Raw genomic sequence first — 121,896 nt, forward strand, 5'->3', positions numbered from 1 at the left:
TTATAATTCATTAGAAAGATTAATTTCTTTTCATGTCCTCCTTCTCTTGCTCCTTCTTAACTAATAGACTCTGAGGAAGAGGTGCCATTTACAAAGACAGGCAGTGGAGTGTATGATGAAGGGTGCCACCTTTGGAACTAAACTGTTTGGGTTCAGATCTCAGCTCTCCCACCTGGCAACTATGTGATCTTGGCATGCACTTAATTTCTCTGCTCTCCAGTTCTCCTATTTGTAAAATGGGTTAATAATTATACAGGAATGTTCTAGGGTAAAAACATTACAAAGTCCCCTGTTGCCGTCGAGTCAATTCCGACTCATAGTGACCCTAGAGGACAGAGTAGATCAGCCCCATAGAGTTTCCAAGGAACACCTGGTGGATTTGAACTGCCAACTTTTTGGTTAGCTGCTGTAGCACTTAACCACTATGCACCAGGGTTTCTTCACAAATTTTAATAAAACAAAAAGAAAGATTTTATTTGGCATATATTCAAAGAGGCCAAAGTGGGAAACAGACAAGCATGCTGCTAGAGCCATGTCTGCCTGAGTCCAAGGAACATTACAGAATTATCAGTATATATTAACGTTACAAACAGGCAAAACCATTGAAAGCTTCACTTTTTCACAGATTGGCTAGAAGCTGCTAGATCTCTATGATTCTACATTTTGAATTGTCTTTCTTAATAATCACTGGTACAGGTTTCAGTACTAATGGTCAGGAGGGTCTTCACTGGTCCAACAAATCTTGCTATTTACTAAACTGAATGCTTTCAAGGTCAGAGTAGCAGCGGCGGGGGTCTTCGGACCATGGTTTCAGGGGACATCTAAGTCTATTGGCATAATAAAATCTATTAAGAAAACATTCTGCATACCACTTTGGAGAGTGGCATCTGGGGTTTTACATGCTAGCAAGAGGCCATCTAAAACGCATCAATTGGTCTCAACCCCACTTGGAGCAAAGAAGAATGAAGAACACCAAAGACGCAAGGTAATTATGAGCTCAAGAGACAAAAAGGGCTACATAAATCAGAGACTACATCAGCCTGAGACCAGAAGAACTAGATGGTGCCCGGCTACAACCAATGACTGCCCTGACAAGGAACACAACAGAGAACCCCTGAGGGAGCAGGAGAGCAGTGGGATGCAGACCCCAAATTCTCGTAAGACCAGACTTAATGGTCTGACTGAGAGTAGAAGGACCCCAGCGGTCATGGTCCCCAGACCTTCTGCTGGCCCAAGACTGGAACCGTTCCCAAAGCCAACTCTTCAGACAGGGATTGGACTGGACTATAAAATAGTAAAAGATATTGGTGAGGAGTGAGCTTCTTGGCTCAGGTAGACACATGAGACTATGTGGGTAGCTCCTGTCTGGAGGGGAGATGAGAAGGCAGAGGGGGACAGAAGCTGGCTGAACAGACTCAGGGAATATAGGGTGGAGAGAAGGAGTGTGGTGTCTCATTAGGGGGAGAGCAACCAGTACATAACCGAAAAAACCAAACCCACTGCCGTTGAGTCGATTCCGACTCATAGCGACCCTATAGGACAGAGTAGAACTGCCCCATAGAGTTTCCAAGGAGCACCCGACAGATTTGAACTGCCGACCTCTTGGTTAGCAGCCATAGCATTTAACCACTACGCCACCAGGGTTTCCAACCAGTACATAGCAAGGTGCATATAAATTTTCGTTTGAGAGACTGACTCGATTTGTAAATGTTCACTTAAACACAATAAAACTAAAAAAATAAAAATCTTACTATCCACTAAATGCTACTAGGATAAGAGTGGACAGTATTTGGGTCTTTTCTGCTCTGCTTTATGTGAAAATTTCCCTAAAAGATGTTTTCTACGATTGTTCTAGCTATTGTCTTTATATCTCAGAACCCAGTTGATGTGTCCTTGTGAGTCCACCTCCAGCTGGGTCACATTCTAGAACAGGGGGTAATGGCTCCAATATTATCTCCTAAATCAGGAGGGAGCCCTGGTAGCGCAGTGGCTAAGAGCTATAGCTAACCAAAAGGTCACTTTTGTGAAGACTAAATAAATGCTGTGTAAGTAAAAAGCACTATAAGTACTTGCTAAAACTATTTCAAGCTTTTCCCTTAAAATGTGTAGAGTGCTATTATGGATTAGGAGCCCTGGTGGCACAGCGGTTAAGAGCTCAGCTACTAATCAAAATGTCAGCAGTTCAAATCCACCAGTCACTCCTTAGAAACCCTATGGGGCAGTTGTACTCTGTCCTATAGGGTCACTATGAGTTGAATCAACTTAACAATAACTGGCTATTACGGATTGGATTGTGTCCCACCTAAAAAATATGTTGAAGTCCCCTGTACCTGTGAATGTGACCTCGTTGGGGAAATAAGGATTTTCTTTGTTATCAGTGAAATTAATAAGGTCATACTGAATAGAGTGGGCCTTAATCCCTTCCTAGTAGTGTCTTATAAAAGGGGAGAGCAGACACAGAGATAGGTACACACAGAGGGAAGATAGACTCTATGTGAAGATGCATTTATAAGCAGCATGGAGCCCTGGTGGCGTAGTGGTTAAGAGCTCGGTTGCTAACCAAAAGGCTGGCAGTTCAGATTCACCAGGTGCTCCTTGGAAACCCTATAGGGCAGTTCTTCTTTGTTCTATGGCGTTTTACTATGAGTCAGAATGGACAATAACAAAGGAACGTGAAGAAATGCCCAGGGCTACCAGAAGCTGAAAGAGACAGGGAAGAATATTCCCCTAGAGCCAACAGGGAGCAAAGCCCTGCCACACCCTGAATTTGTACTTCTAGTCTCCAGAACTGTGAGATGATAAATTTCTGTTCTTTAAAGCTACCCACTTTGTGGTATTTTGTTATGGCAGTTCTAGGAAACTAAGGCAAGTGCTTATACAGTTTCTTCATAGGGGAAACAAATGGTGTGTCTCTATACTGTAAAAATGCGCAGACCATCTGGATCCTACTGGTGTGGTACGCTGATGATTATTTTTATAATTTCTTTTACATTCACAATTTTCTTTGATACTCAAAACATATAATGACCCTTTTGTTAGGACATGAAATGGATTTTGGGCCATATGTGGCAGATTTCAGTGAAGACTATGCTCTGTCACCCTCCCCATGCCATCCCTACATCTCCTATCCTATCCCAGCCAAAGGTAGGTTTCAATCGTGTGCCTAGTTTTACCTGATCAAACCTGGTCAAAGTTCAGGGCGCTCCAAATTCAGATGCATGACTTCATTTTCACAACAATGCTCTAATTTTCAACCAAGGTCCTTCTGTACTGCTATACACTGGTAGCTAAGTGTTTCTGGAGAAAATCCTGTAACTTTGTGGGCTGATTCTAGTAAAACATCATGGTCTCCAGACCCTCCACATCACTTGTGAATCTTTTTATTTATCCCTGGTTCACACATCTCCCATTCTCCTGGGCAGCTATTGCCAACCTTCACCTCTGCAATCAAATCCTGTACTCAAACCCACTCCTCTCTCTTGGCCAACAACCAAACCAAACCAATTGCCATTCAGTTGATTCTGACTCATGGTGACCCCGTGTGTTTCAGAGTAGCACTGTACTCCATAAGATTTTCATGGCTGTGACCTTTTGGAAGAGGATCACCAGGCCTTTCTTCCAAGGTGCCTCTGAGTGGGTTCAATCTGCCAACCTTTCAGTTAGTAGGCCAGCGCTTAACTGTTTGTGACACCCAGTGACTCCTTGGCCAACAACTGCCTTATTTTTCACAAGAATACAGTGGTTTTAGCAACATCAAACTGCTTAATTCCCCCACCCCCAACACACACCATAGATCTTTGTTCTTGCATAGGGCATTACCTTCTCTGCCCCCACACCCTGCTCCCAGGCTCCTCTGCCTTTGTCTGACTTCCTCTCAGTCTTCTTTTAATACTTGGCTCAAGTCTCACATCCCCTTCTCCAAAAGTCTTCCTCGATCAGCACTCCCACCTTACCTCAGCTAGGTTGTACCCCTTCTTGGTGCCCCCATCAAACCCTGCACACATCTCTAGCACTGTTTTTATGGCACTGTCATACAATTATCTTTCCATGTATCTGTCTCTCCCAAAAGACTGAGTTCCTTGTGGTCAGAAGCCCTGTGTGCTCATTACTGAATCTCACTGTCTAGCATAGTAAAAAATAGGTGCTCCAAAAGTGTCCTTCCTTTCTTCCATCCAGGGGCTGTATTGAGACCATTTGTGTGCTGAACTCCTGAGAGACTGGGGTCAGAATTTTAATCATTTCCCATTCTGTGTCAGTCAGGGTTCTTAGCTTCAAGGAATAAAATCCATCTGTGTTGATTTAAGTACAAGAGGACTTTACTGAAAGGGATTGGGTAGCTCACTGAATTGGTGGGAACATCAGAAAATTGGCTTGAAAGTAGGTATGAAAAGGGAAACTAAAATCAGCCAGGACCACAGTCAAAATCACACCACCCAACCAGGCCACTTGACTTCCAGCATGCACTGCTTCCCGCCGGAATTGCTTCTGGAAACTAGAGGTCCTTGCAGCATCAGTCATAGCCCTCCCCTTGAGTGGATTATCTACCCTTCCTACTTCCTGACACCCCTGGTTCCCAAATCAGACTGGGGTGTGTGCATCTGATTGGCTGAACCTTGGTCAAAATGCCCATAATCTGAATATTAAGGAAAGCTGGAAAGATGAGTAGCTAGTGTTTTCAGCATGGTCAGAGAAAGTGAGGGAAATTCCTGAACAAAGAGGGTGTCTCAGACAACGTTGGCCAGAAAAATGACAAATATCCATTCCAGATCCCACAGGCCTAGTACAGCCTCATAAACACTAAATGCTTAGTAAAGGCAGATAAAAAATTAAAGATGAATGAATCTCCTCTTACTGTGCTTCCAGAAACCTACTTTGCCAAGGGGAATCTTGACCCAGCCCTACAACATTGCATCTTTGAGAAGGAGGATACAGGGTGGGAGAAAGGCACGAACATGTGTTAAGCGTCTGGATGTGCCAAGCACTGTGCAAGCACGTTAGGTATGTTCTTCCTGTGATACAGTCCTCACTAAAAGGTCATGTTTAAGAGGCAGGGACTAACTATGTCTGTCTCATCCTTCATCACATCTCCAGGGTCTAGCATAAAAAAAAAAAAAAAAAAAAAGCATAGTGCCTGGTATATAGTAGGTACTTGATAAACACTTGTTGGTGTTGAACAATGCTACAAAGGAGCTATTGTCTCATTTTGTTGATGTTCCAAAAATTAAGTACTTCTCTCAAGAGCTAGTGAGTAGCAGCTCTGTCTGGCACCCAATTGCCTGTTGCTTCCATCATAACATCACATCTATATGGGTGCTATTATATGTATCACCAATATGCAGTCTATTGCTTGTGTGAGATTCTAGTTTTTGTTTTTTTTATATAATTTTGATTGTGCTTTTTATTTATTTATTTTTTTTAAGTGAAAGTTTACAAATCAAGTCAGTCTCTCACACAAAAACCCATATACACCTTGCTACACACTCCCAATTCCTCTCCCCCTAATGAGAACGGGTTAATGAGAACAGCCCGCTCTCTCCCTCCACTCTCTCTTTTCGTGTCCATTTCGCCAGCTTCTAACCCCCTCCATCCTCTCATTTCCCCTCCAGGCAGGAGATGCCAACATAGTCTCAAGTGTCCACCTGATCCAAGAAGCTCACTCCTCACCAGCATCCCTCCTGTTGTCCAGTCCAAGCCCTGTCTGAAGAGTTGGCTTCAGGAATAGTTCCTGTCCTGGGCCAACAGAAGGTCTGGAAGCCATGACCACTGGGGTCCTTCTAGTCTCAGTCAGACCATTAAGTCTGGTCTTTTTATGAGAATTTGGGGTCTGCATCCCACTGTTTTCCTGCTCCCTCAGGGGTTCTCTGTTGTGTTCCCTGTCAGGGCAGTCATCGGTTGTAGCTGGGCTCCATCTAGTTCTTCTGGTCTCAGGGTGATGAAGTCTCTGGTTCATGTGGCCCTTTCTGTCTCTTGGACTCATAATTGCCTTGTGTCCTTGGTGTTCTTCATTCTACTTTGATCCAGGTGGGTTGAGACCAATTGATGCATCTTAGATGGCTGCTTGCTAGCGTTTAAGACCCCAGACGCAACTCTTCAAAGTGGGATGCAGAATGTTTTCTTAATCGATTTTATTATGCCAATTGACTTAGATGTCCCCTGAAACCATGGTCCCTAGACCCCTGCCCCTGCTACGCTGGCCTTCTAAGCATTCAGTTTATTCAGGAAACTGCTTTTGGTTTAGTCCAATTGTGCTGACCTCCCCTGTATTGTGTGCTGTCTTTCCCTTCACCTAAAAGTAGTTCTTATCTACTATCTAACTAGTGAATGCCCCTCTCCCGCCCTCCTTCCCTCCCCACTCTTGTAACCACATAGGAACGTTTTCTTCTCAGTTTAAACTATACAAGTCCTTATAATAGTGGTCTTATACAATATTTGTCCTTTTGCAACTAATTTCACCTGGCATTTTTTTTTTTTTTTAATCCTTCTGATTAATGAAATCCCTCTGAGGGACTGTGGATTTAGTCTGCCTACCCCTGCCTCCCAAAAGAATCACATTATTAAATGTATATTCTTTCAGATTACAGGCTTCTATAAAATGGACACTAACATCACAGCTCAGAGGGTTTCAAAGCCCTGCTGTAACCTGGCTTTTTGGGTATGCATTTTCAAAGTCTTCAGAAGATAGAGCAGCTTTTCTGTTAACGATCAAACACAGCCCCTGAGGCGCCTTTGCCCCTGTCCCGGCCCCTCCTCAGCTGGCTTGTGTGTCTTCTGGAAAGTGCCCAAATGAGACTGATTTTTGGAGAAATGTTTTCATCGTGAGAGCAGAATGCAGGCAAGACCCAGCTTTTAATGGTCAACTTACATTCTCAGGCTTTTTAATTCCCCTGTCAGAGATGCTTCATGCCCCCTAGTGGTGTGAAGCATCAGAAAGTCTGGGCTGACCTAGATTCATCCTTGGCAGGCTATTCATTCACTTGTTAGAGCAAACATTGTTCAAGGCAAGGAAGTGCAGGAAACAAACAAACAAAAAACCTGTCTAGGATGGTCATCTAGGTCAAGTCACTGAAAACTTTTTAATGAGGAAAGTTTCCTGTGGAAAAAAAATGTTTGAACATATTTGGAATAAAAAGAGAAACTCTTGTAAGGCCACTCTCTGCCAGTCTCCAGAGGGCATTGTTTTCAATGTGTTCTCCGTGAATGGTGCCCTGCCTGGCGCTGTGCAGTGCAGCCGTCCGCAGTGCTACCGCATTTTCTTGGATGCTGCACCGCAAGTGAGGCATTAGGGATTCCTCTGCTGTGGACTCTGTGAGCAGTTGCCCAGGTCTGTATGTAGAGGACAAGATAGCCACCCTCAGCTGGCTTAGGGACTGTCTGGAGTGAGCTGCCCTACATTTTTCTTTCTAAAAGCGCAGGATGAGTGAATGGGAGGTAAGCCATTAACTCTGACAACTTTGGCTACTCGGTCATGCCCTGCCCTGATACAGTCACATTTCTTTTGGCTACTGTCTTGATGGAGTACTGGTTTTGGAGTCAAATAGTCTAGCTCCACCAGGATCCATTTGTTAGCTGTGTGACCTTGGAAAATTAACCCGTCTGATCCTCTTTATATCTGTAAAACAAAGTAAATATCTTTCTTGACCAACTGCTGTGAGAACTGAGTAAATATATATGTTTCACACACACACACACACACACACACACACACACACACACACACACACACGAGCCTTGGTGGTACAGTGGTAAAGGCATTTTGTTGTAACAGAAGTCAGAGGTTTGAAGCCAACAGCTGCTCCATGAAAGAAAGATGTGGCAGTCTGAACAGTTAGGTATGATTCTTGTTTAACATCAGTTAGTCAAATGTCTGTCTTAGTATATACTGTACTTTTCTATAGGAGCCCTGGTGTCACAGTGCTTTAAAGTGCTCGGCTGCTAACCAAAAGGTTGACAGTTTGAATATATCAGCTGCTGCTTGGAAACCCTATAGGGCACTTCGACTCTGTCCTACAGGGTCGCTATAAGTCGAAATCAACTCAATGGCAATGGGTTTGGTTTTTTAAAAATACTTTTTATGAAAGTAGATTGTCTATATTGCTTTTGCTCCAGAGAGCGGCTAGGCAATCAGACTCAGTTTGCCTGCTTCTGAAATGTCTCAGGTCTAAATGTATATGTGATAGGTTGTTATTTTTTGGCTTTGAATGACATTGGAGATCTGATGCTTGGGATGTCTCCTGTGCTCTATCCTTGGCAGGGCAGAATCTCATTTTTCTATAGTGGAGGTCCCTTTAACCCACTGAGATTTTTATCTGGCCCTGAGAGTTTCCTTCACTGAATTAAAAATAAATAAAAAGAGGTTAGAAATGGCTGTAACTGCAAAAAGGGTAGGGTGTGGTGACAATGGCTCAGGAGGAGGGAACTTACTGGAGTTGGTGCCTGGCAGCTCTGGCCACATCCTCTTCCTGCTCAGCCACCACGTGCCAAAATGCTGCCATCTAGCCCACACCCAGGAGGTGTTCCCTTTACCTACCAATGCCAACTTGGAGTTTCCCCTGCAGTATTCTCAATTCTCACTGAGACAGAATGCAGGGGAGGTGAGTAGCCTGCTGGCCTTTATTACACCTTCCACTCTGCATCAAGGCTGTCTGTCCAACTTCTGCTCCTAGAATTCCAAACCCCTTCTGTATGTGGGGGCAGGGCAATTTTTTAGCAGCAATGTAGCGGTTCTGGAAAATGTTCATCATAATTGTACAAGATGACAACTAATAGTTGTGGCTACTTAGTACAATGAAATGCCACATATGGCTCTTAAATCTGATGATTAAATCAATTAAGAAAATATTTTTAAATATACACACTTCAAAATTGCCCTTTTAAATAATATACACCCTATTTTGGTCAGGAGTCCCTGGGTGGAGCAAATGGTTAAGCGCACAACTACTAGCTCTCCGAGAAACAGGCCTGGCGATCTGTCACGGCTTTGAAAACCCTATGAGTCAGTTCTACTGTGCACACATGGGCTTGCCATGAGTCAGAATCAACTCGATGGGAGCTAACAACAACCTCATTTTTGTCAGGTGCTTTACCTAAGTCATGCAGTTTTCTCCCAAGTCTCTTGTCCCTAATGTGCGTACAGTCAACGCTAGCAGAAAAAAGGAAAGAGAAGAGGAAATGGGGAAATGCAGATAAATGGTAACTCTTCCCTCAAATGTCTTAAATGTCTCATTCAACAAATATTTATGGAGTACCTACTAAGACCCAAGTACTTTTCTAGGTATTAGGAGTACATCAGGGAGCAAAACAGAACCCCTGTTCTCCCAAAGTTTATATTCTAGTGAGGGAAGACAAACAGTGCCTGCTGAGCCATGCTGGAGCCTGGGGCAAACTGAGAAATCAGTAACACTGATTCAGTCTTAATTTAAAAATTTGATACTTTGCTCATCATGGGTTTTTTTTTTTTTTTTGCATTTTTAAAAATATTGCATCAAACTATCTTCATTACTAAATTTTTTAGTGTTCACTTAAATTTTTCACCCCAGACAAGTGTCCCCCTCACCTCACCTTAGTCGCAGTCCTGATATAGATGCTGGTAGACACCTGGTAGGTGCTGAGATGCCACATCCACATTTCCCCTTAAATAATGGCATACTCATTTCCCCAGCTGCTGAGAGTGTTGGCCACTGACAGCTCACAGCTGAGTCTCTCTCCAGAGACTGCCCGCAGCTGAAGAGGGCTGCCTAGCCCAATCAAGGTCATACCCCTTCCCTAGGGCAGCACACATTCAACAACTGGTGAAGATGAAGAGATACTAAAAGAGAATAATACAGGCCAGATGACAATGCTTATATGAGTTTCCTAGACTGCCATAGCAAACTGAGTGTCTTAAAACAACAGAAATTTATTCTCTCATAGTTCTGGAGGCTAGAAGTCTGAAATCAGGGTGTCAGCAGTTTTGATTCCTTCTGAAGGCTCTAAGAATTTGTGCCATGCCTCCTTCCTAGCTCCTCATGACGGCTGGCAATCCTTGGCTTTCCTTGTAGATGCATCATTCCAATCTCTGCTTCTGCCTTCCTATGACCTTCTCCCTCTGTGGCTCTTCTCTTATAAAGACAGCAGTCATATTGGATTAGAGCTCAGTCTATTACAGTACAACCTCATGTTAACTAATTACATCTTCAAAGAGCCTATTTCCAACTAAGGTAACTGTCATGGATTGAATTATGTCCCCCCCCGAAAATGTGTGTATTAACTGGTTAGGCCATGATTCCCAGTATTTTGTGGTTGTGCTCCATTTTGTAATTGTAATTTTATGTTAAGGAGGATTAGGGTGGGAGGTGGGATTGCAATACCAGCCTTATTCAGGTCACCTCCCAATCCCAGGTAAAAGGAGTTTCCCTGGGGTGTGGCCCGCATGGCCTTTTATCTCTCAGGAGATAAACGGAAAGGGGAGCAAGCAGAGAATTGGGGACCTTATACCATCAAGAAAGCAACACCAGGAGCAGAGGGTGTCCTTCGGACCCGGGGTCCCTGTGCCTGAGAAGCTCTTCAACCAGGGGAAGTTTGAGGACAAGGAATCTTCCTCTAGAGATGATAGAGAAAGCTGTCCCCTGGAGATGACACCCTGAATTTGGACTTTTAGCCTACTTTACTATGAGGAAATAAATTTCTCTTTGTTAAACCCATCTACTTGTGGTATTTCTGATATAGCAGCACTAGATGACTAACACAGTCACATTCACATGTACTGGGGGTTAGGATTTCAACATATCTTTTGGGGGGGACATAAATCAGCCAATAGTAATGCTTAGTGGTCTGAAGCAAGGTGGTAGCAAATATCCTAATGAGCGGTGAGGTCAGAGTGGCAGGCAGTGAAGACTAACTCACAGAGAGCTAGGGAATTGACTAGAGTCCCTAGAGGAAAGCTAGATGGGCAGCCAACAAGGGTATTGTTCAGTCTATATCAAAAAACTAAAAAACCAAACCCATTGCCTTTGAGTCGATTCAGACTCATAGAGATCCTACAGGAGTGAGTAGAATTGCCCCATAGGGTTTCCAAGAAGTGGATGGTGGATTTGAACTGCTAACCTTTAGGGTTAGCAGCAGTAGCTCTTAACCACTGTACCATCAGGGCTTCTCAGTCTATATCAGTGGTTCTCAAAGTGTGGTTAGAAATGCTAGTTCACAGGCTCCAGCCCAGACCTACTGAATTTGAAACTCTGGGGGAAGGGCTCAGCAATCTGTATCTTAAGGCTTTCAGGTGATTCTGGTGTACACTAAAGTTTGAAAATCACTGGTCTATACCGTCAAAAGAAATCAAGAAGGGATGAGGAGGCTGAAGGCAGCTGCACCAATAAAAAGCCACGATTCTTTAACCAGTTTTTGGACTCAGCACTCAATGATGGAAGGAAAGGCCAGCTCCTCAGGAGAAAGTACTCTGCAACCAGGGCTTTGAATCAGTTCTGGTTTGACCCTCTGCTGAAAATTTGTATTTCCACCCCAGATATACTGAATGAGAATCTACGTTTTAAGATAAGAATCACCTGGGGATCTAGTTAAAACGTAGATTCTGATTCAGTATATCTGGGGTGGAAATTCAAATTCCCTTAGCAGGGGGTTGAACGAGATCAAACCTGTTCAGAGCCTTGCCTACAACACCTTGGAAAGTCTACATGATAACGATTACCCCTGTCCTTCCCCAAAGGGATTGACAGATATTTACTTGGATAAATACCCCAGGGAAAGCAAAATAGCCCAACATTTTGACAACTGTTAGGCATAGTTGACAGTGATACCCAGCATAATATGAAACATGATCATGTTAGTCTACTTGTTAGAATGGATGTTGTATGGGGGCCAGGTAATAAATGGACCCCTGGCCCAGTCCACCTCACAGTGGGTCTAGTTGGTTCAGTAACCCATTCAGTGGTTATGCTGGGCCCCTGACTGTATAATCGAAATGGAAAATACTTAAAGGTTAGCATAACATTCACATGCCCACATTAGATCCTTAACCTGTGGGTAAAATTTATCATAGATGGGAAGGGACAAGGGGAAGCCTTTGAAACTACCCCCACTGCCTCTGGGCAAGATTGCAAATCAACATGCCAGGGCAAATGCAGAGATTAGTGCCACCTTTAAAGAACTAAACGAAGCAGGAGTGATGATTCCTATCGAATCTCCATTTACTTCACCAGTCTTATCCCTACAAAAATCAGATAGATTCTGGAAGATGTCAGTAGATTACCCCAAGCTTCATCAACTAGCAGCCCCAGTTGTAGCTGCTGTGCCAGATGTGGTATAAGCCACGGCCCCTATTATAACAGTTGGTCTAGAGGCAGCAACTGATGCTCATTGTCTCCCTCCTTTACTATCCATTCTAGGTTTCCCTCCTCTTTGGTTAGCACCTGTGACACAGACAATAAAATAAATGACCAGATTTTATAGTACATTAGATGAGAAAATGTTATGAAAAAATTGAATAAGGGAGGAACGTTTTACAACTTTGAATACCAAAAAAACCAAACCCATTGCTGTTGAGTCGATTCTGACTCATAGCGACTCTAGATTTTGAACAAGAAAAAAAAATTTTTTTTTTTTTTTTTAGGGTTATTTTGAGAGGGGACATTTGGGCAGAGCCTTGAAGAAGGCGAGGGAGTGATCATGGGTATATTCAGGGGAAGAGCACTCCAGATAGATGGAACAGCAAGTGAAAAGTCCCTGAAGGTGGATCATGTCTGAAGTATTGTAGGAACAGCAAAGAGGTTAGTGTGTGATAAGGTCAAAGAGGTGATGGCCAGAAGTATAGGGCTTTGTAAGGCCCTACATCATTATAAGGGCTTTGACTTTTACCCTGAGTGAGATGAAGAGGCACTGGAGGATTTGAGGTGAAAAGTAACACAATCTGACTCAACATATTAACAGGGTCACTCTGACTGCTATGTTGAGAGTAGTTTTTAGGTAGACAAAGGGGGTGGCAAGGCAAGAGAGCAGTGGCTTGGGCCAGTGTGATAACAGCAAATATGGTGAGAAACGATCAGCTTCTGGACATATGTTCAAGAAAGATTGCATAGGATTTGCTAATAGATGAGAAAATAAATTGTTAAGGATGACTCTGAGGTTTTTGGCTTAAGCAACTGGAAAGATGGAGTTGCCATTTACTGAGATGGATAAACAAGGGAAAGAAGCAAGTTTAGGGGACAAGTTCAGGAATATAGTTTTGAGTATGTTGAGATGCCCTTTAGATGCCCTAGTAGAGATATTGAACAGGAGCTGGATGTAGACTTCTCGAGTTCAGAAAAGAAATCATCAGTGAATAGATGGGTAGTTAGAGCAACTTTAAGATTCAGTGAGAGTGCGAAGGGAGGGGTGTAGATAGAAAAGAGCCTTGGGGCACTTGAACATCAAAGATATGGCAGACAGGAGGGGAAAAAGTACAGGCCAAAGAGACAGGAAAACCACAGTCTATGATGAGTCCAGGAGCCCTGGTGGCACAGTGGTTAAGAGCTTGGCTGCTAACCAAAAAGGTCAGCAGTTCAAATCCAACAGCTGCTCCTTGGAAACCCTATAGGGCAGTTCTACTCTGTCCTATAAGGTCACTACGAGTTGGACTTGACAGCAATGGATTATTTCCGGGTTATATGAGTCAGAATCATCTAGATGGTAATGGGATGATGTCCTGAAAGCCAAATGACAAAGAATTTAATGGAGGGGAGAGTAATCAACTGTGTCAAATTAAGTAAGGTAAGAACTGAGAACTGACCATTAAAAAATCATTTGTGATCTTGATAAGGGCAGTTTTGACACAGTGGTGAGGGCAAAAACTTAACTGGAGCAGATTTAGGAGAGAGGGGACAAGAAATGGAGAATGGACAATTCTGAACTAAGAGGGGCAACAGAGAAATAGAAGGGAAGTAGGGTAAATAAAAGTTTTTCTTTTTTTTAAGTGAGACAAATACCAGAATGTTTGTATGCTGGTGGAAAAAATATAGAGAGGTAAACTGTTGAAGCGGCAATGAGGGGGGAATTGCTGGAGCCATGTCCTAGACCAGGAAAAAGGGAGGTAGGATCTAGCCCACAGGTGGACAGATTTCTTCACATAGGAGTATGGGCAGTGTGTTTGTTGTAATGGAGGGAAGGCAGGCCATGTGGGGCAGATCCCAAGAGCATGGCAAAGAGAGGCATTTCTAGTAGGTAGTATTTTTCAGTTCACTTTATAAGTTAATATAGGTATTATGTCATTAGTAGCAATGTAACTTTACTCAAGTTATTAAATATCTAAGCTGCAGTTTCCTCAGCTATAAAATGTGCTTAATAATACTAACTGTATTATAGGTGATAATTATGCACTGATAATTACCGGTGATTGGAATGTGAAAGTTGGAAACAAAGAAGAAGGATCGATAGCTGGAAAATATGGCCTTGATGATATAAACGATGCTGGAGATCCCATGACAGAATTTTGGAAGACCAATGACTTCACTCCAAATACATTTTTTCACCAACATAAATGATGGCTATACATATGGACCTCGCCAGTTGGAATACACAGGAATCAAATCAACTACATCTGTGGAAAGAGACGATGGAAAAGCTCAATATCATCAGTCAGAACAAGGCCAGGGGCCGACTGCAGATCAGGCCATCAATTATTCATATGCAAGTTCAAGTTGAAACTGAAGAAAATTAGAACAAGTCCACGAGAGCCAAAGTACGACCTTGAGTATATCCCACCTGAATTTAGAGACCGTCTCAAGAATAGATTTAAACACTAATGACCAAAGACCAGACGAGTTGTGAAATGACACTAAGGACATCACATGTGAAAAAAAGCAAGAGGTCATTAAAAAGACAGGAGAGAAAGAAAGGACCTAAATGGGTATCAGAAGAGACTCCGAAACTTGCTCTTGCACGTTGAGTAGCTAAAGCAAAAGGAAAAAATGATGAAGTCAAAGAGCTGGACACAAGATTTCAAAGGGAGGCTCCAGAAGACAAAGCATTATGATGACATGTGTAAAGAGCTGGAGATAGAAAATCAAAAGGGAAGAATACACTCAACATTTCTCAAGCTGAAAGAAAAAAAAAATTCAAGCCTCAAGTGGCAATACTGAAGGATTCTATGCGGAAAATATTAAACGACGTAGGAAGCATCAAAGGAGATGGAAGGAATACACAGAGTCACTATGCCAAAAAGAACTGGTAGATGTTCAACAATTTCAGGAGGTAACATATGATCAGGAACTGATGGTGCTGAAAGAAGAAGTCCAACTTGCACAGAAGGCGCTGGTGAAAAACAACGCTCCAGGAATTGATGGAATATCAATTGAGGTGTTTCAACAAACGGATGCAGCACTGAAAGCGCTCGCTCGTCTATGGCAAGAAATTTGGAATACAGCCACCTGGCCAACTGACTAGATGAGACCTATATTTATGCCTATTCCCAAGAAAGGTAATCCAACTGAAAGCAGAAATCATTGAAAAATATCATTAATATCACATATAAGCAAAATTTTGCTGAAGATCATTCAAAAGTGGCTTTAGCAGTATATCAACAGGGAACTGCCAGAAATTCAAGCTGGATTTAGAAGAGGACGTAAAACCAGGGGATATTATTGCTGATGTCAGATGGATCCTGCCTGAAAGCAGAGAATATCAGAAAGGTGTCTACCTCTGTTTTATCGACTATGCTAAGGCATTCAACTGTGTGGATCATAACGAATCATGGATTACATTGTGCAGAATGGGAATTCTGCAACACTTAATTGTGCTCATGAGGAATCTATACACGGATCAAGAGGCAGTCATTGGAACAGAACAAGGGGATACTGCATAGTTTAAAGTCAGGAAAGGTGTGTGTCAGGGTTGGATCCTTTCATCATACTTCAATCTGCATGCTGAGAAAATAACCTGAGAAGAATGTGGCATCAGGATTGGAGGAAGACTCATTAACAACCTGTGTTATGCAGATGACACAACCCTACTTGCTGAAAGTGAAGAGGACTTGAAGCATTTACTGATGAAGATCAAAGATGACAGCCTTCAGTATGGGTTACACCTCAACACAGAGAAAGCAAAAATTCTCACAACTGGGGTAATAAGTGACATCATGATAAACGGAGAAAAGATTGAGGTTGTCTAAGGATTTCATTTTACTTGGATTCATATCAACACACATGGACGCAGCAGTCAAGAAATCAAAAGATTTATTGCACTGGGCAAATCGGCTGCAAAAGACCTCTTTAAGTGTTGAAGAGCAAAGATGTCACCTTGAGGACTAAGGTGCACCTGACGCAAGCCATGGTGTTTTCAATTGCCTCATACGCATGCGAAAGCTGGAAAATGAATAAGCAAGGCTGAAGAAGTAATGCCTGTGCATTGTGGTGTTGGCAAAGAATATTGAATATACCACAGACTGCCAGAAGAATGAACAAATTTGTCTCGGAAGAAGTGCAACCAGAACGCTCATTGGAAGCAAGGATGGTGAGACTATATCTCACACTCTTTGGACATGTTATTAGGAGGGACCAGTCCCTGGAGAACACCATGCTTGGTAGAGGGTCAGCAAAAAACAGAAGACCCTCAATGAGATGGACTGACTTGCCATGAGTCGGAGCTGACTCAATGGCATCTAACAACAATTATAGGCAGTGTGAGGATTAAATGAGTTACTATTGGAACATAGAAGAATAATTAGCACAAGAAAGCAATCTAAATAGGCACCTTTTAACCTTTATCAATAGACATTATTTTTAATGAAACAATAAAAAATGAGGGAAGGAATTGGAAAATTTATGTTCCAGAACCTAATCCTTCAAAATAGGTATTGTTAAAGGCATCAAAAAAATAAATCATAAATCACTTAAATGTTTGTGCTTCTTTGTTAAATGAGATATTACCTGAACATAGCTGGCTGTTGTGAAGATCAAATGTCACGCACTAAATACATTTTGAAATCCTTAAGTACTAACACTGTTGTAATTTTAATTAAAATTTCATCAGAGTAAATAAGCACTTAAAATCAATTTAGAAAAATTTCACATTTGCTATGAATTAAAGTTTTGTTCAAAGTTTCTTTGAAGCTCAGTTTATTTTAGCATTTTTAGAGAAAACTATGCTCTTATCATATCCACACATCTAATTAGAGTGAAATTTAAATGTAATTGTTTCTGTAACCTTCACAAACAAGCAATGACATTGGGGAGAAAAAAAAAGTTGGACAAGTCTGACAGGTACCTTCTCCTCAGGGATGGATCATGTTGTACAGATGCCTCATTTTTTTTTCTACCTTTACTAGTTCTTAGGGCAAGGTCCACACGCAAGAGGTCTCCTCAGGGAATCTGCTGTGCCTCTGGCAACAGCACTATTCCACATTCACTTTGAGTTCCTTCAAAGGCAGCAAGTCAAATGTGTTTGGTGTCAGCTCCCTCAAGGCAGTGTTAGTCCCTCTTCTTAAAAAAATTCATTAGCAGTTTAACTTCCCAACAATGATAAAATATAATCATTAAAGATCAATATGCCATTAAAATGATTCTGGACTATCGTTTCTTTGTAATTCTCAAAAGGATTAAATTTGGCCCAAAATACTTAAGTCTTTCCCTCTCCTCACAGTGGATTGCCCTGCTTTGTGGGCAATCGTGAAGTTGAAAATCTGGAAAACGATGTAAACCATCTGCAGAGATTATTCCTAACGTATATTTCAGTGCGACGCCCTCCACGTACTCCAATATACCTCAACTTTCCTCTATTTTTAAGAGCTGTGGTCTAGTCGTGATGAGCAACTCATACACAGGAAAAAGGAAGCTTTATAACCAAAGTCACACAATAAAGAGTTCCCCCTGTGGCCTTGTAGCACAGGCTGCACTTATTGTCAAAGTCGTTTGTAATCCCTGAAAAACACTTAGTTGCTGTCAGGTTAAAAATTTATAGGCTCCCTTGGGAACAATGATCCAAGTTCATCTAAAGGCATGCTCTCTCAACTCAGTAACTGTAATGGGAACAATTGAGGTTGTAGAATTATTGACTATTACCCAAAGCCCTTTGGAGCCCTGGTTCAGCAGCAGTTAAGAGCTCGGCTGCTAACCAAAAGGCTGGTAGTTCGAATCCACCAGCCGCTCCTTGGAAGCCCTATGGGGCTGTTCTACTCCATACTATGTGGTCGTTATGAGTCAGAATCAACTCAGCTGCAATGGTTTTTTTTTTTTTTTAAACCCAAGACCCTTTAGATACAGGGTGTAGTAGATGGACCAATCACTGCCTCCCACACCCCATCTTAGAGAATCTGTCTCCACCCACAGTCCTGGCTGCTGTCTGTACCAGGTGGCCACTTGGCCTAACACACCCACTCTCTCCTGAATTCAGGTGAACATATCAAGAATCTGAAATAAAAAACAGAGAACCTGATTCAGGTAAGATGAAGGTGAATTCCTCATCTGGAAAGGCCAGAGAAAATCAAAGTTGGAGCAGGCTCCAAAGCAGATCAAAAGCTACAAGGTACCAAAAAAAAAAAAAAGGTACCAGGAGCAGAAAAACCTTGTGCAGGCACAGAAAGCAGGGCTGAGGAGAGCGGCATTAAATTGGAGCACATTCACCGAGGAGCAGCCAAGAGGGGCCTTGAAGACCCAGTAGAGGCTGAAGAACTGGATTCAGTTCCTGACTTTCCAGTCCTAGGCCCTGGGTAGCCCTGGTTAGACTGTTTCCTGTCCTTAACAAGATTCCTTACTGTATCCTTACAGTAAACCTTTTATTTCACCTAGCCTCTGAGGTTTTCCTTTCCTGTAACCAAGGCTTCAAACCAGTTTGCTCCGGTTTGAACTCCTGCTGAGAACTTCCATTTCCATTCCAGATCCACTGAATGTTAGCGTAGATTCTGATTCAAACCAGAATGAATCGGTTGGAAGCCCTGCTTATGACTCCACAATATGACTCATACACTAGCCCCATTCTCTATTTTTATAGATGAGATCACTGAAGGCAGAGAGGGCACACCACTAGCTTGTGGTCATTCAGTTTTAGAATCCAATTTGCCTGATTCCAAGTTTTGCTATACTACCCTGTATCCTCTATGTATCACTGGGCACTGAAAAAGTCAGGTCTGAAATGTTAAGCAATATTACAACATTGGCTTGGTTTATTATGAAAGTTAAACCAAGTTTGTTCCCATGTAATAACGTACCTGATGCAAATGCTTGTTTTCTGTGGCTCAACTCTGCCAAGGCATTAAGGTTTCAACCAACTGTAAAAACGAGTGGCCTAAAAACCATTTCTATTCACAACACAAATAACTTCCTACTTGGTGACATCAAAAAGGTCATGTATGGCTATCCTATTTCCCCCCTTGGACTATATCTTGTACCACAGTATTTACACAGATACATCAACAGTTTATTTAAGCCTAGTTTAACGTTTCTGTCAAGTTCACTTTGACAATATTACCTTTAGATGCATTTTGAAGCCTTTAAAGAAGAGGGTTGACAATGGAACTGATACAAGAGCAGATACAAGAACTGAAGAGCATGTCATAAAGGACAGTTGCCACAGCTTCCTGTGTATGTCCTCTGATAGGACAGTATGTGTTGTGGGGGGCGGGGAGGTATGCCACCTGCAAGATGGCACACAGCAAAACTCCAACTGGAACAAGCACTAGTGAGCCAGGGGCTGCCTTTTATCTTTCGTGCACATTTACAATACGGAAGGCAGACTCAGAAAATATTATTCTGAACACTGAAGAATATGTACTGGCCTAGCTTTCCACATTGTGAGTCTATTTGGTTTGGGACTCGGTTGTCTGACAAGCTACACATGGAAAGTTAACGTGGTCATGGGAAGGTCTCTGGTGACCTGAACTTTCAGGGTAGGTTTGGTTCTCAACTCTTAAATGTTGTGGCTTAGCTAAAGGTGAGATCTAGGGATTCTCTTTGTGGTTGGCCTGAGATTTTTCTCTAGAATTGGTCTTCCAGAAATTCTACCAGTTAGGCAGAAGATTTTATACTTGAAGAAGGCATAGAAATCAAGTACAATGTATACATAAAGAAATACATAGGTTTGTGAGAATAGAAATTTTCCATCAAGAATGGATCGCTATTAAAGTTTTGGTATACCTTCTGAAAAAGCTTAATCGAAGTAATAGTTTGGTTCAATACGGTTGAATGAAGCCAAAGAGGTAAAGATATTAGAATAATATGCTTGTTTTGCCTGTATTTCTAAGAGACACTGAAAATTATAATAAGATCTCCTGATTATAAATTTTAGAATGCTATATATATAAAAAAAAACATGTAAAATGAGATCTTTTATAGTGTCAGAAAACTCAATTCTTTTATATATTTATAACAGAATTTAAATTCTGGTTTGGTCCACTCAGAAAGAAAATTAAGAATAGCATTTATTGAGTTTAAATAATTTCACATCATTTAAATGTTTTCAAGGAGAGTGGGCTGAAATAAAAATATTCTGACAAGTTGGTTCAGAATTAAAGGTTTTTTTTGCATTATTCTTTATTAACCAGAAATATGATCTTTTGATCTACACATATTCCTCCCCCACACCCCCGACATCTATGTGCTTCCTTGGTACACACACTAAACTCACATACCATGAGAAAAGTAGGACACAGAAGGATAAAATGTGACCTCATGACATTAAAACATTTTCCAGCTCTGAAACTACTCAAAGTGACCCAACAACGGCAGCCATACTTTTGTCTACTACTAACTCTCATATGCACCCCCCTGAGACCCAGAGTTTGATGTCTTAATACTATTACCCTCCCAATATTCTTGAGGGAAGAGGGAAAAATCAAAACGAGCCTGGTACATTCTGCAGTTTCCAGATAGCATGGATGCTTTTAGAAATATCAAAAGTGCTAAAAGGACATTGGAGTCAACATAAAGGGACTTCTCACTGGCCAAGTTGTGAGACTCTTGAGTATTAAATATAAGCACAGCAAGGTAGTCAAAAGGCAAAAGCAGGGTAAATGTGATAAAAAAAAAGTTTATTTTTTTTTAAGAAGTAGGGAAGTGTTTATATTGGTTATTTTATTTCTTCTAGTAGTTATATGTCTTCTTATAATATTTAGATATGTTCTTATTTCTACCTGGGTAAATGCTAAAGAATAAACACCTGGAAATGTTATTAGGCTAAATGAACCTGGCAGACGAAGGTACTAAATCAAGAATAGAATGGACTGATGAGCACAAATAATAAGATGGATGGTGAGTACAAATAATAACCAGGCAGAAGGTAGCATAGGTGATCATACACAATGACCAGGTAAGACAGACAATTCAACACTGTATTTTAAAGTATGAACTACCTCAATGTCCTAAAGGGGCAAGTTAACTACAAAAACGAAATCCCTCATTATTAGGACATGAAACATCCAGAATCATGATTCCCAATAAGGAATACAAGCATGTTTAATGATGATAATAGGTCGAAATACCCTAATGACAAGCCAGTAGGTTAGGTACTATCAGCCATGGAAATCTTACTATATCATTACTGCAAAAAATACCAAGTTTCAAAGACAAAACATCACAGAGATTTTAAAAAGTTTACCATAAAAAACAAGTCAGCTTATCACTGTGGCTCAGGTTTGAATTACCCTGGTGTACACAATTAAGACCATGTCCAGATCAATATTTAGCTGGACAATTATCGAGATCCTTTCTTTTTCCTTTAGTTCTAAGTGAGAATACTGTAACCATGGAAAGGGATCAATGTCCTAATACTGAAAGATGAGAAAAATATGCAATTAAGAATCATAATACACTGCTGAGTTACTAAGTAAATACGGAAATAATGAAAAAATGATTTAAACCCATAGTCTTGATGTTTTAGAATAGGTTTAAGTGAATACACAATAATAAATGTTATAATCACTGCTTATATGCATATTTTCTTAGTTGTTTAAGGTGTTTGAAGACTTAAAAAGACTCCCTATACTAAATTTGTACTCACTGTTTTAATTCTTTGACTTTGGGGTTAATGCTTAAATGCTCAAGAAAAACTGGGTTTCCTAAATTTGTTTTTTCTGTATGAATTTAAAGCAGTGAACATTAAACAAAGTGTATATTCTTCCTGTCCAAAAGCCCCTCTGACAATTAAAGAATCTATCCATCATTATATTACAAATTCATACTTGAGAAGAGAAAGTCTGTAATTATGGAATCCTAATAACTCCTGCTAGAATACAAATGAAGAAATGATTTTCAAAGCGCATAAGACAAAGCTTCTGTTTTCTATTCCTACCAAACACATTAATATGCTTGATAAATGCTTGGTTTTAAAGACAAAAGAACCATAACATAGCAGGAATCACATTCCCATATTAACCATCTGGGTAGATACAATATGATGTATGATTGAGACTACTGCACACTCTCTCTCCTTCCAACCATAGGATTCAAGTTGTGTTGAAGGCAGGTTCCGAGAGAAAAAAAACCTGAAGCACAAAATGTTGGCTCAAGAAAGAAAGGAAAACTCAAAAGCTCAGTATTCACAAATTTACTTGACCAGATCTTTAGGATTACCATGAATTGTGAGCATGCTTCTCGAAGAAAGGCATTTGGTCACATTTAATCTGTTGCATGAGAATAAATACAATATTAGAAAAATCACATGATTTTGGCAAATTGTCCCAAATTATAATATTCACTGTACTCAGCATATTACAGGTAAAATACAAAAGAAAAAAATTGAAAAAGTTCATCTATCTTGTTAGCTTTACCAAGTGCTACCTTTCTGGCATTTGTTCCTGAGTGAATAAAATAAAGAAACCAAGGAAGACAACCCCTCCCAAAACAAACAAACAAAAAGAAACATCTTTAGGAATCCAAACACCTGCTTGCAAAACTAAGCACAAAGTCAACTAATTTGACTCAAGTGCTGGTATCACAATGACCTAAAGTGATTTTACAAGTTTTAAAGTCATGAAGATACAGCTGAAATACAACAGAAATTGTAAAACCTGATGGAAGAGCTGGTGTTGAGAATGGCATTCAATATGGCCAAGAGTTGGGTACGTTTGTAAATACCACACTGATATCCTGATGGTGCTGTGTTGAGTTGGAGAGGTTGAAATGTGACCAGAAAGTTTTTCGTGATTATGGCTTTTTTCTTATCTCTTCATCCCAGTCAAAATCTAATGGTTCATCATCTAGTTCTGGTAAAGTAAAGAGAGACTTTGTGGAAGTAATCAGTTTCTCAGTGGATCCCTCTAACTGAAAAGTTTTCCTTTTACTGCCCAGCATTGTAGCTGTGGTTGTAGGAGGGCTTGGGCCTCTGGCAATCCAGTTCTTACTTTCAGGACGAGGAGGAGGGGGTTCTGATTTGGATTCAGAGGGGGAAGCGAAGGAGAAGTCTGCCAATCTGGCTAACGTGCAAGCATGAACCTTGCTGTTTTTATTATTGTGTGAGTCCTCTTTCTCACAAGTAAGATGAGAATGCCCAGTCTGGTTCCCAAGCTCAGGCTGAATAACTCTCTTTTCAGGGGCACAAGCCTTCTTCTCTCTTGATCCATCTTTCTGTGGTGGCTGCTGTGACGCCTCCCTTGTCATAATCTGTAGCTGACCTGAGATTCTGTTTCCTGGGGTAGATCTCAACTCTTCTGGATCCTTCACAGGCAGAGCTGCTTCTTTTCTTGTTCCAGCAGCAAGCTGGGACATTTTAGGACTGTGAACTGCCATTTTACCTGTGCCATGAGACACATGGCTGTGGTTGTGAGGGGAGTGGATCAGTTTTGACTTCTGTTTGAAAGTAAATTTTTTCAGTTTGGCCACAGGAGGCCTCTCAACACCTTCAAGTTCGGGCTCTTCCACTTGAGCAAGGGATTTCTGTCTCTTTCTTTTGGGAGTCTCCAGTTTTCTTTCTGGGCTATGAACGGGGATGGACTGAGGATCAGATGGGCTTGAGGGCTGTGAAGGCTCCCTGGTAGGATTTCGGCAGAGCTCCTGGGCCCTCTCCTTGCGCAGCTTGCGCAGTTTACTAGGGACATGATGAGTTGATACCGAGTCTGGCTCATCAGCAGGTACTGCTACTTCAGAAACCATTGCTGCCTTTTTTGCTTTCTTACCCTCAACATGAAAAGTCTTGTGTGGCCTCAATGGAGCATCTGTCTCTCCTGGTGCCCGAAGCTGTCCAGCTTCCGATTTGCTGCTTTGGCCAGGCCTACTTTTTTCCTTACCCTGAGATCTGCTGTTGGAGATTTTCAAAGCCACTTCTTTCTCAGTTGTTTTGGGACTGGGAGACACATGAACAGTGATTTTAGGCTCCATCTGAGGAGTTGCCATGGAGTCAAACCAGTCTAAACTGTTATCTCTGCTATTTTGGGGCTCAGCTGAATGTTCTCTACTTGTTGATCTATTAGGCTCCAGATGGGATGGAAGATTTAGAAGTGGGCTTCCCCCAGGACTGCCTCTAGGAGAGGAGGTATGCATGTTACAATTTATTTCCTGTGGTGTGGAAGTTCTGAACTTTGATTCTTGCCCTGGATCATTTCTCAAGAATCCTGGAGGAGTCTCTGCCTCCACTGGCCGTGGCTGGGATTGGTGCACACTCTGATTCTGTAACCTGTAGCAGAGATAAGAAAAGAAAATGTGTACTGAAGGCAAGGTTTTAACCTCTTCATTTCTTTTTGGTATCTGAGATGCTGTCTCAAGAGTTAAGTCTGACATAATTCCAAGTGAATGCCAAGTATAGTCTCTTTGAGCAGAAGAAAAGTATCCTTTTTTTTATCAGTAGAGAATTTAAGTGTTCTAGTAAGCATTCTAATTTAACCTAAAATAGTCATAAAATAAAGAAAATGAAATAATAGGTTCGTTTGTCTACATCTGTACATGTCTCTGAAAGCCCACTGAATTCGTTTAATATTGTTTACCAGTCAGTGTAAAGGGCACCTGTTAAACTTTCAACTGTAAGACAGATTTGTAGAGCAGCTCATTGCTGACCAAGAAAGTTGTTCCAGCTGTTGAGTGCCCACTTTGCAGATAGGAATCAAAGTGACAAAGACCTGAGATTATGATCCATCACATCTCTTTACCTAAATGAAGCACTGAATTTGAGTGCATCTAAAAGGCCCCTTACTCAGGAGTAAAAAACTTGTGATACCTCCAGATTAGTGCTCCCGCTGTCCCCTCTGGCATTCACAGCAGATGTCCCCAGGCAATTGTGATACATTTTCCTGCTAAGCCTAGCCATTTTTCAACATATGTTCTAGGCAGTGGAATTTGATGGGGTTTTTTTTTAAGACCTATTTACCCTTCCTAAATGAAGTATTCAGTCAGTGATACCGTAAATTTTAGGCATATTTCTCTCCTATCTGCAACAATGGGAAAACAGAAACAGAAATAGTGCCCAAAACACCAATTTCTAACAAAGTTTCTTTAGAAAGCCCTTCCTAACAACCTAGAAGACATCCCTTTTCATTATAAGGTATAACACGACCCTGCTTCCATATACTATATGTGAAAAGGAGTTAACCAAAAAGTAGACTAGTAAATTATTCTAAAAACCATGTATAATCATAGAAAAAGGAATAGAAAAAAAGTACATTTAATTTGGATGTATTTAGATTTAAATATATTTATATACATTAAAATGTTAATGGTAGCTAGCTCTGGGCAATAAGATTACATGTGATTTTTATTTTCTTATTAATTCATTATTGCTACTTTCCAAAATACTCTATACAGAACATGTATTGCCTTTATAAGAAAACACAGAAAAAAATATATAAAGATATTGGGTTATAGTTATTTCAGTAGATTTGGAAATATCAATATAGCAAATCCATGTTTACTGTTATTAATATAAGTAAAAACCAAACAAGAAAACAAATCTTTTAAATTACTGGTACCAGTCACCAAGCTGACACAAAGGGCCCTTGTCTTTTCCTAAGTAAGAATACACTCAAAAGATAAATTTTATCTTCAGCAAGTTTTATTTTGCTTGAGTCAAGCAAAAGGAGTCAGCAGGGGACTAAGCCTATCCAAAAGGCTGACTTGAAAAGGGAAGCAAAGCTAGGGCTTATATGGGTTTGGTGGAGACAACAGAGTAATGATTATTTAGTGGGCTTCTTTCAAGGGGCAGGTACTTCTCAGAGTGGCAGTGCATGTTAATTAGGTTGTGCACACGCACATCTGGAATCTAAGATGGAACCCGCTGATATTCAAGACGGAGTCCTCTAGGCAGCCCTTGGCATCAGTTATTATGGGATATAGTGCAAGCACACTGATCTTTGGCACTACATCACCATCTCTGGAGGGCTAAGGAAGGTTAAACAGAGGTCACACTTTCTACTTCTGAGCATGTGGGAGCCTGTAAAGGGGGAAGGGACTAGAAAAACTCTAAGAAAAAAGGAGATAGTAATTCACAGGTTGTTTCAACCTTATCTCACGTTGGCAGGGTGTGGTTCCTGTTTACCTAACTTCTAGATGGTAATCTTTTAACAGCTCTTTTGTTCCACCAGCACAGTTAACCTTATCTGTCTCATTAGTACTACCTAATGTACTTTTCAGCATCAAATTGCAGTCAGGGATGCTCATAATTGTTAAAACTCTCATAACAATGTCCTAAAAGACTGGAAATTTAAAGGAGTAGAATAATTTACTATTTTAGTCTGATTCTTACTTTAAGAATTAAAGTCTTTCCTATGTAAAATTTCTGCAGTTTTACTATAGCTTCCTAAAAGACAGCATTTTTATGATCCATTTTAATTTTAAGGTGGGTAGAATTGCCACCATTTGAGGCAGATTGTCACTAGTAAAGCATTTCCTGGTAGAAAAGTGTAATAAGAATACAAATGGTTTTATTATAATTATGTGATCCCCTTAAGAGATAAGAATAAGAGATAAGAAGAGGACTCCAAGGACTTACTGAAGATCAAAGATCACAACTTTGAGTATGGATTATACCTCGACATAAAGAAAACAAAAATCCTCATAATTGGACCAATAAGCAACATCATGATAAATGGGAAAAAGACTGAGGTCATCAAGGATTTCATTTTACTTGGATCCATAATCAACAGCCACAGAAGCAGCAGTCAAGAAATCAAAAGACGCATTGCATTGGGAAAATCAGCTGAAAGAGATCTCTTTAAAGTGTTAAAAAGCAAAGATGTCACCTTGAGGACTAAGGTATGCCTGACCCAAACCATGGCGATTGCAACTGGCTCATATACATGGAAAAGCTGGACAATGAATGAAGAAGACCTAAGAAGAATTGAGGACTTTGAATTGTGGTGTTGGCAAAGAATATTGAATATACCATGAATTCCCAAAAGAACGAACAAATCTGTCTTCAAAGAAGTATACAGAATGCTCCTTAGAAGCAAGTATGGCGAGACTTCATCTCATGTACCTTGGACATGTTATCAGGAGGGACCAGTCCCTGGAGAATGACATCATGCTTGGTAAAGTAGAAGGTCAGTGAAAAAGAGGAAACCCTCAATGAGATGGATTGACACAGTGGCTACAACAATGGGTGCAAGCATAACAATTGTGAGGATGGCTGAAGACCCAGCAGTGTCTCATTCTGTTGCACATAGGGTGCCATGAGTTGGAACTGCCTAACAACAAAAACAATAACTTAAGAGATGGAGAACCTTTCCTAAGGGGAAAAAGCCCATATGCCACTGGGCTTTTCTCACTTGATAAGATTAGCTTTAGATTGTATCTTGGAGGTAATTGCTTCCATTTATACCACATCTGGTTTTGTTGCTTGGAGGGTCAGCACATGCTTTTGCATTACAAAGAAAATACCAGTAGGAAAAAAAAAAAAAAAAAAAACATTTTAAGGCAGAATCCTATATGTTAGATCCTCACCTACTCATTTTTTCCATCTTTCCCTCCAGAACAGTCATTTTGAATTTGGGAAGTCCAATTGCCATTTTTCTATTACAACACTGATTCAGCACTTCATACTCCCTCCTTTTCTGAAGCTACCATACATGTCAGTTTCTAGTAACTTAAAAAAAAAAAAAACAACCCAGTGCCGTCGAGTCGATTCCCTGAGGTCAGTCAAAATAGGCAGCCTTTCCAAAGGCAAAGCCAAGCCCAGGGAGCGCCAGGGAGCTCTCAGTTAAACACAGGTGCATGAGTAACCCCAGTTGATACTACATGAACAGAGACAAGCCATCCCCACTGAACCTTGTCTTAATTTCTGACTCTCAGAGCACTTTTTTTTTTCTTTTTTAAGCCACTGAGTTTCGGGGTGGTTGACTATACAGCAATAAATAATTGAAACAATCCCCTACAGACAGTACAGACAGATTTTCCACTTAATTTGCACTTCTTTCATTTCACTAAATGCCAAACAAGAATTTCTCATCATTCAGCTTTCATGGTTTTCCTTTCTTACCTTTCAAGTCTTCTTAGCTCTTCACTCAAGAGGCTCTGTAGCTCTAGCTTTTCCAGAATAAGTTCACACTGCCTCTGGTACTGCTCCAAAGGGTTTTCTGGAAAGGAAGTATGGAGTGCATTCACACCTCCTAGCAGTGCGCCTCCCTGAGGGATGAGAAAATGAAAAATATCGGGGAGAGTCACCAGGACAGCTTGCAGAGAGGCAAGTACACACTAGAGATCACTAAGCCCAGCCCCCTCCACAACCCTATCTTGATTGTCAGGATCACCTGGGAGACTTTTTCAAATTTAATACTCCTCTATCCATTTCTTGGTGGCAATCACTGTTCTACAAAGGCACACTGTCACCAGTGGGAGCATGGGCATCCCTCAGATGTGCTGAGGAGAGAAAGGACTGAAAACTACTGCTTTAGACCAATGGGCAAAAGCAATGTCACTGATGCAGTGAATGTCTCCATGCCATTTTTTCCCTTTCTTTTAAATGGCTTCCTTTAGGTATATTTCCATGAATTATTAGGTCTAGAATATGATCATGTTTATAGCTCTTGATATATTAATAAATTGCCTTATTCACCTGAAGCAACAGAGGAAGGAGAGTCAGGAATAGGAGTAGGATAGCGAATGTATGGCTAACTTGCCTCCATGAAGAGCTGCCTCCTTTGGCATGAGAACAGAAGAACTGGACGGTGCTCAACTACCATTACTGAACATTTTGATCAAAGATTCTATAGAAGATTTCTGATCAAAAGGAGGAAAATCCAGAACAAAATTTCAAATTATCATGGACTCCACACTTTCTGGAACCATAGACGCTGGATGAACCCCTGAAAATATTGCCCTGAGATAATCTTTAAACCTGAAACCGAAAATATCCCCTGAAGTCTTTTAAAACCAAACAATAGTTTAGCTTAACTAGTAAAAAACGTGTGCCTTGAGTATTATACTCTTTTAAGAACTAGTTATATGGGATCAAATCAACAATAGCAATTGGAAAAATCAGATAGAAACCTTAGGGGGCAGTGAGTTTATGTCAATGGGGAAGGAACAATTCAGAAAAGGAGGGTGAGAATGGTTGCATAACCTGAAGACCAATGTCACTGAATTGTACATGTAGAAGTGGTTGAATTGGAATATGTTTTGCTGTGTATATTCTCAACAACAATAAAAGTCTTTTTTTTTCTTCTAGAAAGCTGTAAATAGGGTTCAAATATTAGGTACACAAAAAAGCCCTACCTGCATCGAGGACTCCATTACTGACACCACTGCAACAGCGTCTTCCAGAGTCACAGTGTCACGGAACATCAGACGAGCATGAGCTAAGAAAACAAAGAGCTTCTGAAACTACGAAGACAGGAATCATTTCTTTTTTTAAAATGAATATTTGAGGTGATAAATATAATTTTCTATCTGACTCACCCCCACCAAAAGATATTATTTTTTGAATGAACTACTATAACAAGTACAAAAAGTCTAAGTTCAACTAGCTTTAAGGGTGTTTCCCTAATAATGGTCCTAATTTTTCTTGTTGTTCATGGCAATTTTGTATATTTATATGAAAAAGTACTCTGGATTCTAGAAAAGAAAGAGGCTATGTAAATATATATTTACTATTCAACAACTTTTAATCCTCAGTTTCTAATTTACTATAAAAATACAAAAAAAAAATTAAACCTCATATTTCGTCTCTGACATTTCTCCTTATCTATGATCTATTAAAAAATTTTTTTTTTTAATAGATCAATTAGCTTTTCAAAACTACCAAACTAGCAAGCCTGAATTGTGGATATTGCTTACCCTAATATTAGCTAGAAATACTTGAAAAAACGAAGCCTACTTGTTTTATGGTACTTTTTATTCAGCTTACATTATTTCATCCTGTGATACATATGTTTAAGGTTTTTCACAGTTCACATGAATAATTTTTTTAGTATTTTTTAAACAAGGGCTAAATGTAAAGGCTGATGCTAGAAAAAAAGGTCTGACATACATATTAATTATAGGTATGCATGTAAGCCTTACACCTTAGAGTAAGGTGTAACTCCAAGGGTATGGCATTGTTAATTTGGCTGATATAATGATGGGGGTGGGCTGCAACTGACAACAGGTGAACAAGAACTAGAGATGCTATGCTGGAAACAATCCTAAACAAGGAACTATCCCACCCAAAGTGTTTATAATACAGCTGCCACTGAGAAACAGAGCATCAGTAAACAAGGCTTTCAAAATGATGTCTTTAGTTACAACAGGTCCTGACATGTAGCAAAGATTTCTCTTTGTTAATGACACTATATCCCACTCAACACCCATAATCTATTCCCAGAAGAGCAGAGATTTCATAGCTCAGCACCCTTACTTTTTAAGTGACTATCCACATCTTAGGAATCCCTGGTGGCTCAAATGGTTAAGCACTCAACTATAAGCTGAAAGGTTGGTGGTTTGAATCCACCTGGTGGCACCTTAGAAGGCATGCCTGGTGATCTGCTTCTGAAAGGTCATAGCCTTGAAAATGCTAAGGAACGAAGTTCTACTCTGACACACATGGTATCCCCATGAGTCAGAATCGACTCAACAGCAATTGACAACAACATGAGCACTCTTGCTGTTGTTGTGGCCTGCTGCGTTACCTTACAGCAGAAAAAGCTATTCTTATTCATCTCTGAATCCAGGGTGCCAACCCCCATGCCTTGCACACAGGAAGCACTCAATAAAAATATCTTTTAATAAATGAAACAAACCTTCTGCTAATCGTATCAAGCTTTCCAGTAAGCGGATGGTTGTCCGGGCTGCATTTCGGGAATCACTCTGCCGTTGCATCTGGTAGTACCGGAGAAGAACTTGATTACCCACGTCAGACAGTGTGGGCTGTAGATTCCTAATGAGGCAGAAGTAAGTTTTCATTTTTTCCATACTCCAGAGCTTCTCTGATTTGCTTGGGTAACCTGTATATATCAAGTACTGGATCAATAATTTTCAAAAATAGTCAAAACATCCCATTTTAAAGGTCTGATAAAGTTCTTGCATTCATTTTTAAAAAAATGGCCTTCTGGTTTTATGGCCATTTAAAGCTAGACCTGTTCTCTGCTTAGCATACAGTTCTAGAATAAGCAGTCTTAGGATCTAAGCTTAATAAAGGTAAGCTTCCTACAAGGGTTAAAATTATTTAAAATAATTATGGTCTGTCCTATAGTAATAAACAGTACTTGAGTAAATCTATTTTAAAGCAAAGCCCATATTTAGAAATTTCTCTTTCATAATTCAGTCCTGCTTTCTTTGTGTGCCAGAGACGAGTGGTAATTATATATCATAACATTACCCCTTTCCTTACCAAGGAAATACTGTACAGCTATAATCTCATCAGCAGCAAGTACATAAAGGCCCTTTTCCTTCTGCTCATTATTTTGGGGCCCACTAACTGGCTCCACTGACTTACTGCTTTCCGTCTAGGCATCTCTCTATTGTCCTATTAGGTAGGTACCTTCAGCATTTATTTAATTTTCTTCAAAGATAATTTCATTTAGTTATGGCTAATCTTTGTCCCTTCGAATACTATGTCTTCACATACCTTTATTTTCTAAGATAAAGGAGGAAATTATACGATCCCAGTCTTCATTCTTGGTGTCAAGCAAAACCAGAATCAGGTCAAATCGGCTTAAGAGTGGGCTGCCGAGCGCAATGTTCACAGACACAGACTCATGGGGGTCGTACTGGCCTTTGGGGTTAGTTGCTGCCAGTATGGTGGTCCTTGTGTTCAGTTTGCACACGAGGCTACCGAGAGAGAGGATAGAATTCACTGACTGATGAGAATGGAATAAAAGCAAGATTAAACTTGTTAATAAAAACGGAGGTTATTGTACCTTGAAAATCTAGAGACACTCGTGTGAAAGAAAAATACGGAATGATACAAGGGGATATCACAAAAACCAAGTTCAAATGCAGTATATTTAAACTAGCCTATCTTTTAAGAGAATTAACTGTTCACCAAACACTTCTTATGCCTCTACGATGAGCAGACCCCTACACTAGGTGCTGAGAGGGGCACAAAATTAAACAAAACATAGACACAGCAGGCAATCCGCTAGCTATGATAATTTTGTTGTTAGGTGTCATCGATTTGGTTCTGACTCATAGCGACCCTATGAACAACAGAATGAAACACTACCTGGTCCTGCACCATTCCTCACAATCGTTGCTATGTTTGAGCCCATTGTTGCAGCCACTGTGTCAATACATCTCATTGAGGGTCTTCTTTTTCATTGACCCTCTACTTTACCAAGCATGATATCCTTCTCTAGGGACTGGTCCCTCCTGATAACATCTCCAAAGTACATGAGACGAAGTCTCGTTGTCCTCACTTCTAATGAGCATTTTGGCTGTATTTCTTTCAAGACAGATTTATTCGTTCTTCTGGGTTTATTCGTTCTTCCAGCAGTTCATGGTATATTCAATATTATTCACCAACAACAAAATTTAAAGACTTCAATGCTTCTTTGGTCTTCCTTATTCATTGTCCAGCTTTCGCATGCATATGATGTGATTGAAAATACCATGGCTTGGATCTGGCACACCATAGTCCTTAAGGTTATATCTTTGCTTTTGAAGACTTTAAAAAGGTCTTTTGCAGCAGATCTGCCCAACGCAATACACTGTTTGATTTCTTGCCTGCTGCTTCCATGGGTGTTAAGGATCCAATTCAAGTGAGATCCTTGACAACTTCAATCTTTTCTCCATTTATCATAATGTTGCTTATTGGTCCAGTTGTGAGATTTTTATTTTCTTTATGTTGAGGTATAATTCATACTGAAGGCTACAGTCTTTGATCTTCATCAGTAAGTGCTTCAAGTCCTCTTCATTTTCAGCAAGCAAGGTTGTGTGACTTGCGTAACACAGGTAGTTTATGAGTCTTCCTCCAATTCTGAGGTTGTGTTCTTCTTCATATAGTCCGGATTCTTGGGTTATTTGCTCAGCATACAGTTTGTCAGTTTGTTATACTATGGTGGGTTGCATGTTGCTATGATGCTGGAAGCTATGCCATTGATATTTCAAATGCCAGCAGGGTCACCCATGGTGGACTGGCTTCAGCGGCGCTTCCAGACTAAGACAGACTAGGAAGAAGGACCTGGTGATCTACTTTGGAAAAAATCTGCCAGTGAAAACCTTTTGAATAGCAGCAGAACATTATCTGATATAGTGCCTGAGATGAGCCCTTTAAGTTAGAAGACACTCAAAATATGACTGGGGAAGAGCTGCCTCCTCGAAGTAAAGCAAAATTTAACTTAGTCCTCTAGTGCTGCTATAACAGAAGTACCACAAGTAGATGGCTTTAATAAATAAATTTATTCTCTCACAGTCCAGTAGGCTAGAAGTCCAAATTCAGCACGGCAGCTCCAGGGGGAAGCTTTCTCTCTCTGTTGGCTCTGGAGGAAGGTCCTTGCCATCAGTCTATCCTTGGTCTGGGAGCATCTCAGTGCAGGAACCTCAGTTCCAAAGGACACTCTCTGCTCCTAGCAATGCTTTCTTGGTGGTATGAGGTCCCCTTGTCCCTCTGCTTGCTTCTCTCTTTTATATCTCAAAAGAGATTGGCTTAAAACAGTATCTAATCTTGCAGACCTCATCAATATAATAGCTACTAATCCATCTCATTTACGTCACAATCATAGGATTTACAACACATAGGGATGACAAAATGGTGGACAATCACACAATACTGGGAATCATGTCCTAACCAAGTTGACTCATATTTTGGGGGGACACGATTCAATCCATGACAACATGGATGGAGCCAAGTTTCTGGGACCTTCATTTGCTGATGTGGCACAACTCAAAATGAGAAGAAATACCTGCCTGCAAACATCCATTAGTAAGTAGAATGTGGAATGTACAATGTATGAATTTAGGAAAATTAAAAGTTGTCAAAAATGAAACCAACACTTGAAGATTGATACCCTAGGCATTAGCAAGCTGAAACAAACTGTATTGGCCATACTGAATCAGACAAGCATATGGCCTACTATGCTGGGAATGACAAGTTGAAGAGAAATGGTGTTGAATTCATCATCAAAAAGAATATTTCAAGATCCATTCTCAAGTACAACGCTGTCATTGACAGGTTAATCTCCATATGCCTACATGGAAGACCAGTTAATATTATTCAAAGTTACGCACCGTCCACTAATGCCGAAGAAGAAATTAAAGTTTTTTTTTTTTTACCAACTTCTGCAGTCAGAAATTGATCAAACATGCAATCAAAAGGCATTGATAATTACTGGTGATTGGAATGTGAAAGTTGAAAACAAAGAAGAAGAATCAGGAGTTGGAAAATATCACCTTGGTGACAGAAACACCACCAGAGAATGATAGAATTTTTTAAGACCAATGACCTATTCAATGGAAATATGATAATAATACAAGGAAGAATACGGAAAGTTTTATAAAATAAATACAAGGTTCCCAGGAGAAGTAAAGATTTATGCAGATGGGAAAGAAGATCAGAGAAACATTACAAAGCAGTTTTTGAATGAGGCCCTTCATGACATCTGTCATTTTTTAAGTGGAGAGAGATATATATTTGTAGAAGGGTGAAGGAAGTGGGTGAGGGTGATTTTGGAGAATGGTAAGTGGCTGAAGTAAAAACTTTAAGTGTGTTCACTTCTCTTGTTTTGATTTTTCTAAAAAGAAAGAAAGGAAAAGAAAGAGAGGGAAAGGAAATCTGGGGCGGGGGGGAAAGGATTGATTTAGCCTGAAGACCAGGCTGGGGAGCCTGAAAAGATATCTTGGCTTGGAGGGCGGGTTGGACAGGGAAGGGGTGCTGGCGGAGGCTAGGCAGGAGACTGGTGCAATGGTCTGGGAAGAGGCATGTATGTCCTACACCCAGCAGTGCAGTATAGAAATGGGTGTGACATAACTTATATACTATTTTCAAACTTATTCACGACAGGCAAGTCCTCAAAATAAATACGGCAAATTCACTGACAATAAAACTTGTAAATATTTTTCTGTGTCAATTTGTATGCTTTCCATTCGAGCCTCTTTTTAGTTATAGTGGGGATGTCTGCCTCCAGCAGTCACAACCCTGTGACATCAGCAAGCATGCACTAAATTTGTTAATCCCTGATCTATTTCTAGTTAGCTATAGCAGTTACCTCATACCCTGAGATGGAAAGTTTGAGAATATTTATTTGTAGCAAATGGCACAAGAAAACACTCATTAAAAAAGAGAAAGACAAACAAAAAGGCATTTTCACTGAATTCCCTTTTAAAAAATTACTAAAAGGGAAAATTTTTGAACAGTCCCCATCTTTTTTTTTTCTTTGCCAAAATGGCTTTGTAAAGGCAGTTGTTTAGAACACAGAATCTATTTACCATAAAAATGATGTTATAAATAGTTCCTAAATCAATCCCACAAAAGCACATTTAACCCACTGAAGTGTGACCGTCTGCATTTATAATAGAAAGGAATATTGCTGTGATAATGGTAATGAAACAAAACACAATTGCATATGAAATAATTTTTAAAAAATTATTTTCGATACTAGGTAGAATTGTTCTTCCTCTCTCTGGCCAATGAATATTATAGGTCATTTCCTGTATGCAAAGAGAGTCAATCAAAAAGGTATAGGACTGGTCCCTGCCTTCAATTAATTTACAACAGAACTGCTGAAGGAGAGGGAAGCTCAACACAGCGCCTGCCGGACAGTATGCCATACAACAGATGCCGGTGTCAGCATGCGCAGTATGACAGTCATAAATAATGATGCTGATATATATATTTTTTCTGTATTAAGTAGCTAAAACATTCTAGTTTCTGAAAACATTACTTTTCCAGTTATTGAATTCACATGTTTAAACTTTCCGGTAAACATAGAGGTAATTTTCCAAACATTGTACAGTTAGGTTATATGACTTATTTTTAGCAGTACAGATCCCCAGGAAAGTGCTTTTGCTTTTGTGATGCTCTCCCATTACTCCTATTACACCCTGTACGAGGTGATCCCCTTCTTTATTCATGGCTTTAAGCATCACCTATATTCTGGGACTTCCAAATTTATATCCAGGCTGCGGCAGAAGTCACCAAACCTTGTTTCTTTTTTTCTGCCTGGGAAACACAGCAAAATTACATTTCCCAGCGCACTTTATAGTTAACCCCATCGCCGTCGAGTCGATTTCGACTCATAATAAGCCTGTAGGACAGAGCAGAACTGCCCCACTGGGTTTCCAAGGAGCGGCTGGTGGATCTGAACTGCCAACCTTTTAGTTGGCAGCCAAGTTCTTAACCACTATGCCACCAGAGCTCCTTATAGTTAAGGAGGGCTAGAATACCAAGTCTGGGCAATGAAATGGGGTGGGGGGTAGAACAATCCATACCCTTTCCAGGCCTCAACCCTAAAAAGCCTTCCTGTATAACCCTCCACGTTTTCCCTCTTTATTTTCCAGTGGAATATAGAAGAAGGTAAGGCCCTGGAGTCAGAGAGTCACATGAGGGAAGAAGCCTGGGTGCTGAATGTTTGTGTGGAGCAGAGCACCCTACTTTCAAACCACATCACACTGTCATCAAAATTGCCTGTATCAAAGTATTGTAGAAAAGAACTAACCAATTTTTCAGGAGAAATGAAATGGAATAAAGAGTCTGGAAATTTGAGGCTTTGAAGGGTGGGGGAAAAAGAAACAATTGCTTCTAGGTTCCAGAGTTTGAACAACAAAGGTCCAGTAAATTTTCTCTGTCAAATAAAGTGACTCACTTTAAAGGTGAAGCCTGCTGCTTTAGATGGCCTTAAGGTAACCACCATTAAGGTGAATGAAAGAGGCACAGAGGCAAAGAAAGAAAAAAATCCAACAAATTGGACTTGAGAAATACGTCAAGAAAAGAACCCTGGATACTGGCATATGCAAACAACTGGAAACAAAGAGATGAGAGAACTAAGTTTTTGAGGGATCTACACTGCCAAAGAAACCAAAAACTCAGTCTAAAAAAAAAAGGCTTTGTGGCTGTTCAAGTTGCAAAATACCTTGGTAGGTATGACACAAAAAAGTTAAGAAGAACAAAGTTATCAGTCTTCTCAAATATATACTGACTCAATAAGACCTGTATTTTGGTTACTAACACTATAAACTACATTTTAGTAGATTCTAGGCATCTTGGAAGAAGTAAAACCAGAATGTTGCTTAGAAGCATTCTAACCATTGCATAGAGGCAAGGATAGCGAGATTACGTCTTACATATTTTGGACATGTTATCAGGAGGGATCTGTCCTTGGAGAAGGACATCATGCTTGGTAAAGTACAGGGTCAGTGGAAAAATGGGAGACTGTCAACGAGATGGACTGACACAGTGGCTGCAACGATGGGATCAAGCATAACAACAACTATGGGCATGGTGCAGGACTGGGCAGTGTTTTGTTCTGTGGTACATAGGGTTGCTATGAGTTGGAGCCACCCTGACAGCACCTAACAACAACAAGACATCTAGAGCGTTTTAGCATTTTCTTCTATTCTGACGATGCATAACAAGCACTGCAAAAATCACACAGAAGCCATGGTTCCCTCTTATTCACCTGAAAATCTGAATGATGGGTTCATGGCTTATGATACACCCTTACGGGTATATGCCCATGAAAAGAAAACACTGTATAAAGTTTAATCTCAACTCAAAAAATGATTTGTGAAAAGAGGATTTCATTATTATGGAACAAACTCAACCAAAGTAAGTATGCTGTTAACTCTGCAGTGCATAAAAAGTGGCACGTTTAAAAAAAAAAAAAACTCTGAGAAATTCCCTGCAGCCTTGGAGGCCAGCCAGATATTCTGATTCAGTGGTTCATACTAACATCCTTGAGGGAGACTAATTCAAACCAAACCCCCTGCACAAGTTAATCAGACTTTAGTCACTTGAGACATGAGAGAGGGAGAAAGTAAGCACATGCACACACAAGCAGAAATATTCAAGAGTTCCTGAAAATGATGTTGCAAGGTATCACATGTCTCAAAGGAAAACCCGAAGAGGTCCTAGAGAAAGGACTAAGGGCCCGAGAATATCTGGACAATGATGGCTCGGTGAAAGACACCTACTCTAGGGTATAGAAGCCTTTGCATTGCTGGCCCACAGAAGAAAAGTCTTTGAATTGGGAAGCAAGGAGTAATTAAGGTTTTTCCAGAGGGTAAAATTCAGGGTACCTTTATTTTATTTTGGTAGATTTCAAGATTACAGGTTCCTTTTCCACTCTTAACCCTTCTCATCTTCTACTAGTTAACACATACTATGCTTCATGTCTCCGGAAACATTTTATTGAATTCTGTATTTAGCAAGTAACTGCATAATCTGCATCAGGAAGATTAACAGACTTCTCTACCTAGGGGGAATGAATTTAAGATTCTGAAAACTGTGAGACCGGGAAGTCAGATGGGATATTGTTGGAGGCAGATTCACCCTTTTCTCAAACTGCAGAGTGAATCAGAGTAAGCGCTATTAACAGTGACTGCATGACCTAAAGGGAAAAAGTGTTTTCATTTTTTCCTACTTAACTGACCCAAAAAAAAAAAACATGTAGTATCCTTGCACTTTTCTGTAAGTGATATTATGTCAAAATAAAAGTTAAAGAATTAAATAGGATGACCTGGATGGAGGAGTAAAGATCACATAATTGGTGGTGCCTGTGATCTGGGAAGAAATTGTAAAAATTACTACAAAGCTTGACCAAGAGTCCACATGTCACTAGGTGCACGTGACTACAGGACTGTTTTTAAAACCCTGCCATTCTTTTTATCTGCTCTTTGAAAGCCACTGACCACAAACTGCTCACAAAGGCCTACCTCCTATTTAAACTGATTCACCAGGCTCTTCTGTCTGTCCATTTGTCTAACCTATTGTTTCCCAGTGTCGACAAATCTACCCTTGTTGTATGACTTCTTCTTTGGTATATTCCTAAAGTGATTCTTTTTTTGGTTCATTACAATTCTGTACAGGCAAACCGCTGGCATGTGTGCCTGGCACATATCCCCACAATCCTTTCTAAGTAAACTGCCATAAAGGAAGAGCTGAATGAACCAGACATTGGCATTTGATCCACGGGCAGTGAATTCATAAATTGGTCAGAGACCTATAAGCTGTTCTTGCATAAATCTTCCAATAGGGATGATAGTTAAACTGGCCAGAAACCTATGAGCTATTCTTACATAAAGCTTCCAATAGGGATGACAGTACCTAACTGGGCCTCTCTTAGCGGCATTTGAAACGGAGAAAGGAGCGGCAGCAGAGCTACTGAAGAGAGCTGAACAAGTCTAAAAGACCTACAAAAAATCAGTGGCAGAAAAAGTATCTGAGTCACAAAAATGGGAGTGCAGGGTTAGGGATGAATGAACTGGTAAGGTGGTAATGGGACAACACAACTATTTTACACCTATTTTGAACAAACTCCCAGCTTCCATATCATCACCAAAAGATCCAGCTTTCTGCTGTTCTGGGTCCCGTGGCTTAAAGTCTATTCAGGTAACTTGAACTAGTCTTATTCTAAGTTTAAAAAGCTTTTACAGCTATTACCCACCCTGTGTCGTTTGTTGTTAGTTTCTGTGGAGTCAGTTCCAACTCATGGCAATCCCACGTGTGTCAGAGTAGAACTACACTCCATAGGGTTTAAAAGGCTGCGATCTTTTGGAAGCAGATTGCGAGATCTGTCTTCCAAGGTGCCTCTGGGTGAGTTTGAACCACCAAACTCTTGGTTAGTAGTCCAGGACTTAACCATTTGTACCACCCAGGGACTCCCACCTACTTTTTGGCATTCAATATTTCTTCCTGGAACAGATTCATGCTTTGGTTGACTGCTCAGGACTCCTACACAAGACCAAGAACTTGACGATGCTAATGGCCTATATTCACTTATTACAAATCCAAAAAGCTCTGAAAAAACAAGGTTTTCATAGTTAATTTGGCAGCAAAACTTGACCTAAATTGATATGAATCTTTACCCATTTAGTATGAGTATTTTCACGTTTCATTGTAAAAAAGTTAGTGTTTGATTATAGGGTGTTGTCTCAGACTCTGCTAGGATTTTTCATAATATATGGTATACACACTTTCCTAAAAAACAAATCAAAACAAACGAACAACAACAAAAAACTAAATTTCAAAATGTATTTGGCTGCAAGGGTGTCTAAAAGAAATTACAGACCAAGAACAATTAATAGTTTAACAGCATTTATTATGTGCCAGGTTCTATCCTAAGCATTTTGCATGGATTAGTTCATTTAATCTTCATAACAACACTATGAAACAGGTAGAATGATTCTTACCATCTCACTGATGAGGAAGCCAAGGCAGAGGAAAATTAAGTCATATGCTCCGTCAGTAGTCAGTGTAGCTAGAACTTCGACCCAGTCAAACGAGCTCTGGACTCTCTGCTCTTAATCACTATGCTATTATGTCTACACCCAATGCGTTCTTGAGGTCACTAAAAGAAGGTGAAGCTCTTGGTCCTGTTTCCTAAACTTGTCCAGTCTCTCGCATACGATATAATGTGAAACCAATTCTGCAATAACCCAGCTAGCAGCATATGATACTTGAATTCCTTACATAATTTTTGTTCTTGTTTAAAATTGAAAACCTCTACATCCCTACAGATAGCCTACTGATCTCCAGGCAGTTCTAACTACTAAAAAGTGTTCCTTGTACTGATTTTAAATATGCTTCCCTGAAGCTTCTAGCTGTTGATTTTACAGGATACAGAACAAGTCTAATTTCATTTCTATATTTGCTCTTCAAAATAATTATAGATAACTACCTCTCCAATGACTTTTCTTAAATACGATTCAGAGAAAACATGGGTAAATGTTTTTTAAGATATACAGCAAAAGCCTATTTTATGAGTTAAACAACAACTAAGAATAACTTAAAAAAAAAAAATGTTGATTTCCAGGTTCCCGTAGGGTAATGGGGAAACCCTGGTGGCACAGTGGTTAAGTGCTATGGCTGCTAACCAAAGGGTTGGCAGTTCGAATCCACCAGGCGCTCCTTGGAAACTCTATGGGGCAGTTCTACTGTGTCCTATAGGGTCGCTATGAGTTGGAATCGACTCGACGGCACTGGGTTTGATTTTGGTAGGGTTTAATAGCAGCTGCTTATATCCAAACCTCTCAGCACATCCTTCAAAGGCTTCATGGATACACAAAAAGAGAAAACAAGCTCACAAAACAAAACTTAAAACACTATAAAATAACTGAGAGAGGAAGAATACTACAAACTTCTACTACAAATTTCTATGTAAATAGAGAAATACACATTAGAAACCAGCAAAGCTAGCTCTAGAGTGAATGAAAAGATAGGTGGTGACTGAGCGAAAAAGAGGCAGAACAATGGGGTTCTCCCTGTGGTGAAACACAGGTAAAATTACCCTAGAAGGAAGAGTCCCGCAGGGAGTAGGAAAGTATGGAGAACAGGTTTGAGACCTCATCAATCAAAGTAGAGACTACTGGGAAATAGAAAAAGGCGCCTGGAATTTCCTGGGACCACAGGTGGCAGTCTTGGGAATGGTTCTGGGGTAGAAGGAGATGATTTGCAAGGGGCAGTAGTCCTTTGGATTCTTCGTGATCAGAGGAAGCAGGAGGCAAGCAGTGCCTATTAAAGATCCTACAGAAACAAATGCGAATCACAAAATGAGAAGATACATCAACTATCTCCCTTAGAAAAATACTAGTAAGTAAAATGAACCTCACTGAAATGCCTCTGAAGTAAAACTTAGGATGCCATCTATACCTCTCAGCAATGCCTTATAGAATATTTATTATCAATGATTAAGGAAAAGGTAAGACATTTCAAAATGAATAGAAATAACACGCAACATTCACATAAAGCTACTACAAGAATCAAGATACTTCAGTTGATAAAAATTCCCCTATATCATCTCCCCCCCCTTAAAATCCCACAAGGCAGAGGAAATAAGTAACACAATACTGTGAGCTGAATTTCGTATCCTTAAACAAATATGTTCTTGTATTAAAAACCAGAAATTCAAAACCCCAAATCAGAAAATCAAAAAACTTATAATAGTAAAAAACAAAAGACAGGAAGATATAAACCTGGATATAACCAAAATCAGGAAAGAAATTGGGGAAAAAAATTGAAAGATAATTTCAGAAACGAACGTTCAAATTTAAGGCACTCAAGAGAGAATATACAAGACTGAAATGGATGTTGAGGAGAGGAATAAAAATAGCCAAGAAAATGGAAATGAAATACAGAAGAGCTAAAAAGTCTAAGAAAAAAATTGGTTGCTACAGAATCTAGGTAAAGAAGTGTTAACATACGTATAATTAGAATTACTGAAAAATAAAAACAAAACAACAGACTGAATATTTAAAGTTATCATTTAAGAAAATTTTTCAGAAATATGAGAAGACGTCTACATTTCAAAGGGTTCTCTTAACTTCTAGAAAAACTGACCAGGGATAATCAACTGAGAAAGAGCTTAGTAAAACTGTTATGCTTTAAAGATAAAGGAAAAATTCTCTGGGCCTTCAGGTGAAGAAACCAAATCACTTACAGAGAAAAGGATATCAGGATGGAATTCAACTTCTAAATAGCAGCATACAAAGCAAGACTACATGAAACAAAGTATAAGCCAAGGTCTTTATATTTAGCCAAACTGTTCTGCAAGTTATCAAAGCTATAAAATGGTTTGAAACATTGCAAAAACTCAGTACGATACTCAGGAGACCTTCTTAAGGAATCTCTTACAGAATGAGCTTCATTCAACCAAAAGACAGGGGAGATGCTTTGGCAAAAGGACTAATGGTGAAGCACTGGATACATTTAACTTTAGATCTAAGACTAAAACAAAGGAAGGGATAAAAGTGGGAGAAGAGCATGTAAATTTTATTTGTCTTGACAAAGCATATAGGACTATTTTTTAAAAAGTGAGGGGAAGGGAGAAAGGGGAGTAATAGGATAAGCTCATTGATTGTCACATGAATAATAGATTGGCATCATATTATTTAAAGCTCCCAAACAGGGTTTCAAACTGGTTCATTTTGGTTTGAACCCTGCTGAAAATTTGCATTTCTCTCCCAGATACACTGAAAAAGAATCTACATTTTTAACAAGATCCCCAGGTGATTCTTATGTATAGTAAATGTTGAGAACCACTGCTCTACTAGTGGTTCTCAGAATTGGTCCCTAACCAGCAGCATTAACATTGCCTGGGAACTTGTTAGAAATGCAAATTCTCAGCAGGGGTTTAAACCTGAATGAACTTCTTAGAAGCCCTGCTCCCAGGTGAGGAGCCCTGCTCTCAAGTGAGGTGAAAGAGGGCTACAAGTATTATAAACAGTTTTTAAAGATAAATCCTAGAATAGGGGCTGTCAAACTACAGCCCTTAGGCCAAATCTGGCCCACCTCTTGCTTTGGTAAATAAAGTGTTAACACAGCCATACCCTTTATTTACATATTATCTAGTTTCTTCCCTGCCTCAAGGGCAGAGCTGAATAGTTGCAACAGAGACTGTATGGTCCACAAAGCCTATAACATTTAATATCTAGACCTTTACAGAAGAATTTTGCCAACCCTTGTCCCATAATGCAAACTTTCATAAATACCAACCACACAGAGAAAGAAATCATAAATTATAAAAAATGAAACAGTTGACATGAAACATATTGGTCATATCAATAAATACAAGGGTGCTTAACTCACACATTTAAAGAAAAAGATTTTCAAGTTATTCACAAAGCAAAACCAAGAAAAAGATTTTCAAGTTATTCACAAAGCAAAACCAAACTCTGCTGTGTACAAGAGACACACATAAAACAAAATGAATCAAGAGGCTAAACATAAAGGGATGAATAAAGATATGTAAGGCAAATGCAAATAATGTGAATAAAGGAGTTGGGATCCTGGTACCAGGAAAGGTAAAATTCAAGCCACAAAACATCAAGACAAAGAAGCACAAATGCTAAAGGCCACAGCAACGGCCTTCATAAAGCAGAAACTACAAGAGGTGCAAAGAGAAATAGACAAAAACACAATGATAATAAAAGGCTTTAACATACTACTCTAGCCTAAGATAAACCAAATGTGAAAAGGCAAGTAAAGAGTTAGAAGAATGTAAACAATATAATTGAAAGGTACAATTTATGTATTAAACTCTGATAATACAGAATATACGGTTTTTTATGAGAAATCGACTCCACAGCAATGGGCTTGGTTTTGGAAATCCTGGTGGCGTAGTGGGTAAGAGCTACGGCTGCTAACCAAAAAGGTCAGCAGAGTTCGAATCTACCAGGCGCTCCTTGGAAACTCTATGGGGCAGTTCCACTCTGTCCTACAGGGTCACTATGAGTCGGAATAGAGGGCAGTGGTTTTTTTTTTTTTTTTTTTTTTAATAGAGAATAACCTCACTGAGTTCCTTCAAGTAGAAATAATATAAACATCATTCTCTGATAACGATGCAATAAAACTGGAAATTAATAACAATATCAAGAAACAAACAAAAAGGTCCTTCTATCTGGAGATTAAAAATCTCTTTAAATGGCTCTTGGAAAAAAAGGGAAAGTATAAACTGAAAGTACAGGATATCTAAAAAATAATGATAATATTACCTATAGTAATCTGTGGGGTACCGTTGAGGCAGTGCCAAAGAGTACATATAGAATACTATCTTTTGGGTAAGAAAGAGAGGAGAGTCATACGCACACACTCCTCTCTGTGTTTTTGCTAATTTTTGCAAAACAGAAACACAGGAAGGATAAATAAGGACCCAATGAAGATAGTATCTGTGAGAAGAGGTAAGGATGACAGTGTGATTTTTTTTGGTGTATCTTTTTACACAGTTTTGACTTTTGAACCATGTTTTACAAATTTAGAATATTAAATTAAATCAACTGAATCAACCAACTGTTGGTGTCTGAAAAAAGCAAACTCTAAAAGTGAATACAAATTTAAAAACCTAGTTCCTAACTGTATATCACATCTATATCATAACTACACAAAGAAAATAATTAATTCAAATAACTTTTGAACATGCACTGACCTCGGTGGAATATATTCTAAGAGCTACAAAGAAAGTTTGAATAATACTAAGTTTTTTGTGGTTGTTGTTACTGCGAATGCTTTGGTATAATAACCCTCAAACTATTTTGGAAACTCAAAAGAGTTCAGAAACACAGGGAGTCTTTGAAACACCTTCATATACATATTAAATAAAATTATTTTTGGAAAGTCACAAATATCTTCTCATCCTGGCCTAAGAAGATATTAGGCTAGAAAACAGTCTTTAAAAAAGAAAAAAAAGCACTTAAGCTACAGCTTCCATGTATTGACTACATGGTAGGCACTGGGACAGGAAGTTTACATATTATCAACTTTAAGTTGAGAACATCCCTGCAAAAAAACTAAAACAAAAAAACCAAACCCATTGCCACCGAGTTGATTTCAACTCATCGTGACCCTATTCACTGCTATTTTTGGAGTTAAATGTTTGTTGTACTAAGCGGTGATAGTGGCAACTTTAAGTAATTTTGTCTAAACTTCAGGAAGAAGAAAATGAAGTCCTGACGGAAAATGTTTAATCTCTGGGATACCAACATCTGTCTTTGTTTCTGGCTACATTCACTGTATGGAAAACATGGAGCCTGCAACCCAAGGTGGAAGAGATTAGAATCCAGGTTGTGTAACTGCTCTGTTTTTAAATAAAACTGAAAATTTTGAACAGTATGAGAAATGGTAAATTTCTGATTGAAATACTTTTTCAGGTCAGCATGCTTTAGAAACATTTTGTTCAGAACCAAAAGCAGTTACTACTAAATGCTTGTCAGCACATGGTGGCCCTGGCATCCCTGGGAATAGGCTGAAAGTTGGCTGTTAAGTATGCTCAGAGAAGACCACAGGAACCCAGGCTCTATTATTACGAGGTAATTAGAAAATATCTTTGCTGAATGGATCAAGGAAAAAGAAACTCAAGAAGGAAAGGTTATTTGGAGACAGCAAAGGGAACAAACCACTAAATATCATTACATAATTATGCTGTTATGCAATCTTTAGGGAAATGGGAGTGCCTTTTCAAATGCATGATAATAATAAAATAGTATAATGCCTTTATGAGTCCAGAAACAGTTATGTGGGGGATGGTCGTGGTACAAGGAGAAGGTGAGGAAACAACACAGAATGCCACCAACATCCACACCTGACAGTCAATGAATAAATGCTGAACTGAATGCATACAAGACCTAGTTAACTATAATATCTGGAAGAGAACAAAGATCCTACAATTTTTTAAATTCAAAAAATTCTAGTAATCCTTAAATAAAAAAAACATGCTAAAATGCTTTGAAAAGCATTCTTACATAAATGTAAAGAAGCTAGGAAGCCTAAAATATTGATTGTGGTCCATGACATTGTTCAGAGATATGAAACTCTTAACTGTAATGGTTAAGGTTATGTGTCAACTTGGCTAAGCAATGATTCTCAGTGGTTTGGCTGATATTATGCAATCATCCTCCATTTTGTGATCTGATGTGAGCAGCCAATCAGATTAATCAAGCCAATCAGCCAAGGAAAGGGGAGTTCCTTTGGGGGTGTGACCTGCACTCAATATATATGGATGTTCTAGCAAAGCTCGCCCTCTCTCTGGATCCTGTAACTGACTTGTCATCCTTTGGCCTCTGGTTCTTGGGACGTGAGCCAGCAGCCTGTCTGATCTGCAGATTTTGAGATTCATCAGCTCCTGCAGCCCCGTAAGTCAGCAGCCTGCCGTTTGACCTGTTGATTTTGTGTTCCTCAGCCCCCGCAACCATGTGAGTCAGGAGAAGCCTTCAGCCTGACATCTGACCCATGGATTTGGGACTTGCCAGCCTCCACAATTCCATGAGCCATTTCCTTGAAAGAAATCTCTCTTTATATACTTATATATGTGTGTGTGTGTGTATATATCTAAGTATACCTATGTGTATATACACGCACACATGCTTCACTGCATTTTCTCCTCTAGAGAACTGCCAGCCTAAGACAAAATAGAAACATTTGAAGAATTTTATCTTGAAACCATAATACAAATGATTAGCATAATAATGACCATAATAACAATGTCTACCTTGTGGTCTAAAAAGGAAGCTCTTGAGCAAGTTCATTAACTCAAAGTACTTCTCAGGCAAACTCCTTTCAATACACATTACACATTTGACAGATGGTTCAAAGGAGAAACAATGAAAAATTAACTGTAAACAGGAGTAGCAAAATCATTAATGTTCAACTCTCTTGCCTCCTAGCTATAAATTCTCTTCTTTCCCAACTGACAAAAGAAATCTAATCTGAAAATGATTCCTTAAATTTATGTCCTTCAGAAGATGTTACACCAACTAAAAAAAGGCGGGTTTTACTGATGATAAACGTATCACCTCCACTCGTATTGTTCCTCCTTTCCTTCACCTTTCCAATCTATTCTCATGCGGTGCCTTCCTATGCAGGTCTACCATCAGGGCTCTGAGTGCTCGGCTACTGAAAGCTTGGGCTATGAACTTGTACCATTCATATGTTGTTACATCACGGAAGAGATTGGCTTAGGATCCAAGACCCACGAAGGTTTCTTGCCCTTCCTTTGGGGGCAGGTGGCTTTTGCTTCTACCCTTCCAGAGGCAATACCTCTTCACTTGGCTCTTGGTAGAGGTAAGGAGGATTTTCTATCCCTCTCTAGACTCAGAATGGTTTTGCTTCTACCCTTCCCCCCAGGAGTCCTGGGGATGAGAGAGTTTGCTGCCCTAACCCCAGCAATTTAAAATTTTTCCTACATATGAAAAAAGGGTGTGGGGAAGCAGGCAGTGTCTTTTGTTTATCCCCCAGAAGCAAACACCTCCTCATGCCTGCATGACTGACGAGAGTGGGGGAGTGCCTCTTCAGTCTTCTGCCCAATTTTTCTTATGAGCATCTGGTAGAGGCCCCTGAAGAAGAGCTTGGAAGTGATTGAGAGCTCCCCTGATGTTTGAGGCTCCCGGTTATTCTAAACTGATATAACGCTAGTCTGCATTTGGATTTTAGGAAATTAAAAAAATTTCTTCCTATCTGCTTTTATAGCAGCTGCCTCTTCCTCCTGTGCTGTATCAAAGGTGAAACAGTCTGTGTGCTGGGTCTCTCCTTGGAGGGGCTTGTCACACTTTGGAATTAAGTTTCCTTGTTTGCCTTATGACCTCAGCTCTCTGATCAGCTCAGGGAAAGTTATGATTTTTATGTGTTATTCGGATTTTTCTTGTCAGGATGGGAGTGGCATGCTTTTACAATTTTCTACATCCTAAGTGGAAGCAGAACTTGGGATTTCATTTTATATGCCTTTGTTTCATTTTTTAGTAATTCATTTTTACTCTGTTGTATAAAAATACTGCTCTGTGATGAATTGAAAACAACAACAAAAACTGGTCCTTTACCACTGATAGTATGAGAAGCATGATACCAATGCATAAAGTAGTTATGATGAGATTGCCCAACTTCTGAGTGCCATAACTGAACTGTTCAGCTACAAGATATTTCTTTGGAATCTATGACATACTTATAAATAACACAAATGATTCAAACTAATTCATACTTAGCTGGGGGAAAGGCAGTAAGGATGGTAAATGAAATATTTTTACTTCCAGGATTTATTCTTAAGTTTATCATATTTGTTGTTGTTGGGTGCTGTTCAGTCAGTTCCCACCCATAGCAACCCTGTGCATATCAGAACGGAACACTGCCTGGTCCTGCACCATACTCACAACTGTTGCTATGCTTCAGTCCACTGTTGCAGCCACTGTGTCAATCCATCTCATCCAAGGGTCTTATTCTTCTTCGCTAACCCTCTATTTTACTAAGCATGATGTCCTTCTCCAGGGACTGATTCCACACGATAACATAGTCTCGCCATCCTTGCTTCTAAAGAGCATACTGGTTGTACTACTTCCAAGACAGACTTGTTTGTTCTTTTGGCAGTCCATGGTATATTCAATATTCTTTGCCAACACCACCGTTCAAAGGCACCAATTCTTCTTTGGTCTTCCTTATTCATTGTCCAGCTTTCAGAGGCATAAGAGGCAATTGAAAACACCATGGTTTGGGTCAGGGGCATCTTAGTCCTCGAGATGACATCTTTGCTTTGTAGCACTTTTTAAGAGATCTCCTGTAGCCGATTTATGCGAGGCAATGCGTCTTTTGATTTCTTGACTGTTGCTTCCATGGGTGTCGATTGTGGATCCAAGTAAAATGAAATCCTTGACGAACTCAATCTTTTCTCCATTTATCATGATGTTGCTTACTGGTCCAGTTGTGAGGATTTTTGTTTTCTTTATGTCGAAGCATAATCCATACTGAAGGCTGTGGTCTTTGATCTTCATCCGTAAGTGCTTCAAGTCCTCTTCACTTTCAGCAAGCAAGGTTCCGTTATCTGTATAATGCAAGTTGTTAATGAACCTTCCTCCAGTTCTGATGCCACATTCTCTTCATATAGTCCAGCTTTTCAGACTATTTGCTTAGCATACAGATTGAATACGCATGGTGAAAGAATACAACCCTGACACAAACCTTTTCCTGACTTTAAACCACGCAATATCCCCTTGTTCTTTTGGAATAACTGCATCTTGGTCTATGTACAGGTTCCTCATGGGCACGATTAAGCGTTCTAGAATTCCCATTTTTTGCAACGTTACCCATAATGTCATAATCAGCACAGTCGAATGCCTTTGCATAGTCAATAAAACACAGGTAAACATCTTTCTGGTATTCTCTGCTTTCAGCCAAAATTCATCTGATATCAGCAATGATATCCCTGGTTTTGCATCCTCTTCTAAATCTGGCTTGAATTTCTGGCAGTTCCCTGTCGATGTACTATTGCAGGTGCTTTTGAGTGATCTTCAGAAAATTTTATTTGCGTGTGATATCAATGATATTGTTTGATAATTTCCGCATTCAGTTGCATCACCTTTCTTTGGAATGGGGACAAGTATGGATCTCACCCAATCAGTTGGCTAGGAAGCTGTCTTCCAAATTTTCTGACATAGATGAGCGAGCATGTCCAGCGCTGCAACTGTTTGTTGAAACATCTCAATTGGTTTTCTGTCAATTCCTGGAGACTTGTTTTTCACCATTCCCTTTGGTGCAGCTTTGACCTCTTCCTTCAGTACCATCGGTTCTTGATCATATGCTACCTCCTGAAATGGCTGAACGTCGATCAATTCTTTTTGGTATACAGTGACTCTGGGTATTCCTTCCCTCTTATTTTGAGGCTTCCTGTGTTGTTGAATATTTTCTCCATAGACTCCTTCACTATTGCAACCCAAGGCTTGAATTTTTTTCTTCAGTTCTTTCAGCTTGAGAAATGCTGTGTGTTCTTCCCTTTTGGTTTTCTAACTCCAAGCCTTTGTCTTCTCCAGCCACCCTTTGAAATCTTCTGTTCAGCTCTTTTACTTCCTCATTTCTTCCTTTTGGTTTACTTATTCTATGCTCAAGTTTCAGAGCCTTTTCTGATATCCATCTTGCTCTTATCTTTCTTTCCTGTCTTTTTAATCACCTTTTGCTTTCTTCACATATGATGTCATTTCACAACTCATCCGGCCTTTGGTCATTAGTGTTCAACGCATCAAATCTATTCTTGAGATATTCTCTGAATTCAGGGGGGTATACTCAAGGTTATATTTTGGCTCTTGTGGACTTGTTCTAATTTTCTTCTGCTTTAGTTTGAACTTGCACATAAGTAATTGACTATCTGTTCCGCAGTCAGCCCCTGGTTTTTTTCTGACTGATGAGATTGAGCTTTTGCATTGTCTCTGATGTGTAAATTATTTAGACACTGGCAAAATGTCCCAGCATTCCTCTATAAAAGACGTATCAAAATAAACTCTAGATTCTTACAGTCACAAAGGTGCTAAGTAAATGCAGACATAATGAGAAGAGAATGTAGCCTTTGAAAACACTTAGTAAGCTATACTTCTAATTTTTCCTGCTGAAGAGTTTAGAAGTAATTTTTTTTTTTAATTTCATTTTTTTTATTGTACTTCAAATGATGGTTTATGGAGCAAACTAGTTGCCCATCAAACAATTAATATACTGTTTTGTGACATTGCTTGCCAACCCCACGACATGTCAACACTCTCCCCTTCTCGACCTTGGGTTCTCCATCACCAGCTTTCCTGTCCCTTCCTGCCTTCTTGTCCTTGCCCCTTGTTGGTGTGCCCATTTAGTCCCGTTTTGTTTTATTGGCCTGTCTAATCTTCAGCTGAAGGGTAAAGCTCAGGAATGACTTCATTACTGAGCTAAAAGGGGTGTCCACAGCCCATACTCTCAGGGCTTCTCTAGTCTCTGTCAGACCAGCAAGTCTGGTCTTTTTTTGTGAGTTCGAATTTTGTTCTACATTTTTCTCCAGCTCTGTCTGGGACCCTCTATTGTGATCCCTGTCACAGCAGTCAGTGGTGGAAGTTGGGCACCATCTAGTTGCACTGGACTTAATCTGGTGAAGGCTGTGGTAGTTGTGGTCCATTAGTCCTTTGGATCAATGCTTCCTGTCTGTCTTTGGTTTTCTTCATTCTCCCTTGTGCCAGACAGGGCGAGGCCAGTAGAGTATCTTAGATGGCCGCTCACAAGCTTTTAGGACCCCAGACGCTGCTCACCAAAGCAGAATGTAGAACATTTTCTTTATAAACCATGTTATGCCAGTTTATCTAGATGTTCCCCAGAATCATGGTCCCCATGCCCTCAGCCCAGTAATTTGGTCCTTCAGTGAGTTTGGATGTGTCTAAGGAACTTCCATGACCTTGCCTTGAACAAGCTGTGCTGGCTTCCCCAGTATTGTGTACTGTCTTATCCTTCACCAAAGTTACCACTTATCTATTGTCTATTTAGTGTTTTTCCATTCCCACTCATCCCTTCCCTTGTAACCATCAATGATTTTTTTTGTGTGTATGTGTAAATCTTTTACGAGTTTTTACAGTAGTGATCTCATAAAATATTTGTCCTTTTGTGATAGACTTATTTCACCCAGCATAATGCCCTCCAGATTCACCCATGTTGTAAGATGCCTCACAGATTCATCGTTATGTAGTGTTTCACTGTGTGTATGTACCATAGTTTTTTTTTTATCTATTCATGTGTTGATGGGCACCTAGGTTGTTTCCATCTTTTTACTATGATGAACAATGTTGCAGTGAACATGGGTGTGTGTATGTCTATTCATGTGAGAGCTCTTATTTCTCTAGGATATATTCCTAGGGGTGGGATTGCTGGATCATATGGTATTTCTATTTCTAGCTTTTTAAGGAAGTGCCATATCATTTTCCAAAATGGTTGTATCATTTTGCATTCCTGCCAGCAGTGCCTAAGGGTTCCAATAACGTTTGTTATTTTCTGTTTTTTGATTTGTGCCAGTAATGTTGGGGAGAGATAGCATTTCATTGTGGTTTTGATTTGCATTTCCCTAATGGCTAGTGATTGCAAGCATTTCCTCATGCATCTGTCAGCCCTTGCATGTCTTCTTTGGTAAAATGCCTGTTCATATCCTTTGCCTGATTTTTAATTGGATTATTTGTCTTTTTGTTGTAGACGTGTTGGATTTCCCAACAGATTTTAGAGATTAGACCTTTGTCAGATTTGTCATAGTTAAAAATTTTTTTCCCCAGTCTGTAGGATTTCTTTTTACTCTTTTGGTGAAGTCTATTTTTCTGGGTATGTGCTTGAAGTGAAAGTTTACAGTTCTAGCTAGCTTCTCATACAAAAATTTATATACACATTGTTATGTGACCCTAGTTGCTATCCCTATAAAGTAACAGCACACTCCCCCTTTCCAGCCCAGATTTCCCATGTCCATCCAATCAGCTCCCATCCCTTTCTGCCTTCTCATCTCACCACTGGACAGGAGCTGCCCATTTAGTCTTGTGTATCTACTTGAACTAAGAAGCACACTCTTCACAAGTATCATTTTATGTCTTACAGTCTAGATTAGTCTTTGTCTGAAAAGTTGGCTTTGGGAATGGTTTTAGTTCTGGGTTAACAGAGAGTCTGGGGGCCATGTCTTCTGGGGTTCCTCTAGTCTCAATCAGACCACTAAGTCTGGTCTTTTTACTAGAATTTGAGCTCTGCTCGCCACTTTTCTCCTGCTCCATCAGAGACTCTCTGTTGTGTTCCCTGTCAGGGAGGTCAATGGCAGTAGCGGGACACCATCTAGTTCTTATATCTTAGGTTTATGAAGTCCCTGGTTTATGTGGCCCTTTTTGTCTCTTGGGCTAATATTTTCCTTGTGTCTTTCATTGTCTTTGCTCCAGGTAGGTTGGATCAATTGATACATCTTAGATGTCTGCTCCCTAGCTTTTAAGACTCCAGACACTACTCTTGGTGAAGTCTTTTGATGAGCATTTAAGTGTTTAATTTATAGACGATTCCAGTTATCTAGCTTATCTTCTGGTGTTTGCGTGTTGTTAGTTACGGTTTATAGCCTGTTAATGCTGTGTATTAGGGCCTTTAGCGTCGACCCTATATATTCTTCTACGATCTTTATAGTTTTGGGTTTTATATTTAGGTCTTTGATCCATTTTGAATTAGTTTTTGTGTATGGTGTGAGGTATGGGTCCTGCTTCATATTTTTACAGATGGACATTTGGTTTTGCCAGCACCATTTGTTAAAAGCTGTCTTTCCCCCATTTGATGGACTCTGAGCCTCTGTCAAAGTTCAGGTGACTGGAGGTGGATGGATTTACATCTGGGTTCTTAATTCTGTTCCATTGGTCAATGAGTCTGTCGTTGTACCAGTACTAGGCTGTTTTGACTACTGTAGCTGTATAGTAGGTTCTGAGGTTAGGTAGTGTGAGTTCTCCTACTTTATTCTTTTTCAATAGTGGTTTACTTATCAGGGGCCTCTTCCCTTTCCATATAAAGTTAATGATTAATTTTTCCAACTCTTTATAGAATGCTGTTGGTATTTGGATCCAGATTACATTGTATTTGTAGACTGCTTTGGGTAGAATTGACATTTTCACAATGTTAAGTCTAGGTATCCATGAAAGCAGTATGTTTTTCCATTTATGTGGGTCTCTTTTGGTGTTTTGGAGCAGTGTTTTATACTTTTCTTTGTATAGGTGTTTTACATTCTGGTTAGAGTTATTCCTGTTTTTTTTTTTTTTTTAGGGGCTATTATTATAAATGGTATTGTTTTCCTGATTTCCTTTTTATAGTTCTCGTTATTGGTGTATAGGAGTCCAACCAATTTTTGTATGCTGATCTTCCATCTTGCTTCTCTGCTGAATTTTTCTATTTAGTTCCAATAGTTTTCTTGTGGAGTCTTTTGGGTTTTCTATGTATAGTAACACGTTGTTGTTGTTAGGTGCTGTCGAGTCAGTTTTGACTCATAGCGACCCTATGCACAACAGAATGAAACACTGCCCAGTCCTGCGCCATCCTTACAATCATCATTATGCTTGAGCTCATTGTTGCAGCCACTGTGTTAATCCACCTTGTTGAGGGTCTTCCACTTTTCTGTTGACCCTGTAATCTGCCAAGCACGATGTCCTTCTCCACGGACTGATCCTTCCTGACAACATGTCCAAAGTATGTAAGATGCAGTCTTGCCATCCTTTTCTCTAAGGAGCACTCTGGCCGTACTTCTTCCAAGACAGATTTGTTTGTTCTTTTGGCAGTCCATGGTATACTCAATATTCTTCACCAACACCACAATTCAAAGGCATCAACTCTTTTTCAGTCTTCTTTATTCATTGTCCAGCTTTCACATCCATATGATGTGATTGAAAATACCATGGCTTGGGTCAGGCGCACCTTAGTCTTCAGGGTGACGTCTTTGCTCTTCAACACTTTGAAGAGGTCCTTTGCAGCAGATTTGCCCAATGCAATGCGTCTTTTGATTTCCTGACTGCTGCTTCCATGGGTGTTGATTGTGGATCCAAGTAACGTGAAATCCTTGACAACTTCAATCTTTTCTCCGTTTATCATGATGTTGCTCATTGGTCCAGTTGTAAGGATTTTTGTTTTCTTTATATTGAGGTGTAATCCATACTGAAGGCTGTGGTCTTTGATCTTCATTAGTAAGTGCTTCAAGTCCTTTTCACTTTCAGCAAACAAAGTTGTGTCATCTGCATAATGCAGACTGTTAATGAGTCTTCCTCCAATCCTGATGCCCTGTTCTTCTTCATATAGTCCAGCTTCTCGTATTATTTGTTCAGCATACAGATTAAATAGGTATGGTGAAAGAATCCAACACTGACACACACCTATCCTGACTTTAAACCAATCAGTATCCCCTTGTTCTGTCTGAACAACTGCCTCTTCATCTATGTAAAGGTTCCTCATGAGCACAGTTAAGTGTTCTGGAATTCCCATTCTTCCCAGTGTTATCCATTGTTTGTTATGATCCACACAGTCGAATGCCTTTGCATAGTCAATAAAACACAGGTAAACATCCTTCTGGTATTCTCTGCTTTCAGTCAGGATCCATCTGACATCAGCAATGATATCCCTGGTTCCACGTCCTCTTCTGAAACCAGCCTGAATTTCTGGCAGTTCCCTGTCGATACACTGCTGCAGCCATTTTTGAATGATCTTCAGCAAAATTTTGCTTGCGTGTGATATTAATAATATTGTTCTATAATTTCCACATTCCGTTGGATCACCATTCTTGGGAATAGGGATAAATATGGATCTCTTTCAGTCAGTTGGCCAGGAAGCTGTCCTCCATATTTCTTGGCATAGATGAGTGAGCACCTCCAGCGTTGCATCTGTTTGTTGAAACATCTCAATAGGCATTCCATCAATTCCTGGAGCCCTGTTTTTCGCCAATGCCTTCAGAGCAGCTTGGACTTCCTCCTTCAGTACCATCGGTTCCTGATCATATGCCACCTCTTGAAATGGTTGAATATTGACTAAGTCTTTTTGGTATAGTGACTCTGTGTATTCCTTCCATCTTCTTTTGATGCTTCCTGCATCGTTTAATATTTTCCCCATGGAATCCTTCACTATTGCAACTCGAGGCTTGAGTATATCCCACCTGAATTTAGAGACCATCTCAAGAATAGATTTGACGCATTGAACACTAGTGACTGAAGACCAGATGAGTTGTGGAATGATATCAACGACATCATCCACGAAGAAAGCAAGAGGTCACTGAAAAGGCAGGAAAGAAAGAAAAGACCAAGATGGATGTCAGAGGAGACTCTGAAACTTGCTCTTGAGTGTCAAGCAGCTAACGCCAAAGGAAGAATTGATGAAGTAAAAGAACTGAACAGAAGATTTCAAAGGGCCTCTCGAGAAGACAAAGTAAAGTATTATAATGACATGTGCAAAGAGCTGGAGATGGAAAACCAAAAGGGAAGAACATGCTCAGCATTTCTCAAGCTGAAAGAACTGAAGAAAAAATTCAAATCTCGAGCATAGTAACATATCATCCCACACAGGGACAGTTCTACTTCTTCATTACCATTTGGATGCCCTTTATTATTATTATTTTCTTGCCTTATTGCTCTAGCTAGGACTTCCAGCACAATCTTAAAAAGGAGTAGTGATAAAGGACATCCTTGTCTTGTTCCTGTTCTCAAGGAGAACGTTTTCAGACTCTCTCCATTAAGAATGATGTTGGCTGTACGTTTTGTATAGATGTCCTTTTTTATGTTGAAGAATTTCCCTTCTATACCTACTTTACTGAGAGTTTTTATCAGGAATGGGTATTGGGCTTTGTTGAATGCCTTTTCTGCATAGATTAAGATGATCATGTGATTCTTTCACTTAGGTGAAGAGTTATGTTGATTTATTTTCTAATGTTGAACCATCCTCACACACCTGGTATGAATCCAACTTGGTCGTGGTGTGTGATTTTTTTTTGACATGATGCTGAGTTCTCTTGGCTAGAATTCTGTGGGAAGTATGAACCTAGGAAAACTGGAAATCATCAAAAATGAAATGGAACACACAAACATCGATATCCTAGGCATTAGTGAGCTGAAATGGACTGGTATTGGCCATTTTAAATCAGATTATCATATGGTCTACCATGCCGAGGATAACAACTTGAAGAGGAATAGCATTGTATTCATCGTCAAAAAGAACATTTCAACATCTATCCTGAAGTACAACGCTATCAGTGATAGGATAATATCCCTGAGCCTATAAGGAAGGGGTGGGAGAAGGAAGACCAGTTAATAGAACTACTATTCAAATTTATGTGCCGACCACTAAGACCAAAAATGAAGAAATAGAAGGTTTTTACAAGCTCCTGCAGTCTGAAATTGATTGAACATACAATCAGCATGCACTGATAATGACTGGTGATTGGAGTATGAAAGTTGGAAACAAAGAAGAAGGACTTGTAGTTGGAAAATACGGCCTTGGTGATAGAAACAATGCCAGAGGTCAAATCATAGAATTTTGCAAGACCAACAACTTCTTCATTGCAAATATCTTTTTTGCCAACATAAACAGCGACTATACACATGGACCTAGCCAGATGGAATACATAGAAATCAAATCGACTACATCTGTGGAAAGAGACGATGGAAAAGCTCAATATCATCAGTCAGAACAGATCTGGGGGCTGTCTGTGGAACAGAGCATCAATTACTCACATGCAAGTTCAAGTTAAAACTGAAGAAAATCACAGCAAGTCCTCAAGAGCCATGAGTTTATCACACCTGATTTTAGAGACCATCTCAAGAACAGACTTGATGTACTGAACACTAATGACTGAAGACAAGGTGAGTTATGGAATGACATCAAGGACATCATACATGAAGAATGCAAGAGGTCACTGAAAAGAGAGGAAAAAAAGAAAAGACCAAGATGGATGTCAGAGGGGACTCTGACACTTGCTCTCGAATGTTGAGCAGCTAAAGCAAAAGGAAGAAATGATGAAGTAAAAGGACGGAACAGAAGATTTCAAAGGGTGGCTCGAGAAGACAAAGTATTATAATGACACGTGCAAAGAGCTGAAGATAGAAAACCAAAAGGGAAGAACATGCTCAGCGCTTCTTAAGGTGAAAGAACCAAAGAAAAAACTCAAGTCTGGAGTTGCAGTAGTGAAGGATTCCATGGGGAAAATATTAAATGACACAGGAAGCATCAAAAGAAGACGGAAGGAATACCCAGAGTCATTATACCAAAAAGACTTAGTTGATGTTCAACTTTTTCAAGAGGTAACATATAATCAGGAACCGATGGTGCTGAGGGAGGAAGTCCAAGCTGCACTGAAGGTATTGGCAAAAAACAAGCCACCAGGAATTGATGGAATATTAACTGAAATGTTTCAACAAACGGATGTAGTGCTGGAAGTGCTCACTCATCTAAGCCAAGAAATTTGGAAGATCGACTAGAAGAAATCCATATTTATGCCTATTCCCAAGAATGGTAATCCAAACGAATGCGGAAATTATCAAACAATATCATTAATACTACATGCAAGCAAAATTTTGCTTGGAAGATCATTCAAAAGCGGCTGCAGCAGTGTATCAACAGGGAACTGCCAGAAATTCATCCTGGATTCAGAAGAAGACGTGGACCAGGGATATCATTTTGATGTCAGATGGATCCTGGCTGAAATCAGAGAACACCAGAAGGATGTTTACCGGTGTTTTATTTACTATGCAAAGGCATTCGACTGTGTGGATCATAACAAATTATGGATAACACTGTGAAGAATGAGAGTTCCAGAACACTTAATTGTGCTCGTAAGGAACTTGTACATAGATCAAGAGGTAGCTGTTTGGACAGGACAAACGGATAGAGTCAGGAAAGGTGTGCGTCAGGGTTATATCCTTTCACCATACCTATTCAATCTGTATGTTGAGCAAATAATCCAAGAAGCTGGACTATATGAAGAAGAACGGGGCATCAGGATTGGAGGAAGACTCATGAACAACCTGCAGTATGCAGATGACACAACATTGCTTGCTGAAAGTGAAGAGGACTTGAAGCACTTACTGATGAAGATCAAAGGCCATCACCTTCAGTATGGATTATGCCTCAACATAAAGAAAACAAGAATCCTCACAAGTGGACCAATAAGCAACATCACGATAAACGGAGAAAAGACTGAAGTTGTCAAGGATTTCATTTTACTTGGATTCACAATCAACAGCCATGGAAGCAGCAGTCAAGAAATCAAAAGACACACTGCATTGGGTAATACACTGCAAAGGACCTCTTTAAAGTGTTGAAGAGCAAAGATATCACCTTGAAGACTACAGTGCGCCTGGTCCAAGTCATGGTATTTTCAATCGTATCATATGTATGTGAAAGCTGGAGAATGAATAAGGAAGATCAAAGAATTGACGCCTTTGAATTGTGGTGCTAGTGAAGAATATTGAATATACCATGGACGGCCAAAAGAACGAATAAGTCTGTCTTAGAAGAAGTATAACCAGAATGGTCCTTAGAAGCAAGGATGGCGAGCCTGTGTCTTACATACTTTGGACATGTTGTCAGCAGGGATCAGTCTCTGGAGAAGGACATCATGCTTGGCAGAGTACAGGGTCAGTGGAAAAGAGGAAGACCCTCAGCTAGAAGGATTGACACAATGGCTGCAGCAATGAGCTCAAGCATAACAAAGATTGTAAGGATGGCTCAGAACCAGGAAGTGTTTCGTTCTGTTGTGCATAGGGTTGCTATGAGTCGGAACCGACTCGATGGCACCTGACACTAAGAACAATAACCATGTCAGGGCCAGGATGAGTTGATTATTGTCTGAATCTGGCCTATTCTGCCTCCCCATTGATGTACAGCCAGGGACTCACAGACCTCAGCCCAAAGCCTTCAACCCTGCTGAATCACAACAGGCACTTCACCTTATGCTAATGTATATTATTATTCAGTTTTCCATATGCTGTGATCAGCCTTTCATTATGCTGTATAAACCGATTGTCATTGAAATGAGAAAGTAAGTTTTTTTTCTTTTTGAATCTTTCTAAATTCCTAACATAGTAGTATACACAGAGTAGACAAACAATAACTATTGAATGAGAGAATGATGACTGAAAGCCCTTCATGAGTATCCCTCAAGTACTTAGTCAACTTACATTTATATTTTATTTTTTTCCTTTTCCCAACAACCCATTTTTACTTCCCCACACACCTCCACAGTCTAATAGGGAAAAACTTTAACACATATCTTGAAGGGTGGTAGCTGATAATTCCTGAGAGAATCAAACATATCTATCAAGGTTCACATTTTTCCCTAATCATATATTAAATAATCTCACAATTCCCATAGATTTAAAGAAAAACAAAAAAACTCTTACCCAGCCTTAGCAACACTTATGGTTTGTTGTTCCATTGCTTCGTGGATACTGGTTCTATCATGCTCCTTGAGGCTATTAAACTCATCGATACAGCAAAGACCTGAATCTGCAAGTACTAATGCCCCAGCCTCCAGATTCCATTCTCCTGAGTCCTTCACAGCAGTTACTGTCAGACCTGAGGAAACAAACAGTATGTGTCAACTTGTATTTTCAAAATCATACCTTATATCTACGAAGGGAAGATATGCCTAGATTTTAAGGAGAAGGAAATACAGTCAAGGCTTCTATTTCCTGTCTACCAAGAAGGGATGGCATCAGAACAATTGCTTCAGTATCCAGTCACTGGCGGGCCTCAGAAGTCCTGAAAATTTAAGGTGTGTTAATGAATATTCTATGGTAACCAGAAGTACCCCTATTTCTTATCTCCCCTTGATAGCTACCCCGTCTAGATGGTCTAAGCTTTTGGAAGCAGCAAACAGATCTCTGGAGATCTTATAACCAAAAGAGGTTTTATAATATGTGCTGATTACAGAGAAGGGTCCAAAGGCAGAGAATAGTATTATAGCCCAAGGATGAACTGAAAAGTTTGCTCCCAGTCACAGTATGAGGGAGGGGATTCCTTTCATGTCTTGGCTGATTTTTATTTGTCCATAGTACCAGTTAATAAAGCAGAGTGGTCAAAAGCAAAGGCTTTGCCCCCGAACACCCTTTTAACTCAGTACGGAAGTCATTCCTGAGGTTCATCCTTCGGCCAAAGATTAGGAGGCCTATAAAACAAAATGAGACTAAATGGGTATGCCAGTACCGGGGCAGGGACAGGAGGACAGGAGGACAGGAGAGGACAGGAAGCCGGTAATGGGGAACTTGAGGTCGAGAAAGGGAAAGTGTTGACATGTCATGGGGTTGGCAATCGATGTCACAAAAACAATACATGTATTAATTGTTCAGTTAGAAACTAATTTGCTCTGTAAACCATCTAAAGTACAATTAAAAAGAAAAAAAAAAAAGCAACAGCTTTGGAGTCGCTTCAATCTTGGATCTACCGTTGGATCTACCATTCTGACTCTTAGACTACAGGCAAGTTTCCAAAAAAAAAAAAAAAATGTTTTCAGGCCTCTGTTTATTTATCTGAAGAAGGGGATGAGATTAGGAATTATTTTATGGATTCTTATTCAAATAAAATGATACATATAATGCTTTTTAAAAGGTATAGGAAACATAATGAATACTTATAACTGTTGTTGATAAGCCTCTAGCCAGACTAACCAAGAAAAAAGAGAGAAGACAAAAATTACAAATATGAGGAAACGAAATACAGGGGACTTCACCACAGACCCTAAAGACGTTGAACCAAAAAATAAGGGGATACTACAAAAATTTTATGCCATGAATTCAATAATTCAGATAAAATAGTCAAATACTTTGAAACAAATTGCCAAGGTTTACCTAAAAAAAGAATAGACAACTTGCATTATCTTTTATCCTTTTTTTTTCACTGCACTTTATACAAACGTTTACAAACAAATTTGTTTCTCAACAAACAATTAATATACATATTGTTTGTGACACTAGTTGCCAACACTATGACATGTCAACGCTCTCCCCTTCTCGACCTTAGGTTCCCCCCATTACCAGCTTTCCTGTCCCCTCTGCCATCTTGTCCTTGCCCCTGGGCTGGTGTGCTCGTTTAGTCTTGTTTTGTTTTATGGGCCTGTCTAATCTTTGACTGAAGGGTGAACCTCAGGAGTGACTTCAATACTGAGTTAACAGGGTATCTGGGGGCCATGCTCTCAGGGTTTCTCCAGTCTCTGTCAGATCAGTTAGTCTGGTCTTTTTTTGTGAGTTAGAATTTTGTTCTACATTTTTCTCCAGCTCTGTCCAGGACCCTCTATTGTGATCCCTGTCTGAGCAGTCAGTGGTGGTAGTCAGGCACTATCTGGTTGTGCTGGACTCAGTCTGGTAGAGGCTGTGGTAGTTGTGGTCCGTTAGTCCTTTGGACTAAACTTTCCCTTGTGTCTTTGGTTTTCTTCATGTTCCCTTGCTCCAGACGGGGTGAGACAAGTGGAGTATCTTAGATAGTTATCCTTTATCTATTTTGAAAATTGAATTTGTAGTTAAAAACCTTCCAATACAGAAATCTCTATGCCGAGATGGCTTCATCAGGCATTTTTTCAAACATCCATGAAAAAAATAATACGAATTCTATACAAATTCTTCAAAAATATAAAAAAACAGGAAACCCATTCCAGCTCACTTAATGAAACCAGCATTGTCATAATACCCAAACCAGATAAGGACACATTAAAAGAAACCTATAGACCAATATCCCTCGTAAAAATAGAAGCAAAAATCCTTAACAAAATGCAAGTAAATCAAATCCAACAATACATAAAAAGTGAAACAGGTCATGACCAAGTGGGGTTTATTCTGACAATGCACGGCTAAGTCAACTTCCAAAATATCAACAGATTAAAGAAAAAGAAAACATGATCATCTCAATGGACACAGAAAATAAACATCTGACAAAACTCACCCAAATTCATGATAAAAATTCTCAGCAAACTAGGAAGAAAAAGGAACTTCCTCAACCTGATAAATGGAATTTACAAAAACCATACAGCTAACGTACTTAGTGATGAAAGGCGGAATGATTCCTCCCATCCTGAAGATCAAAACAAGGCAAGAAAATCTGCTCTCATCACTCTTATTCCAAAATCATACTGGAGGTTCTAGCCAGTGAAACAAGGCAGGAAAAAAAAAAAAAGAAAGAAATGACACACAGATCGGAAAGGAAAAAATAAAACCATTTCTATTTGCAGACAACAGATTATGTAGAAAATTCAAATAACTTACAAAAAAGCTACAAGAGCTAATGAGTGTAGCAAAGCCACAGGATGTAAGTCAATATACAAAAATCAATCATATTTATGTATACTAGTCATGAACAATTAGAAGCTAAAATTAAAAAAATAATACAATCTACAGTAGCACCTGTCTTAGTTTAGTGCTGCTATAACAGAAATACCACTAGTGGATGGCTGTAACAAATAAATTTATTCTCTCACAGTCTAGAAGGCTAGAAGTCCGAATTCAGGGTGCCAGCTTTAGGGAAAGGCTTTCTTTCTCGGTAGGTTCTGGGAGAAGTTCCTTGTTATCAATCTTCCCCCAGTCTAAGAGCTTCTCAGCACAGGGACCCCGGGTCAGAAGGGTGCCCTGTTCTCCTGGCTCTTCTTTTTTGGCGGTATGAGGTCCCTCTCCTCTCTGCTTGCTTCTCTCTTGTATATATCAAAAGGGATTGACTCAAGATAAAACTTAATCCTGTAGATTGAGTCCTGCCTCATTAATATAACCGCCTCGAATCCTGCCTCATTTACAATATAAAGGTTAAGATTTACAACATGTAGGAAAATCACATCAGATGGCAAAATGGTGGACAACCACACAATACTGGGAATCATGGGCTAGCCAAGTTGACACACATTTTTGGTGGGATACAATTCAATCCATAAAAGCATTCCTGCAAATGAAATCATTTTGGGTATAAAGTGCAACAAAATAGGCACAAAATCTATATGCTGACATCTACAAAACACTGAAGAAAGAAATCAAAGAAGATCTAATCAAATCTAGATGTATTTCACATTCACTGAATAGATTAAAAGACTCAATACAGTCAAGCGTCACTTAATGCCCATGGTACATTCTGAGAAACAGGATGTCATATGATTTGGATGTTGTGCAAACACCATAATGCGGACAGTCCTACAGTTATGAACCTTGGACTTACGGACAACTTGTACTTAAGAGCAGACTGGCATAAAGCCTATTATATCAAAAATTTGAGTTAAATATGATGGTTCACAGTAATGAATGCACACACTCATGAAAACATTGCATGGTTTGGAAGTATTTCTTAAGTGTTTTATATGTATTTGTTCTTGTTAGGAGCCCTCGAGTCAGTTCCAACTCATAGTGACACTACGTACAACAGAATGAAACGCTGCCCAGTCTGGTGCCATCCTCACAATCTTTGTTATGCTTGAGCCCACTGTGGCAGCCACTGTGTCAGTACACCTCCTTGAGGACCTTCCTATTTTTCACTGACCTTCTACCTTACCAAGCATGATGTCCTTCTCCAGGGACTGGTCCCTCCTGATAACACGGCCAAAGTACATAAGATGAAGTCTTGCCATTCTTGCTTCCAAGGAGCATTCTGTCAGTACTTCTTCCAGGATAGATCTGTTTGTTCTTCTGGCAGTCCATGGTATGCTCAATATTCTTCACCAACACCATAATTCAAAGGTATCAATTTGTCTTTGGTCTTCCTTATTCATCGTCCAAATTTCACACGCATATAAGGTGATTGAAAATAAGATTACTTGAGTCCGGCGCACCATAGTCCTCAAAGTGACATCTTTGCTTTTCAACACCTCAAAAAGGTCTTTTGCGACAGATTTGTCCAGTGTAATACATGTTTTGATTTCTTGATTGCTACTTCCATGGATGTTGATTGTGGATCCAAGTAAACGAAAAGCTTTGACAATGGCCATGTTTTCTCCATTTACCACAATGTTGCTTATTGGTCCAGTTGTAAGGATTTTTGTTTTCTGTATGCTGAAGTGCAATCCATTCTAAAGACTGCACTCTATGATCTTCATCAGTAATCGCATCAAGTCCTCTTCACTTTCAGCAAGCAAGGCTGCAGGCTATTAATGAGTCTTCCGCCAATCCTGATGCTGTGTTCTTACATACAGTCCAGCTTCTCAGATTATTTGTCCAGCATAGACTGAATAAGTATGCTGAAAAGATATAACCCTGATACACACACCTTTCCTGACTTTAAACCACGCAGTATCCCCTTGTTCTGTTGAATGACTGCATCTTCGTCTATGTACAGATTCCTCATAAGCACAATTAGGCATTCTGGAATTCCCATTCTTTGCAATGTTATCCTTAATTTGTTATTATCCACATAGTCAAATGCTCTTGCATATTCAATAAAACACAGATAAACATCTTTCTGGTATTCTCTGCTTTTAGTCAAAATCCATGTGGTATCAGCAATGATATCCCTGGTTCTACGTCCTCTTCCGAACTCAGCTTGAATTTTGGGCAGCTCCCTGTTGATGTACTGCTACAACCGCTTTTCAATGACCTTCAGCAAAATTTTACTTCTGTGTGATATTAATGATAGTGCTCGATAATTTTCGTATTCTGTTGGATCACCTTTCTTTGGAATGGGCACAAATATGAATCTTTTCCAGTCAGTTGGCCAGGTAGCTGTCTTCCAAATTTCTTGGCATAGGTGAGTAAGGAACTCCAGCTCTGCATCCATATCCTGTCTCACACTATACACAAAAATGAACTCAGACTGGATCAAAGACCAAAAGGTAAGGTATAAAAATTATAAACTTCTTAGAAGAAAAATAGGTATAAATCTCTGTGATCTTGAATTAGGGGTTTTTTTTTTTTTTTTTTTAAATACAACATCAAAAGCTAAAGCCAAGAAAAAAAAGAAGACAAAATAAATAAATTGTACTTAATCAAGATTAAAATCTTTTGTGCTCAAAGGATACCACAATAATGAGGGAATTGCAAGGGGCCCTGAAAAGACAACACACAGAATGAGTGAAATTTTTTACAAATCATATATCTGATAAGATACTTGTAATTAGAATGTATAAAGAAGTTGTACAAGTCAATGATAAAAAATAAATAATTACAAAATGGGCAAAGGATTTGAAAAGACATTTCTCCAAAGAAGATAAACGAATGGCTAGTAAGTACAAGAAAAGACGTTCAACATCATTAGCCATCAGGGAAATGCAAATCAAAACCAAAATGAGACACCACTTCGCATCTACTAGAATATTTATACTCAAAAAGATATAATAGTAAATGTTGGCTAACATGTGGAGAAACTGGAACCTTTGTACATTGGAAATAGCCTGGCAGTTCCTCAAAAGGACTTAGTTTATAATCCAGCAATTCCACTTCTAGGTACATACCCAGAAAAATGAAAACATACGTCCACACAAAAACTTGTGCACTAATGTTCATAGCCGCTGTTATGGAATGAACTGTGTCCTCTCAAAATATGTGTTGTAAACCCTAACCTCTATACCTGCAGAGGAGCCCTGGTGGCACAGTGGTTAAGAGCTTGGCTGCGAACCAAAAAGTTAGCAGTTTGAATCTACCAATTGCTCCCTGGAAACCTTTCAGGGCAGTACTACTCTGTCCTATGGGGTTGTTATGAGTTAGAATCGACTCAATGGCAATGGGTTTGGTTTTTCAGTTTTTAGACTTGTGGTTAATGAGGCAGGATTAATGCAGGGTGTATCTTAAGTCAATCTCTTTTCAGATATAGAAGAGATTAAATGCAAACTACCAAGTAGAAATGGGGAGAGATGCCAAGCCACATGAAGATTACCCAGAAGCAGAAGCTCAAAGAGACAGAGACTTTCTTCCAGAGCTGACACAGAGGGAAAGGCTTCCTCTAGAGCTGGCACCCTGATTTTGGACTTCTTTCCTCCTAAACTGTGAGAAAATAAAATTCTGTTTGTTAAAGCAACCCATTTGTGGTATTTCCATCACAGCAGCATTACATAACTAAGGCAGCAGCATTATACATAGTAGCCAAAAAGTAGAAACAACCCAAATGCCCATCAACTGATGAATGGATAAATAAAAAACATGGTATACCATACAGTGGAATGTTGTTTTGGTAATAAAAAGGAATAAAGTACCAATACATGCTACGACATAGATGAAACTTGAAAACATTATCCTAATTAAAAGAAGCCAGTCACAGAAGTCCACAAGTTGTATGATTCCCTTTGTATGAAATGTCCAGAACAGGTAAATATATAGAGACAGAAAGCAGATTACATAGTGGCTGCTTAATACTGGGAGTATGGGGGTATTGGAAGCTATAGCTAAAGGGTTCGAGGATGATAGTTAAAGGGCATGGGATTGGTTTCTTTTGCAGGTGAGAAAATATTTTAAAATCGATTGTGCTGACAGTAGCACAACTCTGCAAATATACTGAAAACCACTGTATTATAACTTTATTTTCAAATATTTTATTGTTTTTAAGGTGGCAGTTTAAGAATCATACAACTTTCATGGATTACTTGAATATTTTCTGAATTATACTTCAATAAAACTGTAATTTTTCCCAAAAATCCTGTGTAATTACACCAAGGAACACATGGAGGTAGATTCTTATATGTTCAATTCAAGGCCTTTGTAAGCACACATTCTACCGAGCAAAAATCTCCAAATTAATCACCTATTAGCTTGCTTATGAAGCCTTTCACTTTCTATATTTTCCAGTTTTTATCTTTTCTAAATGACCCTGTATGTAAGACTTCGGTCTCACAAAATCTACTTGCCTAGCTTCTACCATCAGTGACTCCACCTAGTGCCGTTTGTCTCTATAGTAACCAGCCAGAAAAGCTGCAATGCTTAGCAGTGGCTTTTGTACGAAAACAGTGGGTCTAAACTAGAGATGTTTTAAAGATTTGGGTTCTCTCTTTACTTATCACTACTTTTCTTCTGGTACCAGGAAAAGAAGAGAATCTCTGATAGAAGGAGAGGCAGAGGGTTAGAGAGAATAGGATGGAATGTGAATCGTGAAAGGACTACAAATGGAGACCGAGTTCATGAGGAAAATGAGTTTAGAAGGAGCTTGTTTTATACATGGACTAATGCGTGGACGCGACGGCAGTGGCTTGAGTGGCAATGCATGGTAAAACAAAACAAAACAACTAGATATAAGAAACAAAGTTATTAGGAATTTCTATTTATAATTTTCTGGTCAGAAATAATATGATATTAACACCAAAAAACTGTCAACAACAAATTTAATAATGGTGTTTCACCAAGCCGACTGATGTAATTTATAGATATCCAAAGGATGTTTAACGTATCTAATTGAGCTATGGATCAGAGATCATACACAGCTTTTAACTTCAACAAATTTGCAAACTAATGGTGGGTAGCAACAAACACAAAACAGTAACACTTTTATTAATTAATGGGAGAGGGAGGGCACATTTTATGTAACAGGCATGAAAACCTTATAAAGAGTTTAAGGGTGCATTCCAGGATACCTAGCTCCACCCTCCCCCCATCATCCCTTCTGCTACAGGCAGCTTGATGTCTGTGGTGCCTTAATGGATAGTCCTACAGCTTTGCCTTGGGTGGGTCTTCTTCTCACTCCCAGTGTACACGTGGGCCAAACTCATTAACAGAGCTTTATTCCTCAAGAGTTCACTGATCAAGTCATTACCACAATGTCTGCCAGCCTGTGGCTTCTTCCAGGAAATGATGCCTATCTGTTTTCTTACATAAGGGACGATAATATTTTCCGCTCTTATTATACCAGGATGTTGTAAGGCTCAGTAAACACACTCTATTTTAAGAAGTTCTTTACGTACGGTAAAGAAATCATCACACGACTCTGAATACAAACACACACACACACACGCGCGCGCACACCATATAACACTACCACCAGTTGCCATGAAATTGATCCGACTCATGGTGACCCCACGTGTAGAACAGTAGAACTACGCTCCTTAGGGTTTTCAAGGCTGTGACTTTTCAGAAGCAGATAGCCAGGCCTTTCTTCTGAGTGCCTCTGGGTGGGTTTGAACCACCAACTTTTTGGTTTGCAGTCATGTGCTGTTTGTGCCACCTAGGGACTTACTTTATTACGGTACCATTTTTTGCCTCCTACAGAACTTTACCCATAACTATTTTCTTGCATTTAACTTTCTACTTTGTATCTGAAGGAGCCCTGGTGGTGCAGTGGTTAAGTGCTCAGTTACTAATCAAAAGGTTGATGGCTCAGAACCCACCAGCCGTGGGAGAAAGATACAGCACTCTACTTCTGTAAAGATTACAGCCTTGGAAACCCTATGGATGAGTTTTACTCTGTCCTGTAGGGTTGCTGAGTCAGAATTGATGCCACGACAAGAGGTCTAGTTTGGTTTTTGGTACTCTGTATCATACTTATTTGATTAGTTATCTTTACTATGGAATCATAAGCCCTTTGAGGATAAAATCCATGTCTGTTTTATCTTTGAATATCCAAAAGACTTGAATATCCTAGAGTCTAGCAAAATGTAATTTGCACATAATAAATGTTAACTCTATAAACTCTATATATGTGATAAATTATTATTATAAAAATCATTACTGTAGAATTTATTGTTTAGAAATGTCTTGTAAACTTCAGCAAATCTCTACATTCTACATTTTGATATCCTGTCACTAATAAGGAAACCCTGGTGGTGTAGTGGTTAAGTGCTATGGCTCCTAACCAAGAGGTCAGCAGTTCGAATCTGCCAGGTGCTCCTTGGAAACTCTATGGGGCGGTTCTACTCTGTCCTATAGGGTCGCTGTGAGTCGGAATCGACTCAACAGCAGTGGGTTTTTGGTTTGGGTCACTCATAAATAATAGAGAGACTTTCAAACTAAGGACTATGTTTAAACTAAAAGGCCATGTGAGCCCTTGTTGTGCAGTGGTTAAAGTGCTCAGCTGCTAATCGAAAGCACTCCAGTTTGAACCCACCAGCCGCTTCAAGGGAGAAAGATGTGGCAGTTTGCTTCAGTAAAGATTTACAGCCTTGGGTCAAGAACGGAGAGTGTTGACATGTCGTGGGGTTGTTAACCAATGTCATAAAACAATATGTGTACTAACTGTTTAATGAGAAGCTAGTTTGTTCTGTATACTTTCATCTAAAGTACAATTAAAAAAAAAAAAGATTTACAGCCTTGGAAACCCCATGGGGCAGTTCTATTCTGCCCTATAGGGTCTCTATGAGTCGGAATTGACTGGACGGCATTGGGTTTGTTTTTTTTTTTTAAAGGCCACATTACAAGTCCTTATACCAGATTTTTTTTAAAGGACGGAGACAATAAGAGAAATAACTCTTCGAAGAAAATGTAACACAGTCATAATATAAATACCCAGGTAGAATCTAGGATTTGAACAAAGGCAAGAGGTTAGCACTTCCATTACTATGGTAACTTCTGCTATAGACAGGCAGTGAGGCTCAATTCCCAATTCTAGTACATTTTAGTTCAGTCAAAATTTCTCTTTCAACTTATTTTGTGTGTGACCTCAATTTAACTGCATGTTTCAGACTCTTAGATGCCTTCTGCAGAAGAGCCTTGGATTCATGGAAGCTAGCTGCATCTTGCCTCTTCAGAACCCAAGCTGTACGCCCAACAGGTAGAACACCAGGTACTTCCTTTAAAGAATGCTACAGCACCATCACACCACACTATACCACAACCTACTGCCATAGCTAAGTGACCATCTCATTTCATACCACAAAAAGCACTCAATAACTGAACAATAATTAGGTTAAGGACGTTTCAAAAAAACCAAAACCAAACCCAGTGCCATCGAGTCGATTCCGGCTCACAGCGACCCTATAGGACAGAGTAGAACTGCCCCATAGAGTTTCCAAGAAGCATCTGGCGGATTCGAACTGCCGACCCTCTGGTTAGCAGCCGTAGCACTTAACCACTATGCCACCAGGGTTGAGAGCCTGAATAATCAGACAACTGCATATCCCAGTCTCAAGGCCACCACCACTACCACTAGTTGCCACAGAGTTGACTCTAACTCATGGTGACCCCATGTGTGTCAAAGTAGAACTGTGCTCCATAGGATTTCCAATGGCTGTTTTTTTGGACAGTAGATTGCCGGGCCTTTCATCTGAGCTGCCTCCATATGGACTTGAATCTCCAACCTTTCGGTTAGCATCCGAGTATGTTAGCCATTTGTACAACTCACGGACTCCAGGAAGTCACATTTTAATCTTCAAACAGTCATAGTTACACACACACACACACACACACACACACACACACATCCAGTGTATTTCTCAGGAGCATACGGCAATTTCCACTTTATTTTTGCTAGTGTTAGGACTGCTGCTACTCATAAGGCTTTCACTGACTAATTCTTTTCAGAAGTGGACCACCAGGTCCTTCTTCCTAATAATAAGAAAGACCGAAGAATTGATGCCTTTGAATTGTCGTGTTGGCGAAAGATGCTGAATATACCATGGACTCCTAGAAGAATGAACAAATCTGTCTTGGAAGAAGTACAATCAGAATGCTCCTTAGAAGCAAAGATGATGAGACTACATCTCACATACTTTGGACTTGTTATTAGAAGGGATCAGTCCATGGAGAGGGACATCATGCTTGACAAAGCAGAGGGTCAGCGAAAAAGATGATGACTCTCAATGAGATGGAATGACACAATGGCTGCAACAATAGGCTCAAACATAACAAAGGTTGTGAGGATGGTGCAGGACCAGGCAGTATTTTCGTCTGTTGTACATGGGGTCGCTATGAGAACGAATTGAATTGATAGCGCTTAATGACAACAATTTGGCTGTTCAATCCATTAACAATAAAATGGGACCCCGCTCTAACTTTTTGTTAGGTGCCATTGAGTTGATTCAAACTCATAGTGACCCTTGTAACACAGCAGAACCGCCCCATAGGGTTTTCGAGGATGGCAAGACTCTGACTCGCTTACTTTGGACGTTATCAGGAGGGACCAGTCCCTGGAAGGACATCATGCTTGGTAGAGGGTCAGTGAAAAAGAGGAAGACTCTTAACGATACGGAATGATGCAGTGGCTGCATAAATGCGCTCAAACATACCTACTATCGAGGAACGCACAGGACCTACCAGGTTTTCGTTCTGTTATACATATGGTGGATATGAGTCAAACAGACTCAATAACACCTAACAACAACAATCTCCACAGGAGCAGATCACCAAGTCTTTTATTCCACGGAGTAGGGTAGGTTGCAACCTCCGAACCTTTGTGCCACCAAGGCTCTTTTCCATGCTAACTAGTTTTCCTAAATGTGGGGAGACTTGGTATAATCTGTCCCCACATTAAGTTTCATCACTGGGCGAGAAAGCCTCATCAAAAGCAAACTTTTTTAAGTACAATGTCCAAAGAATGATAAATGAAAGTTCTGGCCACTGTACTAAAACTCTTCCAACGTAGATGATACTTAATTTAATTAGCCAGGTGTGATGGGTTCATTCACATACGAGTGGAAAAAAAATATGGTTTAGGAATAGCAAGAATTGTAACAAACTTTTATATACCATTCTTATTTAGTAAACAAAAACAGTTCAACATGCTCCCAAATATGTTAAAAGCTCTCCCTTCTCCCTACCCAAAAACCCAGTGCCATCGATTCGATTCCGACTCATAGCGACCCTTCTCCCTAACCCCCAAACCCAGACCCAGTGCCGTCGAGTCGATTCCGAGTCGTCAAGCAGCAGAAATCCACATTTCCTCAGTTAAGACCTGAAGTGGTTACAGGCAAGCAAAACCTCTTCAGAATCTTGTTTGAGGTGCCACAAATTTTTAACTTCATAACGGTATAACCGTTAATTTTTTTAAAAGATCAAATGTTTTGGTATACCTCTGTGTTCTTTTTCATTCTCTATTTATTGCCTTTTAGCGTCCTCACGCTTTCTTTTTCACCTTTTACGTTCCTGCTATGCCCTCCAAATGGCAGTAATTTTGGGGGGTAACAGATCACATCTCTAGGAACGTTTTTCTCACCCTAGGAGTTTTCAGATCTCGAATGCAGACGAAGATGACCCAGGTGCAGCCCAAAGATAGCCTATTCAGATTTTCCACGCAAAGTGTGTGAGTGGAAAAGCATCTCCTCATCTTTTATGTCTACTTATCCAACGGTGCTGTCATGCCCAAAAGCAGATATTGGCCAACCACTAAAATTTCCAAAATGGCTTTACTCCTTTCGAGCTGGCATAGGGCTATAAAATGCAATTTACTTCCACTGCAACCAGTCCTTCCCTCTACTCCAAATACTACCCGATACATAGACAACTGAACTGAATCTCATCTCCTAAATTCAGCGGAAAGCCGGCAAGGCCCTTGATTGATTTAAAAAAAAAAAAAAAGAGCTCAGTTAAAAAAAAAAACCCCAAGATGCAAAACCGAGGCGGGCGTCGCCCGGGATCGCGCCCTCCCACCGCCTCCGCCACTGCGAACACGCCCTCCGCCATGTGGCCACGCCCCCGGCCGTCGCCGCCGCGGCCTCTCCTCTCACCTCCCTCGCGGTGGTCACGCCTCCCTCCCCGTGCCCGCCGCGGCCACGCCCGACGTGAGGCGCGGGAGTCGCCGGGCCGGGGGCGGGGCCTGCGCCGCCCCTCCCCCCGCCTGCGGCGGCGTCCTCCGCGCGGGCCTCCCAGCCCGTATTCCACTCACTTTGTTCTCCGCCTTTGTCCTAATCCACACCAGCAGGTGGAGCCGCAGTTAAAGTTTCCGAGTCCATTCCGGGAGCGGGAGCCCATCTTGCTGGCTGCCGAGGCCCTTGCTGGAGGAGGAGGGTCAGAGCTCCGGTGCAGCCAATCGCGGCCAACGCTGCTAGTTATCCGAGCAGAATGGGCTGTAGTTTAGTGAAATAGGAAAGCTGCAAAAACACTGTGAGTGCTGCCGTGTAAATAAAAAGGAAAAAAAGTTTCTCAAGTCGCCACTGCACGACGTCGGGCCGGCACCGGGGCGGGGGTCTGCGCTCACCCGAGCGGCCGCACGCTGGACTTTATTGTGCCGCAACAAGCCCCGTCCCCATTGTTTGTTTTTCAAAATATGGCAAAGGTTCAGGTGAACAATGTAGTGGTGCTGGATAACCCTTCTCCTTTCTACAACCCGTTCCAGTTCGAGATCACCTTCGAGTGCATCGAGGACCTGTCTGAAGGTGAGTAGCGGCGCCCGCCGCCCGCCCAGGCTGTCAGTTGCGGGCTGCAGACGTTGAAAGTTTCCCGGGCCCGGCCTTGCGCGGCTGGCGCTGCTCGGCGCCCGGCGGCTGCGGTCTCAGCTCTGCGGAGGGAAACTTGAAGTTGATGGACGACGGCCCCTGAGGCGCGCGCGGTGTTCGGCCGCAGCCAAGGCGTCTGCCGCGGCAGCTCAAGTTGCGAGGAACTTGTTCGAGCGGAGGTAGCCATGTTGTCAGCTTTGTCTGGGGGGCGGGAGGTTCGCGAGACCCTCACTCGCGCCCGCGGTGGCGGCGGGTGAGGGGCGCGCCGGGCTGGCCCCCCGCCTCGAACGGCCTCCGCGACTGCCGCGGCCCCGGGGTAGAGGCCCGGGAAGGATAGGCGTGTGTGTATGTGGCGGTGGCGGCGAGTTAGGAACGGAGCCATCTTACCAAGACTGGAGAATTGGGCTACGGACGCCGGCGTCACGGCGCCTCCTCTTCCCCACCGCGGGTTCTGAACCCGCGCCCGGCCTGCCCACCTTCCTGCCCCCGAGTGAATGGGAAGTCCGTTTTTACAGCTTACGGAAGAGTTGCCCTACTCTCCTGGGTGGCCATGCCCGGCCGCCTCAGGGAGGAGAGCGAGGCTGTTCTCGCGCTGATTTCTGGCTCCCTCGACCAACCAGCGGGGGAGGCGGGCGCAGGCTCGGCCCCTCCGTGCCGCGGGCTGGGCGCCGACGCTCCCCGGGGACCGCGGGCCCTCCCCGGCCAGCCACCGGGCTGCTCCGGGCGCCCGGGGATGCTCCGGAGCCCGGGATGCTGGCGCGTAAGCTCGCACCGACGAACGTGAATTCCTTTTCCTTAATGACTAAAAGCTCCTTTCCTCTCTCTCAGGAAGAAAAATGTTTCTAAGCTAGAAAGTTACATTTAACCCAAGAGCACAAATAAGTAAAATCCTTAAATTTCCAGGACTTAATCACTGGCTTCTAAATAGTCAAAGAAGACTTGGCTTCAAGAACGTGTTGAATTCTAACTAAAATAACTCCACATCCACACAGATAAAGAATACATTCTGAACTTTAAACACAAAAGTGAGCTAGAAATAAAAGGTAAAGTCCCGATGGCAATGCAAAAATTTTCACTATTTTTTTCTAAATACGTTTAAGGATTTTAAAAAAGATAACTATTTTTAGTATTACAGTAATAAATATTTGGAAAGTGAAAACTTGCCAAAGTCTTACCTTTGCTTAACTTCGATTTTATTAAATCAATACAGTGCTTCATTTTCAGAATTTAGGGGAAAAAAGTTTAAGCTCATCAATGTTAATTTTACAGTAGGGGCTTGCTTCTTTGAACTTACATGTATTTTTGACAAAATACATTTAAAATAATTGTGCTAATCATGGCATGCAAAGCATTATTTTCATTAAAAAAATTAGTTTTTAACTTCTATAAAGTGTATTTTACATAGGGTGGTAACTTTAATAAAGCAATATTTGCTCTTTATACTTAGTTTTAAACATTGTATGTACAGATAGTATATAAAGTTAACAGTTCTCTAGTCATTGTTTTCGCCCATCTCCTTTAGGTAACCACAATTAACACTTTAATATGTGTCCTTCCATCCAGTTTTAATAAATACAACAGAGTAGAACTGCCTCATATAGTTTCCAAAGGAGCGCCTGGTGGATTGGAACTTCCAACCCTTAGGTTAACATAACAATATATATATTAAATATAAGGCATATTTTGAAAGATCTATTTATTAATCTAATTGCTAAATTGATTGTAAAATTAAAGATGCTTTTCCTATTATTTGGAAACTGCTTGATAACTCTCTCATAGTACAACTACAAGCATTTCAGATACCAGGCTCATTTTTCATACCTAACAGTTTTTCCTTTTCCTTGCCAACTGCGTATAAAAATCAGGGAATGTAAGAGAAACCATAGATCAGTCCCTTCCAACTTTCGCTACAGTGTTTTAGGCATTAGAAGTTCAAATTACAGTTATTTCTCAGGTGATGCCTTCCATTTTAAGACTCAGCTCTCAACAAGGGAGATAGAAGGTTCAGGATGTTGTACCAGAGCTGTTATATCGGATGGTTGAAACCCGCCGTTCATGGAAGCCAAATTACTATGTTTTCCATTCAGAATCCAGCTGAATCACACTTAAGGTTTTTACACTACTGATGTCAAGAATACACTTTCTTCCACTTTTACACCTCATTTCCTAGGGCGTGATTATTGGGCATTTATTTAGTGTTTTTTAAAAGAATTTAAGCTGAGTCATACTGAAGTTGGAATCCTTCAAGAAGGTGCTATGCCTGTGTACTCCACCTAGAGGCTGTGTGGATGAAGAAAACTGAGTTCAACTTTAAACGCTCCCTTGTAGCTTTTCTTCAGAAAAAAGTCTTGGGTATTTGCTCCTGTGCTCTTTAAGATAATTCAGTTGTTTCTAACATAAGGCTTATCTCAGGGTTAGGACAGCCTTGAAAAATGGGAGGTCATGATTTAGGCAGAGACTTTCCTGTCAGTCTAGGAAACAGGAAACCCTGGCTGTCTTTGGCCCAGTGGTCACCAAGCCTGTAAAAGTTTTAACTGCCGTTCATACCATCTTTGTTTGGTCTTCTGTGGATTGCTGATGCTCTGCTTCTATACTGAATGGAGCTGTTTTTTCAGTTTATCAATACCAATAATAATAGCTATTGTCAGTTGAATATTTATAGTGTACCAGAGCTAAGCATGGTGCTTCATACTTTCAACTTCTGGTTTGGTCTAATTCTAAAGACTTCATTCTACTAGAGCAAAACCAAAACAAACCCAGTGCCGTCGAGTCGATTTCGACTCATAGCGACCCTATAGGACAGATTAGAACTGCCTCATAGTTTCCAAGGAGCGCCTGGCAGATTCGAACTGCCGACCCTTTGGTTAGCAGCTGTAGCACTTAACCACTACACCACCAGGGTTTCTACTGGCCTTCCCAAATAGTGTAGTCAGTTTAAAAACTTCTGTCACTCCCACCACAAAGGGAGGTACTTTTAGGCAGGGATAACCATGATTAATTGGAACAATTAGCTAATTTTTACATAAATGAATAAACTCCTTTAACTGATACCCTGTGTAAAAAAAGCATCTGACTATATCTCTCCCTCCTTTAACCAAATACAGCTATAGAAATGTACTTACTTGAGGCTCTGCTCGTAAAACAACTGATGCTAATTTATAAATAAATACCGAGCATTTAAAACTCTGGCTCTGGCAAGCGTCTCATTGGCATAAAAACTAGTGTACAGGTGTTTTCTGAGATACGGCCTGTATTTGTGAAGGCTGGATTGTCATTCTACCACTTCTACCCTCACTCATCCCCTGCCCTGCAATGAAGTTCCCTTATTCTACTATTCGACTCGATGGCACTGGGTCTGGGATTCTACTATTAAGAAGCCCTAGTGGCACAAGGTTAAGTGCTTGGGTTCGAACCCACCAGCTGCTCCACAGGAGAAAGATGTGGCAATCTGCTTCTGTAAAGATTACAGCCTTGGAAACCCATGGGGCAGTTCTTCTCTGACCTATAGAGTCGCTATGAGTCAGAATCAACTTGATGGCACTGTGTCAATGCCACTATTAATCTGAGAGCTATAAAGGGATGAATTATATTCCCAGTGAAATTTTTTTTTAAAAGAGCTCAGGCTTTGGAGCTGCAGAGCTTGGATTCTGATTCTTTGATTTACTAGCTGTGTGACTTTGGGTATACAGCGTAACCTCTCAGAGCCTCAACTTTCTTCTCTGCGTAATAGGGAAAATTAAACTCATATGCTAAAGCTGTTGAGGTTTAAACAGTATTTGTGAAGTAGAAGACCAATGCCTGGTACATACTAGGTATTTTTAAAAATAGGTTTATAAATTATGGCTACGTTCCAATGCCAGGCCACAAATGCCAGTTTAACTTATAGCAATTGGGGGGGGCCAATAGCATTATATATAATAGTACAAACACATACTAAAGCCACAAAATTTTCTGAAACCTCCATGTAACAGTTTTCAGTCTTAACTTCACTTGACCAAGTTCAGTAGATCATAGTTTATCACCATCTCCATGGCCAGTTAAAGCTCAGACTGTTTTGATCCATAGGGTTCTCACTGGCTAATATTCAGAAGTAGATTGCCAGGCCTTTGTTTTTAGTCCATTGTAACTTGGAAGCTCCACTTAAACATGTTCAGCGTACAGTGACACTCTAGCCTCTGCTGACAGACAGGTGCTGGCTACACATGAGGTACACCGGCTGAGCAACTGAAACTGGGTCTCCCTCGTGGAAGGTGAGAATTCTACCACTAAACCACCAATGCCTCATGCTACCTCACCGGTCACTAGCATTGTAATCTCCCTTATTGATTCTATGTTATCTCCCTGATCTCTTTAAATTTGCAGGGCCCCAGGGTTCACTCCCTAGAAATGCCGTCTATTTTCCTGGCTTCATGTATCACTGAAAATTCCTAATTTTTACCACACCTATTCAAAAATTCAGTATTTCCACTTAGATACCTAGTAGACATCTCAAACTTAACATGTGCAAAGCTAACTCCAGATTGGTCTTCCCCACAAAAAAACTGATTCCTACTGTCTTCTCCATTTCAGTCAATGGCAGCTCCATCCTTACAGATGCTTAGGTATTCTGTGACTACCTTTCCTTACATTGTATAAGTTGTCAATAAATCCCGTTGCCTTTATCTTCAAAGTTTACCCAGAATGTGACCACTTCTCACCTCCAAGACTACATACACGGCTTAAGCCACCATAATTTGTCTCAATTGTTGAGATATCCTCCTTTTTCTTCCCTTGCCCTCTTACGTTGCGCCGAACACAGCAGCCAAAGTAATCCTTTTAAAATGAAAGTCAGATCATATGACGCCTCCACTCAAAACCCTGCAATGGTTTTCCCATGCCACTCAGTATAAAGGCCAAAGTCCTTATGATCCTCAAAGCTTTACATGATCTAGCCATGCCTCCCCCCGCCCCCCATGTCATAGTTGCTACTTCCCCCTTGCCCATTCTCCAACTACTTGGCCTTGTTGCTTTCTCTTGAACATGCCAAGCATGCTATCTGTAGGCCTTTGTTTTTGCTATTCCCTCTGACTGGATATTCATATGGCTAGCTTCCTTATGTACTTGCCTTCATCAACAAGTATATGATCTCACACCAGCTGCAGGACTCTGCATCTGGAAGTGTGCTAGAAGCTGAGGATACTAGTGTTCTAGGTCTAGAACAGAGGCATGACATAAAAGGTCCTCAGAAAATAACTGCTGACTTAATAAAGTCTAAAGGAACTTTCAGTTCAGTAAATTACTGTTTATAGTATAGTATGAATGAGAAATAGTATGTACACTATTTCTATTATCTATATAAAAAAAAATTATCTATATAGGAAACAAAAATGTCTGTATAATTATATAGGAATGGCAGCACATGGTGGCACTAACTAGATTCTCAACAAGTGACCCAGAAACTCTCCCCTTTGGGAGTGCTTGGGTAGTCTCGGTGCAGTAAGTCCAAGAGGCAGGCCACGCGGTGCTGAACAGCTTGAGAGGATGCAGAGGCCTCTCAGATAATCTGTGTTTGTAGAGTTATCTTCCTCCCCGTACAAAGAGGAGGCGCCTTCAAAGAGGAGCAGTTTTACTCATCCCTGGGTTCTCATAGAGCATGTTATAAAAGATTCTCAATGAAATCTGCTAGACGGAATTACATATTATGTCTTGGGTTGTACTTTACTGTGGCTTATTCTTCATATCCATTCCCACTGTATATATTCCATTGAATCATTTTAGGGACACTTGGGGTCCCTGGGTGGTGCAAACAGTTAAGTGCACAGCTACTAACCAAAAGGTTGGTGGTTAGAATCCACCCAGGGACACCTTGGAAAAAAGGCTTGGAGATCTCCTTTTGAAAGCTCACAGCCAGTGAAATTCCTATAGAGCACAGCTCTACCCTGACACACGGGGTCACCATGAGTTGGAATCAACTTAACAGCAACTGTGTTGTTGCTGTTTTTTTTTTTTAAGGATCCTTGGTTCCTCTTCTCTGTGTAAAGAATGACATGAGTGGGTGCCATGAGGGAAAAACCCAACTGTAGTTCTTTAACAATTGATGAACTAAAGTCTCTTACTTTTGAGTCACAAAGGAAGTTTACTAATAATGACTTTTACAATTTCCAGCTCTTTGATGATTTGGACCCATGTAACAGTATATATACAGCAGCGCTTACAAAGCATCGTTACTCATTGCCATTGAGTTGATTTTGACTCATAGCAACCCTATAGGATTTCCAAGTCTGTAAAGTGGGCTGTTAAAAGATAACATGCATAGAAAGGGGTAGGGGATATCATACCCACAAAAAATTATCCACATAAATTTGGGAAATGCTGAATTAACTTTACTGATGTTCTGTACTGAAGGATGTCTCAGAACACTTACTATGCCAGTGTGCTTTAGGGATCCTAAAGACTAGGTTGTAGCATTTCCCAACTTTTTGGCCACACTGTCTTGTTTGTGAGGAGCAATGCCGAGGACCAGTATTCGATAAAAAAGCATTTGAGAAACACTGAAGTGTAAAAATTTTGTAAGGAACAGTTCAGTGCCTTTCTGGATTTTCTACTATGAGAAGCCAATTTTAACAAATGGTTAAATGGGTTAAATGGGTCTTTGATGTCATCTGGTAATATAATCACTGAATATGAAATATGTGTTGGTTTTTAACCCTAGACCTGGAATGGAAAATTATCTATGTGGGCTCTGCAGAAAGTGAAGAGTACGATCAAGTTTTAGACTCTGTTTTAGTGGGACCTGTTCCTGCAGGAAGGCATATGTTTGTATTTCAGGTAAGACTATTGGTGTATATGTATGTCTAATAAACAGAATATATTATTTTATGGTCCTATTCCTTTCTTTCTGGGTTAAATCACTCTGCTTCTTCTGCCTTCACTTTTTAACCTACTTCCATCATACTTTAAAAAGCCAGTTTCCTGTTGTATTCAGACATATATGTGTCATAAAGGAACTTCAACTGTTGGTCTGTATGCTGAGAGAAGTTCATGTGATGTTTACCTCAAGGAGATGTGCAGTGTGCAGTAGACCTTAAATACTGTATCAGGACACACAGCAGTTCATTTTGGGTTCTTCCTGTGAATAGCCCCTTGGTATTAGACTTTAGAGTGGCTGTCCAGTGGTCTGAAAACATGGATTTAATATTATTACTGAGAGTAATACGCATCTTCAGATTTTTGGTATCGGCCACTAGAAGTAATGATATAACAAAAACAACAACCTTATTTGACCATAATCAGTAATTGAGCTAGGTTAATAGGAATGTTATTAGATAGACAGGGATCGTCTCCTTGACCTTGGGTCATTGAAATTGAAGTCCAGTGGTTACTAAAGCATCTAATCTACACATTTTATAATAAGCTACTGTTGTGAATCCACTACCCAGCTTGGCATTGTAAGGGGGAATTCTACTAAAATTCTGTGCTCAGCTAGATACCATTGACAGTAGTTGGGTTTGTGTTAAAGCTTTAGACATTGTGATCTGTATTCAAAAGTTTTATTTTGGGAAATTATTACTAATTTTTGTTACAAGTTATTTCTACCCAAGAAAGTCACATCAGTTAAGCGGAACTCACTAAAGAGACTTAATCCAGAAAGTAAATCTAACTCCTCTATCCTTACCTCCCTGTTTATCCCTCCACAGATGGGACCAATTTAAATGATAATCCAATAATCCCATTAGAATGGGCAAAGAATCACTTAAACGTACGGCATCTCTAGAGCTTTTACCTTTCTCCCCCTCGTTTCCTAAGTGTCAATTGAGAATCTTGGTCTCCCAGCTTTAGTGCTCTTTAAAGCAAGAAATAACGTAGCGTATCTAAACAAATGGTTAAGAAAAGCTCAAATATATTAATTAAAAGGTAATGGTGCCGGCAACCTGATCTGTGAGTGCATAGGCTCAGTGAAAGACATGGGTAACGGAGAACGCCCTGTGTTGGAGGAAGCACCACAGTTAGAAACCTGGTTCAAATTCTGGCTCCACTGTTTATTAGCCATTATATGACTTTAGTCACTCCAGTTATCTATAAAATGTGGATAATAATCCTACCTCAAAAGACTGTTGAAGATTAAATGAGGAAGAAAGCAGTTAGCATAATCGCTGACAATTAGTAAGTGCCTTGTTTCTATAATTTGGACTAAATTTTATTCTCTTCAGCTTCTTAAAACTGTTATATACAAAAGCAGCATTTGTTTGGACCTACAAGTCTGGAGAACCCATACTTTACTGATAATAATTCATGATATAAGAAATTTGGGATGACATATAGTGATATACCTTTTTATGCTACTATTTACAGGTAAAATTTTTCCCCAAATAAATGCCTTAGTTTTGAAATAAACCCTTAGAAGTCTTTTCTGTGTATTTAGGTTGTTAAGAATACTCTTAAGCTTTTGGCTTAGAGTAGTGTAGGAAAAAATGTATTCAAAAACATTTTCTCCTGGTGATTTTCAAATAATTTTACCTTGGTATCAGTGCACATGTTGGCAAAAAGAACAGACGAAGCACAATGTGATTAAGATCATGTGTTCAGCCATGCATTTTACAGATTTCACCATTATCAACAGAAGTGACTGAAGTACAGTTTTTGTTTTGTGTTTCATACAAATTGCCCTAGTATCCTACTAGTCTGCCATTATTTTGGCTCTCAGAATAGTTAATGTGCCTTTCTCATGAGTGTGTCAAAGGCTAGCAGGAAAATGTCCAGATATCTGCCTAATATTGCTGGCTGCAGTCAAAGATTTCTGCCTATCACTTCTTCATCCTAAGTGGTCTGAGAGGCTTGCAGGTTTCTCTACTCAAATTTCCTAATTCTGAATCCATTGGTGAACAAATTTTAAACCACAAACATGTCAAGGACCAATTTGCTAAAGGGATGGGAAGCAACGGGGAGAGAGTTCCCTTAGCAGTTCTGAGCTATCTCTATTTCCCAACTCCACTCCCTTCTGGGTACTTTAGAATCTCTTTGGGTACCCTGGAAGCAACCTAATCCCTCTGGGAAGAGGTGTACAAGACCTCTAAGACAAACAGTGTATTTTTCAGGACAGGCTCTTTGTCCCCATCCTAGTATCTCTCCAAAGAGATCATGAACCCGTTAAGGGCAGGAATTGAGTTATATGAACTTTAAAATAAAGTCTGTATATACTGTGCGCCCAGAGCTGCAGTAGACATGAGATTACAAAGATGGGATCCCTGGACGGAGCTTTAAGTCTAATGGGAAGATCGAAGGGTAAACATACTTAGGATGTTGGGTGTGCAGTAGTATGAGGATTTGTGTCAAGTAATACGAACACACAAAAAAAGAAGCTATTATTTTACCTTCTGAGTTAGAAAGAGCTTCACTGAGAAGGATGCATTTGATGGAAGCTTCAAAAGATGAATTTTTCAAGATGTTAGAGAATGACCTTTCAGGCCAAGGGAGCCGTATGTGTGAGGCACAAAGATGCACAAAAATATCACATTTTGAAGAACTTGTGTAATTCGTATGTCTTAGAGCAAGCGTGAGAGGTGCGAAGTTAAAGGAGGTATGAATGAAGATGTTGGCTGTAGACAGACTGTGAAAGGCCTTATAAACCAATTTAAAGAAATGAGATTTTATCCTTTAGAAATGGAGGTAATCATCCGAGGTATTAATGATAGGCTGGAGACTGAGAGACCAGTTAGAAAGTTTTAGCAATATTCCAGATAAGAGATGAAGACATGAATTTAGTCTTCAGAGACTGAGAAATGTTGAGACTGACTAGATGAGGGAGATAGGGACACTGAGGGTGACTGAAGTTTTTGGCCTAAGTGACTAGGGTAGATACTTTATGCCTTTTTGTGTCATCTACACATGCTAGGCATATGATAAATGTTAGTTTTTGATGATAATGGCCTGATATTAGAGATGCCAGCTTAAATAAAGGCACTGGCTGAGGTGTTTACCCAGGCCCAGGGAAGTTCATTGGTGTCTGGCAACAGTAAGCGAATTTTCTGGGACTTCCTACGCTTACCTCCCAGCATGGCTGCTTCAGGTTGAGCTCAAATGCCTCAGACATCACTGCCCATCCCTGCAGTCTACCACTTCTCTTAACTCCTTCCAGTCAGTCTCCTTACTGTCCCGCACACTACCTTGGTCAGGGCCTCAGCCAGCCTTTGCTCACGCTTTTAGCCTCCTCTAGCCCACTTTACCTTCTGCACTCTTTTAAGGCTCAGCTTACAACAGCTTGGTTCAAAACAAGATCTTTGACCATGTCCACCTAAAACAATATTTACCTTCATTGAATTTCCATAGTTTATGTGGCTTAAATATTTTAGTGCCTGGCAAAGTGATTATAATAGAGGATTATTAATATTTTTTTTGAAGATTTCTTACATAGCCGTTTTCATCACATTTTTAGCTTTATCATTAATTTACTATTAAAATATCTGAGGGTAGATGGATGGGTATAAGGATATAAGTTTTCCAGATGGAAGAAGGAAACTGGTATGTGATAAACAGCTGCTGCTAACACACTGTGTGGAGATAATTGAACATTTACTAAATTAGGTCTGAAAATTATGACTAGAAAATGTTAAAGTCAATAACTGGGTTGAATATTGCATAATTCCTCATAAACCACCACACACTGTAGCCAGAATTATTTTCCTCTAGAAGCAGTGATGCTTTCAGGTACCCAGGGTACTTGGAAGTACTACATTGTGGAGAAACACACAAGCTGTATTTTCTGGTGATAAGTTAGTCTCACAAGTGAGCGTTTGCCTTCCCGGTATGGCTTCCAGGGTTTAATGTTGCTGCCCTCTCAACTGATTGTGCTCAAGGTAACTATCCCAGTCTTGCCTGGAGTTAAAAGCCTTTTGTGTTTTCTTTCTTTTTAAATTATTCTAGGCTGATGCACCTAACCCAGGACTCATTCCAGATGCAGACGCAGTAGGTGTAACAGTTGTGCTAATTACCTGCACCTATCGAGGTCAAGAATTTATTAGAGTTGGCTATTATGTAAATAATGAATATACTGAGACAGAATTAAGGGAAAATCCACCAGTAAAACCAGACTTTTCTAAGGTAATGTTCTAACTGTCCCTTTTCAATTATTTTTACTATACAATTTTTTTTTTGGCAATTGTCATTTCATAATAGTATACTATAAAAATGCCTTAAGAGACTAAATAAATTTGAGGTCTTTGTGCCAACAGGGCAAACTAATCGTTGTTCCGTTGCCACTGATGACATCAAACTCTACCTCCAGATATGTCATTAGTAACTAGTGTTGGTCGGGTACCTTGAGAGTCTCTACTGGTTTAAAAAAATCAAAATGCCTCCTTTAAGAAATAAGTTTTTGTTTAGGGCTTTCTGCACAGCATTTCTCATACATCATAATTCCGTTCATGTCAACCTTTAGGACATACAAAATGCTATATACCTAGAGAGCATTCGAATTCATGTTTATCATATTATTCAAAAATTGTATTTTTGTTTATAACCCTTCCTAAAATTGTATGGGGAAGTTTTGTGTTTGCTCTTTATATAAGTATTATGATATAAAATATTATTATTAAATAATAATTAAAGCTCCTATACGCTTTGTACAGTGAATCAGAATTGACTCGATAGCAACGGATTTGATTTTTGGTTTTCATATGCTTTGTTATGCATCTGAGTGGTTTGTTTTATCTGTTATTCTTAGGGATTAAACTATTAAAAAAAAAAATTGCCACTGAGTTGATTTCAACTGCTCCATAGGAGTTTCTTGGCTGTAATTTTTATAGAAGCAGATTGCCAGGCCTTTCTTCCACAGTGCTACTGGGTGAGTTCAAACCACCTTAGGTTAGTAGTTGAGCACAAACTATTTTGTGCCACCTAGGGACCTTTATTCTTAGACATTAAGGTAAAGGTCTGAAATATTTCTGGTGATAGAAGCTAAAGTAAGTGATTCAGCATCCTCAAAGATCCTTACTCCCTTGTGCTTTTCCATTGGGAACTGTAACAGTTTAGCAACTGGTGATGTTGTAACTGACGTTGAACATGACACTCCATTTGGCAGGCCATGCAAGAAAAACCAGACAGTAGTAGAGTGTTGTTCTCATAATAAGACTGGAACATTTTTAGTCCTGGTGTGGGACCTTCCACTGATGCAATTTATTAGTTATCTGTATGGCATCTTGTATAGCAAAAAAAAAAAAAGCTAGAATGCTATTTCTAAAAATGAACCATAATACTAAAAAGGTGTAAGAAACCACCTGTAATGACAAGTTATACTCTGAATCAATTCGATGGCAACTAACAACAACAACAGCATACTTGGGGAGAAGTCCCTGAGTGGTGCAAAAGGAGGTGTGTGTGAAGAAAGGCCTGGCAGTCTGCTTCTAAAGAAAGCAGTCATTGGAAACCCTGTGGAGCACAGTTCTACTCTGACACATTTGGATTTGCTGTGAGTCAGAGTTGACTCTTTGGCAACTGGTTTATACTTAGGGAAATTTTTCATTTTCCTTAAAAGTGTTATGGAAGAGGCACTGTATCCATCGAAAGAGAATGTTAAATAAAGCATCCTTTGAAGCATTCATCTTCAAAAAAGAAATGTTATTTCTCATGGACTCCAGACTTCCTGGAGCCATGAAGATTGGATGAACCCCTGAAACTATTACCCTGAGATAATCTTTAAACCTCAATCTAAAAATATCCCGACGTCGTCTTAAAACCAAGCCATACTTTAGCTTAACTAGCAAAAAAAAAAAAAAAAGTCTTCTTTGAGCATTTTGCTCTTTTAAGAGCTATTTAAATCAAATTGATAACAACAACTTGAAAGATAGGACCCTTAGGGAGCAGTGAATTTATGTCAGTGGGGGAGGAACAACTCAGAGAAGGAGAGTGAGAATGGTTACACGACTTGAAGAATGTCACTAAGTGGTACACGTAGAAACTGTTGAATTGCTGTATGTTTTGCTGTGTGTATTCTCAACGATAACAGCAAAATAAATAAAATTATGTATATGTCTATATAAACTAAATCTAAAATAAAAATTAAATGTAAGAACAAAAAAGATTCTCCCTTCTCTTAGGAAACTGAAGTATAGATGAGTTAGATACTTTGCTGGATAGTAAAAAAAAAATCTGGGTGAATTCCCTCAGATTCTTCATATCTTATTTTCATTAGGTTAAAGTAATTTCTCTTGGCCTACTCCTTGTTTATTAGTTATTTTTAAGGTGCTATACTTATTATACCTTTGCATATGAATTTAGCCATTAGGGGTACCATCATAAAGAACCATTTATTAAGCTCTTATTTGCATATGGTGATCTAACTTTCTTAGTGTTTCTCATTTATGTATTTTCCTTCTCCTCTAGCTTCAAAGGAACATTTTGGCGTCTAATCCCAGGGTCACAAGATTCCACATTAATTGGGAAGATAACACAGAAAAACTGGAAGATGCAGAGAGCAGTAATCCAAATCTACAGTCACTTCTTTCAACAGATGCCTTGCCTTCAGCATCAAAGGGATGGTCCACGTCAGAAAACTCACTAAATGTCATGTTAGAATCCCACATGGACTGCATGTGACCACCTGCCATCCCTTTAGTACAAATTAAGCTATAAAAACACAGAACTATTTCCCTGAAATTCCGTAAGTACATAGTCAAGATACAATGTGAAGAATTTGTTTAAAAATCATCCTGTAGAAAAGTTTATAAGAAAACCAGTATTTGAGCAAATTGTGGAATATAAATACAACTATTTTTAAGTAATTTTTTTCTCTAATGTGTTATTTTGTTTTGAAACTAATCTGATTAAAGTATATATATTATTTTCTTCTCTATAATATAATTAAAGGACTTATAAAGAAAAATATGAACTCTAGACCAGGTTGTAAAGATGTCTTAGCATTTTGGACAATAATCTTGTGGGTCACTATTTTACTGGCCTTCAAAAGAACAAAGTTCACTTAAACTAAAATATTTTCCCTGTGAAAACATATAAAAACCAAAAACCTATAGTATGGTTTAATTTAAGGGGCAAGTTTCCATTCTTCTTTGGCATGTCCTTAAAAAGGAAATGTGAAATCAACTTTGTGCTACCAAGAACTTTAAGACCTGCTTTCCCAGGTCACTCTGAAACCTCTTATGGCTACTACTGCAGTTCACGTGATGTTGCACAGCATTTGGTTTGGTTTCTAATATAATACAAATGTGGTTAATTGTTTATAAGGTCCTCTGGTTATGGTTTTTATTTTTATACCAGTTTAGGACATCAGAGCACTCCCTGAATCATATTACCATTATTACCCAATGAATTCAACATGTCAAAAGCAAATACAAACTCCCTAAGTTTAAAAACAGATTTTAATGGCTCAAGTCTGTTCATTAGATTTATAAAAATACTATGAATTTGGCTTCTTTAAAATTGTTTTGATACGTCATCCCTTGCTGGCATCATTTATATAAAATCTGGATTTAGAAAGACATATTTAGCTTTGTCATAATAAGCAAGTTACTGTTTTGGAAATACATATTTTCCCACCTGTAGTACTGTTTACCATATTCCCTGACACTCATGTAGAATAATACTAGGCATATTTTTGGTGGACATACTCTAGACAGTTCTTTCAGATAAATTTTTTTAAAAGCAATCTTGGAAAGGAGTCTGTTAACTAAATGGGTCAGAAGGTTCTTTTTCTTTGTTGAGAGCTAGGTCCTTTCTCAAAAAGTTTCTTCTGCTCCATTAAGTGTAGACTATTTTCATTACTCTTGCTGCTGAGCAAGGCATTAGCCATATGAAGCAAAGTTACGCAGTGCCTTCATATCTAAAACTTATGCTGCATTGTTGAAAGCTTTTATTTTAAGGAACAGGAAAAGACATTTGGCTAAACATGGATTCTTAGTTGTACATATTCCCTATCATAATTAAAAAAGTGAGTTTGTGAGGCAAAATTTTGCTAAATGTTAAACTTTAATATACCAGATTATTAAACTGTTATCCATTAACTAGTTCATAGATTTGAAAAGTAAAATATATCCAAATCTTAAAACCATATAAATCTTTGGTCTAATTGTAATTAAAAGAAAATATTAAAATATTACTTAAAATGAAAATAAAAGTAATACTCCCCAAGAGTCCAGTAATTGATATAACAGGAACAAGGTACGTGCTTGTTAAAATATAGCACATAAGCCAAATTATCAAGTAAAGCAATTCACTGCTGAGTTTTTATTTGATTAATTATAATGATTAGTTTGTATTAACATTAAAGGGTTAAGTTCTTATATCAATTTGTAAATGGGCAGCCAATTTTCATAGAAGTTTGGGACCTATACATTCACTTTAAAAACTCTTACCTGTTATTATTTTAAATGTTTTGACTCTATAATTTTTAGATGTAAATTAATTAATGACTAAAAATAAGAAAGATTTAGAATTCAAACATTAAGAACTAAGAAACTGGATAGCACATAGCCCTATTTGGCCTCATTTACAGATACTACATGCATTATAGCTAGAAGATTCACAGCTTTTGTTCCCCTTGTAGATCACAGTAAATAAATGTGTCCTGAGAAGATACACATGAACAAATTACTTACGCTATTGAACAGATAGGTGAGTAGGTCAGATGAAATGACCTCAAATTTTGAGCTGAGAAAACATCCCAGAAATCTGAGGAAGTGTGCATACATTTGCCCATATATAATCTTTTAAAAAAAAAAAAAAAAAAATTTTTTTTTTTTTTTAATCTTTTATAGCCTTAGGGTTCCATGCAGTCTTACCCCCTGGTTTTAGGATTTGGGGTTTCTAGGTTTTCTTTTATACCAGAATTTAGGACATCAGAGCACTCCCTAAATCATGTTTGTCTAATAAAGTCTATGGCAGCAACTTTTAAAACTTTTTGCCATAATCCACAGTAAAAAAAAAAATATGTATATACATATAACATGACTCTTTAACATAAGTACATATTTATATAAAAGTTTTCAAGACAGTGCACTGTTAGTAGGTGCAGAATATTTCCAGTACAGTAGTGTCCCCTTATCCGCAGTTTCAGTTCCCCATAGTCAACTGTGGTCTGAAAATGTGAAATTAATAGCATGATGAAATCTCGTACCATCCCACCTGGGAACCGCATTCACATAACTTTTATTACAATATATTCTTATAATTATTCTATTTTATTATTACTATTGTTAATCTCTTACTGTGCCTAATTTATAAATTCAACTTCATCATAGGTATGTATATATAGGACAAAACAGTGTATATAGGGTTTGGTACTCTCTGCAGTTTCAGGCATCCACGGGGAATCTTGGAATGTATCCCCTGCGAATAAGGGGGGAACTACTGTATTTTCTACTGTATTTCATTTTGAAAGTGCTGGTTTTGACCCACTGAAATGACTTTTATGACCTAATGGGTTGTATACACAGTTTGAAAAAAGACTGGTCAGGCCCTTGGGGTGGACAAGAGAAGTAACAATAACTTTACTGTAATTCTGAAAATATACCTTCTTTTCTCTCATTGGATTATAATATTGAAATAAAATTTATTAAAAAAAAGAGGGAAAAGCGCTAATGCAGTGAGTCAACAGCCATTCACTTTAAAACTGCTCAAATACTCTGAAATTACTAGTAGCCCACAAGATAGCATGGGCTCATTTCTTGCCATTCCACATAATTACTTAATGAACATTTTATACAGAACTGTAGATTGCTGGGTCATAAGGTTTGTAAAATGGCATGAAGTATTTATTCTTGTCTAGTGTCCTGAAAGCTTGTCCACTGCTCTCAATTCACAGATCCCTTCTCATCAGTACTGTTCAGTTACATTTATATTTCAAAAGCTTAGAGCCACTTAGAATAGTGCCCCAGTTATGGAGCACATTTTTGGGCTTTGTAATGAATTTTAAAGTAAAAGTTTCTCATGAGAAATTTGAACACAGGCATGAAAGTTAAGCTCCCTTAAAAAAAAAATAACCCGTTGCCTTCGAGTTGATTCCAACTCAGAGCGACCCTAGCAAGTAGCAAATGATAACTATAAAATGTGTGAAACCGAGCACCTATTTTTAGGAGAACTATTTCCCCAATCAAAACTGTATAAAAATGCAAAATGGCATCAAAACTTGTACTTTAAAAGTGGTTTTTCCCAAAAACTATGGTGCTAAAAATTTCCTAAGACAGTAATCAAATCTTGGCATTTTATCTGTGAAGGTTTTTAAATTTACTAGTTGGAGAATCATTACAAGGTATGAGTGAAGTTCCACATTGCAATGATTAAACTACACTTCCCACATACTAAATAGACAAGTATTTCACCTGAAAAATCTTAAGAGCTACTGTTGCCCTTGAGATCTCTGAGCATGAAAATGCCTTAAGTTCATTAATCTACTTCCGTAAAGTGCATTTTTTCCCCTATTTAATTGACTTTAATGTTACGTTTGTTGGGTCTTCACAGAATGCCAGATGATGCATACCTTTTCAGCATAGACACCTGCATGAATGTAATCACTAGAGAATGAGAACATTGAATAGGATCGTTCAAAATGAAGATCCCAAGAGAGAACATGGAGAAAGTTTTGACAGATAACTTTAAGTGAGGGTGGAGCTTTTAAAATATTTTCTTAGAGCTACAAAAATAATGTGTTTCCTTCAATTTTTGGCAGTAACTCTCAAAAACTAGCTTGAAATTTACCCTATTATTATTACAGGTACTTTTTCCTAAGGAAAAAAACCATGGTGTTAGATTCTGTGGTGATATTAAATTACTTGAAATTGTCACATAAAATACCTGCACTTGTAGATCCAATTCCTGTGGTGAGCACAGATCTTGGTGTAATCTTAGCTGCATACTTGAGAAATTGAGATTTCCCTGTGCCAGGATCCCCAACCAATAAAAGATGTGATTCTCCTAGAAAAACGAAAATACGTAAAGTTTTAAATTTCTATGAAAAGACCCGCAAGTATAATTACAATAAAAAAGAAAACGGTCCACTTGGAATACTTGACACAATTTACATTTTATATGGTACTTTTGCTATTACACAGTTAATTAAAATCATTCCAGGAAGAAATTTAACTGGAAAAATTAACTGTCATCATAAATATAATAATTTTTAATTGATAACTGAATGTGACATTTAAAATTTAAATTCTAGTAAATAGATTATGTGCTATTTTTGAGATGTTTAGGCCTGTTTATTATTTTTTAAAAAATTTGGCTTATTTAATCTATTTTCCAATACCAAAGAACTGTAATTAAATCTTCCCATACAAGCCATAGAAGTATTTTAATTTCATTTATTTATTTTTTAATTTAAGCACTTATAAGTCTTAGGGACTTTATAAGCACTTTATAAATAACAAATTACTTATGATTCCAACATTTTAGACAAAACCTTTTCATTTTATGAAAGTTTTAATGGTTTAATGAAATAGCTATCAAAGTAGTCAAGGACTATTTTTCAAATGTAATAAATGACTATATGTATATCTTTTGGTGTGTATTGCATAACCAAATTTTTTAGTAAGGTTACAAACTATTTTCTAAATACATTAATGACCAAAACCAAACCAAACCCACTGCCATCGAGTTGATTCTGACTCATAGCAAACCTATAGGACAGAGTAGAACTGCCCCATAAAGTTTCTGAGGAGTGGCTGGTGGATTCCAACTGCCAACCTTTTGGTTAGTAGCTGAGCTCTTAACCGGTGTTCCACCGGGGCTCCCAAATATATTAATAGGAATTCCTATTAAAGCTCAGCATTTAGCAGAGTGCCTTGCAAAGAGCAGGTGATCAAAATATGTAATGTAATACACATAAGCCTTACTATACTTACTATAATATGCTATACTAAATGACAGTTTTAAAGTCCCTACTAACAGCCTGATTTACAACAATGGCCTTTTAGTCTTTCTACTTAGTCTTTGGTTATTATGGCCCACATGAAGGCCACATGAGGGCCGTAATAAACCTGCTTTATGCCAGATTCAGGTCAGTTAAGTGTGTTTAGCCACAAGAAAGCTTTCTGTTATAAGGACATCATTACACACTTAGAGTAATCTTTGCTTGAATGTGTGACCTACAGCAGCACTTTATGGCAGATGGCACATTTGCTATCTCCCAGCAGAAGGAGAATCAGCAGGCAGATGACTGTGAGCAGCAGTTTGAGAAGCACAGTGACAGTCACAGATGGAGAGTCGCTGACTTAGAGACATTAAAAAGCACTATTTCTAATTTTTCCCTCTTGAAGAGTGACTTGGGATCCAATGAAAAAATACACAGTAATAAAAATGTAAAGATTTTATTTTGTGGCACCATTATAGGCTGGAACACAAATACATACCCGCTGAAAAATTTACGATTTCTTTCAGTCTTTCTGGAATTTGCACAAGCAGGTTCTGATGTATAGATGCTGGGCTAGTATTAGATATTCAGACGGTTGCCAGCTTTAAAAGATAACATTTGGAAACTAAAAGCTCAACAAACAATTTGACTCAGCAGAGAAAACTTGTAGCCTCCAATCTGTTAAACAGGTACTGACCTCTGACACGTGTTCCGGTGGCATCGGTCCTTTGAATCCCGCCAGCTAGCACCATGGCCACAGCAAGCTTTACTAAATACAGCCCAAAGACTTGAGGGCACAAGCTGGCCAGTATTTCATTCCTTCCTAGGAGAAGCAGAAAGATAAGAAGTTACCAGCAATTTCTACGGAAATCTAACTGAAGTTTCTCTTCCTATTCTATGTGACCGTCCTCCCATAAACACTCTTTCTACCATCTAAAATGATCAAGGGGACTATTTCTAAATGACTAAAAGGAGTAAATGGCCTTGTTTTGGCCCTGTAAGTCCTTTTCTTATTAATGCCATAAGATGAAAAGTGTGCTTTTTTTTCCCCCTGGGTGCTGCTTTCTTAAGTTTTTATAAATTTTTTATACGTTAGAATAGAAAGATAGGAATCTCCCTTATTGATTACCTATCAGGTCAATTTTATCCCTTAAAAATAACACTGACTGCACCTTTTGTGGGTTTCAGTAAAATTACTATCGTTGTTAGGTGCCATGGGGTCAGTTCCAACTCAGAGCAACCCTATGTACAACAGAACAAAACGCTGCCTGGTTCTGCACCATCCTCAAAATTGTTTTAGCCCACCGTTGCAGCCACTGTGTCAATCCATCTCCTTGAGGGTCTTTCTCTTTTTCACTGACCCTCTTCTTTACCAAGCATGATGGACTGGTCCTTCCTGATAACATGTCCAAAGTACGTGGGACAATGTCTTGCCATCCTCGCTTCTAAGGAATATTCTGGCTGTACGTCTTCTGAGACAGATTTGTTCATTCTTTTGGCAGTCTGTGGTATATTCAGTATTCTTCACCAACACCATAATTCAAAGGCATCAGTTCTTCTTTCAGTGTCCAGCTTTTGCATGCATGTAAGGTAACTGAAAACACCATGGCTTGGGTCAGGGACACATTAGTCCTTAAAGTGACATCTTTGCTTTTGAACACCTTAAAGAGATCTTTTGCAGCAGATTGCCCAATGCAATACATTGTTTGATTTCTTGACTGCTGCTTCCATGGGTGTTGATTGTGGAGCTAAGTAAAATGAAATCCTTGACAAAAGGAGCAGATGGCCAGGTCTTTCTCCCGCAGAGCCACTGGGTGACTTTGAACCACTGACCTTTTGGTTAGCAGCTATACGCTTAACCATTGTGCTACCAGGGCTCCATAACCTGTACTATTTGCTTATTTCTGATCTCAAGATTTCCTCACTGTGGTCAATACAAAAGATACACTAAGAAGGTAGGACTGAGTTAAGAGAAAAGCAAAGGGGAAGAGCCATTATCCTAAATTTGTTGTCTTAAATTGAAAACCTCTATCCCTTGGATTGTGGCAATAGAAGCTCCCATGGATCTATCATGTAAGAGAATGCATTAGAGGTGAATACTACTTTTACTTCCCCCATCCTCACCTCTCTCCCAAATTTCTGGTTCTAGATCATGTTTAATAGTATGGCTATGGCCTAATAACCCACTCTTGTGGCATGGCCCTCAGTTACTCCAATGAAGAGAATTCAGATCTGAGATAACTGAATTATCCCAGAGTGGGCTCAGCAGACCCTCACCCCTATGTATGGATTTCTAGCTAGCATCTAAGCACCAGGGTCAAGGGCTTCCTGAAGTCACTGCAGATCAGAGTAAAGCCCCTAGGCTCATCCTAGTCAATACGCACAGTATCAGGTCTCCCAAGAGCTGATCAGTGAAGTAATTCCCCCACTTCAGAATGGCAAAATGAAAACTTCCTTTGGATGTAGCTCCCCAGTCCATTCCTCCCCCCAACACATACTCATACACTTTGAAATGGTCCTGGGTACACAGTAAACTAAGAAGGAAGAGAAACTGTTCATGCCAGAAGGAACGTTGGCTCATAGTCTGTCTTCCTGTCTATATTTCTCCCAAGATTTTAATGTTTACCTCTTCCTTTTTATCCAGCAAATGAGCTATACAGTATAACCTTCTGGTTCAAATAGGCTAGACTCTAATCACCAGCACAAAGCACTTGTGAAGGTCTAGTTAGAACACTGTGATGCCGGTCCTTCACAGTCACTAGGCTGTGCCACTGTAATTAACAAGGAATGACCATGGCGCTTAAAAGAGAATGTGCAAGAAAGGGTTTCAGATTTTTGTAAAGACCTGATGCTGAGAATCAACTTTCAATAAAAAAAAAAAAAATTCTTAAAGGGCTTGCTTAAGACAGCCACATTGTAGAGAACTTTCACTGCTTTCTATATGGATCAGATAAATGAGTGATCAGGAACTCCTACATATGTGTTATATGCATCAGCACAAAAAGCCCACAAAACAAAAGCAAACTGCATAGATTTAGGCAAATGGAAGCCTTATTATTTTGTGAAATGATATCTGTCCATTTCAGCCTGTGATTTAAGAATAATCAATGTAAGATTTAAAGTGAAGTTTATTAGAATTAATATATTACTGGCTTCGTTTTTTTTTTTTTTTTTTTCCCCTAAGACGATGCCTCCAAGAAAGAATGAAAATAAGCATTTGAAAATTTAAATGGTGTTTTATACATTTGGGATTTTTAAATAAAAAACTTGCTCCACAAACCTAAAGGCTGTGATGTGTTAATCTATATAATAACATCCTAGTGTCACAGTCAAAATTTTGGCCATGATGATAAAGTTTATCCTTTGCATTTTTCAATTTCTCATCACTTCTTTCCTACTCATTCCTAATTTTAAAATCTTCAGCTAAAATAGTATGAAGCTGTCTTTATTATCTGAGATCTATCAGAAAAGAAATAAAGCTTTACTAGGATTAAATTTCCTAATAGGATGAGTTTTTGGCTTTTTAAAGGAGGAGCTTTATATTTAATTGATAGAGGAGGTAGAAGACTCAAACTGTTTTAGCAGAACAAGACATGTTTAAAATAATAGAAATGGAAAATCTCTTGGAATTCAGCCTTGAATTTCCAGGAAGATCTCTAAATAGAAAAGACTATACCCGAAAAGTTTTAAAAGGAGACTACAACTAGAGGTATTGACTAATGCTGCCCTGGGAACTCAGCCATTGAGTTATGCAGCATGTAAGGCTGCCCACAGATCACACATACATGTTTAACTACTGAGTGAAATGCCACTAATAATGACCAGCTGTATACCCTAATGACAAACCTGCAAAGGGATCACTCCTATAGTTTTCCCAAAAATCTTCAAATTCCTTTCGGACCTCCTCATCCATGATGATCCCCGTGGACTGCTCATTATTCACTTGGACATAATTGGCCTTCAGGACTATTTCCACTTCACAACGCACATCTTGCTGAAAGGGCTTCCATCGTTGCATTACGACCCCATAAATGGTGAGGTCATCACCTGTGGAAACGCACCAAGTGAGTCCAGTACTCCAGCAGTAGCATGCATGCTGTGTACAGGTTTATATGACAAAGGACCAAATACTAGAGATAAACCACTGCCCCACCAGAGTTTAGTGTACGCTCATCCAGAAAACAATTTGAGGACAAAAGAGCACCACAGACTCCCAAGTTTTCTTTTTACAGATACCTGTATGTGTACAGCTAAAAACTAAAGTCAGCGTTTTTATTTTTCCTAATAATCACCCTTCACTGGGAAAATAGTTTACTGGATGATTTATTCATTGTCATTACACTGGGTGAAATGCTCTCGTCCTCTCAGAACCTCTAACCATTTAGTTCTCATTTAGAGATGTGGGAATTGGCAACCAGAGGGTTAAACTATAATCAGTTTGCTGTCAGGAAAGGAGACAATCTTAAAATGACTGGCACCTAGTTTTATTTTTTTACATGCTTATTTTTACCACATTTGTTAACATTTTACTCGCTGCCTTTTCTGAATGAACAAAAGAGTGAACTGAGGAATGAATACCTGTTGTACGTTAAAGTTCTTTTCCATACACAATTGAAAGCACAAGATACTAACAACCCTGCCAGTTCCTCCTTGGTTGGTTCCTTCCCACCTGAGGAAACCATCCCCTTCTTCGTGGGCAGAATATTACAGTTTTACAGATTTTTCTAAGAGGCCTTGGGTAGCTTATAGGAACACATTCTCCATACATTGACATCTGTGCTTATTATTACATACAATGCCAACAAGCTAACAAATATATATGGATTCTTGGCATTCTGTATTTTGGTACTGGAGAAAAGAGGGAGAAAAAAAGACATAATCCTAGCCTTCAAAGATTTCAACCTAGTTCAATAGGGTTTTGGACATACCCCAACCCCAAACCTGGTACTTACATTAGGCACAACAGATGTTCTTTCTGAACCAGGAGGCAATTCTTTATTTTCAAGCTTTTGTGTCAATTAAAGGAGCCCTGGTGGCACAGTGGTTAAAGTGCTTAGCTGCCAACCAAAATGTCAGTGGTTTGAACCCACCAGCTGCTCTGTGAGAGAAAGATATGGCAGTCTGCTCCAGTAAAGATTACAGCCCTGGAAACTGGGGTGGTTCTACTCTGTGGTGTAGGGTCGCTGTGAGCTGGAATCGACTCGATGGCAATGGGTTTGGTGGGTTTGTGTCAATTATGTGCTACCGCTGATGCAAAATGCCTTTCTCTTTCCAAATTTCAACGTGTGTAACGTGTAATCACAAGAGCTTTTGATTTACCAAAGAAAAGACTTGTAAATGCACGGAACTGGTCACAGAAACAGAGGGCATAAACAGGAATTCTATACATGTTTCAAAATTCTTCCTAAGCTACTGCTTTGGATGGTTTTCAAACCCATTAGGGATAATGATCACTTCCTATACTGTCTGCCCCCAATTTTTTTTCAGGTGAAAATGACTGCGGCAACTTTATATGAGCGCTTGGAATAGTCCTCTACTAGGGTCATTTTAAGGAGCCCTGGTGCTGCAGTGGTTAAGTGCTCAGCTGCAAACTGAAAGGTCCGTGGTTTGAACCCACCAGCGGCTCTGCAGGAGAAAGATGTGGCAGTCTGCTTCCATAAAGATTATAGCCTTGGAAACCCTGTGGGGCGGTTCTATTCTGTCCTATAGGGTCGCTGAGTTGGAATCAATTCGACGGCAATGGGTAGGGTTGTTTTAACAGGTCATATTTAGGTTGTTTCTAAATTAGTCAAATGAGGAATTTTAACTTAGATATACCACCCAATAGTAATAATCTGACTGTGATAAGCAGTGACAATGTAGAAAATGTAGAGTACTGAAGAGTGGTCGAGAGCACTGACTCATCAGATTTGGGTTCAAATCCCACTGCTCATTAGCAGTGTTACCTTGGGCAAATTAGTGTTTCTAATCCTGTTTTTTGATTTACAAAATGAGAATAATCTATCTACATCATAAGACTGTAGCAATAGTCCAATTAGGTCAGATAATATATGTAAATTAGTACGGTATCTAGAACATAGTAAGTGTTCAGTAAATACCAGGTAAACCTGGCTTAGTAATGGTAAAGGAGAGGGTAATCGAAAAAGAGGAAGACTCTCAACAAGATGGGTTGACACAATGGGTGCAACAACAGGCTTAAGCATAGCAACAATTATGAGAATGGTGCAAGACCAGGCAGTGTTTCGTTCTCTTGCGCGCAGGTTTGCTATGAGTGGGAACCAACTTGATGGCACCTAACAGCCTTACTAAAGATGTCACTTTGAGGACTAAGGTGCACCTGACCCAAGCCATGGTATTTTCAATCATCTCATATGCATGCGAAAGCTGGACAATGAATAAGAAAGACCAAAGAAGAATTGATACCTTTGAATTGTGGTGTTCAGCAAGAATACTGAATATACCATGGACTGCCAGAAGAATGAACAAATCTGTATTGGAGGAAGTATAGTCAGAATGCTCCTTACAAGTGAGGATGGTAAGACTTTGTCTCACATAGTTTGGACATGTTATCAGGAGGGACCAGTCCCTGGCGAAGGACATCATGCTTTGTAGAGGGTCAGTGAAAAAGAACAAGACCCTCAACAAGGTGGTTTGACACACTGGCTGCAACAAGGCGTTCAAACATAGCAATGATTATAAGGATGGTGCAGGATCGGGCAGGGTTTTGTTCTGTTGTACATAGGGTTGCTGTGAGCTAGAACCAACTCGATGGCACCTAACACCACTACCTAACATTTGTAGAGAAACTAATGCCTTTCAAGAAGCCCTGTTGGTGCAGTGGTTAAATATTCTGCTGCTAACCAAAAGGTCGGTAGTTCGAATACACCAGCAACTCCTTGGAAGCCCTATGAGGCAATTCTATGTCCTGTAGGGTCGCTATGAGTTAGAATGGACTCGACGATAATGAGTTTGGTTTTTTGGGGGGTAATACTTTTCAAAATCCTTCCATATATACATGTTTTAATTTACTGAAATAGTTATTGAATGGCAGACTCATATGATCAGAACTGAGGGATATATGATAACCCAAGAGGCAAGATACATTTGTTTAAAACTTTTATATTTTTCTATAGTAAATACCTAAATGTCATTGTTTATATTAAATGTTATTATAAATAATGTCATTTTCAGAAAGCTACAATTCTTCCTTTTATGCAATCCAATCTTTTTGTGCCCCTATATCTTCTGCAGCTATCCTTCATCAGGCCCATCCATCTGATCTTCTGGTGCACGGACCCTTATCAGCACACAACCTTCAACTTTATTGCTCTGTATCAGATAGGGGTTCCTAACTAGGCTGTACATTCTTAAAGGGCAAGGATTATGCCACTTATGTCTTTTGATTCCCACAGAGGTTTGTGACCAAGGATAAATTTAAAAAATAGCTGTTGACAACTGCTTCCATCCATTCCTTACTATTAGTGACATTTTAAAAAGGGCATTTTCATGCTAAGGTTGTCATAAAAACATTGCTGTTCTGATTCAGGTATTACAGAGTTTGGTTAAAATTCAGAGTCCTATATGGGCTGATATTTGAACATATATCCTTATCTATTTAGCAGGTAATCCATGATCAAAGCTGTTATCTCCTTAGAATACTATTTAGACAACTATAAACTGCTAAGATATTTGGCATAATTTTCAAATTATGGGTTAGTGATTATTGGGGGGGCATCTTTTGATAGAGAATTATTCTTGGCTCTAGATACTGAACTCTTTGTCTCCGTGGAGTGCTTGCCTCATCATTTTAATAAAAAGTCAGCTTAGTAAATTTTATAAATGAGACACTTGGAGAAGCCCTGCATTAAGAAAAGGGAAATTATGATACAGTTCGGAGAAATGAAGCACTTTAGCTCTGTCCAATAGGAGAGAGAGAACTAGGTTGTAGAATAAGAAATCATACATCCTGTTACAGCCCAGGGACACAACCTGTGCTATTTGTTTTTTATAAAGATTAAGAGTGTTTGAGTGAGAATAAGAAATATGTAAAGCAAGGAATGTAAAGCTGACTTGAAAGGCAATGGGTGAACAAATTCAGCTAAGGCTTAACAATCATTTCCATTTCCTGACCCTCAACAGCCTTTAAGTTAGTTGTTAAAGGAGAAAAGAGAAAGGGTGAGCTCTCATTCTCCCCACAGGCAAAGGTCTAGTCAAGGCCTGGGAGTGTATGCGAGGGAAGCAGAAGACGCTGGGCCTAGTGGACCAAGTTTCCCTTCTCCTTTTCTTAGGCTGGAAGTGGTCCCAGGGACACTTCTGAAAGCTTTGCAGCTCTAAGGACAACCCTTTTTGGGACTGCAACTTTATAAATCCAAAAGACTTTTAAGTTCTATACTAGAATCTTCAGTGCCTTTCAATTCTATAAGAAGACAATGAGAGAAAAGGGTAGGTGAGGATACCTGTGTTGAAACATATGATATACTAAGTGCTTTCATTAGAAAACCGTTTTTCATTAAACTTACAGATTATCACTTTGAAGCACATACTGCTTCTGCTTCTAGCTGAGAGCTTCACCTTCAGCTGACCCCTACCCAGTGACCAGTGCTCCTTAAATTTTACAGCGCTACCCCCCACCAACAGGTGAAGAAAGCACTCTTGATTCTCTCATTCTCTTTTTGCATTACAGATGCAGAATATCGCCAACATATCCATTTCAGAAACATACCAGATTTTATTAAAAATATCTCTTATTATATTCAAATGTAGTTACTGTAAAAGAAAATAGTATTTACTCTCTTGGGCAACACTGCTGATTTACAAAGCCCAGTATCTTAATTTTGCCAATATAACCTTTGCCAGCTATTTTTTTTAAATGATTAATAATTTAATCGGCTCACAATACCTCCATTCTGTAGACGTGGGGTGATACTAATCCTCATCCTCCTACAAATACTTTTAAGTTTTATTTCTTCCCAGGCTCTCCAATGAGAGGAAAAGGGGGCTAGATGAGCAAGAGGGAACAAAGGAAAACGTAGGACTAGTCTGGTTGGCCTAGGGATCAAAGCATACATCCCAGAATAACATTACAACAACGAGGCTTCTGGAACCCTCAGATTTCCAGAACAGTTCTGAGGCTCAGAGAGCCTCGCATGTGCGTGAACATTGTAAATCATCCAGATCAACTGCCATCACAAGGCCTGAATCCCTACCGAGCTGCTCTACATCCTCTGCTTGACTGTCTCCAAGAAAAGGACCTCACCGTCATCTAAGGTCTGAGTCTGGACACCTCTGACTGTTAGATACTGAGTCAAAATGTACCTCCCTGTAGCTTCCACCTGCTGAAGCCCGATAATATCTTCTGTGATTATAATTCTATTTCTATATGACAGTCTTTCAACGGTTTAAGGTTGGTTCATGTCCTTCCTGAGGTTTTTCCTGCCACCCACCCGCAGGTCTACATTCAGTATGGTCTCAAGTTTTCTCTCAGTTCAGGTGACTGGCCAGTAAAAATACTGAGGACCGTCAGAGGACAGCAGACCAAATCAATGTGACACAGAACAGAGCAGAGAAGAAAGATCACTTCCTATTTTTTCAGACAGCACTAAGATTGCAAGAGCGGTTGACAGAGTCACGTCCTCTGGTTCATTTTATGTGACTGCCAGCTAAATCCACTAAAATTTAAAAGTCACACTGTTAAGCTATGGTGTATTGAAGAGAGCTGTAGATTTGAAGTCAGTGGCTCTGTGTTCATGTTCTAGTTCTGCGACTTGATTCACTAAATGATGTTAGGCAAGTCAGGTTCTTCATCTGTAAAACAAGCAACTGGACTAGATCTCTAAGCTCCAGCCCAGCTCTCTTTACTTCTATCATCTCTCACCTCCATGACAGTTTCTGTTCCCAAGATCTACAATTAGCCCCACACACCCTTGCCAGTGATCTTGGGAAAATAAAAAGTGGCTCTTCCTAACCAATATTTTTTAACCTTCTATAGAAGCTGATAAAAAAGTTCATTCTTACCAGATTTGCAACTGTCTACTAAGTCATCTTCCAGGATAACCTTCATAGATCGTGGAATACTTCCAACAGATAGTCTTTGGACCTAGCAAGAAAAAGAAAGCAGATATTGAGGTTATCAAATACACATTGACTAAATATTCAGAAGCCGAGCAGTTCTTGAAATTACAGTTTGTTTCTCCGGTATTATCACCATCGAATTTAATTACGATGGGGATTTATGGAATTTTCTTGAAAACTGTGCCTACTATCAGTTTATGAATTCACTAAAACTAGAGTAAAATAAAAGCACCAATATGGAAAATACCTCTAAATAAAACCTATTTTGTGGACTGTCAAAATACAACAACTACTACTAATAAAACTACCTACCTCGAAAGGAGAGGTATTTCTCTTTCCAGATCTCTAGTCATAAGACCTGGGACAAAACACTGAGTCCCTTTTGATTATTCCTGAGTAACTGAACCCTGGTTTTATTCCATGTGGAAATATGCATAGTGAAAAGACTACATTTCCCAGGCTTCCATGCAGCTATGTACCAGTGGTCATATGAGTAAGTTCTGGCCAGTGAGAAATATGCAGAAATGTTTTAGGGGACTTCTGGGAGAAATGGAAACTTGGTTGGGTAGCATGCTCTTTATCCGTCCCCTCTTCTTCTTGCTCTGACTAAAATATCAATGAGGTGGAGTTTTAGCTACCATCCTGCACTATAGACAACCATAAGAAAAGAAGCCATGTGTTAAGAATGGTAAAGTAGAAAGACAGAAGGAGCCTCAGTCTTAAACACTGAGGGGCCTACATTCTAGCCCGTCTCCTTATTTTAAATGAGAGAATAAACCTTTCTGTTTCAGCTTTAAGTAAAGGAAAATCAGGCCTACCCTCATTTGTTAAAGTTATTGCTAAAGAGTTGGCACAGCAACTAAAATTGAGCCAAACCCCAAATTCTGCCCACTCCAATGTTTAGCCCCATTTCAATTTCTCCTGTCTCTTAGTTATGAACAGCTAATGTGAACTTCTTAAATATCATGCCTTTAATTTTAACATGATTATTAAGTCACTCCATAACCTTCTTGTCAATGCTTTATCTAAAAAAATTATTTAAATGGTTTATGGCTGTGTATAATTTCACCAAAATAATAATATTATTTCATGGTTTCTTATTCTGATATATGTGCGATGGTTTAAAGTTTGATCTTCCACAAAGTAATGACACAAGTTCCATTTGTAATCCATTATTTGTTCCCCAATTGTAGCAATTTACCCATAGCTGAAGACCACTTTGCTTTTTCAACTTCATGTTACTTTTCTAATTTATTTCATCATTTACCTGTTCCTGAATTTTGATTTCCTGATAATCTCTACACTTGGTTGGAGATGAAGACAAGCCTGAGAGGCAAGTGAATTTTGAGGAATCACAGCTCTCCAAGCTGGGACATGAGGATGGCCTGCAGAAGGTATAATACTGTTCAAAGTCAGCCTTGACCACAAATACGTGCTTGCACTTGTTACACATGTAGTCCCGCTCAAACTCCAGGACCTTCACAAGACTTGTTCGAATCACTGTCCCAGTGACAGATAAAAAGTGTCCCACATCCTTGGTTTTAGGGATATGCTCCCTCACCAGCTCAGGACAGACAGGCAAACCTGATGGAGGGGGAAAAAAGAAAAAATCACATCATCAACTTAAACCTTGGGATTTGACTCTATGGAATATATCTTTCTCATATTCCCTTGGTGATGGGGGGAAGTACAGTTTCTGGTGGGGGGCAACAACTTCATGTTTTCCTTAAGAAAAAATCAGATCATCAACTCTATGAAGAAAACAGAAAATAATTACTTCAATTAACAATTGTCAGTGAACTCTTTTCAAAAGCATGTATCTAGATGCTGTAATAATCAGGACTAAATAAAGGACTGATTTGGTAAGAGGGCTACCTCAGTATGATTTAAATACCCAGACGGCCCATATTCAACAAAGAACATATCGCCACTTGCCCCACCTAAAAGCAATCGCTGACTCTGCCTAAACCACAAAGAGGAGTTACAAAGAGATGGTAGCATGATGACCAAAGATTCCCACAGTGCTAGGAGGCTCTTACTATTGCTTTTTTAGTTAGGTTTCTGACAGAGTACAACTGCCCCATAGAGTTTCCAAGGAGCACCTGGTGAATTTGAACAGCCTACCTCTTGGTTAGCAGCCACAGCACTTAATCACTATGCCACCAGGGTTTCCTTCGGATTTATTAATGTGTAAATCTGACAGTATTTTCAAGACTTGAGCTACCTAGAGTTTTATCCACTGGCATCATTTTATCATTTAATAACTCTGTGTTTTTCACCATTAAAAAACAGTACTGAAAAGGTGCAAAACATAAAGGAAATTTATATGCAGAAAATCTGTTTCTCATGTTTGACTATGGTGCTATGCTGGAGTACAAAGATGCTGGCTGTGATGGTCAAAAGCCTATCTCTGAACAAGTTTATAGAGTGGCACTTGGTAAGTAAGTTGGTTGATGTACCATGACCCATTATCTTGTCTTCAGAATTTGGTGGTTCAAAAACCTGGTAAGTATGCACACTGAAGATGGATCTATCAGATTTACAAAGCTCCTGAAAAATAACCATCACAGGTATGATTATACTTTAAGTTCCGATGGCAGCACATTTTCTCCCTGTCGATGCGTCTACTCAGGAAGCCAAATGATAATAATCAAAAGGTTTTTTGGGTGGCATAGAACTTACAAAACATCAATAGTCCCCTCAACGCCCCCCCCCCCCCCCACACCCGCCAACGAATCAGATGAACTGATATATAAGGTACCAGGCTATGTTAACCTGGTGTATCCTACCATAGGCAGAGACTTGAATTTTCTCTGTTGGTCGGTCAGGGCTCTCCCTCCATACACTGTATACCACAGAGATAAGCATGGTGGACACCACCAACATTTGCCTCTATAACTTCCTTTCTTATGCTTCCAATGCTGACTCGCCCACTTACTAAATGGACATATTCTTTATTTATATTGATGCAGGTTGTATCACATTTTGCAATAAAGGATCCACACTTTTGCTTAGGATAATTTTGTATATATATGCTCTATTCTGTGTTGACTTGACAGGTTAACTCTCAGAAAACACACTTATTTTCCTTATTTCCAAGCTCCTGGGGAGTGCTACATGAAAAACACCTAGGGCTAACAGGTATTGCATCACATGTACGGGAACAGACCGAGAAGGTGGGACAGGATTAAAGCAGGTGTTTATCCAAAGATACCTACTCTATTCATTTCTCATTGTTTTCAGGCATCTGCTAATTAGCTATCTGCTGAGCTACCAAGAACACAGCAATATTTCTAGTTACAACCAAGCAAAAGCGAAAAACTTTTCATTAAAAACAGATCTTATTCTCCTGTCTATTATTTCATATAAGTGAAATTATAGAATATGTGGCCTTTTGTGTCTGGTTTCTTTCATTTAACATATTACCAAGGTTCATCCATGTTGGAGCATACATCAGTACTTCCTTTTTATGGCTGAATAATATTCCATTGTATGGATATATCACATTTGTTTACTTATTCAATTGTTGACAGGCATTTGGGTCATTTCCACTTTCGACTTTTATGAATAATGTTGCTGTGAACATTCATGTACAAGTTTTTGTTTGAACACCTGTTTTCAATTATCTTGGATATATATTTTGGAGTGAAATTGCTGGATTACATGGTTGAATACATTTAAAAAATAATTTGTTTGTAAAGAGTCACTAAGTGCTATCTATTGTAAAGTGTTTTCTACTGTAACTATATAGGATACTCAAGAGGGAAACATGATTATTAACCCAATTTGCTTCTTGAAATATACACAGAATCTCCAGCAATTACTTCAGAGAATGATGAATAAGCCAAATAGAAGGAGATCAGACAAAAATGAATGGGCTAAGAAAACTTATTTTGATAACAATTTCTTTAGATTTTTGAAACATCCATTCTTTCTTCCTTGGCCCCTAAAGAAATATCATTTTTGATCCCATTTCTACTCCCCTCATTCCTGTTCTGCTTCAGATACCAACTGATTATCCAGTTTAAATTATCAATATATTTAAAAATTAAAAAATAAAACACAACTAAGAGCACAAGAACTAGGACATGGAAAGTGTTGTGACTCTGATGTTGTGCATAACTGCAGACTGTCCTTTAAAGACCGAGACTGGCCAATACAATTTAATGGACTGGGTTTTCAATGAGATAAAATCTTGTATATAATTGATAAAGTCTTACATAATCGTATAGAGAGATGCTTGCTATTTTGGGCTTATACACAAATTTTGGTTAAAAACAAAGCTATGTGTAATTTTACTGTGGTTTTTTTCCCTAGAAAGCTGTTTTTGATTGTGTGTTTTACCATAAATAGCATCTTAGAATGAATGCGAACACACCCTATCTCCCCTTGCTTTCACAATAAGGCAGGCAAGAAATAATGAAGGCCTGAACTGAAATCTCCTCTGTATATTAACCCTTTTATGGCTACCCACAGATCTAAGAATAAGGAACCAAACAAATCTGGACTGCAGGGTCTTATGTGACTGGCTTCCTTTCATATGAAGCCCTCTGAGCGCTCACTTCACCTGTAGTATCCCCTTTGCCTCAACACTGTCCTCCCCACTCCACCCCTCAAAAATGCCACACTTAAGAGCAATGTGGTGATTGAGAATACAGACTCTGGAGCCACAATGTCTGGCTTTGGGTCAGAGCTCTATCACTTACTGGCTATGTGACCTTGAGCAAATTATTTACCCTCTCTGTACCTCAGACTCCCCTCCTGTAAAATGGCAGTAACAACAGGACCTATCTCACAGGGTCATTAGAAGATTAAAATAATGCATATATGTAAAGTTCTTGGACTCCCTTTTGGCGTAGTGGCTACGTGCTACAGTATCTGGCATATGCCGAAGCCTGCTGCCGTCGTGTCAATTTGGACTCATAGCGACCCTACAGGACAGAGGAGAACTCCCCATAGAGTTTCCAAGGAGTGCCTGGTGGATTCGAACTGGTGACCTTTTGGTCAGCAGCCATAGCACTTAACCACTACGCCACCAGGGTTTCCATCTGGCATACAGCAAGTGCTACTTAATAGAAGTTCTTAAATTTATCATTTTTCATCCTTTAATTTTTTTTAAAGCTCAGCTTAAACATAATTTTCTTAATCTTTAACTCACTTAGGCTAAATTCTCTCTTTTGTGTGCCATACCATACTGTTCTTCTTTTTCATATCACTTACCACAACTGAAATAAAAGAATTAACTAATTAATTTCTTCTTATGTTTCCACGATAGAATATAATTTCTATGAAGGCAGGGTTGAGGTAGATTTTACTCACTGCTTTATAAATAGAAAGGCAAGAAAATGAAAAGCAGACAGGGGAGAATAGATATGAGTGATATTAAAGATACTAAGTTTAGCCTGGTGGTGCAGTGGTTAAAGTGCTCAGATGCAACCCAAAAGGTCAGCAGTTCAAACCCCCCAGCTGCTCCAAGGAAGGAAGATGTAGCAGTCTGCTTCTGTAATGATTACAGCCTTGGAAACCCTATGGGGCCGCTCTATTCTGTCCTATAGGGTTGCTGTGAGTTGGAATCGACTTGACAGCAGTGGGTTATTTTTTTTTTTAAGTTAGCTTAGAGACCAGTTAGACGTAAGATGTGAAGAAAAGGGTGGAATTTGAAGTGACCCACCAGTTCTCTGGTTTAGGTAACTGAATGGAAGAGATTCCATTAACTGAGGCAGGGAATTCAGCAAGGCAGATGGTAGGCAACCAATAAATACCTATTGAAGGAATAAATGTGGAAATGCCATTTTCAGGTGAAGGGGGCACACAGTGAGTGAAGGGAAATTATGACTACAATTTTTAATATGCTGGGTTTACAAGAACATATCTAGTCTGAGATATCTGGTAGACAACAGGATATTTACATACCGAGCTTAAGAGACAAGTTCTGGCTAAAAATAAATAAAGGTGGCAGTTGTTGCTGTATGGTGGCAGTTGACATGTAAGTTCAGGATGGAGCCACCCCAGCAGAAGAGAATGCCGGATCCGGGAGAAGAGGGCCACATCTGAGCCCTGAGGACCCAACACTTAAGGGACAGCTATAGAGGAGGCAGAGAAGCCACAGCCAGAGAGAGGAATAGGCCAGAGAGTGCTGTTGATGGGGCCAAGGCTGCAGTTTCATAAGGCAGAGGAGGCAACAGTAGCAAACCCTGCAGAGAAATAAAGGAAGAAATATACTGAAAAGTGTCCCCCAGTTTGGCCATTAGTCAGTCACTGGTGACACTGGTGAGGGTAGTTTCAGTGTGGTGGAGGTGAATGAGAGAAGCTTATACCAAAGAAGAATTGTATTCTCTCAAAAGTTTGGTTATGAAAAGAAGAGCAGATGGAGTGTAAAGGTGGACCCAAAATTGAAAAGAGTATTTTTTCTTTTATAAAATGAGACTTGAAAGAAAATTCAGATGTAAGTGCTGGGAAGGATTCACGATCATCCCGGCCACCAGCTACCACATCCCCAGAACCCCCATGCTCTCCCATGGTTTTCTCCAGACTGGGTAACTAACTTCACAGCACCTGCCTTACCCATCTCCTTACCTTGGTTACTTACTCCATACTCACTGACCTCAGGGTTCAGGTGAACGTCTCATCTAAATCAAGATTCTTGACTAGAGGCCTTGGCTAGGCTTTAGAAAAGAAGGGTCCATAACTTCCTCTGCATAGAACCCAGAAGTACCGCTTATTTAAATCCTCAGTCCCATAGTTCTATGGGCTACCACATCATTATCTCTAAAAATCAAAATATAAGGACTTAGATTTTGGGACCAGTTGCCTAATCTCTCCCCACCTCGCCCCTTCTTCATTTAACAGTAATACCCTAACTTCTCTCACCACTACCCATACCTCTGATCTCAGAGTACACCCTTCAAGACCTCTCCAAACGGCTCTAACACGATAGTGGCCTTCCTAATCACTTACTGCCTGTGCTACCCATCCTGGGCCTTAATCACGTATTGCTTTCCACTGTTTACAAACTACTTCATATCTGGAGGGTAGGGCTACTTCTTGAGTTCTTTTCATGCCCCTCTATGCCCAGCCCAGTGCTTTAGCAAGCACTTTTAGCTAAGGAGAAAAACAGTGAATACAAAGGAAGAAAAACTGACTGTCCCTCCCTCTTTAGCCTTCCCTTTACCACATCTGGCCTCAAATCTTCCAGCCCAGCAACAAAATAGGTGAATTTTTCTGTGCATATCCTGGGGCTTCTCACTTCTGAACCTTTCCTGAGGCACTCTACATTGTCTGGAGCTCTCCTAACTTCACTTAACCAGAAGACTGCCCTCAAGTTCCCCTCCTGCAAGAAAAGTTCCCTAAGTCCAGGCTAGCACACTCACACACACATAAATGGAACAGCTAAACAAAATGGTCAAACGGATGCACAATGGCACGTTGTTGTGTGCCGTCGAGTCGAGTCAATTTTGACTCATGGAGACCCCATGTGACAGGGTAGAATTGCCCCATAAGGTTTCCTAGGCTATAATCTTCATGAAAGCAGATTTCCAGATCTTTTTCCCACAAAGTCACCGGATGAGTTTGAACCATCAACCTAGTGGTTAAGAGTGAGTGCTCAACTGTTGTGCCACCAGGGCTCCTTTACAATGGTATACATGATGCCTTTTATGTCTGGAGGAACATCCACCCAGGAAGCGTAAAAGGAAAATATTCCTTGGTTCTTGGGACACCTTCCTTTCCTTGCAAATGGTATCCCAGGCCTATGTACACTGGGCTCTGACAGATCTACACAACACTGACTTTATTCCAGTGTAAGGGGGCTGTGCTGAAGAGATATCATCCATGTGGGGAGAAGGCAGGTGGGAGGTGGGGGAGGCAAGGCTCAGGTCTAAGGGTCCCTCATATGCTCACCAACTCTCTGTTCTCCCTGAAGTGTGGCCAGGAAGAGTAAGCCCCCTGCTACTCACCCCAGCAAGGATCCTGTGTGAAACCCAATTACAGTATCTCTAAAGAAGAACTATGATAACAACCACAACCAATTTTTCCCAGGAGATCAGTTTTTAATTATCTTCTATGCTTTTATAATACAGGGCAATATGTCATCCTTAATGTTCTTAAATTAGAAACAAAGGAACAGTTTACACCTTACTGCATCATGTAAATGGTACCTATTAGGATAATTTTATTTTTTTAGAATTAAGCAAATTAACCTAAAGCATATCAGACTAAGTGGTTTATTTTCGTTATAGCTGTATTATTATAACGGTAGTTGAGGTAAGTACATTTCTGGATAGATTTATTCTTTTCATTTAGCATTCTTATGATCTTTAAATAAATTTGTAATACGAAAACAAAAACAAAGGTGACATTAAGTAAAACTATCATGTACAGTCCAAAAACTAAGTACTAAAAAAGGCTAAGAGGCAGCGTTTTGATAGAAATGAAAATTTATTTTAATCATTCTGTCTTACTACATGTATTACTATGTACGTTGTTGTTATTAGATGCCACAGAGTTAACAACAACCCATGGGGGTCGAATCGCCAACCTTTTGGTTAGCAGTTGGGCTTAACCGCTGTGCCACGACAATCTGTTTCTAACAGCTCCCAGGTGATACTGATCCTGCTAGTGCAGGATCCACACTTTGAGAGTCTTTGACCTAAAGTAACTGATACAAGCTAGCACAGTGACAATATTCTTGAAATATCTATTCAAAAATTGTTTTGTTCTTAACATTCTTGAAATATCTATTCAAAAATTGTTTTGTTCTTTTATCACTGAATGGGAGAGAAAGATATGGATTTTGGGCTTCAGCACTAACGGTGGCTTAATGCCTGGCCTCAGTAACCCAGGGAATGCAGTGGTTCTCAAAGTGGGGCTCCTGCTGCAACAGCTTCAGCATCACCCGGGAGCTGTTAGAAATGCAGATTCTTAGGTCTCACCCCAGACCCACTCAATCAAAAACTGGGGGTGGGGCCTAGCAGGCAGTGTTTTAACAAGTCCTCCAGGTGGCTCTGATGCCCACCAACGTTGGAGAGCCACCGCTTTAATTAACACGTGAATGCAATTTTTTGTCTTTCCCATTTACTTTGGTAAATGTAAAAGTAAAGGTGCATTTCAACACCTTTTATCAAAACCACTGGAAATGCCAAGTAAACCTTAAGCTAATAAAAATCCCAGAAGAAATGGAGATGTAAAAGTGAAATTTAATGCATATTCTGGAAAACACATCATAAAGTGTCTTATGCTTCTAAGGAGATTGACCCACAGAGACATCCTGAGTTCTAATAACCAAATGACTTGCCTAGAGTACAAGATGGAGGTGAAATTTACCTAAAACCAGACCATTTCTATCCTCTGAGCCTTTTTTTTTTGAGCCTTCATACATGTCATTCATTCTGCTTGGGGCACCTCCATCCCTCCCTGACCTTATCCTCTCTTCTTGAAGCTTCCCCTGCACCACATAGAAGAATCTGCTCCCTGTTCTGTGAGCTAATATACCTTGCATATAACTTGAGTGAGACATGGATCACATAACATAAAGCTGCCATAAAGCTTCTTTACAGTTATGTTTAATAGACGCACATATGCACATACCTATAGGCACGCATACACCATTTGGTAAATATCTGACTAGACAGCTGTTTCCCCTCTAGCCTTGAGCTCCTTGAGATGAGAGACTGCACCATATTCTTTTTGGTTTCCCACGAGCCTAACAAATGCCTAGCACAAATTAAGTTTGTAGAATAAATGCTACTATGGTAGTAACGGAAACCTGGTAGCGTAGTGGTTAAGTGCTACAGCTGCTAACCAAAGGGTCTGCAGTTTGAATCCACCAGGAGCTCCTTGGGAACTCTATGGGGCAGTTCCACTCTGTCCTATAGGGTCACTATTAGTCGGAATCGACTCGACAGCACTGGGTTGGGTATGGTAGTAACATGATTCGCAATTTATTTTGTCGGAGAAGAAGTAAAAAAATAGGTTAGGTCCTTCTGAGACCAGTGAGGTCACTTAGGCGAACACAATTTTATTATTTAAGCTGAGCATGGAAAGGTATCCAAACAAACCAAACCCACTGCCATCAAGTTGATTTCAACTCACAGAACAGAGCAGAACTGCCCCATAGGGTTTCCAAGGTGGATTCCAACTGCTGACTTTTTGGTTAGTAGTAGTAGCTCTTAACCACTGTGTCAACAGGGCTCCATCCAAACAAAAGGGCAACCTAAAACCATTTCAACATTAACTACATTAACGTATCTACTTTTTGCAACATTATTAGAAGGGAAAGTTCTTTCTTGATCCCAGCAGGAAATTATCTAGTGCCCTGATGCATAAAAGATTAATAACTCTCATAGTTTTATTCTAGCAAGTTTAACTGCAGATACTATTTTTCACACTTAAATCAAGTGTCTGGTCTTTTTTAGAGTATTACTTTGTCTCCAAGGAATTCTAGTCTAGTGACTCCTAACCTTTTTAGAATCATAGCAAGCAATCTTGTTTATTATAAATCTCCACCCTTCTGAAACATGCTAAAAGGTAAATATTTGTTTTTAAACAAAAGGGTGTCTTCTCCAAATTTAATCACAAATCACCCTTTAAATATTCTGGAGTCTGCTTTTAATTTCATCAAATCCTCCCTTCTCATAAACAGAATGAAGCTGAAGTAGCCTTCATTAGTTTATACAACAGTGACATATTTTGAATTCAAAAAGTAGGGGGTTGAAAGGGACTGTAGAGGTAGTTTGCATGAGAAGAAATTAAGGCTCAGCAAGATTAAGTGATTTGCCAAGTCTCCCAGCCTAGTGATGTAGTGCCAACCAAGTATCCTCTAAATTCAACTCTTATTTTCACCATCCCATATTATGCCTTCTATGAAATGGTTTCCATGTAACAAAGGAATGGAAAACTGTTGCACTGGAATGTAACATTTTCAAAAATTTCTATCAGTTACCAGTTTAATTCTGTCCACCCTGTTAAAAATCGATTTTAGAACAGAGAGGGAGGGGCAAGAAGCAAAGATTTGGAGAAGCAGGAACTTTCAGGCACTGCTCTGTCGCCACAAGTTGCTAAGCTCTTCATTGCATTTTCTGAGTGCAATGAACCTCACATGTGTTCAACAAAAATTTCAGTGTCTAATATGTGGTCTGCACGATGCTAATACTGAAATATAAGAGTTGATTTTCTAAAACAGTTTCGAAGATCTACGGGCAGCATCTATCATTTTTCTAATTCTTTGTATTATCAATTCTTTTACTGTTAGTAGCCATGAAAGCTCATAAAACTGCTTTGGATTACAATTTTATAGACACACAGACGGATATGGGAAATAAATAAGCAAGCAAGTATACTGTTGTCTGCACGCATTCTCCCTCCTCTCAGATGGCATGGCTAGTACTCCAGCCTTCCAAATGTCCTGAGAAGACAGTACAAAATCATTATTGTGCTCTACAAGAAGGGACCATTAACTACACAATGGATATATTCGCAAGTATAAGTACCTGTTATTTCTTAGCACTTTGAATTCAGTATGTGTTAAATTTTCTCTAAACCTTCCTAGAGAATAACATGGCAGTAAAATCCTTAAGTGACCCACCTGATATCCTGGCATGAAGATTCTGCTTCATGGAGACATCCTCAGGCTGAGAAAGGGACTGCAGAATTGTCAAGGCCGACCTTCTCAATGCGCTATCAAATATAGTTAGTACTTCATTGGGGAACACGTTGAAATATTCCCCAATTTCCATGTTGGTTTCAAAAAGGGTCATGGCATTAACCACAACTGGGTAATGAGCATCTTCATCCATTTCCTTCAAGATTAGAAGAATATCATTCTTATGGTATTCCGAAACATAAGACTCAAATACTTGACCCACCAGGGTAACTTGATCACTATTCATCTTGAATCTAGATAACTAAAGAAAAAGAAAGGACTGAATTACATCTTTGATATTCATGATTTGCCTGCAATGATATCAGAAAACATACAAAAGATTATTTGGTTATAAAGCATCTGACTTTGGGTCGCACTATAATAATCACAAAATAATACCTGAATACAAAATCTTCATTAGATCTGAATTACTTGTTCTAATCCTGGTACATGTACTTTTAAAATGAATGCGTTAAATCTAGTCAAAGAATTATGTTGGTACCCATTATAGCAACCGAAAATGGTCGAATTCATTTTCCATATCGTCCCCAAAACTTCCTCTTCATTAACCCTATAATGTATTATGTAAGAGGCCCTTAGTTTTTCTTTGGCTACATCTCGTACACACATTTGCTCTCAGGAATAAAATCTTAAAAGCTGGTGTTTTTAATTAGATAGTAGATAAGAACTACTTTAGCTGAAGGGAAGGACAATACTCAATACACGGGAAGGTCAGCTCAACTGGACTGGACCAAAAGCAAAGAAGTTTCCTGGATAAACTGAATGCTTCGAAGGTCAGCGGAGCAAGGACGGGGGTTTGGGGACTATGACTTCGGGGGCACCCAAGTCAATTGGCAAAATCTATTAAGAAAACATTCTGCATCCCACTTTGAAGTGTGGCATCTGGGGTCTTAAATGCTAACAAGTGGCCATCTAAGATGCATCAATTGGTCTCAACCTACCTGGATCAAAGGAGAATGAAGAACACCAAGGTCACAAGATAATTATGAGCCCAAGAGACACAAAGGGCCACATGAGCTAGAGACTTACATCATCCTGAGACCAGAAGACCCAGATGGTGCCCGGCCACAACCGATGACTGCCCTGACAGGGAGCACAACAGAGAACCCCTGAGGGAGCAGGAGAACAGTGGGATGCAGACCCCAAATTCTCATAAAAAGACCAGACTCAATGGTCTGACTGAGACTAGAAGAATCCCAGCGGTCATGGTCCCCAAACCTTCTGTTGGCCCAGGAGAAGAACCATTCCTGAAGACAACTCATCAGACATGGAAGGGACCGGACAATGGGTTGGAGAGAGATGCTGATGAGGAGTGGGCTACTTGTATCAGGTGGACACTTGAGACTGTGTTGACATCTCCTGTCTGGAGGGGAGATGGGAGGGTAGAGAGGGTTAGAAACTGGCAAAACGGTCATGAAAGGAGAGACTGTAAGGAAGGAGCAGGCTGATTCATTAGAGGGAGAGTAAATGGGAGTATGTAGTAAGGTGTATATAAGTTTATATGTGACAGACTGACCTGATTTGTAAACTTTCACTTAAAGCACAATGAAAATTATTTAAAAAAAAAAAAAAAAAAGAGCAGATTAGATGCAGAAGCAAGCAAGCACAGATGCGGGAAGAGAGACATCACACCATATGAAGATTGCTAAGGAACTAAGGAATAGAAAGTGAAAAGAAGTGAGGCTCTTCCCCAGAGCCTACAGAGACAGCCTTCCCTCAGAGCCAGTGCCCTGAATTTTGGACTTCTAGCCTCTTAAACTGTGAGGAAATAAATTTCCATTTGTTAAAGTCAAAAAAAAAAAAAAAAGCTAGTGTTTTGGCTGGTTACTTCTAGTAAAGTCCTTTGTATGTGTTCTGGTTCTGGGTTTTATTCATAAAAGAACATATCTTTCTCACTCTTTCTTTAGTTACTACACATACACATATTCACGTGTGTTGTGTGTTCTGCTATGTAAATGGAACACACTCTGTTATTCAGATTGACAGTCAGTTCTGACTTGAATAGACAAAAGACTGGCTTTGAAAATTCACATTTGGAGATGAATTTGTTTCCTCTTTTCCTAACCTAGGAAAATGATGGGCTTCAGCAACAACAGCTGCCAAGAATGTAAAAAAACTAGATAATAAAACTGAGGAAAAGAATGTAAGGAAAGGAAAAATTGGTCTTTAAATGGTAAGCAACTAGGATTGAAAATACAATGTATACCATTACTCTATTTCATTCCCCTGTCAATCTTTTTAAGAATTTTGTACCTAAAGATTAAAAGGGCCTACTCCTATTCTCTGTATACACACAGATCACAAATTACATATGTATAAGCCCAGGTCAGTGTTCAGTTCCTAACACCTCCCATGTGCAAGGTGCTATGCTGGGAAAAGCACAGCACAGTACAATGTGCTCTATGTCCCCAGGGAACCAAAGGACGGATCAAATGAAACAGTGCTCTACCAGCGGTAAAAACGCAACATGAGTAGGAGCACACAGGAGTGAGAGATGAGATTTTAATGGGGTGACAATGCTAGAGGTGGCAATGGACAGTTAAAAATAACTAAGCAAACTGATCATACAAGAGACTTCTTTAGTTTGGAAAGAGTGAGCCCTGGAGGAGAGGTGTACTTTGCCTAATTTCATTTAACCAATATTTATTATACTAGGCTCTACTAATACAAAAACGATGTAAGAAAGCTGTTCTGGAGTTCACAGTTTAGAATTCTAAACATGTTACAGCAACAATGTGGAATTAGGAATAAGTTGCCTTCTCTGAGAACCTAGTATTATTCCAGAAGATGTGAAAGGAGTACGGGGAGTACAGCAGAGTCAAGCCAAGTATCATGGCAATTTACAGGATACCAGTCTGAGATTAAGAAATGAGTACATGCATAATCAAGAGTATGAGAGAAAGTAAACTATGGGCCACCCCATTGACAAGTAATTTGGTTTTGGTTAGGTAATATAAATTCAGCCAAGTGTAAAGCAGAAGTGCTTCTGAAGGGACTAACCATACAGTATTTCCACGATGTGGCCCTTTGCTAACGAAATCTTAATTCCCCAAGAGTGGCTACAAAAAAAAAAAAAAAAGAATCCTATAAATGCATTTAGAGCCACAAATTAAGCAGTCTGAAAGACAGCTTCACCTAAGGCAGGAAGAGGGCAGCAGCAGAATTCAAGGTTCAAATAAAGGTCATATTAAATTTCTCCTAGTTAAACCAACAATGTATATGGTAATGACCATCTTTTAAAAAATAGCATTCGCTTTCAACATCTGTCTAAGACTGACTAATCTACTGTTTTCTAGGTACAGCTTGCTAACCCTACAAACATGCCTACCCAAATACAGACTAGGGCACATTGTTTTGAAAAAGGTCCTTTTACAACTTTCAAGCTCCCTTTACTTTTTCTTAGTGAATATCTGGGGCCAACACACGATCATCAGCGATTGTGTTACTTTATCCGCATGAGTCAGAATCCACTGGACGGCAACCAAAAACAGGCCGAGAAGAAAAGACAGGAGGGTGGATAACTAGCATTTTCTAACAGGATCCAAGGAACCCTGGTGGCAATGGTTAAGCGCTGAACTGCTAAGCGAAAGGTCGGTGGTTCGAACCCACCAGTGGCGCCCCGGGATTTCTGAGATTAAGAAATGAGTACACGCATATTCAGGAGTATGAGGGAAAGTAAACTATGGGCTCCCCGGGAGAAGGATGTGGCAGTCTGCTTCCTTAAAATTAACCAAAACCAAACTCGTTGCCGTGGAGTCGATTCCAAATCCTACAGGAAATCCCAGGGAGCAGCTCTCCCCTGCTCTGTGGGGTCACTGGGTCTGAACCCACTCCAGAGCAACCGGTTTTCAGCCCCGCCTACGGGAGCCCCGCCCCGCCGACGAGAACCACGCCCCTCTCCAGGGCCGCTGGAGCCCGCGCGCTAAGCCCCGCCTCTGGCCCCGCCCCGCTGGGCCAAGTTATCGCAGCGCCGCCTCACCGCTCGATCAGCTTCCCAACAGGCGGTCAACAAGTGTGGAGCCGAGCTGTTCTTGAAGAATGCTTCCCAAACTTTTTTAATCCAAAAGGTCTATGGACGCACCCCTGCTGCCTGGAAACACCTCGGCAAGTCTCTGACACGTCCCTTGCTCTGTTCCCGGGCAGCCCTCTTGCCTGATCGGTCCGGGAGTTGAACAGTTTTTTAAATTAACCATTCGTGGAAGAGACTTGGGACGAACCGCGGAAGAAAAGCAGCCATGAAACGAGGCAGCAGCTGTCACTTACTGGCTGGCGCCGGGTGTCAGAAGTCGCCGGGCGCGCTGCTCCGGTGGCTGAGCAACGTCCAGGGCTCCGGCCGCGCGGCGAGGTCGGCCGGGCCCGAAGGGCGGGAGGCGGGCCGGGGCGCGTGCGCGCAGGCTCCGCGGGTTGCGGCGCGCCGGGCGACGCCCCCGTCTCGTGGGCGGTCCGGGCCGGCCGGCGGTCCCGACGGATGCCCCGCAGGGCACCAGCAGGCTTTCCCGGCCAGCGGCTCTGCCGGGCGGAGTCCGGGTGGAGAAGCGGGCGGGCGGGCGAGAGCTCGGCGAGGCGCCGCGGGAGGCGCTGCGAGGCGGTCCGAGGCGGGGCGGGCGGGCGCGGCGCGGTCTGGGGGCGGGGAGAGCCTTGGGGCGGAATCTGGTGAGGGCGGTATGCGGCCGGCCTTTACGGGTTGTGCTTTTGGTGTAGCCCGGAAATCTTTGCCTAATATAAGGTCGTAAGAATTTTTTTCTTATGTTTTCTTTTAGAAGTTTTATAATTTTACATTTTGTATTTAGGTCTGTGATCCATTTTGAGTTAGTTTTTGTGTATGGTTTCAAATGTGGATTATAGGCCACTTTTTTGCATATGGACATCAGCACCATTTGTTGAAAGAATTATCCATTCTTCACTGAATTGCCTTTGCACCTGTGTCAAAAACCAGTTGTCCTTATATGTGTGGGTCTCAGACTATTTTCCGTTCTATTAATCTATTTGTCTGTCTTTACAGAAATAACCACACTGTCTTGATTTCTAAAGCTTTATAATAACTCTTGAAATGATAGTTTTTGCCTTCCAATTTTGTTCTTTTTCAAAACTGTTTTAGCTCTGCTGGATCTCTTGTATTTCCATATGAATTTTAGAATCAGCTTTGTCATTTTCTGTGGTTGAGGTTGCCGTCGAATCTATAGACCAGTATGGGAAGAATCTACATCTTAACAATATTGAGTTATCGAACCTTTGAACAACTTCAGTTTAATTAAAACCAAACCCATTGCTAGAGTCCATTCCTACTCCTAGCAACCCTATAGGACAGAGTAGAACTGCTCCGTAGGGTTTTCAAGGAGTGGCTCGTGGATTCGAACTGCTGACCTTTTAGTTAGCAGCCATAGCTCTTAACCACTGCTCCACAGGTCTCCTCTATTTATTTAGGTCTTGTTTAATTTCATGGAGCCTTGGTGGGCAGTGGTTAAGTGCTCAGCCGCTAACCAAATTGTTGGAGGTGCAAACTCACCAGCCATCCACAGGAGAAGGATGTGGCAATCTGCTTCCTTAAAGATTATAGCCTTGGGAAACCCTATGGGGCAGTTCTACTCTGTCCTGTAGGGTTGTGATGAGTCAGAATTGACTCAGTGGCATACAACAACATTTAATTCCTTTGAACGATGTTTTGTGGCTTTCAGAGTACAGACCTCGAACACCTTTTGTCAGATCTATCCCCAAGTTAGATTTATCCCTAAATATATGGGAGGGAAATCATGCTTTTTGATACTATTATTGTAAATGATTTTTTAAAATTTCAATTTCCAACTATTCTTTTTTATTATATAGACATATGATTGATTTTTAATGTTGATTTTGTATCTGTATTCTAGTCCCTGGGTGGCACAAAGGGTTAAGCACTGGACTCTAACAGAAAGGTGCCTTGGAAGTAATGCTTGGTGAAAGTAAGGCCTGCTTCTGAAAGGCCACAGCCTTGAAACCCTAGGGAGCAGTTCTGCTCTGCACCTGTGTGGCTGCCATGGGCTGGAAGCAGGTGTCTAGGCCTTTCTTCCTAGTCTGTCCTAGTGTGGAAGCTTTGCGGAAACCTACTCAGCATCATAGCAAAATGCAAGACCCCACTGCGGGAAGGGTGATGCCTGTGCATGGGGTGCATTGGCCAGGAGCCACACCTGGGTCTCCTGTCTGGAAGGCAGCTGCCTGAAGATCTTTTCTAGTACTCCCAGTTTCTCTTGAAAAAGGTTTGTCTCTTCATCCCTTACCAAAAGTTGTGGACGTATATTTGTGCAAATAAGAATAACACATTCTGTAGCTTCTAGTTCACTTAAAACTACTGGGAGGTGAAAAGACACTTGGCTAAGTCAGCAAGACTATATGCAAAACCCAGTTTGGAAGACGTATTTGTAAAGTAGAGGGTCAGTGAAAAAGAGGAGGACCCTCAACACAGTGGATTGACACAGTGGCTGTTAAGTGCAGGCTCAAACAGCAATGATTGTGAGGAAGGTGCAGAACCGAGCAGTGCTTCCTTCTATTGTACCTAGGGTTGCTAGGAGTCAGAACCAACTCGGCAGCACCTAACAACGACATTCATGAATGTTTAAGTTTAGATCTTAATACAAAATTACAAGCTTCAAAAAAACCGAGTAAATACCATTAAGAGGATACAGACTTATAGCTAAATAAATTTGTGGATATTATTTCCTACAGTGTATGTATTTATAATAGTTCTTGGTTGCAAGTAACAAACTATTTTGCTTAGGCAAAATTACTGTAAGGATCCTGAGTATCTCATGGAGTCAAAAAGGAGGATACACCCAAGCCTCAGGGAAAGACTGAAACAAGGGACTGAAGTCCGTCAGAGATCACTGCATCTCTGAACTCTTCCCTATTATCTGCAACATGGGTTTCTTTCTGCAGGTTGCCTTTCTCTCC

The 121,896-nt window shown here is 39.8% G+C and overlaps 2 protein-coding genes across 7 annotated transcripts; one reads left to right on the forward strand and one right to left on the reverse strand.

Moving 5' to 3' along the window:
- Window positions 1–18,157: 18,157 nt before the first annotated feature.
- Window positions 18,158–119,333, reverse strand: MCM9 (minichromosome maintenance 9 homologous recombination repair factor). 6 transcript variants are annotated; one of them, XM_023539698.2, is made up of 13 exons: window positions 119,236–119,333; window positions 114,895–115,213; window positions 104,581–104,897; window positions 103,257–103,338; window positions 97,089–97,289; window positions 93,940–94,065; window positions 92,186–92,305; window positions 60,567–60,741; window positions 31,915–32,117; window positions 31,088–31,291; window positions 29,586–29,668; window positions 28,351–28,496; window positions 18,158–24,561 (listed from the first exon to the last, which is right to left on the reverse strand). In XM_023539698.2, the coding sequence occupies exons 2-13, from the start codon at window positions 115,196–115,198 to the stop codon at window positions 23,097–23,099; spliced, it is 3,426 nt and encodes a 1,141-aa protein (XP_023395466.2). In that variant the 5' UTR covers window positions 115,199–115,213; window positions 119,236–119,333; the 3' UTR covers window positions 18,158–23,096. The 6 variants fall into 6 exon arrangements, 5 of the variants coding, with proteins under 5 accessions (XP_023395466.2, XP_003404298.3, XP_064146393.1 ...); XM_003404250.4 differs by having other exon boundaries at window positions 118,952–119,333; XM_064290323.1 differs by lacking the exon at window positions 97,089–97,289 and having other exon boundaries at window positions 118,952–119,333.
- Window positions 73,840–90,805, forward strand: ASF1A (anti-silencing function 1A histone chaperone). Its single transcript, XM_003404251.4, has 4 exons — window positions 73,840–74,347; window positions 81,099–81,214; window positions 85,307–85,483; window positions 87,764–90,805. Exons 1-4 carry the CDS (start codon window positions 74,239–74,241, stop codon window positions 87,974–87,976), a joined length of 615 nt encoding a protein of 204 aa, XP_003404299.1. The 5' UTR covers window positions 73,840–74,238; the 3' UTR covers window positions 87,977–90,805.
- Window positions 119,334–121,896: the final 2,563 nt, after the last annotated feature.

The sequence above is a fragment of the Loxodonta africana genome, chromosome 1 (genome assembly GCF_030014295.1).
Source record: "Loxodonta africana isolate mLoxAfr1 chromosome 1, mLoxAfr1.hap2, whole genome shotgun sequence".
Classification (NCBI taxonomy): Eukaryota; Metazoa; Chordata; class Mammalia; order Proboscidea; family Elephantidae; genus Loxodonta; species Loxodonta africana.

What these genes read in the sequence shown, in the direction of transcription:
- MCM9 (XM_023539698.2), bottom strand. Translation starts at nt 115,198, where the DNA reads ATGAATAGTGATCAAGTTACCCTGGTGGGTCAAGTATTTGAGTCTTAT. An exon ending in TCTTCATGCCAGGATATCAG is followed by an intron (nt 104,898 to 114,894) that starts GTGGGTCACTTA and finishes CCCCTCCATCAG; the next exon opens with GTTTGCCTGTCTGTCCTGAG. An exon ending in CACCGGAACACGTGTCAGAG is followed by an intron (nt 92,306 to 93,939) that starts GTCAGTACCTGT and finishes TCGTTTTTCTAG; the next exon opens with GAGAATCACATCTTTTATTG.
- ASF1A (XM_003404251.4), top strand. Translation starts at nt 74,239, where the DNA reads ATGGCAAAGGTTCAGGTGAACAATGTAGTGGTGCTGGATAACCCTTCT. An exon ending in CATCGAGGACCTGTCTGAAG is followed by an intron (nt 74,348 to 81,098) that starts GTGAGTAGCGGC and finishes TTTTAACCCTAG; the next exon opens with ACCTGGAATGGAAAATTATC. An exon ending in TAAAACCAGACTTTTCTAAG is followed by an intron (nt 85,484 to 87,763) that starts GTAATGTTCTAA and finishes CTTCTCCTCTAG; the next exon opens with CTTCAAAGGAACATTTTGGC.